The following is a 128,976-nucleotide window of genomic DNA, read 5'->3' on the forward strand; positions in this document are numbered from 1 at the left end:
TTGGCCAGTCTAATGTACTGGAAAATTTCTCCAATGTTTTCTTGTAGCAGTTTCATAGTTTGAGGTCTTAGATTCAAGTTTTTAATGCATTTTGATTTGATTTTTGTATATGGTGAGAGAGTTCTAGTTTTATTCTTCTGCATATGGATATCCAGTTTTGGAACTATTTTTTATGTTCTTATAAAACTATGCAGCTTGAAAATGGGGTTTTTCCACTTTTTTCATTTTTTACATTGTAATTATTTAAGCAATTACTCTATTAAATAATTAAGGAAGAATCATTGTTTTAAATATTATTCCGTCTTCATATCCAGAAACATGTGAGGTGTATATAATTATACAAATGTTCTATTATGATTCCTTTTAAAGTGTTATGATTTTCTTCAAACTTCTTATGATTATTTGTAGATATTTTATATTTAATCATTTAGAATCACAGTTGTAAATGGAATGTATTTATCCATTATATCTTGTTATTTATTTATTTTCTAAATTTTAGTAGTATCTAGAAATGGTCTCAATTTTTCCTTTATCTTGCTGTTTAATCAGCAATCAGCACCTGGAATTCCTTAAAATTGTGTCACTTTGTTGCAGGTATCTTCCTGCCCTGCTTTTCTGGAGCATCTTCTCCTGGTGCAAATATAATGAAACCAACAAACAAAAAAGCACAAAAATGAAAGACATGGACTAAACATATAAGTCCTGCATTCTTTAGGACATACTGATTCTTTGCCCACTAGCTTTAATAAAAAACATGCCTCTGGCCCCAAGTGTTTGTGTAAACCTTGTGAAGTAAAAAACCAAGCTCCCAGCCTAGGATCTGGGAAGGCAGCTTGAATAGCTTCAACTCTCACACTTGGACACCATGGCATTGACCAAAGGGATTTTGGAAAAGGCAAGAGAAGCACAGAAAAGTTTTAGAACCTTTTCTCATTCCTCATTACTTAAAAAATTCCTTTACTTATCACTTCTTTTCCCCTTTTCCAACACTTTTTTCCCCCGTGAAAATTAGATAGACTGAATCTCACATGTGATACAAAAGGACTTCTCATCTGTGGGAGGGGCTCTTATTTTCTATACAGTCTCTCACAAATTCTTCAGTGTCTTGGGAGTCAGGCCTGTAAGCACTGGCAATCCCAGATGGCTAACAGGTGCACTCACTGGGCTGAGGGCTCCCCAGGGATGAGAAGATGGTGTTTGGATCTCTGCATGTTTGTAGAATACCTTCAAGAGTATGCATGTCATACTAGGGCAGGAAGGGCAGAGGTCACCTAATTTTGGTCTTTTCACCACAAATTAACCTCCTGGACAGGCTAGGCAGAGATGGTCTCTGTGATCTGGTGAGGCTCAGGGGATGTATGAGGTCACTGTGGAAGGGATGAGGATACACCAAAGGCAAAGACACTGACTACATGGGAATAGCCCAGATCTAAGCCTTTTTGGGGGATGGTAGCCCTAAATGGTGTTTTGCTTTCCTCAGCACAGACCTATAGCACAGAGCTCCTCTGAGGGGCAGCTAGGCTATTTACTCACTCATTTTCCACATCCTGGATGCTGTCAAGAAGAGGCTGGTTCCTGGTTTCAGGAAGGAGGAGGACAACAAGGCCAGAGAGGATGGCAAAGACTCCATAGATGATCCAGGGCAGGGGTGGATAATATATGCTTAGGATCATCACGAGGGAAGCCAGGGCTCCCCCAATATTAGCAAAGGTTCCAGTGATTCCAGTAGCTCTTCCCCTTGGAGTAAAAACAGCAACAGAGGAAAAGTTGTTAAAAATCATACATATAATTTGTGATTTATCATTTTGCTGTGATTATGGACGAGCACTTAAACACAAGGAGATGATAACATACTCTTGCTTTTGAAATTTTCTCTTATTTTCTAGCAATTTATTTTAGATTCACAGTGAATTAGACACATTTTTATCATTTACAAAATGATATTTTCCTTAACACCAACCTTTCAGGTGGTTCAGAAGGTACATGGGATACTGCATTAAAAGACTTAATGCAGTGTCTGGAACAAGGTCAGCCTGATATAAACTTGGGCTGTAATTTGTTGTTTTTATGACTATTACATTTGATTGTTTTTTAACTAACTTGTCTTAGATTTTTTTCCCTTGTTAAGTGTCAATTGGTTGAGACAGGTCCATTTTGAGAATGACAGAGCACACATAAACTTTTGTACCTGATTATGGAAGGAATTAGTTCATTTTCTTGGGCAGCAGAACAGGTAATGGCAAGAGAAGCAGCTCCCACACCCAGCGTTGCCAAAACCACACGCAGGGTCTGCATTTCTGGAGAAAGGAAGACCACAGGGCCTCAGGAAATCTGAACTGAAGGAATCAGCATCTCCCAAGGTAGAAGTGAAAAGGACTGCTTTGGAGGTGTTTCCAGGAGTAAAATGTACTGTAGGAAAACTGCATAGAGGCAAAGAATGTGCAGTGGCTAATAGCTGAGAAATGTGATTGGCCTACATATTGTGACTTAAATAGTGAATAAAAGGATCTGAGTTGATGCTTCAATTCTCACTATGTATCAGGGGTATGCCATAGCAGAAAAGGGAACATTAGAGCTAAAGAGTTTTTTTTTTTTGTCTCACTTATTCTGTCTGGGAACACCTCTGCCCTCCTTGCAGAAAACAGGAGTGTCATGTGGGCAATACTAGGGAGTGTTAAGACTCATCCATGTCCTCATAGATTTTAAAACCCAGATATATACACAATATTGACATGGGGCTATGTTTGCAAAAGGCAGTCATAAAAGGACAGGGTTCCTATGTTAAAGGACAGATTGGACAGTATTAATGTTTCAAGGATGAAGAATAAGGACATTTATTGGAGAAAAAAATCAGACTTTGGAAACAAATGAAGTGAAGTTTAAGAGGCAGGATTCTATCCAATTAAAACAAAAAGATCATAATTGCCTCATGTCATTGGAGTGGGTTCTGTTGCATTGCACCAGACTGGTATCACTGCTGACATTCAAGAGGAGAACTGGAGCACGCCAACCTGGTATTCTCTTAAGTACATTACTAGACCAGGAGTGAGGTGAAGCCTGATGACAACTTGGGTTCCCTTATTTATTGCTTGTGATCATTTAATTTATGAATTCTAAGATTCTAAGAGAAGGTCTTAATTGACAATTGCCTCCTTCCTACTGGACATTTCTGTACATAAAGATACGGGACTTTTGTTTCTTTGAAGTCAAGATGACTCCCCTAAACCAGGATTGCAGTTATGGTGACCTAATACAAGGCACACAGTGGATATGTAGTGATTAGGGAGTACTTTGTCACAGAAGCTGTAGTGGTAAGAAAGAGCCCAGACAGAGGAAATAGCAGTATTGTGTTCTCATATTGGGATACAAAGGCCCAGCACCTCAATACTTACTAAGAGTTTGATTGGCCAAAGGGCAAGTGATCAATTGCTGTCCTAGAGAAACTATCAGGAATAAATGGCACCAACTTCTTACTACTTCTCAAATGTGCTGAAGACAACCATATATCCGAGCCAATCTTACTCATCTTTGACTCATTTCCCAGCAACTTCCGTGTGGCAAAATCTGTCCTAAAGCCCCAGATTTCTATCAGGGAATCCTGAGAACTCAATTCTCCCTTTCCTTCTGGCTTCAGATAGGTGTGACCAGGGCAATCCCTGAGAAAAGAGGGAAAGACATTTTCTTTCTTCCACCTGTGAACTTTTCTCACCTTGAGGCACAAATATGATGGCCAGAAGGCAGGTTGCCAGTAGGAACATGAGAAGCATCTGGCTTAGTCGACGGCTCATGTGATTCAGTGCCCAAGGTGCAACACAATTGGCCAGGAGGGTGACTGCACCAAAGAGAGTCTGCAACAGGAAAACATTGTTTCCCAGATGCTGGAGGTGCAAAGTAAGGCCCCAAAAGGGGATGGTACTTGCAAATCTGCAGTGAACACAGAAAAAGGCACATATTATAATCTGTGGAACCTAAATCCTACAAATGAGAATAATATTGGCCCAGGTAGCCAAGGACTCTTTAAAGTAAAAAGGCAGAGTGTGTTTTATGGAATATTTTCTTGCAAGTTGATATTTTAAAGTTATCATAAAATAATGGTTAGACGATAGTGGTAACAATTGTATCTTGAGGGACAACAGATGTTGTATGGAGGATGTGCTATGGGGTTTATTTATTTATTTTATAAGCAATGGATTTTATTAGTATTCTAAAACCAATGTAGCCACATGGCATCAAAAATCACTGCAAAAAAATTCACAGTAATGAAAATATACAATTAAAAATAAAAATGTACTGATATCAGTCAAACTCACAGTAAAGATCTAAGAAGCCAAAATTTCCATTTGCCACCCTTACAATCAGGAATGTTTACTAAAATGTACAACTTATTGGGTACAGATTGTATATTCATGGCATTCATTCTGTAGATGGTCTTGTGTAGCAAATCTAGATTAGAATAAGAAAACCTATTTTTATATTATGCATATTTAATGGTGTCTAACTTCATTATGGTTTTATTTTTTGGAATAAGAGGTAGTCGATAGAGACAGCTGGCAAGATGGCCGAATAGGAAGAGCTCTGGTCTGCAGCTCCCAGCGAGAGCAATGCGGAAGGTGAGTGATTTCTGCATTTCCAACTGAGGTACCCGGTTCATCTCACTGGGACTGGTTAGACAGTGGGTGGGTGCAGCCCACGGAGGGTAAGCTGAAGCAGGGTGGGGCATCACCTCACCCAGGAAGTCCAAAGGGCCAGGGAACTTCCTCACCTACCCAAGGAAGCCATAGGGACTGTGCTATCCAGCCCAGAAATTATGCTTTTCCCATAGTTTTTGCAACACGCAGACCAGGAGATTCCCTTGTGTGCCAATGCCACCAGGGCCCTGGGTTTCAAGTGCAAAACTAGGTGGCTGTTTGGGGAGACACTGAGCTAGCTGCAGGAGTTTTTTTTTTTCCCCCAGTGGGACCTGGAACCTCAGTGAGACAGAACCATTCACTCTCCTGGAGAAGGGGCTGATGCCAGAAAGCCAAGTGGTCTCGCTCAGCAGGTCCCACTCCCATGGAGCCCAGCAAGCTGAGAACCACTGGCTTGAAATTCTCACTGCCAGCACATCAGTCTGAGGTCGAACTGGGATGATCAACCTTGGTGGGGGAGGAATGTCCACCATTACTGAGGCTTGTGTAGGCAGTTTTCCCCTCACAGTGTTAAGGAAGCCATTGGGAAGTTCAAACTGTGTGGAACTTACTGCAGTGCTGCAAAGCAACTGTGGCCAGACTGCCTCTCTAGATTCCTCCTCACTGGGCAGGGCATCTCTGAGAGAAAGGCAGCAGCCCCAGTCAAGGGCTTATAGATAAAACTCCCATCACCTGGGACAGAGCACTTTGGGGAAGGGGTGGCTGTGGGTGCAGCTTCAGTGGACTTAAACATTCTTGCTTGCCAGCTCTGAAGAGAGCAGTGGATCTCTCAGCACAGTGCTTGAGCTCTGCTAAGGGATAGACTGCCTCCTTAAGTGGGTCGCTAACACCTGTGCCTCCTGACTGGGAGACACTTCCCAGCAGGGGTCAACAGACACTTCATACAGGAGAGCTCTGGCTGGCATCAGGCAGGTGCCCCTCTGAAATGAAGCTTCCAGAGGAAGGAGCAGGCAGGAATCTTTGCTGTTCTGCAACCTCCGCTGGTGATACCCAAGCAAACAGGATCTGGAGTGGACCTCCAGCAAACTCCAGCAGACCTGCAGAAGAGGGACCTGACTGTTAGAAAGAAAACTTACAAACAGAAAGAAGTAACATCAACATCAACAAAAAGGATGCCCCCACAAAAACCCCATCCAAAGGCCATCAGCATCAAAGATCAAAGGTAGATAAATCCATAAAGATGAGGAAAAACCAGTGCAAAAATGCTGAAAATTCCAAAAAACCGAATGCGTCTTCTCCTCCAAATGATGACATTTCTCTCCAGGAAGGGCATTAAACTGGATGGAGAATGAGTTTGACAAATTGACAGAAGTAGGCTTCAGAAGGTGGGTAATAACAAACTCCCCTGAGCTAAAGAAGCATGTTCTAACCCAATGCATGGAAGTTAAGAACCTTAATAGAAGGTTGCAGGAACTGCTAACTAGTTAACCAGTTTAGAGAAGAACATAAATGACCTGATGGAGCTGAAAAACACAGCACGAGAACTTTGTGAAGCATACACAAGTATCAATAGCTGAATCAATCAGTGGAAAAAAGGATATGAGAGATTGAAGATCAATTAAATGAAATAAAGTGTGAAGGAAAGACTAGAGAAAAAAGAATAAAAGGAACAAACCAAGCCTCCAAGAAATATGGGACTCTGTGAAAAGACCAAATCTATGATGGATTGGTGTACCTGAAAGTGACAGGGAGAATAAAAGCAAGTTGGAAATCACATGTCAGGACATTATACAGGAGAACTTCCCCAACCTAGCAAGACAGGCCAACATACAATTTCAGGATATACAGAGAACACCACTTAGATACTCCTTGAGAAGAGCAACACCAAGACACATGATTGTCAGATTCTTCAAGATTGAAATGAAGGAAAAAAATGTTAAGGGCAGCCACAGAGGAAGGTCAGGTTACCTACAAAGGAAGTCCATCAGACTAACAGTGGATCTCTCTGCAGAAACCCTACAATCCAGAAGAGAGTGAATGCCAATATTCAACATTCTTAAAATAAAAGAATTTTCAACCCAGAATTTCATATACAGCCAAACTAAGCTTCATAAGCAAAGGAGAAATAAAATTCTTTCCAGACAAGCAAATGCTGAGGGATTTTGTCACCAGCAGGCCTGCCTTACAAGAGCTCCTGAAGGAAGCACTAAATATGGGAAGGAAATACTGGTACCAACCACTGCAAAAACATACCAAAATATAAAGACCAATGATGCTATGTAGAAATTGCATCAACTAATGTGCAAACTAAGCAGCTAACATCATGATGACAGGATCAAATTAAACATAACAATGTTAACCTTAAATGTAAATGGGCTAAATGCCCCAATTAAAAGACACAGACTGGCAAATTGCATAGAGTCAAGACCCATTGGTGTGCTGTATTCAGGAGACCTATCTCATGTGCAAAGACACACATAGGTTCAAAATGAAGGGATAAAGAAATGTTTACCAAGCAAAGAGAAAGAAAAAAAAGCAGAGATTGCAATCCTATTCTCTGATAAAACAGAGTTTAAGCCAACAGAAATCAAAGAAGACAAAGAAGGGCATTACATAATGATAAAGGAATCAATGCAACAAGAAGAGCTAACTATCCTAAATATATACACACACAACACAGGAGCACCCAGATTCATAAAGCAAGTTATTAGAGACCTAAAAAGAGGCTTAGATTACTACGCAATAATAGTAGGAGACTTTAACATCCCACTGTCAGTATTAGATCAACTAGACAGAAAATCAACAAGGATATTCAGGACTTGAACTCAGCTCTGGACCAAGTGGATCTCTACTAGACATCTACAGAACTCTCTACCCCAAATCAACAGAATATACATTCTTTTCAGCACCACATCGCACTTATTCTAAAATTGATCACATAATTGGAAGTAAAACACTCCTCAGCAAGTGCAAAAGAACAGAAATCATAACAAACAAGTCTCTCAGACCACAGTGCAATCAAATTAGAACTCAGGATTAAGAAACTCATTCAAAACCACTCAACTACGTGGAAACTGAACAACCTGCTCCTGAATGACTACTGGGTAAATAATGAAGTAAAGACAGAAATAAAGAAGTTATTTGAAACGAATGAGAACAAAGACACAATGTATGAGAATCTCTGGGACACAGCAAAAGCAGTATTAAGAGGGATTTTACAGCACTAAGTGCCCACATCAGAAAGCGAGAAAGATCTAAAATTGATACCCTAACATCACAATTAAAATAACTAGAGAAGTAAGAGTGAACAAATTGAAAAGCTAGGCAAAGACAAGAAATAACTAAGATGAGAGGAGAACAGAAGGAGACAGAGACACAAAAACCACTCATAAAAATCAATGAATCCAGGAACCAGTTTACTGAAAAGATCAACAAAATAAATACACTGCTAGCAAGACTAATAACGAAGAAAAGAGAGAAGAATCAAATAGACACAATAAAAAATGATATAGGGGATATCACCGCTAACCCCACAGAAATACAAACTACCGTCAGAGAATACTATAAACACCTCACACAAATAAACTAAAAATCCAGAAGAAATGGATAAATTCCTGGACATATACACCCTCCCAAGACTAAACCAGGAAGAAGTTGAATCCCTGAATAGACCAATAACAAGTTCTGAAATTGAGGCAGTAAATAATAACCTAGCAACTCAAAAAGCCCAGGACCAGATGGATTCACACCTGAATTCTCCCAGAGGTGCAAAGAGGAGTTGGAACAATTCCTTCTGAAAATTCTTCAAATAATAGAAAAAGAGGGACTCCTCCCTAACATATTTTATGAGGCCAGCATTATCCTGATACCAAAACCTGGCAGAGACACAACCAGAAAAGAAAATTTCAGGCCAATATCCCTGATGAACATCGATGCAAAAATCCTCAGCACAATACTGGCAAACTGAATCCAGCAGCACATCAAAAGCTTATCCACCACGATTAAGTAGGCTTTATCCCTGGGATGCAAGGCTGGTCCAACATAGAAAAATCAATAAATATAATCCATCACGTAAACAGAATCAATGACAATAGCCACACGATTATCTCAATAGATGCAGAAAAGACCTTCAATCAAATTCAACACCCTTCATGGTAAACTACTCAATAAACTAGGTATAGATGGAACATATCTCAAAATAATAAGAGCTATTTATGACAAACCCATAGCCAATATCATACAGAATGGGCAAAGGCTGGAAGCGTTCCCTTTGAAAACTGGCACAAGACAAGAATGCCCTCTCTCACCACTCCTATTCAACATAGTATTGGAAGTTCTGGCCACAGTAACCAGGCAAGAGAAGGAAATGAAGAGTATTCAAATAGGAAGAGAAGAAGTCAAATTGTCTCTGCAGATGACATGATTGTATATTTAGAAAACCCCATCATCTCAGCCCCAAAACTTAAGCTGATAAGCAACTTCAGCAAAGTCTCAGAATACAAAATCAATGTGCAAAAATCACAAGCATTCCTATTCATAACAATAGACAAACAGAGAGCCAAATCATGAATGAACTCCCATTCACAATTGCTACAAAGAAAATAAAATACCTAAGAATACAACTTACAAGGGACGTGAAGGAGCTCTTCAAGGAGAACTACAAACCACTGCGCAAGGAAATAAGAGAGGACACAAACAAATGGAAAAACATTCCATGCTCATGGATAGAAAGAATCAATATCATGAAAATGGCCATATTGCCCAAAGTAATTTATAGATTCAATGCTATTCCTCAAGCTAACATTGACTTTTTTCGCAGAACTAGAAAAAACTACTTTAAATTTCACATGGATTTTAAAAAAGCTTGTATAGCCAAGACAATGCTAAGCAAAAAGAACAAAGCTGGAGGCATCATACTGCCTGACTTCAAATATACTACAAGGCTAAAGTAATCAAAACTGCATGATACTGGCACCAAATCAGATATATAGACCAATGGAGCGAACAGAAATAACACCACACATCTACTACTGTCTCGTCTTTGACAAACCTGACACAAATGAGCAATGGGGAAAGGATATCCTATTTAATAAATGGTGCTGGGAAAACTGGCTAGCCATATGCAGAAAACTGAAACTGGACTCCTTCCTTACATCTTATACAAAAATTAACTCAAGATGGATAAAAGACTTAAATATAATACCTAAAACGATAAAACCCCTAGAAGACAACTTAGGCAATACCATTTGGGACATAGGCACAGGCAAAGACTTCAGGACTAAAACACCGAAAGCAATTGCAACAAAAGCCAAAATTGACAACTGGGATCTAATTAAACTAAAGAGCTTCTGCACAGCAAAAGAAACTATCATCAGAGTGAACAGGCAACCTACAGAATGGGATAAATTTTTGCCATCTATACATCTGACAAAGTTCTAATATCTGGAATCTACAAGGAACTAATCAAATTTACAAGAAAAAAATCCCATCAAAAAGTGGGCAAATGATGTGAACAGACACTTCTCAAAATAAGACATTTATGTGGCCAACAAACATATGAAAAAAAGCTCATCATCACTGGTCATCAGACAGATGCAAATCGAAACCACATCGAGATACCATCTCATGCCAGTTTGAAGAGGAGCTAGGTGTGGGTGTTTTCAGTGCCTTTCACAGGATACCTTTTTTTTTTTTTTTTTTTTTTTAACCTGGTGGATAGCCTAATGTGATCCTTAAAAAGTTAGGAAACAACAGATGCTGAAGAGGATGTGGAGAAATAGAAACAATTTTACACTGTTGGTGGGAGTGTAAATTAGTTCAACCATGTGGAAGACAGTGTGTTGATTCCTCATGGATTTAGAAACAGAAATACCATTTGACCCAGCAATCCAATTACTGGGTATATTATTCAAAGGATTAGAAATCATTCTACTATAAGGACACATGCACATGTATGTTTACTGCAGCACTATTCACAATAGCATAGACTTGGAACCAACCCAAATGCCCATCAATGATAGACTGGATAAAGAAAATGTGGCACATATACAGCATGGAATACTATGCAGCCATAAAAAAAGATGAGTTCCTGTCCCTAGCAGGGACATGGATGAAGCTGGAAACCACCATTCTCAGCAAACTAACACAGGATCAGAAAAGCAAACAACACACGTTTTCACTCATAAGTGGGAACTGAACAATGGGAACACATGGACACAGGGAGGGAGGCATCACACACTGGGGTCTGTTGGGGGTGGGGGGCAAGGGGTGGGAGAGCATTGGGACAAATACCTAATGCATACATGGTTTAAAACATAGATAATGGGTTGATGGGTGCAGAAAACCACCATGGCACATGTATACCAATGTAACAAACCTGTATGTTCTGCACATGTATCCCAGAACTTAAAGTATAATTTTAAAAAAGAAGCAGTCAATAAACTTTAATTATATATTCAACATACATTTGTATCTCATTGTAGTGAATACTTATAATTTTGTGTTATGTCAGCATCCATTTTGAATTCAAGTTTAACTTTCTTATACCAGAGGCAGGGCTCAGTCACCCTTGACACAGTTTCCATTTCTATGCCACTCCCAAATGGCCAGAGAGAAAAACTTGGAGCCATCTCTCCTGCCTAGCAGATTGGGTTTGTGACTTTCCCAGTGCTTCTTGTAAGTGTACAATTCAGGCATTTGCCTGGAAGCTCTAAGTGACCCACAACCTACTTCCTTATGTATACTGCTCACTGCTATGTACATTTCTCTCTCTGTGCATGATTCTTTATTTCTGCATCATGTGATCTGGTGATCCTTACCCAGGATCTGTAAGTAGACATCCTTGAACTTGTTTCCTTTTGTTCAGTGCATTGAATTTATGCTTTCCATTGGAAGAACTAGGGGCTAGCTATTCAAGGTTGGATTTTCTTTTTTTTTTTTTTTATTACATTTTAAGTTCTGGGATACATGTGCAGAACGTGCCTTTTTGTTACATAGGTATACATGTGCCATGGTGGTTTGCTGCACCCATCAACTCATCACCTACATTAGGTATTTCTCCTAATGTTATCCCTCCCCTAACCCACCACCCCCTGACAGGCCCTGGTGTGTGATGTTCGCCTCCCTGTGTCCATGTGTTCTCATTGTTCAACTCCCACTTATCAGTGAGAACACACGGTGTTTGGTTTTCTGATCTTGTGAGTTTGCTGAGAATGAGATGGTTTCCAGCTTCATCCATGTCCCTGCAAAGGACATGAACTCATCCTTTTTTATGGCTGCATAGTATTCCATGGTGTATATGTGCCACATTTTCTTAATCTAGTCTATCAAGGTTGGATTTTCTCTAGGATAGCAATGAGAACACAAGATTTGGCTCCCAGTGGCAGAGCAATGGTCAGGCAGGCATAAATTGCACATAGATCAGATAAGAACCACAATGGCATATGACAGTCTAAGCTATTTTCCTGTGTGACTGCCTAGTTGTCCAAACCTTCCTAGTTATGGTTTGGACAACTAGGCACTAGCTGTCCACCAGGTAAAACACGTATCCTGTGAAAGGCACTGAAATCACCCACATCTAGTTCCTCTTCTTTTTCCCTTAGGGCAGGCTTGCCAGTCACTCAGATACTGAAATCCCAGTTTAGCTGGGAACTCTCAAAACACCTATTTACTTTTTAAAACTGTGGTAAAAATGCATAACACGAGTTCTGCCCTGTTAACAAATTTTTAAGTGTACAGTAAAATATTCTTAACTGTATGCATAATGTTGCACAGCATCTTGTGTAACTGACACTTTATGCCCATTAAATGGGAACTTCCTATTTCCCTCTGCCCTCTGCCCCAGGAAACTATGATTCTACTTTCTGCTTCTATAAATTTGATTATTTTAGATATCTCATATAAGGGGAATTGGCGGTGTTTGTCCTTCTGTCCTGGCATATTTAACTTAGCATAATGTCCTCAAGTTTCAAACATGTTGGATATGACATTTTTCTTTCCATGGCTGACTAATATTCCATCATGTGTACGTACCACATTTTACTTATCCATATGTCAATGGACATTTAAGTTGCTTCTACATCTTGGCAATTATGAATAATGTTGCAATGAACATGGGAGTGCAAATATCTCTTCCCAATCCTGATTTCAATTGTTTCTTTGAAAAATTGAGATCCTAGAAGTAGGATTGGTGAATCATATGGTAGTCCTACTGCTTTCCATAGGGGCTGTACTATTTACATTTTCACTAACAGTGTACAATGGTTCCAATTTTTCCACATTCTTGCCAACAGTTATTATCTCTTATTTATTTATTTATTCAATTTATTTATGATAATGTCCTAACAGATTTGAAGTAATATCTGATTGTAGTTTTGACTTGCATGTTCCTGACTAGTGATTTTGAGCACATTTTCCATTGGCCATTTGTATGGCTTCTTTGGAAAAATGTCTAGTCAAGTCCTTTGCTTATTTTGTGATTGGACTATTTGCATTCATGGTAGTGAGTTGTAGGTTTTCCTAATATATTTTGGATATTAACTCATATCAGATATGTGGTTGGCAAATATTTTCCCTCATTCTGAAGGCTGCCTTTTCATTCTATTATTTCCTTTGCTGTGCAGAAGCCTTTTAGTTTGATGTCCTATTTGTATATTTTTCCTTTCATCGTTTGTGCTTTTGGCATCATATCCATGAAATAATTGCCAAAACTAATGTCATGAAGCTTTTCATCTATGTTTTCTTCTAGGATTTTGATAGTTTCAGGTCTCATGTTAAGTCTTGAATCCATTTTCAGTTGATTTTTGTGTGTGCTATAAGGAAAGGGTTCAATTTTATTTAATAAAGAAAATTGGGTGTATATATATATATATATATATACACACATACACATTTTAATAAAGTGAAACCCTTTCCTTATAGCACATAACCCTTTCCTGGTAGCACAGTAAAATGAAATTGAATCCTTTCCTTATGGCACATATATGTGGATATGTAGTTGCTTAGCACCATTTGCTGAAGAAACTATCTTTTTCTATTGTGTATCTTTGTCACCCCCACAAAGATCAGTTGACTGTATACGCATGGATTGATTTCTGCATTCTCCATTCTGTTCCATTGGTCTAAATGTCCATCTTTATGCAAGTACCATAGTATTTTAAACTACTGTTGGTTTGCAATATGTTTTGAAATCAGGTGGTTGTGGCCTTTAGCATTGTTCTTCTTTCTCAAGGTAGTTTTGTCTATTCTAAAATTTGTATGGTTCCCATAGGATTTTAGGATTTTTTTCTATTTCTGTAAAATAATGCCACTGAGATTTTGATAGGGATTGCATTGAATCTTCAGATTACTTTGAGTAGCATGAACATTTAATAATATAAAGCTTTGTCATTCATGCATATATCTTTTCATTCATCTTTGTTTTGTTTATTTCATCAATATTTTGTAGTTTTCAGTGTACAAGTCTTTTGCCTCCTTGGTTAAGTTTATTCCTAGGTATTTTCTTCCTTTTTATGGTATTATAAATGAGATCGCTTCTTAATCTCATTTTTGGGTAGTTTGTTGTTAGTGTATAAAAACACAACTGATTTTTATGTGCATTTTGTATCCTTCAACTAGACTGCATTTGTTTATTAGCTCTAAAATTTTTGTGTGTGTAATCTTTAGGATTTTTACTTCTAAGATCATATAACCGGTGAGTAGAGCTTAGTTTACTTCTACCTTTCCTATTTAGATGCTTTTAATCTGTTTTTCTTCCCTAACTGCTCTGGTTAGCACTTTAAGTACTATATTAAATAGAAGTGGTGACTCATTCTTGATGTTAAAGGAAGAGCTTTCAGTTTTTCATCGAGTATGATGTTAGCTCTGGACTTCTCATAGTTTCCTTTACCAGTAAGCCTTATACTTTAATATGCTCTCATGTTGCTCATTAGGGTTCTTTGTTTAAACACGAAAGGTTCCCTTTAACATTTCTTATAATGCAGATCTAGTGTTGACAGATTCACTCAGTTTTTGTTTGTCTGGGAAAGTCTTTATTTCTCTTCATTTTTGAAGGCCAGTTTGCTGGATATAATACTTTTTGTTGGCAGTTTTCATCTCTAAATATATCATCATACTTTCTGTTGGCCTGTAAACTTTCTGTGGGAAAACAAACCAAAGTCTTATGGAGGTTCTCTTAGTACAAGACAAGTCACTTCTCTTGCTGCTTTCAAAATTCTTTTCTTTTGATAATTTTATTATAAAATGTCTAGATGTGAATTTTTTAAAATTTTTAATGTTTATGGATACATGATAATTATGCATATTTATGAGGCACTGTGATATTTTGATATAATCATACAGTATATAATGATAAAACCTGGGTAATTGGGATATCCATTATCTCACACATTCATCATTTGAGTGTGTGTGTGTGTGTGTGTGTGTGTGTGTGGAGAACATTTTAAATATACTCTTCTGGCTATTTTGAAATATACAATAACTTTATTGTTAACTAAAGTCACCTATAGTCAACTATAACTATTGTGCTACTGAAAACTAGATCTTATTTTTTCTATATAACTGTATTTTTGTACCCATTAGCTCATCCTTCTTAATACCCTTTCCCCAGTACCCTTCCCAGCTTCTGGTAGCCACCATTTCACTTATTACCACCAGGAGATAAATTTTTTAGCTCTCACATATGAGTGAGAACATGCAATATTTGTCTTTTGGTGCCTGGATAATTTAACTTAAAATAATGTCCTCCAAGTCCATCCATGTTGCTGTAAATGACAGGAAGGTATTATTTTTATGGCTGAATAATATTCCATTATATCTATTTCTCTCTACATATCCGATTATATATATATCCAAATACATATATATAATGTATATATATAATGTGTATATATATATATATATATAATGTATATCCCATTTTCTTTTTTTTTGACAGGGTCTCACTCTGTCTTAAAAGTGACACTCCACCTCCTTGGGCTCAAGCTATCCTCCCATCTCAGCCTCCAGAGTAACTGGGACTACACATATGTGCCACCATGCCTGGCTAATTTTTTGTATTTTTATTTATTTATTTTTTTTGCAGAGTCAGGGTTTTGCCATGTTACTCAGGCTGATCTGAACTTCTGGACTCAAGCAATCCATCCACCTTGGCCTCCCAAAATTCTGGGATTACAAGTGTGAGCCACCACGCCCTGCCAATATACCCCATTTTCTTTATACAGCCATTGATAAACATTTAGGTTGATACCATATCTTGGCTTTTGGGAATACTGCTGCAAAAAACATAGAAGTGCAGATATCTCTTCATTATGCTGATTTTCTACCTTTGCATATATATCCAAAAGTGATACTGTTGGATAATATGGTATTTCCATTTTTAATCTTTTCACAAAATTTTATATTGTTTTGCATAGTGGCTGTACTGATTTATATTCCCACCAACAGTGTGCAAACATCCCCCTGTATGTGCATCTTCCCCAGCATTTTTTTTTTTTGTCTTTTTGATAATATTTTAACTGGGGTGAGATAATATCTTATTGTGGTTTTAATTTACATTTTTCTGGTGATTAACTGTATTGAGCATTTTTTATACTTGTTGGTCATTTGTATATCTTATTTTAAGAAATATCTATTCAGGTATCTTGCCCATTTAAAAATAAGGTTATTTGTTTTTTTGCTACTGAGTTGTTTATGTTCCTTATAGGTTTGATTTATTAATCCCTTGTCAGTTGAATAGTTTGCAATTTTTTTTCTATTCTGTAGGTTGTTTCTCCACTTTGTTGATTGTTTTCCTTTGTTGTGCAGAAGATTTTTAGCTTGATGTAATTCCATTTGTCATTTTTTTGCTTTGTTTCCCTGTGCTTTTGAGTTTTTACTCAAGAAAACTTTGCTAATAGCAATGTCCTAAAGGATTTCCTCAATGCTTTCTTCTAGTATTATCATAGTTTTAGGTCTTACATTTAAGTCTGTAATTTTTTTTTTTGAAATGGGGTTTTGCTCTGTCACCCAGGTTGGAGTGCAGTGGTGCAATCTTGGCTCACTGCAACCTCCACTTCCTGGGTTGAAGCAATTCTGGTGCTTCAGCCTCCTGAGTAGCTGGGATTACAGGGCCATGATGCCCAGCTAATTTTTGTAATTTTAGTAGAGATGGGGTTTCTTCATGTTTGGCTAGGCTGGTCTTGAACTCCTGACCTCAGGTGATCCGCCTGCCTCAGGCTCTCAAAATGCTGGAATTACAGGCATGAGCCACTGTGCCTGGTCTATATCTCTCCATTTCTTTATGATCAGTTTCTTAAGATTTATTTTGTTCCCTTTTGTGTCATATTTCTCTGTTTCTTCATGTTCTTTGTAGCTTTGCATTGGTATCTATACATTTGAAGAAATAGCCACCTCTTCCTGGCTTCCCAGACTGGCTTTTACAATCAGCCCAGATGGAGATTCTGGGGACCTTCAATTCTACTCTGTGAAAGTATCTTCTCTGTATTTGTGCATGTAGATTCCTAATTAGAGGGATTTCCTGGTTTCTGTTTTTCAGGAACTGGCAATCTTTTGCTTTCTGTGGTGTCTGTCTGCCATACCATGAGTCCTCTGATGCAGCAGCTTAACACCCAGCTGTCTTTGTTCTCAGTAGTTCTGAGGCATCTAGAGTGTGTGTGGGGTCCTACTGGCATAATGGTTGGGCTAGAAATAAACTAATTTCTTGGGCATCTCCCTGGAAAATCAGTATATCAGACACATACTGAGCTCCTTTCCCTCCTGAGGGAGAAATCTCAAGTTGTGCATATTCTTTTCATTGCACTGAGCTGTGTGAGTCACAGCTTTCTTTTGTACTCACTTTGTCCTCAGTGACCCCAGGCATCCGAATATGCCAGTTCCATCAGTGCTCTGAGTGAGGGGAGACAGACACCAGTTCCTCACACAGTGTGTCCAAAGGCCAAGGTGTGGCTGAATGCTCTACTCTTTCCTTCCCTGTGAGGGAAAAGTCATAGGCCAGGGTGTCCTCTCTTGGCATGAGCTGTAACAACTTTGGGAAGGAGTTGTCATGTATAAACTGACATTACTCTTCTTGCCCATTTCAGTGCCACCGTTTTTGGTTTCATGCTCATCTGGGGCATTACAATGTCTTGTCTCAGTTTTGAAATTCTCATAGAAGTATTTTTGTCCAGTCATTATTTAATCAGTGTTTCTGTGTGTGGTTGAGGGGTAGGATTTTCTGTTATGTCATCTTGCTGAACTTGTGATCATTTCCCAGTGTTTTAGAATTTTTTCTATACCTTGATCTGAGTGGTAGCTAGATATTAATAACTGGTAATATTCATTGATCTGTATACATTCATATAATTTGCTGTTTATAAATTAGCTCAATTAAAATGGAAACAAATGAAGAAACTTTGAGTCTAAACCTATACTATAATTGAAGTTCTCAGCATAAGTCTCCAGTGATGAGCCTGGTAGAATGATGTTATAAACGGAAATTGTTGTGTAATTAATTTTGTGTCAGCCTTTTCATAACCCTTTTACCACTTTTAAAAATAGCAATTCTCTTTATGGATTTATCATCTTTTATCCCCCCAAATATTTTCCTTCAATATGTTGTATCATTTGAAATAAGAAATGGATTTATGTCTCCTCTATTTTAACATTCCTCACACACTGCATGAAACTTACCTCACAAAGGACAGGAAACAGATTCTTTTACATATATTGGGTATGCGGAGCAATTCACAGAGAGAATGCTTTTTCTGTGCTGCCTCCAGTTCTTGCTTCATGGTGGATTTCAAAACCTTCAACAACAACAGAAGCAACAAACTGTTCAGTTGTCACAAAGTGGTAGGCATTGTAAGAGGACTTGTCAACCAACAGATGACAAGATAGATGACATCCCTTTCTGTCTACCAGAAAATACATGCCTTAAAAATGCAATGGCAAATATAAAAGTGGTATGGAAGTTAGGATAGATAGTTAAAGAAGCCTCAGAGAAATTATTTATCAAGGCTATTTTAGACAAGAGATTTAATTGGCTGCAGAGCATTGAAAAGAATATGTAGATTAGATATTCAGATCAGGATGGGAAAAAAAATGAAGAGTTACTTGGATTAAACTCCAAAGCTCCATTTATACCAGATGGGCCCTAAAGACCTGGTTCTCAGCTGAACTGCCTTTGGTGAAAAACAGTTTGTCTGCCTTAGGAAAGAGATAAATTTCCTGAGAGAGTTTATTTTGGTTCTTGTTTCAGAAATACTGGAGGTTTGGGAGTGGGGTACTTTCTTCCTAACCCTTATGTTTTATTATTATTATTATACTTTAAGTTTTAGGGTATATGTGCACAATGTGCAGGTTTGTTACATATGTATACATGTGCCATGCTGGTGTGCTGCACCCGTTAACTCATCATTTAGCATTAGGTATATCTCCTAATGCTATCCGTCCCCCCACCCCACAACAGTCCCGGTGTGTGATGTTCCCCTTCCTGTGTCCATGTGTTCTCATTGTTCAGTTCCCACCTATGAGTGAGAACATGCGGTGTTTGGTTTTTTGTCCTTGCGATAGTTTGCTGAAAATGATGGATGAAGCTGGAAACTAACCCTTATGTTTCTATGAGGAACAAGTTTCAACAGGGATAATCTTGGTCCCTTTCCACATACCCTAAGTTGCCTGTGGAGGACTATGGTATTGTTGGTGAGTGTGGGAGAATGAGACAGGCATGCTGTAGTGCCCAGAACACCTTTAGAAAGAGATTGCATTCAAGTCTGCTTTCTGGGCCACATCCTATATTTATCAGGTTAGGCTCTGCACCTCTGGGAAAACCTGTGACTGGTGAGTAAGCTTAATTCTGGGATGAAGTGTTAGAAATCCTGTTGAGGCAAGGTACGTGAAGTCATGTCTTCTATTCCAGTTTTCTCAGTAGTACAAATGCTAAAAATTTTGATCTCCATGTTTCTGAACCCTTTAACTATCTCTCAGTTATGTGTGGTTTGGGCATAGGAGATGAATGTTATGTACTGAACTCGCTGACCACTAAAATTAGACTGATCAACGGATTGATATTGATATAAAGTGGATTTGCTTTAGGCTGGAAGGGCTTCCTAGAGTAGGTGTGTTAGGCAGTCTGTCAGATGGAGGTTGAAACAGGAATAAGACCACACACATATGGATAATATTTACAAAATAAAAAAATCAAGTTAACACAATATTAGGTACCCATTCATGCATAGAATCCACATCCTAAACCAATTGCTCTTTTTGAGCAACACTGTCCTTCCTGTGGGTGCTGAGGGGACAGTCAGTTGCCATTCACTTTGAGATAATGCATTGCTATTTTTTTTGATTCTACTGTTTTTTGTAACACTTAATTGTTGTTGTTGTTGTTGTTGTTTTATATCTCCCTGAACTTCTGTAAGAGTAGCTTTTATTTTCTTATTGGGCCAACCTTGTAGGTCACATGCTAGGTGTGTGTGTGTGAAACCACAGATAGCACCTGAGAATTCAGTTGACCCAAAAGAATTACACTATATATATATATACTCTCTCTCTATTCTTTATATATATTTAGATACAGTCTAGAAATGACATTCAGTTCCATGTGAATTTCAACATTTCCTTTTTAAAAAAAAGCTATGCCAATATTTTCACTATTCTATTGGGATGCCTGTGCTATTGTCTCTGCAGTGGGTTCATCTCTGTGGGAAATATTTATTTCTTCCTGCCACCTTCCGTTGAGCGTTAACTCACAGGAGGATTTTCAGGCTTCTTATTTCAAATCTCCTTTTTAAGGACCTCTGCTTCCTTCTGGGACTAAGTTCCATCAGATATGTCATTGACCATGTCTTAAGAGATGTTTTATTCATTCTCTCTGATTAACTAGCTCCTAGTCCTCTCCTGTTTCAGTAAAATAAGGTAAAATGTATTTTTCTTGTCTTCATTAACATTCTTTCTATACTTTTATAATTTCCAACACTTAGATTTAAACATGTCCATTAGTTCTCCTCTCTCATATTAAAGTAAAAGCTCCATTCAGGCTGTGACACTGACTTCCTCTGTCATTCATGACCTAGTACCATTTGTGGCATACTATAATTTTTTGATAAATACTTTACATTTACTTAATAATCCGTGGGGTGGAAAAAAAGATAAAGACTTCCCCCAGGCATTTCCACTCAGTCATGCTTTAAAACTTATAGTAAGTAGAAGAAACTCCATAGAAATATAGATTTGGACTGGTGTTGGTACTGTCATATTTCCAAGAAAGAATGAAATCTGGAACAGGTAGGCACTCACTAAACATATCTTGAATGAAAGAATATATGACAGAGTGAACAAATAAGTGAACCTCCTTATGTTCTATTCTGTTTGCTCCCTAATCCTTCCTTCCTCTGTCCTTATTACCCTGAAAGAAGGCCACAGAATAATAACTGGGAAGTAATGAACTAGTTTAGATTACTTTCTATTATGGAGTTAGAGTGAGTCCAGTGCAAAATTTGCATTGTTAACACTCTGTGCCTCTGCCTCTGTTGAGTAAAATATCTGTGTCCCATCCTTTCAGCAACAGGATATTCTCTTTCAATGTTAATCCAATGTTGACACCCATTGAGAATGATCGTGAGGTGAGATGACCCATAACTATACCTGTGTTTCTCTCCTTTATTCACCTTATGAACACCAACAAGTATAGATGACAATTTATGTCTTGCCAACATCTCATATCCAGCTCCCATCTTGCTTACCTCCATGGTTAGGATGTCTTCAGCATCCTTCATTCCATTCCTGTGTGCAGCTTTTCTAAGTTCCTTTAAGCCCTCTTCTGGTTTGTTGTTGATAATGAGCCACCGAGCAGACTCTGCCAGCCACCTGAGCAAAGAAGAGGACAGAGGGGCAGCCAACCACTACTTACTCATTTTTTCACATAACATTTATCCTGAGATGCCATTCCCCTCCAAGCTAATACCCACCTCTTGTTTGGTTATACCAGGAAATAAAAGCCTACATTCTCTTGTGCCATCACCAGGAAAATGTAAGGGTGACTCTCTGTGCAGTACACATTCACTGTTGGGATAAACACTTGAGTCATATTGGCATCCCTCTTATTCAGCAAATTTGTCATGGAGCTCCTGATGCTGAAGCATGAGGAATCATCACTTGTACAGATGCCTGCCAAGGTCCTAGTAAGGGCATAACAAATGTCTATTCATAATGTGTTCTTTTTCCTAAAGTAAAGACCCTGAAATAATTGATGTATGCTTGAGGCCTCATAGAGACTAGACTCATTTCTGGCTATACCATCTATGACCAAAACTGGATATATTAGCAAGTCATTTACCTAAATCTTCCTCAGTTTGCTCATCTATGTAAATGGAACAATGTTACCATGTATGATTGTTACAGAGATAAGATGAACTAATGGATGAGCCTGACAGGGAGTACACTTTCTCTCTATCTGAACTTTCTCTCTGTATTAAATCTGCAATTATCTCTCTGAGGTAAAGACCAAATAGGCTTCCTCCACTGAACTGATTTTGTTAAGGGAAGGGGTATAGTTAATCATACATTAGGGTTTGTAAAGTAAATAGAAGGAAGAGAGAGCACAGGACAAGATGTAAATTGTTAGTTTTGCCTTTATGTTTTTAGCTGGAGCAACTATGCAGTTCTTAGAAACGTATACAGGTAAATTTGCTGTCCCTTCCTATCATCCAATATTACCTACAACAATTAAAAGCATCTCAAACTTTATCACAAATTTCGTTCTAGGGATGTACATATAAACATAGATCACAATTAAGGATATCTACTCAAATATTTTCCTCTATTGGGGAAAACATTTTTGTAATAATTCTGTTTCTACAATACTTGTTAAGGAAAGGATGGTCAGGAACATGAATAACTCCCAGGCAATGATTTATTGGTATGTCCTGTCTTATGGGTTATTGGTTTAGCAAATGAAAACTCAGTAGTGATGGCTGACATGACAGAAGCAGAATTCAGAATATGGACAGGAGTGAAGTTCATTGAGCTACAGGAGTACATTGTAACCCAATGCAAGGAAGCTAAAAATCATGTAACACATTGCAGGAGCTGACAGACAAAATATCATAGAGTAGAACGTAACTGACCTGATAAAGCTGAAAAACACGCTATAAGAATTTCATAATGCAATCACAAGTATTTTATTTTATTTTTTTTTATTATACTTTAAGTTTTAGGGTACATGTGCACAACGTGCAGGTTTCTTACATATGTATACATGTGCCATGTTGGTGTGCTGCACCCATTAACTCGTCATTTAACATTAGTTATATCTCCTAATGCTATCCCTTCCCCCTCCCCTCACTCCACAACAGGCCCTGGTGTGTGATGTTCCCCTTCCTGTGTCCATGTGTTCTCATTGTTCAATTCCCACCTATGAGTGAGAACATGTGGTGTTTGGTTTTCTGTCCTTGCAATAGTTTGCTGAGAATGATGGTTTCCAGCTTCATCCATGTCTCTACAAAGGACATGAACTCATCCTTTTTTATGGCTGCATAGTATTCCATGGTGTATATGTGCCACATTTTCTTAATCCAGTCTATCATAGTTGGACATTTGGGTTGGTTCCAAGTCTTTGCTATTGTGAATAGTGCCACAATAAACATACGTGTGCATGTGTCTTTATAGCAGCATGATTTATAATCCTTTGGGTATATACACAGTAATGGGATGGCTGGGTCAAATGGTATTTCTAGTTCTAGATCCCTGAGGAATCACCACACTGTCTTCCACAATGGTTGAACTAGTTTACAGTCCCACCAGCAGTGTAAAAGTGTTCCTATTTCTCCACATCCTCTCCAGCACCTGTTGTTTCCTGACCTTTTAATGATCGCCATTCTAACTGGTGTGAGATGGTACCTCATTGTTGTTTTGATTTGCATTTCTCTGATGGCCAGTGATGATGTGCATTTTTTCATGTGTCTGTTGGCTGCATAAATGTCTTCTTTTGAGAAGTGTCTGTTCATATCCTTTGCCCACTTTTTGATGGGGTTGTTTGTTTTTTTCTTGTAAATTTGTTTGAGTTCATTGTAGATTCTGGATATTAGCCCTTTGTCAGAGGAGTAGATTGCAAAAATTTTCTCCCATTGTGTAGGTTGCCTGTTCACTCTGATGGTAGTTTCTTTTGCTGTGCAGAAGCTCTTTAGTTTAATTAGATCCCATTTGTCAATTTTGTCTTTTGTTGCCATTGCTTTTGGTGTTTTAGACATGAAGTCCTTGCCCATGCCTATGTCCTGAATGGTATCGCCTAGGTTTTCTTCTAGGGTTTTTAAGGTTTTCGGTCTAACATTTAAGTCTTTAATCCATCTTGAATTAATTTTTGTATAAGGTGTAAGGAAGGGATCCAGTTTCAGCTTTCTACATACGGCTAGCCAGTTTTCCCAGCACCATTTATTAAATAGGGAATCCTTTTCCTATTTCTTGTTTTTGTCAGGTTTGTCAAAGATCAGATAGTTGTAGATATGTGGCATTATTTCTGAGGGCTCTGTTCTGTTCCATTGGTCTATATCTCTGTTTTGGTACCAGTACCATGCTGTTTTGGTGACTGTAGCCTTGTAGTAGAGTTTGAAGTCAGGTAGCGTGATGCCTCCAGCTTTGTTCTTTTGGCTTAGGATTGACTTGGCAATGTGGGCTCTTTTTTGGTTCCATATGAACTTTAAAGTAGTTCTTCCCAATTCTATGAAGAAAGTCATTGGTAGCTTGATGGGGATGTCATTGAATCTATCAGTTACCTTGGGCAGTATGGCCATTTTCACAATATTGATTCTTCTTACCCATTAGCATGGAACGTTCTTCCATTTGTTTTTATCTTCTTTTATTTCATTGAGCAGTGGTTTGTAGTTCTCCTTGAAGAGGTCCTTCACATCTCTTGTAAGTTGGATTCCTATGTATTTTATTCTCTTTGAAGCAACTGCGAATGGGAGTTCACTGATGATTTGGCTCTCTGTTTGTCTGTTATTGGTGTATAAGAATGCTTGTGATTTTTGTGCACTTATTTTATATCCTGAGAGTTTGCTGAAGTTGCTTATCAGCTTAAGGAGATTTTGGGCTGAGACAATGGGGTTTTCTAGATATACAATCATGTCATCTGCAAAGAGGGACAATTTGACTTCCTCTTTTCCTAATTGAATACCCTTTATTTCCTTCTCCTGCCTGATTGCCCTGGCCAGAACTTCCAACACTATGTTGAATAGGAGTGGTGAGAGAGGGCATCCCTGTCTTGTGCCAGTTTTCAAAGGGAATGCTTCCAGTTTTTGCCCACTCAGTATGATATTGGCTGTGGGTTTGTCATAGATAGCTCTTATTATTTTGAGATACATCCCATCAATACCTAATTTATTAAGATTTTTTAGCATGAAGAGTTGTTGAATTTTGTCAAAGGCCTTTTCTGCATCTATTGAGATAATCATGTGGTTTTTGTCATTGGTTCTGCTTATATGCTGGATTACGTTTATTGATTTGCATACATGGAACCAGCCTTGCATCCCAGGGATGAGGCCCACTTGATCATGGTGGATAAGCTTTTTGATGTGCTGCTGGATTCAGTTTGCCAGTATTTTATTGAGGATTTTTGCATCAATGTTCATCAGGGGTATTGGTCTAAAATTCTCTTTTTTGGTTGTGTCTCTGCCCAACTTTGGTATCAGGATGATGCTGGCCTCATAAAATAAGTTAGGGAGGATTCCCTTTTTTTTCTACCGATTGGGATAGTTTCAGAAGGAATGATACCAGCTCCTCTTTGTACCTCTGGTAGAATTCAGCTGTGAATCCATCTGGTCCTGGACATTTTTGGTTGGTAAGCTATTAATTATTGCCTCAATTTCAGAGCCTGTTATTGGTCTATTCAAGATTCAACTTCTTCCTGGTTTAGTCTTGGGAGGGTGTATGTGTCCAGGAATTTATCCATTTCTTCTAGATTTTCTAGTTTATTTGCATAGAGGTGTTTATAATATTGTCTGATGGTAGTTTGTATTTCTGTGGGATCCGTGGTGATATCCCCTTTGTCATTTTTTATTGCGTCTATTTGATTCTTCTCTTTTTTCTTCTTTATTAGTCCTGCTAGTAGTCTATCAATTTTGTTGATCTTTTCAAAAAACCAGCTCCTGGATTCATTGATTTTTTGAAGAGTTTTTTATGTCTCTATCTCCTTCAGTTCTGCTCTGATCTTAGTTATTTCTTGCCTTCTGCTAGCTTTTGAATGTGTTTGCTCTTGTTTCTCTAGTTCTTTTAATTGTGATGTTAGGGTGTCAATTTTGGATCTTTCCTGCTTTCTCTTGTGGGCATTTAGTGCTATAAATTTCCCTCTACACACTGCTTTGAATGTGTCCCAGAGATTCTGGTATATTGTGTCTTTGTTCTTGTTGGTTTCAAAGAACATCTTTATTTCTGCCTTCATTTTGTTATGTACTCAGTAGTCATTCAAAAGCAGGTTGTTCAGTTTCCATGTAGTTGAGTGGTTTTGAGTGAGTTTCTTAATCCTGAGTTCTAGTTTGATTGCACTGTGGTCTGAGAGAGAGTTTGTTATAATTTCTGTTCTTTTACATTTGCTGAGGAGTGCTTTACTTCCAACTATGTGGTCAATTTTGGAATAGGAGTGGTGTAGTGCTGAAAAGAATGTATATTCTGTTGATTTGGGGTGGAGAGTTCTGTAGATGTCTATTAGGTCCACTTGGTGCAGAGCTGAGTTTAGTTCCTGTATATCCTTGTTAACTTTCTATCTCGTTGATCTGTCTAATGTTGACAGTGGGGTGTTAAAGTCTCCCATTATTATTGTGTGGGAGTCTAAGTCTCTTCCTAGGTCTCTAAGGACTAGTTTTATGAATCTGGGTACTCCTGTATTGGGCACATATATATTTAGGATAGTTAGCTCTTCTTGTTGAATTGATCCCTTTACCATTATGTAATGGCCTTCTTTGTCTCTTTTGATCATTGTTGGTTTAATGTCTGTTTTATCGGAGACTAGGATTGCAACCCCTGCCTTTTTTTGTTTCCATTTGCTTGGTAGATCTTCCTCCATCCCTTTATTTTGAGCCTATGTGTGTCTCTGCACATGAGATGGGTCTTCTGAATACAGCACATTGATGGGTCTTGACTCTTTATCCAATTTGCCAGTCTGTGTCTTTTAATTGGAGCATTTAGCCTATTTACATTTAAGGGTAATATTGTTATGTGTGAACTTGATCCTGTCATTATGATGTTAGCTGGTTATTTTGCTCATTAGTTGATGCAGTTTCTTCCTAGCATCGATGGTCTTTACAATTTGGCATGTTTCTGCAGTGGCTGGTACAGGTTGTTCCTTTCCATGTTTAGTGTTTCCTTCAGGAGCTCTTTTAGGGCAGGCCTGATGGTGACAAAATCTCTCAGCATTTGCTTGTGTGTAAAGGATTTTATTTCTCCTTCACTTATGAAGCTTAGTTTGTCTGGATATGCAATTCTGGGTTGAAAATTCTTTTCTTTAAGAATGTTGAATATTGGCCCCCACTCTCTTCTGGCTTGTAGAGTTTCTGCCGAGAGATCAGCTGTTCGTCTGATGGGCTTCCCTTTGTGGGTAACCCGACCTTTCTCTCTGGCTGCCCTTAACATTTTTTCCTTCTTTTCAACTTTGGTGAATCTGACAATTATGTGTCTTGGAGTTGCTCTTCTTGAGGACTATCTTTGTGGCGTTCTCTGTATTTCCTGAATTTGAATGTTGGCCTGCCTTGCTAGATTGGGGAAGTTCTCCTGGATAATATCCTGCAGAGTGTTTTCCAACTTCATTCCATTCTCCCCATCACTTTCAGGTATACCAATCAGATGTAGATTTGGTCTTTTCAGATAGTCCCATATTTCCTGGAGGCTTTTCTTATTTTTTTTTTTTACTCTTTTTTCTCTAAACTTCTTTTCTGATTTCATTTCATTCATTTGATCTTCCATCACTGATACCCTTTCTTCCAGTTGATTGAATCAGCTACTGAGGCTTGTGCATTCATCACGTAGTTCTCGTGCCGTGGTTTTCAGCTCCATCAAGTCCTCTAAGGACTTCTCTGCATTGGTTATTCTAGTTAGCCATTTGTCTAATTTTTTTTTCAAGGTTTTTAACTTCTTTGCCATGGGTTCGGACTTCCTCCTTTGGCTCGGAGTAGTTTGATCATCTGAAGCCTTCTTCTCTCAGCTCGTCAAAGTCATTGTCTGTCCAGCTTTGTTCCATTGCTGGTGAGGAGCTGCATTCCTTTGGAGGAGGAGAGGCACTCTGATTTTTAGAGTTTCCAATTTTTTTTACTCTGTTTTTTCCCCATCTTTGTGGTTTTATCTACCTTTGGTCTTTGATGATGGTGACATACAGATGGGGTTTTGGTGTGGATGTCCTTTCTGTTTGTTAGTTTTCCTTCTAACAGTCAGGACCTTCAGCTGCAGGTCTGTTGGAGTTTGCTGGAGGTCTACTCCAGACCCTGTTTGCCTGTGTATCAGCAGCAGAGGCTGCAGAACAGCGGATATTGGTGAACCGCAAATGTTGCTGCCTGATCATTCCTCTGGAAGTTTTGTCTCAGAGGAGTACCCAGCCGTGTGAAGTGTCAGTCTGCCCCTACTGGGGGCTGCCTCCCAGTTAGGCTACTCAAAGGCAGGCAGGCCCCCTCAAGCTGCGGTGGGCTCCACCCAGTTGGAGCTTCCCGGCTGCTTTGTTTACCTACTCAAACCTTGGCAAAGGTGGGCGCCCCTCCCACAGCCTCACTGCCACCTTGCAGTTTGATCTTAGACTGCTGTGCTAGCAATGAGTGAGGCTCTGTGGGCATAGGACCTTCTGAGTCAGGTGCGGGATATAATCTCCTGGTATGCCATTTGCTAAGACCATTGGAAAAGCACAGTATTAGGGTGGGAGTGACCCGATTTTCTGGGTGCTGTCTGTCACCCCTTTCTTTGATTAGGAAAGGGAATTCCCTGACCTCTTGTGCTTCCTGGGTGAGGCAATGCCTCGCCCTGCTTCAGCTCATGCTCGGTGCACTGCACCCACTGTCCTGCACCCACTGTCTGACACTCCACATTGAGATGAACCTGGTACCTCAGTGGGAAATGCAGAAATCTCCTGTCTTCTGTGTTGCTCACACTGGGAACTGTAGACTGGAGCTGTTCCTATTTGGCCATCTTGGCTCCACCCCCCAATCACAAGTATTAAAAGCAGAATAAACTAAGAAGAAGAAATAATCTCAGAGCTTGCAGACTGCCTTTGTAAAATAAGACAGTCAGAGAAGAATAGAGAAAAAAGAATGAAAAGGAATAAAAGCAACAGAAGAGACTGAATCTACAACTGATTGATGTACCTGAAAGGGACTGGAAGAATGGAACCAACTTGGAGATCATATTTCAGGATATCTTCCATGAGAAGTTTCCCAACTTAGCTAGAGAGGCAAACATTCAAATTCAGGAAATGCAGGAAATGCACAGAATTCCAGTAAGATACTTCACAAGAAGATCATCTTCAAAACACGTAATAATCAGGTTCTCCAAGGTTGAAATGATAGAAAAAATGTGAAATGCAGCTAGAAAGGCCAGGTCACCTACAAAAGGAAGCCCATTGGACTAATAGTGGGCCTCTCAGATGAAACCCTCTACAAGCCAGAAGAGATTAGGGATGAATATTCAACATTCTTAAGAGAAGAAATTCTAATCCAGAATTTCATATTTGGCCAAACTAAGCTTCAGAAGTGAAGGAGAAATAAGATCCCTTTTCAGACAAGCAAGTGTTGAGGGAGTTCATTACCACCAGACCTGTCTTACAAGAGCTCCTGAAAGAAGCACTAAATATGGAAAAGAAAGTCCATTACCAGCCATTACAAAAACACACTGAAGTACACAGGACAGAGACACTATAAAGCAGACTCATGAACAAGTCTGAAAAATGATCAGTTAGCATCATGATGACAGGATCAAATCTACATGTATCAATACTAACCTTAAATGTGAATAAGCTAAATGCCCCAGTTAAAAGACACAGAGTGGAAATCTGGATAAAAAAACAAGACCCATTGGTGTGCTGTCTTTAAGAGATCTATCTCACATGCAATAGCACACACAGGCTCAAAGTTAAGGGATGTAGAAAAATCAACCAATAAAATAAAAAGGCAGAAAAACCAGGGGTTGCAATCCTACTTTCTGACAAAACAGACTTTAAACCAACAAAGATGAAAAAGAGAAAGAAGGCATTACATAATGGCAAAGGGTTCAATTCAACAAGAAGATCTAACTATCTTAAATATATATGCATCCAATGCAGGAGCACCCAAATTCATAAAACAAGTTCTTAGAGACCTTCAACAAGAAAGATTCCCACACAATAAGAGTGGGAGACCTTAACACTCCACTGACAATATTAGACAGATCATCAAGACATAAAATTAACAAAGATATTCAGGAGCTGACATCAGCACTGGATCAAATGGTCCTGACATATATCTGAAGAACTCTCCACCCAAACCAATAGAATATACATTCTTCTCATTGCCACATGTCACATATTCTAAAATCAATCACTTAATCAGAAGCAAAACACCCCTCGGCAAATGCAAAATAACTGAAATCATAACAAACAGTCTCTCAGACCACAGCACAATCCAATTAGAAATCAAGACAAGAGATTGTTCCAAGATAACTGAATAGGAACAGCTCCAGTCTACACCTCCCAGCATGAGTGATGAAGAAGATGGGTGATTTCTGCATTTCCAACTGAGCTTTTAAGAGAGCAGTGGTCCTCCTACCATTGAGTTTGAGATCTGAGAACAGACAGTCTGCCTCCTAAAGTGGGTCCCTGAACCCTGAGTAGCCTAACTGGGAGACACCTCCCAGGGGCTGACTGACACCTCATACAACTGGGTGCCCCCCTGAGACGAAGCTCCAGAGGAAGGATCAGGAAGCAACATTTGCTGTTCTGCAATGTTTGCTGTTCTGCAGCCTCTGCTGGTGACACCCAGGAAAACAGGGTCTGGAGTGGACCTCCAGCAAACTCCAACAGACCTGCAGCTGAGGGTCCTGACTGTTAGAAGGAAAACTAACAAACAGAAAGGAATAGCACCAACATCAACAAAAAGGACATCCACACCAAAACCCCATCTGTATGTCACCATCATCAAAGATCAAAGGTAGATAAAACCACAAAGATGGGGAGAAACAAGAGCAGAAAAGCTGAAAATTCTAATAACCAGAGTGCCTCTTCTCCTCCAACGGATTGCAGCTCCCTGCCAGCAATGGAACAAAGCTGGACGGAGGTGACTTTGATGAGTTGACAGAAGTAGGCTTCAGAAGATCGGTAATAACAAACTTCTCTGAGCTAAAGGGGGATGTTCAAACCCATTGCAAGGAAGCTAAAAACCTTGAAAAAAGATTCGACAAATGGCTAACTAGAATAAACAGTGTAGAGAAAATCTTAAATTACCTGATGGAGCTGAAAACCATGGCATGAGAACTACGAGATGCATGCACATGCTTCAGTAGCCGATTCGATCAAGTGGAAGAAAGGGTATCAGTGATTGAAGAACAAATGAATGAAATGAAGTGAGAAGAGAAGTTTAGAGAAAAGAGAGTAAAAAGAAATGAACAAAGCCTCCAAGAAATATGTGACTATGTGAAAAGACCAAATCTATGATTGATGTACCTGAAAGTGATGGGGAGAATGGAACCAAGTTGGAAAACACTCTTCAGGATATTATCCAGGAGAACTTCCCCAACCTAGCAAAGCACGTCAACCTTCAATTTCAGGAAATACAGAGAACGCCACAAAGATAGTCCTCAAGAAGAGCAACCCCAAGACACATAATTGTTATATTCACCAAAGTTGAAGGAAAAAATGTTAAGGGCAGCCAGAGAGAAAGGTCGGGTTACCCACAAAGGGAAGCCCATCAGACTAACAGCTGATCTGTCGGCAGAAACTCTACAAGCCAGAAGAGAGTGGGGGCCAATATTCAACATTCTTAAAGAAAAGAATTTTCAACCCAGAATTGCATATCCAGACAAACTAAGCTTCATAAGTGAAGGAGAAATAAAATCCTTTACACACAAGCAAATGCTGAGAGATTTTGTCACCATCAGGCCTGCCCTAAAAGAGCTCCTGAAGGAAACACTAAACATGGAAAGGAACAACCGGTATCAGCCACTGCAGAAACATGCCAAATGTAAAGACCATCGATGCTAGGAAGAAACTGCATCAACTAACGAGCAAAATAACCAGCTAACATCATAATGACAGGATCAAATTCACACATAACAATATTAGCTTTAAATGTAAATGCACTAAATGCCCCAGTTAAAAGACACAGACTGGCAAATTGTATAAAGAGTCAAGACTCATCAGTGTGTTGTATTCAGGAGACCCATCTCATGTGCAGAGACACACATAGGCTCAAAATAAAGGGATGGAGGAAGATCTACCAAGCAAATGGAAAGCAAAAAAAAAAAAAGGCAGGGGTTGCAATCCTAGTCTGTGATAAAACAGACTTTAAACCAACAATGATCAAAAGAGACAAAGAAGGCCATTACATAATGGTAAAGGGATCAATGCAACAAGAAGAACTAACTATCCTAAATATATATATATATGCACCCAATACAAGAGCACCCAGATTCATAAAGCTAATCCTCAGAGACCTACAAAGACACTTAGACTCCCACACAATAATAATGGGAGACTTTAACACCCCACTGTCAACATTAGACAGATCAATGAGACAGAACGTTAACAAGGATATATAGGAACTAAACTCAGCTCTGCACCAAGTGGACCTAATAGACATCTACAGAACTCTCCACCCCAAATCAACAGAATATACATTCTTCTCAGCACCACACTGCACTTATTCCAAAATTGACCACATAGTTGGAAGTAAAGCACTCCTCAGCAAATGTAAAAGAACAGAAATTATAACAAACTGTCTCTCAGACCACAGTGCAATCAAACTAGAACTCAGGATTAAGAAACTCACTCAAAACCGCTCAACTACATGGAAACTGAACAACCTGCTCCTGAATGACTACTGAGTACATAACAAAATGAAGGCAGAAATAAAAATGTTCTTTGAAGCCAACGAGAACAAAGACACAACATACCAGAATCTCTGGGACACATTCAAAGCAGTGTGTAGAGGGAAATTTATAGCACTAAATGCCCACAAGAGAAAGCAGGAAAGATCCAAAATTGACACCCTAACATCACAATTAAAAGAACTAGAGAAACAAGAGCAAACACATTCAAAAGCTAGCAGAAGGCAAGAAATAACTAAGGTCAGAGCAGAACTGAAGGAGATAGAGACACAAAAAACTCTTCAAAAAATCAATGAATCCAGGAGTTGGTTTTTTGAAAAGATCGACAAAATAGATAGACCACTAGCTAGACTAATGAAGAAAAGAGAGAAGAATCAAATAGACGCAATAAAAAATGACAAAGGGGATATCACCACGGATCCCACAGAAATACAAACTACCATCAGAGAATATTATAAACACCTCTATGCAAATAAACTAGAAAATCTAGAAGAAATGGATAAATTCCTGGACACATACACCCTCCCAAGACTAAACCACGAAGAAGTTGAATCCCAGAATATACCGATAAGAGTCTCTGAAATTGAGGTAATAATTAATAGCCCTCCAACCAAAAAAGGTCCAGGACCAGACTGATTCACAGCCGAATTCTACCAGAGGTACAAAGAGGAGCTGGTACCATTTCTTCTGAAACTATTCCAATTAATAGACAAAGAGGGAATCCTCCCTAACTCATTTTATGAGGCCAGCATCATCCTGATACCAAAGCCTGGCAGAGACACAACAACAAAAAAGAGAATTTTAGACCAATATCCCTGATGAACATCGATGCAAAAATCCTCAGTAAAATACTGGCAAACCGAATCCAGCAGCACATCAAAAACCTTATCTGCCACGATCAAGTTGACTTCATCCCTGGGATGCAAGGCTGGTTCAACCTATGCAAATCAATAAACATAATCCAGCATATAAACAGAACTAAAGACAAAAACCACATGATTATCTCAATAGACGCAGAAAAGGCCTTTGACAAAATTCAACAGCGCTTCATGCTGAAAACTCTCAATAAATTAGGTATTGATGGGAGGAATCTCAAAATAATAAGAGCTATTTATGAGAAACCCACATCCAATATCATACTGAATGGGCAAAAACTGGAAGCATTCCCTTTGAAAACTGGCACAAAACAGGGATGCCCTCTCTCACCACTCCTATTCAATATAGTGTTGGAAGTTCTGGCCAGGGCAATCAGGCAGGAGAAAGAAATAAAGTGTATTCAATTAGGAAAAGAGGAAGTCAAATTGTCCCTGTTTGCAGATGACATGATTGTATATTTAGAAAACCCCATCATCTCAGCCCAAAATCTCCTTAAGCTGATAAGCAACTCAGCAAAGTCTCAGGATACAAAATCAATGTGCAAAAATCACAAGCATTCCTATACAGCAATAACAGACACACAGAGAGCCAAATCATGAGTGAACTCCCATTCACAATTACTTCAAAGAGAATAAAATACCTAGGAATCCAACTTACAAGAGATGATGTAAAGGACCTTTTCAAGGAGAACTACAAACCACTACTCAACGAAATAAAAGAGGACACAAACAAATGGAACACCATTCCATGCTTCTGGATAGGAAGAATCAGTATCGTGAAAATGGCCATACTGCTCAAGGTAATTTATAGATTCAATACCATCCCCCTCAAGCTACCAATGACTTTTTTCAAACAATCAGAAAAAATGACTTTAAAGCTCATATGGAACCAAAAAAGAGCCCACATTGCCAAGACAATCCTAAGCCAAAAGAACAAAGCTGGAGGCATCACGCTACCTGACTTCAAACTATACTACAAGGCTACAGTCACCAAAACAGCATGGTACTGGTACCAAAACAGAGATATAGACCAATGGAACAGAATGGAGTCCCCAGATATAATACCACACATCTACAACCATCTGATCTTTGACAAACCTGACAAAAGCAAGAAATGGAGGAAACTGGCTAGCCATATGTAGAAAGCTAAAACTGGATCCCTTCCTTACACCTTATACAAAAATTAATTCAAGATGGATTAAAGACTTAAATCTTAGACCTAAAACAATAAAATCCCTAGAAGAAGACCTAGGCAGTACCATTCAGGACCTAGGCATGGGCAAGGACTTCATGACTAAAACACCAAAAGCAATGGCAACAAAAACCATAATTGACAAATGGGATCTGATTAAACTAAAGAGCTTCTGCACAGCAAAAGATGCTACCATCAGAGTGGTCAGGCAACCTACAGAATGGGAGAAAATTTTTGCAATCTACTCATCTGACAAAGGGCTTATATCCAGAATCTACAAAGAACTTAAATAAATTTACAAGGAAAAATGAAAAAACCCCGTCAAAAAGTGGGCGAAGGATATGAGCAAACACTTCTCAAAAGAAGACATTTATGCAGCCAAAAAACACATGAAAAAATGCTCATCATCACTGGCCATCAGAGAAATGCAAATCAAAACCACAATGAGATACCATTTCACACCAGTTAGAATGGCAATCATTAAAAAGTCAGGAAACAACAGGTGCTGGAGAGGATGTGGAGAAATAGGAACACTTTTACACTGTTGGTGGGACTGTAAACTAGTTCAACCATTGTGGAACACAGTGTGGTGATTCCTGAAGGATCTAGAACTAGAAATACCATTTGACCCAGCCATCCCATTACTGGGTATATATCCAAAGGATTATAAATCATGCTACTATAAAGACACATGCACACGTATGTTTATTGTGGCACTATTCACAATAGCAAAGACTTGGAACCAACCCAAATGTCAATAAATGATAGACTGGATTAAGAAAATATGACACATATAAACCATGGAATACTATGCAGCCATAAGGATGACTTCATATCCTTTGCAGGAACATAGATGAAGGTGGAAACCATCATTCTGAGCAAACTGTCACAAGGACAGAAAACCAAACACCACATGGTCTCACTCATAGGTGGTAATCGAACAATGAGAACACTTGGACACAGAGTGGGGAACATCACACCAGGGACTGTCATGGGGTGGGGGGATGGGGGAGGGATAGCATTAGGAGAAATACCTAATGTAAATGATGAGTTAATGGGTCCAGCACAGCAAAATGGCACATGTATACTTATGTAACAAATCTGCACATTGTGCACATGTACCCTAGTACTTTAAGTATAATAAAAAAAAAGAAAACAAAAGAAATCAAGACAAGAAATTTATTCAAAATCATACAATTACATGAAAATTCAGTAACCTGCTCCTGAATGACTTTTGGATAAGTAAGGAAATTATGGCAGAAATCAAGGAATTCTTTGAAACTTAATGAGAACAAAGACACAACATACCAGCATCTCTGGGACACAGCTAAGGCAGTGTTAAGGTGGAAATTTATAGTACTAAATGCTCACATCAAAAAGTTAGAAAGATCTCAAGTTAACAACCTGACATCACAACTGAAAGAACTAGAGAACAAAGAGCAAATAAATCCCAAAACTAGAAGACAAGAAATAATCAAAATTAAAGCTGCACTGAAGGAGATTGAGACACAGAAAGCCGTTCAAAAGATGAACTAATAAAGGAGATTCATTTTTTGAAAAAAATTAATAATATATATAGACCCCTAGCTAGACTAATAAAGAAGAAAAGAGAGAAGACTCAAATAAACACAATCAGAAACATCAAGGGTGATATTACCACTGACCTCACAGAAATACAAACAACAATCAGAGAATATTATGAACACCTCTATGCACATAAACTAGAAAATCTAGAAGAAATGGATAAATTCCTGGACACATAAACCCTCCTAATACTGAACTAGGAAGAATTTGAATCCCTGAACAGACCAATAACAAGCTCTGAAATTGAGGCAGTAATAAATAACCTACTGAAGGAAATAATGTATACAATGGTCCATTTCCAAGACAAAGTGCCTTGAATTGGCTTAGAACTACAGAAGAGACAGGATATACTAAGACTCTGCTTGAATAGCTGATGCCTACTTCTGAGCCTCCCCCTCCCGCCTTCCTCCTCACTTAGCTGCCCTCACTTGAACCAAAGAAATTTAGTCTAAGATAAAATTTACTAGTCTCCAAAGTAGCTCACTTTGTGTGTTCTTATCAGCCTGCCCAGCTACTTAGGTCATAAGTCAAATACGTAAAAAGCCCCTGAGCTCATTAGGATTGCAAGGCATTGTGGGTTGCAAAAAAATGCAGCAAGACAACCCTAAAAAAACACCTGAAGCCACTACCCAACAATCAATAGGTGACGTCCGAGAAGATTGTAACCTCATAGTACTCAGCCTATAAGGAACCAGGGGAGGGACTTGCGCACTATGGGATAAATTGCTTGTTGATACTGTGCTGGATGTGCCTGCGTGCCAGACACCCAATCTTGCAAGATCACCATTGAAAGTCTCACTTCTGCTGTTCTCTGTGTCTCTGAGTCCATTCTTTGGGTTTGGACAAGTGAGTTTGTTTCTCACACATAACAACCAAAAAAAGCCCAGCACCTGATGGTTTCACAGCTGAATTCCACCAGATGTACAGAGAAGAGCTGGTACTATTCCTACCAAAACTATTCCAAAAAATTGAGGAGTAGAAACTCCTCCCTAACTCATTCTATGAGGGTGGCATCATCCTGATGCCAAAACCTGGCAGAGATACAACAAAAATAGAAAACTTGAGGCCAATATCCTTGATGAACATCAATGCAAAAATCCTTAAAAAATCACTGGTAAACAGAATTCAGCAGCACATTGAAAAGCTTATCCAGCATGATCTAGTAGGCTTTATCCCTGGGATGTAAGGATGGCTCAACATAAACAAATCAATCAATTTGATTCATCACATAAACAGAACTAAAGACAAAAACACATGGTTGTCTCAAGAGATACAGAAAAGGCTTTCAATAAAATTCAACATCCATTAATGTTAAAAAAACTGTCAATAAACTAGGTATTGACAAAACGTACCTCAAAATAGTAAGTGCCATCTATGACAAACCCACAAACAACATAATACTGAATGGGCAAAAGCTGGAAGCTTTCCACTTGAAAACTGGCACAAGACGAGGTTGCCCTCTCTCACCACTCCTATTCAACATAGTATTGGAATTCCTGGCCAGGGCAATCAGGCAACAGAAAGAAATAAAGGGCATCCAGATAGAAAGAGAGGAAGTCAAACTATCCCTGTTCGTAGATGACAGGTCTTATATCAAGAAAACCCATAGTCTCAGACCAAAAGCTTCTTAAGCTGATAGACAACTTCAGCAAAGCCTCAGGGTACAAAATCAATGTGCAAAAATCACTAGCATTCCTGTACACCAACAACAGCCAAGCCAAGAGCCAAATAATGAATGAACTACCATTCATAACTGCCACAAAAAGAATAAAATACCTAGGAATACAGCTAACTAAGGAGGTGAAAGATCTCTACAAGGAGAACTACAAACCACTGCTCAAAGAAATCAGAGATGATACAAACAGAAAAAATTGCATGCTCATGGATAGGAAGAACCAATATTGTTAAAGTGGCCATACTGCCCAAAGCAATTTATAGATTCAATGCTATTCCTATTCAGCTACCACTGAGATTCTTCACAGAGCTAGGAAAAACTATTTTAAAATACATATGAAACGAAAAAGGAGCCTGAATAGCCAAGACAATCCTAAGCAAAAGAAACAAAGCTGGAGGCATCCATCATGCTACCCAACTTCAAACTTTACTACAGGGCTTCAGTTACCAAAACAGCATGGTACGGGAACAAAAACAAACACATAGACCAATGGAACAGAATAGAGAACACAGAAATAAGACCAAACACCTACAACTCTCTGATCTTCAACAAAACTGACAAAAACAAGCAATGGGGGAAATAATTCCCTATTCAATAAATGGTGCTATGATAACTGGCTAGCCATATTCAGAAGACTAAAACTGAACTCCTTACTTACACCATGTACAAAAATTAACTCAATATAAATTGAAAACTTAAATGTAAAATCCCAAACTATAAAAACCCTGGAAGACAACATAGGCAATACCATTCAGGACATAGGCACAGGCAAAGATTTCATGATAAAAACACCCAAAGCAATTGCAACCAACGTAAAAATTGACAAATGGCATCTAACTAAACTAAAGAGCTTTTACACAGTAAAAGAAACTATCAACAGAGTAAACAGACAACCTACAGAATGGGAGAAAGTTTTTGCAAACTATGCATCCAATAAAGGTCTGATATTCAGAATTTATAAGGAAGTTAGACAAAATTTCAATAAAAAAACAACCCCATTAAAAGTGGGCAAAGAGAGGTGGCTGGCAAGATGGCTGAAGAGGAACAGCTCTGGTCTGCAGCCCCCAGCGAGATCAATGCAGAAGGTGGGTGATTTCTGCATTTCCAACTGAGGTACCTGGCTCATCTTATTGGGACTGGTTAGACAGTGGGTGCAGCTCACAGAGGGTGAGCAGAAGCAGGTTGGGACATCACCTTGCCTGGGAAGTGCAAGGGGTTGGGGAACTCACTCCCCTAGCCAAGGGAAGCCATGAGGGACTGTGCTGTGAGGGACGGTGCATCTGGGCCCAGATACTATGCTTTTCACATGGTCTTCACAGCCCGCAGACCAGGAGATTCCCTTGGGTGCCTATACCACCAGGGACCTGGGTTTCAAGCACAAAACTGGGTGGTCATTTGGGCAGACACTGAGCTAGCTGCAGGAGTTTTTTTTTTTTTAATACCCCAGTGGTGCCTGGAATGCCAGTGAGACAGAACCATTCACTCCCCTGTAAAGGGGGCACTGAAGCCAGGGAGTTAAGTGGTCTAGCTCAGTAGATCCCACCCCCATGGAGCCAAGCAAGCTAAGATCCACTGGCTTGAAATTCTCACTGCCAGCACAGCAGGCTGAAGTCGACTTGGGACACTAGAGCTTGGTGAGGGGAAGGGTGTCCAACATTACTGAGGCTTGAGTAGGCGGTTTTCCCCTCACAGTGTAAACAAAGACACAAGGAAATTTGAATTGGGCGGAGCCCACCACGGCTTAGTGCCTAAGCTGCTGTAGCCAGACTGCCTCTCTAGATTCCTTCTCTCTGGGCAGGGCATCTCTAAAAGAAAGGAAGCAGCCCCAGTCAGGGGCTTATAGATAAAATTCACGTATCCCTGGGACAGGGCACCTGGGGGAAGGGGCGGCTGTGGGTGCAGCTTCAGCAGACTTAAATGTTCCTGCTTGCTGGCTCTGAAGAGAGCAGTGGATCTCCCAGCACAGTGCTTGAGCTCTGCTAAGGGACAGACTGACTCCTCAAGTGGGTCCCTGACCCCGGTGCCTTCTGACAGGGAGACACTTCCCAGCAGGGGTTGACAGACATCTCATACAGGAGAGCTCCAGCTGGCATCTGGCAGGTGCCCCTCTGGGATGAAACTTCCAGAGGAAGGAGCAGGCAGCAATCTTTGCTTTTCTGCAGCCTCTGCTGGTGATACCCAGGGAAACAGGGTCTGGAGTGGACCTCCAGCAAACGCCAGCAGACTTGCGGCAGAGGGGCCTGATTATTAGAAGTCAAACTAACAAACAGAAAGGAATAGCATCAACATCAACAAAAAGTACAATCACACAAAAACCCCATCTGAAGGTCACCGACATCAAAGACCAGAAGTAGATAAATCCACAAAGATGAAGAAAAGCCAGTGCAGAAAGGCTGAAAATTCCAAAACCAAGAATGCCTCTTCTCCAAAGGATCACAACTCCTTGGCAGCAAGGGAACAAAACTGGACACAGAATGAGCTTGACAAATTGACAGAAGTAGGCTTCAGAAGGTGGGTAATAACAATCTCCTCTGAGCTAAAGGAGCATGTTCTAACCCAATGCAAGAAAGCCAAGAACCTTGATAAAAGGATAGATGAATGGCTAACTAGAATAACCAGTTTAGAGAAGAACATAAATGACCTGATGGAGCTGCAAAACACAGCATGAGAACTTCATGAAGCATACACAAGTATCAATAGCAAAATTGATCAAGCAGAAGAAAGTATATCAGAGATTGAAGATCAACTTAATGAAATAAAGTGTGAAGACAAGATTAGAGAAAAAAAGAATGAAAAGGAATGAACAAAGTCCCCAAGAAATATAGGACTATGTGAAAAGACCAAACCTACGATTGACTGGTGTACATGAAAGTGACGGGGAGAATGAAACCAAGTTGGAAAATACTCTTCAGGCTATTATCCAGGAGAACTTCCCCAACCTAGCAAGACAGGCCAACATTCAAATTCAGGAAATACAGAGAACACCACAAAGATACTCCTCGAGAAGAGCAACCCCAAGACAGATAAGCATCAGATTGAGCAAGGTTGAAATGAAGGAAAAAATGTTAGCGGTAGCCAGAGAGAAAGGTCAGGTTACCTACAAAGGGAAGCCCATCAGACTAACAGTGGATCACTCTGCAGAAACCCTACAAGCCAGAAGAGAGTGGGAGCCAATAATCAACACTCTTAAAGAAAAGAATTTTCAACCCAGAATTTCATATCCAGCCAAACTAAGCTTCATAAGTGAAGGAGAAATAAAATCCTTTGCAGACAAGCAAATGCTAAGAGATTTTGCCACCACCAGGCCTGCCTTACAAGAGCTCCTGAAGGAAGCACTAAATATAAAAAGGAAAAACTGGTAGCAGCCACTGCAGAAACATATCAAATTGTAAAGACCATTGACAATATGAAGAAACGGCATCAACTAATGGGCAAAATAACCAGCTAGCATCATAATGACACTATGAAATTCACATATAACCATATTAACCTTAAATGTAAATGGGCTAAATGCCCCAAATAAAATACACAGATGGGCAAATTGGATAAAGAGTCAAGACCCATTGGTGTGCTGTATTCAGGAGATCCATCTCACATGCAAGAACACACATAGGCTCATAATAAAGGGATGGAAGAATATTTACCAAGCAAATAGAAAGAAAAAAAAAGCAGGGGTTGTAATCCCAGTCTCTGATAAAACAGACTTTAAACCAACAAAGATCAAAAAGGTCAAAGAAAGGCATTACATAATGGTAAAGGGATCAATGCAACAAGAACAGCTAAGTATCCTAAATATAAATGCACCCAATACAGGAGCACCCACATTCATAAAGCAAGTTCTTAGAGACCTACAAAGAGACTTAGACTCCCAAACTATAATAGTGGGAGACTTTAACACCCCACTGTCAATATTAGACAGATCAACGAGACAGAAAATTAACAAGGATATTCAGGACTTGAACTCAGCTCTGCACCAAGCCAACCTAATAGACATCTACAGAACTCTTCAGCCAAAATAAACAGAATATACATTCTTCTCAGCACCACATCACCCTTACTCTAAAATAGACCACATAATTGGAAGTAAAACATTCCTCTGCAAATGCAAAAGTATGGAAATCATAACAAACAGTCTCTCAGACCACAGTGCAATCAAATTAGAACTCAGGATTAAGAAACTCACTCAAACCCACACAACTACATGGAAACTGAACAACCTGCTCCTGAATGACTATTGAATAAATAACAAAATTAAGGCAGAAAAAAATACATTTTCTGAACCCAATGGGAACAAAGACACAATGTATCAGAGTCTCTGGGACCCATTTAAAACAGTGTTTAGAGGGAAATTTATAGCACTAGATGCCCACAGAGGAAAGTGGGAAACATCTGTAATTACCATTCTAACATCACAATGAAAAGAACTAGAGAATTAAGAGTAAACAAATTCAAAAGCTAGCAGAAAACAAGAAATAACTAAGATCAGAGCAGAACTGAGAGATAGAACCATGAAAACCCTTCAAAAAATCAATGAATCCAGCAGCTGTTTTTTGAAAAAAATAACAAAATAGACCGCTAGCAGGACTAATAAAGAAGAAAAGAGAGAAGAATCAAATTGGCACCATAAAAAATGATAAAGGGGATATCCCTGCTGATCCCATAGAAATACAAACTGCCATCACAGAATATTATAAACACCCCTATGCAAATGAAGTAGAAAATCTAGATGAAATGGATAAATTCCTGGACATATACACTCTCCCAAGACTAAACCAGGAAGAAGTTGAATCCTTGAATAGACCAATAACAAGTTCTGAAATTGAGGCAGTAATTAATAGCCTACCAACCAACCAACCAAAGGCCAATACCAGAAAGAGTTACAGCCGAATTCTACCAGAGGTACAAAGAGAAGCTGGTACCCTTCCTTCTGAAACTATTCCAAACAGTAGAATAAAAGGGACTTTTATTCTTCCCAAACTCATTTTATGAGGCCAGCATCATCCTGATACCAAAACCCGTTGGAAACACAACAAAAAAAATTCAGGCCAATATTCCTGATGAACATCAGTGCAAAAATCCTCAATAAAATACTGGCAAACTGAATCCAGCAGCACATCAAAAAGCTTATCCACCACCATCAAGTCAGCTTCATCCCTGGGATGCAAGGCTGGTTCCACATAAGCAAATCCATCACATAAACAGAACAAATGACAAAAACCACATGATTATCTCAATAGATGCAGAAAAGGCCTTCAATAATATTGAACACCACTTCATGCTAAAAACTCTCAATAAACTAGTTATTGATGGAACGTATCTCAAAATAATAGGAGCTATTTATTATGAACCTATAGCCAATATCATACTAAATGGGCAAAAGCTGGAAGCATTCCCTTTGAAAACCAGCACAAGATGAGGGTGGTGTCTCTCACTACTCCTATTCAACATAGTATTGGAAGTTCTGGCCAGGCCAATCAGGCAAGAGAAAGAAATAAAGGGTATTCAAACAGGAAGAGAGGAAGTCAAAATCTCTCTGTTTCCAGACAGTATGATTGTTTATTTAGAAAACCCCATCATCTCAGTCCAAAATCTTCTTAAGCTGATAAGCAACTTCAGCAAAGTCTCAGGATACAAAATCAATGTGCAAAAATCACAAGCATTCCTATACGCAAATAATAGAAAAACAGAGAGCCAAATCATGAGTGAATTCTCATTCACAGTTGCTACAAAGAGAATAAAATACCTAGGAATAGAACTCACAAGGGATGTGAAGGATGTCTTCAAGGAGAATTGCAAACCACTGCTCAAGGTAATAAGAGAAAATACAAACAATGGAAAAATATTCTGTGCTCATGGATAGAAAGAATCAATATCATAAAAATGGCCATACTGCCCAAAGAAATTTAAAGATTCAATGCTATCCCCAACAAGCTACAAATGACTTTTTCACAGAATTAGAAAAAACTACTTGAAATTTCATATGGAACTACAAAAGAGCCTACATAGCCAAGGCAATGTTAAGCAAAAAGAACAAAGCTGGAGGCATCATGTTACCTGACTTCAAACTATATTACAAGGCTATATAGTAACCAAAACAGCATGGTAGTGGTACCAAAACAGATACATAGACCAATTGAACAGAACAGAGCCCTCAGAAATAATGTCACACATCCACAACCATCTGATCTTTGATAAACCTGACAAAAACAAGCAATGGGGAAGGGATTCCCTGTTTAATAAATGGTGCTGGGAAAACTGGCTAGCCATATGCAGAAAACTGAGGGGTCCACCTTATACAAAAATTAACTCAGGATGAATTAAATACTTAAATGTAAGACCTAAAGGCATTAAAAACCCTAGAAGAAAACCTAGGCATTACCATTCAGGACATAGGCATGGACAAAGATTTATGACTAAAACACAAAAAGCAATGGCAACAAAAGCCAAAATTGATAAATGGGATCTAATTAAGCTAAAGAGCTTCTGCACAGCATTGGTAACTATCATCAGAGTGAACAGGCAACCTTCAGAAGGGGAGAAAATTTTTGCAATCTATTCATCTGGCAAAGGGCTAATATCCAGAATCTACAAGGAACTTAAATAAATTTACAAGAAAAAAATACTCCATCAAAAAGTGAGTGAAGGATATGACCAGACACTTCACAAAATAAGACAGGTATGCAGCCAACAAACATATGAAAAAAAGCTCATCATCACTGGTCATTAGAGAAATGCAAATCAAAACCACAATGTGATACCATCTTGGAACAGGAATTAAGAGAAATGAAAGAATGTGTAAGCAGAAACTCAGTTGTATGTAAGAAATCCCAATTCCCCCTGAGAAAAAGAAAGAGCTGGAGTCCTTTAAAAATTAACTGCCTATTTTTCTGTGGCTAGTGAGCCTTATCTCTCCTTCTTTCCTAGGCGTTGTGAAGACCCTGTTTCTCTAGATGTGTAGCTGCAAGCTCACTAGACAGATAAACTCAAGTCGTAAAACATGTTTGTTTTTGAAATGTAAGAAATGATGTAATGCATGTCTTAATTAATTGAATAACTGTCTTTGTTTCTCACTTCTGTAATATGCTTACCCCTGCACAGATCTCCCCCCACCCCACGAAATGCTTAAAAGGTAATTTAAGTCTTTGTTCAGGGCTCAGTCCTTTGGATGCTAATCTGACTGGGCCAGTGCACCTAAATAATAACTATCCTCCTGAACCCCATTGGTCTCTCTGATTCCTTAACAATCCTGCAACATTTCTGGGGACTCATCCAGGATTGGAGATGACAGATTTACTGTCTCCTTTGCCTATGGGACTACAGCCCTGTGGCCATGGGAGACCTGGCATCCAAGGCATACCACGAGGGAGCTTCACCTGGATGGAGACTGGCTCTTCCCCCATCCTGGCAGCCTGCCTGGCAGTGCAATGGAGCCAGGGGTGGGGCTGCAGTATGATACCAGCACTTCAGGAACCATGGTAAGGAGCAAGGGCCCAAGGCAGGGAAGCCCATCCCACAAGGACAAAGGGGAGCTTCATCACCTCCCAGGGAACAACCACTAATCCAACCCAGAATGGCTGGGGGTGGTAGGAGTCGCTTGCCAATTTGGATGAACCTCATGTCCCCACTAACAAAGTGAAAGTGGTTCATTGGATCTGGAGACAGGAACTGGGAGTGTGTGGGTGCATGTAAACCTACCCGGGACATGAGAGAAGCTCATTTCATCTGATGAGAAGTCCTGGGGTAGGAGTGGTGTGTGTATGTGTGAGAATGTGGGAGCCTAACTAGGCTCACCTGGGACATGAGAGAGGCTTGTTTCATCTGATGAGGAGTCCTGGGGCAGGGGAGATGTGTGAAAGTGTGTGAAAGAGACAGTGTTGGGAGAGGCCAATGTGGGGAGTGACAGGAGTCATAGATCCCTTAGCATGGGCTGTGTGCTTCGAGGTGAGTGTGGGGGAAATTAGAACTAGGACGCTGCATATGGCTGATAGGACCAGCTTCATGGACAGCTTCATGGCTGTAGCAGGCTGTGACAGGGGAAGGCATGTTCCTGGCTAAGCAGCATCCAAAACTCCCATAACAGGACCTGGTCTGGTGGACCCAAGAGTGAAAGTGTGCCACAAGGGAGGAAATGGGATGGAAAGTGTCAAAACCAACTCCTTTGGAGTGCATGATAAAGTATTTAAAAAAAAGGATTTAGAGGTGATTATGGCATGAAACTGGATGCTCAAAAATTAAGGACATATTGTGAGATAGATTGGCCTGCTTTCAAAGTGGGGTGGCCCTCTGAAGGTACAAAAGACAGGAAATTAATTGGCCGTGTGTTTAAGGTGGTCACTGGAGTTGGAGGACAACCAGGATACCCAGACCAGTTTCCCTACATAGACTCTTGGCTCAGTGTGGCACAAACTTGCCCCAATTGTTTACAGCCCTGCCTAGAGGGATACTGCAAGGCATTAGTGGCTCGGGCACCCAACCGAAGAAAGCAGAGGAACCTAAAGCCCCTAGCATCTCCCAGGAAAAGGAATCCCTGAAGCCTCAGCCAAAACCAGTTCTTCAGGCCCCACCAGAGGAAACAGAATGTCAGCCCCCATATGTGCCAGTCTACCCGTCTTTGGCCAGAATAAGGCAGGAGGCAGAGTCAGGAGCATCTGGAGAGTCAGGCTTGGAGGAAAGTGAGGCTCAGTCTCCCCTCAAAGAGTAACAGAAGCCCCCGTTAGAGAAAAACAGGGAAGATGGACAGGGCGAGGCAGCTGGGCACCTCTGCTCAGGCCAACCACAGGCTTTGCAGATGCCACTTTGAGAGACCAGGATACAAGTTTATGATGACCAGGGGCAGACACAAGGTGGCTCTAGGGTTTACATTTATCAGCCTTTCTCCACTACTGATCTCTTAAATTGGAAACAGCACACCCCTTCCTATACAGAAAAGCCTCAGGCTCTCATTGATTTGGTGAATTCTATTATTATGACACACAACCCAACCTGGCCAGATTGTCAACAACTTTTGCTAACTTTATTTAATACAGAGGAGCATAGGAGAGTTAATCAGGCAGCTCTCAGCTGGTTAGAAGGGGAAGCCCCAGAGGCCACCCCTAACCCATGCCAGTTCACTGTGGAGCAATACCCACATGAGGCAAGGGACGTGGAATGGCTGCAGCTATAAAGAAAGGCACTCCCAAATGGGAAAAAAGCAGGAGGAAGGAAGGCAATGAATATGAGTAAAATATCAGAAGTGTGCCAAAAGCCTGATGAAAGCCAAAGTGCATTCTATGAAAGGCTTTGCGAGGCATATAGGCTGTACTCTCCAATTATTCCAGAGGCTCCTGAAAACCAAAATATGATAAAAATGACCTTTGTCAGGCAAGCTCAGGGAGACGTAAGATGAAACCTTCAGAAGCCAGAAGGCTTTGCAGGGAAACACATTAGTGAACTCCTGGAAATAGCAAACAAAGTATACATAAACCGGGAAGAAAGGAAGAAAGAAAAACCAGAAATAGAAACAAAGAGACAGCTTGATTTATAGCTGCTGCACTAGCAGACATTAACCCTGGATTTGCTAGAGGGCATGGCTGAGGCAGAGGCTGAGGAAGGGGGAAGACAAGACCAGGAGAGGAAAGCCAGTCTTGGTTGGACAGGAACCAATGTGCAAGGTGCAGGCAAATGGGCCACTGGAAAGATGAGTGCCCCGAAAAGGAAAAAGATGGAGATGATGGTCAATTGTCTAACACCCGAGTGTGGCATTCTGTTGCTATTCATGTCTCAAAGGCAGATCCTGATCTGATTGGCTTAGGGGGCTAAGAATTTTGAGGACTGAGACAGACTGGGCTCCATATTTTTAGGCCATGGGGAGCCTATGGTGTCTATGGAAGTAGGGGGCTGATTAATGGATTTTTTGGTTGATACTGGTGCTGATTACTCTGTGGTAACTCACCCAATTAGACCCCCCACAAAGAACGGTGCTACTATCGTAGGGGCTACTGGGGCCAAGGAAAAGAAACCTTTATGCAAATCCAGGGGATGTGTTATTGGGGCACAAAAAGTACAGCATGAGTTTCTATATATGCCAAATTGTCCAGTGCTCTTGTTAGGGAGAGACTTACTCCAGAAACTGCAGGCACAAATTTCCTTTATACCTAAAGGGAATATGACCCTGGAGATAGAGGTGCTAAAGGCAATGGGTATTGACCCTGACTGTCCCAAGGGCTGAGGAGTGGCAGCTCTATGAACTGTGTGCCAGAAGGCCTCTGGAGCCAGACCTACACAATATGTGGGGGATGCTTTTCAAGGTACCACGTGTATAGGCTGAGGAAAACCCCCCTGGACTTGCTGCAAACAGACCCCTGGGTGGTAGTAGAGCTTAACCCTCATGCTGCCCCGGTATGAGTCCGTCAATACCCACTACCTAGAGAGGAAATTGAAGGAATAACAAAACATCTAAATCAGCTCTATGAACATGGAATTATAGTGAAATGCAAGTCCTCCTGGAATACTCCTCTGCTGCCTATGAGCAAGCCAAATGGTGAATACAGGCCAGTGCAGGATCTCCAGGCGGTAAACAAGGCCACTGTGACTATCCAGGCCATAGTACCCAACCCATACACAATGTTGGGACAGATTCCTGCTGAGGCCATGTGGTTCACATGTCTGGACTTAAAGGATGCCTTCTTTTGTTTGAAGCTTGCTCCCCAAAGTCAGCCTATATTTGCCTTCCAGTGGGGGCAATCGCAATATGCCTGGACAAGGCTGCCGCAAGGATTTAAGAATTCTCCTACCATTTTTGGTGCTGGGAAAACTGGCTAGCCATATGTAGAAAGCTGAAACTGGATCCCTTCCTTACACCTTATACAAAAATTAATTCAAGATGGATTAAAGACTTAAATCTTAGACCTAAAACCTTAAAAACCCTAGAAGAAAACCTAGGCAATACCATTCAGGACATAGGCATGGGCAAGGACTTCATGTCTAAAATACCAAAAGCAATGGCAACAAAAGCCAAAGTTGACAAATGGGATCTAATTAAACTAAAGAGCTTCTGCACAGCAAAAGAAACCACCATCAGAGCGAACAGGCAACCTACAGAATGGGAGAAAACTTTTGCAATCTACTCATCTGACAAAGGGCTAATATCCAGAATTTACAATGAACTCAAACAAATTTACAAGAAAAAAACAACCCCATCAAAAAGTGGGTGAAGGATATGAATAGACACTTCTCAAAAGAAGACATTTATGCAGCCAAAAGACACATGAAAAAATGCTCATCATCACTGGCCATCAGAGAAATGCAAATCAAAACCACAATGAGATATCATCTCACACCAGTTAGAATGGCGATCATTAAAAAGTCAGGAAACAACAGGTGCTGGAGAGGATGTGGAGAAATAGGAACACTTTTACACTGCTGGTGGGACTGTAAACTAGTTCAACCATTGTGGAAGACAGTGTGGCGATTCCTTAGGGATCTAGAACTAGAAATACCATTTGACCCAGCCATCCCATTACTGGATATATACTCAAAGGATTATAAAACATGCTGCTATAAAGACACACGCACACGTATGTTTATTGCAGCACTACTCACAATAGCAAAGACTTGGAACCAACCCAAATGTCGATCAATGATAGACTGGATTAAGAAAATGTGGCACATATACACCATGGAATACTATGCAGCCATAAAAAATGATGAGTTCATGTCCTTTTTAGGGACATGGATGAAACTGGAAACCATCATTCTCAGCAAACTATCGCAAGGACAAAAAACCAAACACCACATGTTCTCACTCATAGGTGGGAATTGAACAATGAGAACACATGGACACAGGAAGGGGAACATCACACACTGGGGTCTGTTGTGGGGTGGGGGAGGGGGGAGGGATAGCCTAATGTTAAATGAGTTAATGGGTGCAGCGCACCAACATGGCACATGTATACATATGTAAGAAACCTTCACGTTGTGCACATGTACCCTAAAACTTAAAGTATAATTAAAAAAAAAAAAAATTCTACCATTTTTGAGGAGGCCTGGGCCACAGATCTTGAGGCTTTTGCGCCACCTAGTGACAATTGTGTGCTATTACAATACATTGATGATTTGTTATTCACTGTCCCCATGAAGGAGGAATGCCTCCAAGGAACAGAGAGGCTTCTTCACCTGCTGTGTGAAGCTGGTTATAAAGTGTCCAAGGACAAGGGAAAAGTCTGTTTTTGAGAGGTTGGATATCTACGATTCATGGTATCCCAAGGCCAGCCCAGGCTTGGAAGTGCACGCAAGGAGGCTGTATGTGCATTGCCCACCCCAGTTACAAGTGGCAGGTCAGGGAATTTCTAGGTGCGGCAGGATTCTGCCGAATCTGGATTCCAAACTTCTCCCTTATAGCAAGGCTCCTCCCTTATATGAGGCTACCAAAGGAAAGGAAAGGAAAGAGAGCCCCTCCTATGGGAAAAGGAACAGGAAAAGGCCTTCAAGGATATAAAGGAAGCTCTCATCCAGGCCCCAGCACTTGGGTTGCCAGATGTAAAAAAAGCCCTTCTTTTTGTATGTGGATGAATGAAAGGGAATGGCAGTGGGAGTCTTAACTCAGTTGTTGGGCTGTTGGCATCAGCTGGTAGCTTACTGGACCTTCGTGGCCTTAGGTTGGCCCAATGCCTCAGGGCATTGGCAGCTACCACAATCCTTATAGAAGATACCAACAAGCTAGCCCTAGGTCAGAAGTTAATAGTTCGGGTGCCACACGCTGTAGTCACCTTAATGGAGCCAAGAGGACATCGTTGGCTGTCCAATTCTAGAATGCTAAATTATCAAGGACTTCTGTGTGAAAATCCCCAGATAACACTAGAGACTGTAAATACCTTGAACCCAGCTACCCTGCTGTCTGTGGAGAAACCCGATTGGAAGGGCGGTGGGTTGCCTCACTGCTGGCAGGACCTTCCCCACTGTTGCATAAATATGGTGGACGAAGTGTTCTCGAGCCAGGAAGATCTCAGAGATACCCACTTGGAGAGCCCAGATGTTGAATACTTCACTGATGGTAGCAGTTTCATAACAGATGGGGTGCGATATGCAAGGTATGTAGTGGTGATCCAACACTCGGTAGTCGAGGCTCAAGCCTTACCTTCTGGGACTTCCACTCAGAAGGCTGAATTAAAAGCCTCAGAAGGAGGAGTACGTGGAAAATTTAATTTAACCAACTGTTGCCAAGAAATTGATGATAATGGCTTAACTGTCATGGAAATCACAGCTAGAATGAACAAGTTGGTCCATGTTCCAGTTCAGATTTGGTCCGGGTGGTCCCTGGATTCCTTGTTTGGAGGATGGTTCTTAGCTTTTGGAGGATTCAAAACCCTCTGGCGGGTTCTTGCTTATTCTTGGTATCTGCCTCATCCTCCCTTGCCCTTTACCCCAGTTTGTTAGGAGTATACAGTCAACTATAGAGGCAATAGTAACCTGACACACTACTGTGCAGTTGATAGCATTAACAAAATATCAGCCGCTGCCAGTAGAAGAAGCGCAGCTCCGTGAAGAGGTGGCAAACAGTGGTGCTTTCTATTAACACTTTTGTTATAAAAAGCACCAAAGGAAGGAATGGAACAGGAATTAAAAGAAATTAAAGAATGTGTAAGCAGAAACTCAGTTGCATGTAAGAAAACCCAGTTCCCCCTGAGAAACAGAAAGAGCTGGAGTCTTTTAAAAATTAACTGCCTGTTTTTCTGTTGCTAGTGAGCCTTATCTCTCCTCCTTTCCCAAGCATTGTGAAGACCCTGTTTCTCTAGCTGTGCAGCTGCAAGGGCACTAGACAGATAAACTCAAGTTGTAAAACATGTTTTTCCTTGAAAAGTAAGAAATGATGTAATGCATGTCTCAATTAATTGAATAACTGTCTTTGTTTCTCGCTTCTGTAATATGCTTCCCCCTGCACAGATCTCCCCCGACCCCACGAAATGTTTAAAAGGTAACTTAACTCTTTGTTCAGGGCTCAGTCCTTTGGATGTTAATCTGACTGGGCCAGTGCACCTAAATAATAAATATCCTCCTGAACCCCATCAGTCTCTCTGATTCCTTAACAATCCCACAACAATCTCACATCAGTTAGAATGGTGATCATTAAAAAGTCAGGAAACAACAGATGCTGGAGAGGATGTGGACAAATAGGAACATTTTACACTGTTGGAAAAAGTGTAAATTAGTTCAACCATTGTGGAAGACAGTGTGGTGATTCTTCAAAGATCTAGAACCAGAAATACCATTTGACCCGGCAATCCTATTATTGGGTATATACCCAAAGGATTATAAATCATTCTACTATAAAGACACATGCACACATATGTTTATTGCAGAATTATTCACAATAGCAAAGACTTAAAACCAACCCAAATGCCCATCAGTGATAGACTGGATAAAGAAAATGTGGCACATATACACCATAGAATATTATGCAGCCATAAAAAAGGATGAGTTCATGTCCTTTGCAGGGACGTGGATTAAGCTGGAAACCATCATTCTCAGCAAACTAATACAGGAACAGAAAACCAAACACCACATATTCTCACTCACAAGTGGGAGTTGAACAATGAGGACACATGGACACAGGGAGGGGAATATCACATGCTGGGGCCTGTTGTGGGATGGGAGACTAGGGGAGGGATAGCATTAGGAGAAATACCTAATGTCGATGATGGGTTGATGGGTGTAGCAAACCACAATGGCACATGTATATCTGTGTAACAAACCTGCATGTTTTGCACATGTATTCCAGAACTTAGAGTATAATAAAATAAAAGTGGGCAGAGGACATGGACAGACACTTTTCTTTTTCTAATTTATTTTAGATTTGGGGCACGTGTGAAGGTTTGTTACATAGGTAAACATGTATTATGGAAGTTTGTTGTACATATTTTTTCATCAACCAGGTATTAATCCCAGTACCCATAGTTATCTTTTCTGCTTCTCTCTCTCTTTCCAACCTCCCCTCTCAAGTGGACCCCAGTGTTTATTGTTTTCTTCTTTGTGTTCATAAGTTCTAATGATTTAGCTCCCATTTATAAGTGAGACCATGTATTTGGTTTCGTGTTCTTGTGTTAGTTTGCTAAGGATGATACCCTCCAGCTCCATCCATGTTCCTGCAAAAGACATACTCTCACTCTTTTTTATGGCTGCATAATAATCCATGGTGTGTAAGTACCACATTTTTATTAATCTGTCATTGATGGGCATTCAGGTTGATTCCATGTTTTTGTTATTGTCGATAGAGCTGTAATGAACATTTGCAACAGACACTTTTCAAAAGAAGACACACATATGACCGACTATTATGAAAAAATGCTCAATATCACTGGTCATTAGAGAAATGCAAATCAAACCACAATGAGATGCCATCTCACACTAATCAGAATGGCTATTAATAACAAGTCAAAAAGTAACAGATGCTGGCTAGGTTGTGGAGAAAAAGGAATGCTTTTACACTGTTGTTGGGAGTGTAAATTCATTCGACCATTGTGAAATACAGTGTGGTGATTCCTCAAAGACCTAAAGAAAGAAATACCTTTCAACCCAGTAGTCCCATTATTGGGTATATACCCAAAGGACTAGAAACTCTTCTATTATAAAGACATATGCACACGTATGTTCATGGCAGCACTATTCACAGTAACAAATACATGGAATCAACCTAAATGCCCATCAGTGACAGACTGGACCAAGAAAATTGGTACATATATACACCATGCATACATAAAATTGGTACATGTATATACTATGCAGCCATAAAAAAGAACAAGATTGTGTCCTTTGCAGGGACATGGATGGAGCTGAAGGCCATTATACTTAGCAAACTAAATGCTGGAACAGAAAACCAAATACCACATGTTCCCATTTATAAGTGGGAGCTAAAGGTGGGAGGAGGGAGAGGATCAGGAAAAATTACAAATGGGTATTAGGCTTAATACCTAGGTGATAAAATAATCTGTACAACGAATCCTCATTATGCAAGTTTGCCTATGTAACAAGCCTGCACATGTACCCCTGAACTTAAAATAAAAGTTAAAAAAGATTTTCTTATAAAAAAAGTGGTATGGATAAATTTAAATTTCTAATGAGCAGCAGTGATTTTTTTAGTATAAGCATGTCCCATGAGATATTTTGGATATCATTACACTAAAAATTATTTGTTCTTTATCTGAAATTTGAATTAAATGGAACCTCCTATGTTTTATTCAGTTAAATAAAATACTGAATATTTGGGTGAAATAAAATTTCCTATGAACAGTGAATAATTTTGAGTTTTATTGCATCTCTTGCAATATTTGGATATTTTTCAGAAGTATTTGTTGATTATCTTATATTCAAATTTAATTAACTGTCCTTAATTTCATCAGGAAACCCTTTGTGTTTTGCTTCTTGAATTGCACATTTAGCACAGATTAGGAGAATGTACTCAAGGCTAGACAGAGGATCAAATGGAATTCATGTCCTAATTCCATGTACATCTGCATTCAAGGATGTCATATGGCAAAAGAAGAATGCAAGCTCAATACCTTGAGAACAGAAAGAAGACAAAGCATGGTGCAGACATCACCAACTGGAGGATGCACTGGTCTCGAATGACAAAAGCCAGGCCTCCCAGGGTTATATGTCCAATACTAGCAGCACAAAGTGTCAATGTCAATGCCATGGCACAGAATTGGTGAGTTATCCACTCTACAACTGAAAGAAAACACAAACAAGATTTAGCTTCAAATACAGGTGGAGCTTCAATGTCAAAGCCAAGGCTTGGAAAATGTGGATCGAAAATATTGACTTACTTAACAAAACAGTATTTACAATGATGCTAAATGTAGCAGCCCCAGCCAAGAAGCGCAGGGAGCAGTATACGAGGATGGTGGGAGCAAAGGCCGCACAGGTGCCTACAATGGCGAGCTGGAGGTAAGACCATCTGAGCACGAACTTTCTCCCAAACCTGAGAAACAGGGGCACATTAGATAATGGGAACAATAACAACCTTTGGGAAATGTTAGCAAAGGGAAAGCACACTTTGAAACTTAAAGGATGTTTAACAAGTGAAACTTTACACTTAAAACGTTAAAGAATCAACAGTTAATCAATGGCAGGTCTTCTCAGAAGGAATGTTCTCTGTTTGTAAATAGATACTGAGTGTATAAAAGTTTCTTCTCCAATCTGTTGCCAGTAGATCATTGATACAAATTCAAAACATGTAAGACAGGCTGGGGTGTTGAAATGTTAACACACCAGAAATGTCCCTTGTGAAGACAAATTGTTCTACCAAAAAGATACACGCACTCACATGTTCATTGAAGCACTATTCACAGTAGCAAAGGCATGGAATAACCTCAATGCCCACCAATGGTAGACTGGAGTACTATGTAGCCACAAAAAAGAATGAAATCATGTCTTCTGCAGCAACATGGATGCAGATGGAGGCCATTTTCCTAAGTGAATTAATGTAGGAACAGAAAACCAAACATTACAATGTCCTCAACTTATAAGTGGGAGCTAAACGTTAAGTACACAGGGACATAAAGAAGGGAACAATAGATGCTGGGGACTACAAGAGTTGGCAGGGAGGGAGGGGAAAAGGGTTTGAGAAACTACCAATTGGGTACTATGCTAACTACCTGGGTGATGGGTTCATTCATACCCCTAGCCTCAGCATCATGCAATATATTCATGTAACAAACCTGCACATGCACACCTTGAATCTAAAATAAAAGTTGAAATTAAAAAAAGAGAAATATCTCCTGTATTAACATACAGTGCACCATGAACACAAGTTCTCTCCTATGTACTTTAGCATACTAGAGAGTCTGTATAGTGGCTGGGAGGCAAGAGATCTAATTCTATACATGAAATTCTAGGACTGTGCAGGCCATAGGTAAACGGATGTGAAAGGAACATCCATGAAACAATACATCAGAGTGGGTTAAGATTTTCAGGGGAGGGTTAAAAAAATAAAAAGGAAATTCTGTGTTTTATTATTTTCTGGGAAAGAGGACCTCTCTGTAGACAACTTGGACAATGTGGCATGTGGTGAGGCAGAATTTCAGCTCTTGCCAATTGTCATTTGTTACTGTATTGAAGGTCCTAGCTACTGCCAGAAAGAAAATAAAAAGCAAAAGATAGAAAAATAATTGTTCTACCAAAAACACACATGCACTCACATGTTCTTGCAGATGGCATGATTTTGTAGTGGAAAATTTTAGGGAATCCACAAAATGCTACTAGAACTAATTATCAAGTTGGAAGGATGTAAGCTTAATATAGAAAAAGACAATTACCTTCATATATAGTAGCTATGAATAATTAGAAATTAAAATTATGATGAACAACTTTATGGCCTCAAAAACTAAGTTAATTAGAATAAATTTAATGGAAAAATGCATGACTTTTTTCTATAAACCATAAAATATTGCAAAGGGAATTTAAGAAAATCTAAATTAATGGAGAGTGTTATTACATTCACAGCCTATAAAATTCAATATTTTAAAACGGCAATTTTACCAAACTGCTATATAGATTTAATGCAATCCCAATGAAATCCTAAAGAGAATCACCTTTCTGACTCCCAACACCATCGTTGCTTTTCTTTTACATTTACATAAATGAAGTGGTATCGTGTGCAATCATTTTTGGTTGTTCTTGTGGCAAACAAAATGATTTTGGTATTCATCCATGTTATGGTACAGAGTAAGTTCTTCATTCCTTTTTCTGTATAAAAATCCACTATGTGAATATCCTGCATCTTATTTATTCATTCTATTATTAGTGAAATTCTACAGTATTTCTAGTTTGGGGATATCATGAACAGTTGAGTGTGTTATATCCAAAGTATCAATTTGATCATGGCTGTCTCTGCATATGATCAATTAATATTTCCCCCCAGGTTTGTGATAAAGCTCCAAATCCTTAGATTACCTTGCCCCGTCAACTTCAGCTGGTTCTCCACTGTCATCTCCTGCCTGGTACCACTACCTTATCTTGCACCACCCTATGATCCATTAAAATTGGTTTATCTGCATTTTCTCATGGCACTGTCCCAGAGGGCTGGGTTACTGGACTGTTGGAAATCAACCCTCTGACTCTCAACTCTTTTAAGTGTTACTTTTACTGTCATACATTCAGGGTTTCAGGAGAGATACCAGAAGACGTGATGCTGGTGGATGGCAATGGGCACCTCAAGTCCCTCGTCACAATCAGTGGAGACATGGTCGGGCGATGATAATGGTTTCCTGCCATTTCAGAAGACATATGGTAAGTTAGAGGGTACCCCAAACTTCTCATGTCACAGACTGTGACAATATTGTCCTTAGATTACTTACCTTTTGTTGTAAGGCAGAGGTTGTAATACCTCTAAAAAGCTGTTTTTGCAAAGACAAAAAAATCAAGAATCCAGGCATGATTTCTCAGGACACCATCAATGACACCTTGAAATGTACCCTGCAGATTTTAGAAAAATGTCTGCCCCATCACACTTGGAACTATGATCTAATGATCATGCTCCAGGCACAAGCCATCAGCACACAATGTCCAGGAGGGACTGCACATGGTACCCCTTGCTGAGGCTGAATTCCATGTCGTGAAACATGTTCCTTTCTGTTCCCATAGATAACTCTGTTTCATCTTTCTAAACCAAATGTTGTGGCACTTTCTTTCCAAACTCTGTCTTTGGAAAAATTTTAAATTTTTAGTTTTTGTGGGTACATAGTAGGTGTGTATACTTATGGAGTATATGAGAGATTTTGAAACAGGCATACAATGTGTTATAATCACATTAGGGTAAATGGGGCATCCATCACCTCAAGCATTTATCCTTTGTGTTACAAACAATCCAATTATACTCTTTTAGTTATTTTAAAGTGTACAATTAAATTATTACTGACTGCAGTCACCGTGTTGTGTGATCAAATACTAGGTCTTATTCATTCTTTCCATTTTTTTGTGTACCCATTAACCATGCCCACTTTCCCCCTGACACACCCACTACTGCCCTTCCCAGTCTCTGGTAATTATCATTTTACTCTCTATGTCCATGAGTTTAATTGTTTTAGTTTTTAGATCTACAGATAAGTGAGAACATGTGAAGTTTGTCTTTCTTTGCCTGGCTTATTTCACTCAACATAATGATCTACAGTTTCATTCATGTTGTTGCAAATGACAAGATCTCATTCTTTTTTTATGGCTGAATAATACTCTACTTTGTATATGTACCATATTTTCTTTATCCATTCATCTGTTGTGGACACTTAGGTTGCTTCCAAATCTTGGCTATTGTGAATAGTGCTGCAATAAACATGGAGAGCAGATATCCTTTCCTTTTGATATACTGATTTCCTTTTTGGGTGTGTACCTAGCAGTGGGATTGCTGAATCATATAGTAGCTCTACATTTAACTTTTTGAGGAACCTCCAAATTGTTTTCCATGGGAGTTGTACTAAGTTATATTCCCACCAACAGTTCATGAGGGTTCCCTTTTCTCCACATCCTCACCAGCATTTATTATTGCCTGCCTTTTGGATACAAGCGATTTTAACTGGGGTGAGATGATATCTCACTGTAGTTTTGATTTGCATTTTTTCTGATGACCAATGATGTTGAACACATTTTCATATACCTGTTTGTTTTTTGTGTGTCTTCTTTTGAGAAATGTCTCTTCAGATATTTCACCCATTTAAAAATTAAATTGTTAGATTTTTTTTTCCTACAGAGTTGTGCACACTCCTTATATATTCTGGTTATTAATCCCTTATCAGATGGGTAACTTGCAAAATTCCTCCCATTCTGTGGGTTGTCTCTTCCCTTTGTTGATTGTTTCCTTTGTTGTACAGAAGTTTTTTGAACTTGATATGATCCAATTTCTCCATTTTTGCATCGTTTGCCTGTGCTTGTTGTGTATTACTGAAGAAATCTTTGCCCAGTCCAATGTCCTGGAGAGTTTACCCAATGTTTTCTTGCATTAGTTTCATAGTTTGAGGTCTTAGATTTAAATTTTTAATTCATTTTGATTTAATTTTTATATATGGCCAAAGATAGGGGTCTAATTTTGTTCTTTTGCATGTGGATATCCAGTTTCCCAGCACTGTGTATTAAAGAGACTGTCCTTTTCCCCAATGTATGTTTTTGGCACCTTTGTTGATGATGAGTTCACTGTAGATGTATGGATTTTTTTCTGGATTCTCCATTCTGTTCCATTGGTCTATGCATGTGTTTTTATGCCAGTACATCTTGTTTTGGTTACTATAGCTCTGTAGTATAATTGGAAGTCAGGTAATGTGATTCTTCCAGTTTTGTTCTTTTTGCTCATGATAGCTTTGGCTATTCTGGGTCTTTTGTGGTTTCATATATAGTTTAGAATTGTGTTTTCTACATCTGAGAATAATGTAATTGGTATTTTGATAGAGATTGCATTGAATCTGTGATTGTGTTGGGTAGTATGGACATTTCAACAATATTGATTATTCCAATCCATGGACATGAATATCTTTCCATTTTTGGTGTCCCATTCAATTTATTTCGCCAACATTTTAGAGTTTTCATTGTAGGGATCTTTCACTTCTTAGGTTATATTCTAGGTATTTAATTTTATTTGTCACTATTGTAAATGGGGTTACTTTCTTGATTTGTTTTCCAGGTTTTTCACTGTTGGCATATAGAAATGCTACTGATCTTTGTATGTTGATATTTTATCCTGCAACTTTACAGAATTTGGGTATCAATTTGAATAGTTTTTTGGTGGAGGCTTTATGTTTTTCCAAATAGAAGATCATATAGTCTGCAAACAAGGATAATTTGGCTTCTTCCTTTCCAGTTGGGTGCTATTTATATTTTTCTCTTGTCTGATTGCTCTAGTTAGGACTTCCTGTACTATTTTAAATGGCAAGGGTGAATGTGGGCATCCTTGTTGTGTTTCAGATCTTAGAGAAAAGGCTTTCAATTTTTTCCCCATTTCATGTGATACTAGCTATTAGTCTGTCATATATGGCTTTTATTATGTTGAAGTATGTTCCTTCTATACCCAGTTTTTTTTGAGAGATTTTTTAATCATGAAGCAATGTTTAATTTTATCAAATGTTTATTCAGTATTGAGATGATCATCTGGTTTCTGTCCTTCATTCTATTGATATAATGTATCACATCAATTGATTTTTGTATTTTGAACCATCTTTGTATCCCTGGTTCAAAATCCCACTTGGTCATGATGAAAAATCTTTTTAATTTGTTGCTGAATTCAATTTGCTAGTACTTTGTGGAGAATTTTTTAATCAATGTTCTTCAGGCATATTGGCCTGTAGTTTTCTTTTTTTTGAGGTATCTTTGTCTGGTTTTGGTATCTGTGTAATACTAACCTTGTATTATGAGTTTAATATATTTCCTCTGTTTCTATTTTTTGGAATAGTTTGATTGGGATTCGTATGACTTCTTTAAATGTTTGGTAGAATTCAGCAGTGAAGTCATCAGGTCCCAGGCTTTTCCTTACCTGGAGACTTTTTATTACAGCTTCAATCTCATTACTTGTTATTGGTCTGTTCTGGTTTTGGATTTCTTTAGGGTTCAATCTTGGTAGGTTGTATGTATCTAGGAATTTACCCATTTCTTGTATATTTTCCAATTTATTGGCACATAATTGCTAATAGTAGCCTCTAATGACCCTTTGAATTTCTGTGGTATCAGTTGTAATGTCTCTTTTTTCCATCTCTGATTTTATTTACATAGGGTTTCTCTCTTTTTTCTTAGTCTAGCTAAAGGTTTGCCAATTTTGTTTATCTTTCCAGAAAACCAAGTTTTGTTTTGTTGCTGTTTTGCATTCTTTTTTTCATTTTAAATTCCTTTATTATTGCTCTGATCTTTATTTTCTTCTGTTAATTTTTGATTTAATATGCTCTTGCTTTTCTAGTTCTTTAAGATGCATCATTATGTTGTTCGTTTGAAATTTATTTTTTCCTTTTTGATGTAGGCACTTATAGCTCTAAACTTCCCTCTTGGTACCGCTTTTGCTGTATTCCATTGATTTTGGTATATTGCGTTTCCATTATCATTTGTTTCAATATATTTCTCAATTTCCTTCTTAATCTATTCATACCCACTAGTCATTCAGGAGCATACTCTTTAATTTTTATGTATTTGTATAGTTTCCAGAATCTGTCTTGTTGATTTCTGTTATTCCAGTGTGGTCAGAGAAGATACCTGAAATTATTTCAGGTTAAGTCCAGTGTTTCTTTGTTGATTTTCTGTCTGGAAGATCTGTTCAATATTGAAAGTAGGGTGTTGAAATCTCCAGCTATTATTATATTGGGGCCTATCTCTCTCTTTGATATGTAATATTTTCTTTATGTATCTGAGTGCACCAATGTTGTGCGTATATATTTAAAATTTTTACATCCTCTTGCTGAATTGACCCCTTTATCATCTCTTTTTACGTTTTTTTGTCTTGTAATCTATTTTGTCTCATATAAGCATAGCTAATCTTGCTCTTTTTTGGTTTTCATTGGCATGGAATATCTTTTTCCATCCCTTTATTTTCAGTCTATGTGTGTATAGATAAGATGCATTTCTTGTAGGCAACAGATCATTGTTTTTGTTTTTACTATTCAGTCTCTCTCTGTCTTTTGATTGCAGAGATTAGTTCATTTACATTCAATAATATTATTGATAAGTAAGGACTTACTCCTGCCATTGTGTTATTTATTTTCTGGTTGTTTTGTGGTCTTCTCTTTCTTCTTTTTTTCCTTCCTGTCTTCCTTTTAGTGAAGGTGATTTTCTCTGGTGATATGTTTTGGTTTCTTGCTTTTTATTTTTTGTGTATCCATTGTATGTTTTTAGATTTGAGGTTACCATGAGGCCTACAATTAATATCTTATAACTCATTATTTTAAACTGATAGTTAATAGAGATTGCATAAACATGAAAAACAAACAGGCAAAAAGAAAACTAATACAACTGCATACTTTACCTCGATCTCTCTGCTTTTTAACCTTTGTTTCTGTTTATATTTTATTGTACTATCTATATCTTGAAAAGTTGTTTTAGGCTGGGGGCGGTGGCTCACGCCTGTAATCCCAGCAGTTTGGGAGGCAGAGGTGGGTGGATCTTGAGGTCAGGAGATGGAGACCATCCTGGCTAACACGGTGAAACCCTGTCTCTACTAAAAATACAAAAAATTAGCCAGGCGTGGTGGCAGGCGCCTGTAGTCCCAGCTACTCGGGAGGCTGAGGCAGGAGAATGGCGTGAACCCAGAAGGCAGAGCTTGCAGTGAGCTGAGATTGTGCCACTGCACTCCAGCCTGGGTGACAGAGCAAGACTCCGTCTCAAAATAAATAAATAAAAATAAAAATAAAAATAAAATAAAATAAAAAAGTTGTTTTAGTTAGTTTATATGCCACAATTACAGTGTCATAACATCCTGTGATTTTCTGTGTATTTACTACTAGCAGGGAGTTTTATACATTCAGATAATTTCTTATGGCTCATTACTGTTCTTTACTTTCAGGTTGAATAATTTCCTTTAGCATTTCTTGTAGGACAGGTCTGGTGTTGATGAAACCTCTCAGCCTTTGTTTGTCTGGGAAACTCTTTATTTCTCATTCATATTTGAAGGATATTTTTGCCAAATATAGTATTATAGGGTAAAAGTTTTTTTTCTTCTTCAGCACTTTAAGTATATCATGCCACTCTGTCCTGGCCTGTAAGATTTGCATGGAAAAGTCTGCTGCCAGACATATTGGGTCTCCATTGGATGTTATTTGTTTCTTTTCTCTTGCGTGTTTAGGATTCTTTATTTATCCTTGACCTAGGGAGTTGGATTATTAATACCTTGAGGTAGTCTTCTTTGGGTTAAATCTGCTTGATATCCTATGATTTTCTTGTACTTGAATATTGATATCTTTCTCTGTATTTGTGAAGTTCTCTCTTAATAGCTCTTTGAATAAACTGTCTACCCTTGTCTCTCTGTCTTCTTGAAGGCCAATAACCCTTGGATTTATCCTTTTGAGATGATTTTCTAGATGTTGTGGGAGTGCTTCCTTCTTTTTAATTCTTTTCACTTTTGTCTCCTCTGACTCTGTGTTTTTAAATAGCCTGTTTTCAAGCTCACTAATTATTTCTTCTGCTGGATCAATTCTGTTGTTAAGAGATTCTGATGCATTCTTCTATATGTCAATTGCATTTCTTCAACTCCAGAATTTCTGCTTCTTGATTCTTTTTAATTATGTCAATGTGTTTGGTAAATTAATCTAATAGGATTCTGAATTCCTTCTCTGTGTTATCTTGAATTTCTTCATTTTTTCTCAATACCATTATTTCGAATTTTCTATCTGAAAGGTCACATATCTGTCTCTCTAATATTGGTCCCTGGTACCTTATTTAGTTTGTTTAGTGAAGTCATGATTTCCTAGATGGTCTTGATGTTTGTGGATGCTTTTTGGTGCCTGGGCATTTAAACGTTAGATATTCATTGTGGTTTTCACAGTCTGGGCTTTGCTCATACTCGTCCTTCCTGGGTAGACTTTTCAGATATTCAAAGGGGCTTGAGTGTTGTGATCGAAGTTTTTGATCACTGCAACCACATCTGCATTAGGGGGCCTCCAAACATAGTAATGCTGTAGTTCTTGCAGACTGCCTTGGTGGTCTTGGATAAGATCTGGAAAAATTATTTGGACCAGCAGGCAGAGACTCTTGTTTTTTTTCTTTATTTTCTCCCAAACAAATGGAGTCTTTCTCTCTGTTCTGAGCTGCTTGTAGCTAGTGATGGGATGACAAAAACTCCCTGAGGCCACTACCACTAGGACTGTCCTGGGTCAGACCTGAAGACAGCATAGCCCTGGGTCTTGGCCAAGGCCCAAGGTAAGCATTTCCTTGTTACCACCTATATTTGCTAAAGGTCCTAGGGTTCTACAATCAGGAGGTGGTGAAACCAGCCAACCTTGTGTCCTTCCTTTCAGGGTGGCAAGTTCCCCTGGGCCCCAGGCAAATCCAGAGATGCTGTACAGGAGCCAGGGCTTGGAGTTGGAAACCTTATAAATCTACCCATCATTCTATTCTACTGCAGCTAAGCTGCCACCAAAACCACAAGACAAAATCCTTTCCACTCTTCTCTCCCCTTTCCACCAGAAGAGGAATCTGTCTGTGTGTCCAATACCACCACAGGCCCATGTGGAGTACTTCCAGGGTGATTATTAACTTATGGTCCAAGGGCTCTTTGGTCAGCTTGTGGTGAATGCTTCTAGACCTGGGACTCACCCTTTAGGGCAGTGGGCTCCCATCTGGCCCAGAGTAGGTCTAGAAATGCTGCCCAAGAGCTAAGACCTAGAATTGGGAACCCCAAAGGCCTACTTGGTGGTCTTCCCCACCGCGGCTGAGCTGGTACCTAAGGTGCAAGACAAAGTCCCCTTTATTCTTCCCTCTCCTTTTCTCAAGCAGAAGGAGTCTCTCCTTGTAGCCACCACAGATGTGAATATGCTGGGCCACACCTGAAGTCAGCATATCTCGGAGTCTCTCCCAAGGTCAATGACATGTATTACCTGGTTACCACTGCTGATTATTTAGGAGCCAAGGGATATTTAGTTAGCAGGTACTATTTCCTGCCAGGACTGGGCCCTTCTCTTTAAGGCAGCAGATTCCCTTCTGGCCCAGGGTGTGTCTAGAAATGTCATCCAGGAGTTAGGTCCTCAAATGAAGGGATCATGACTCTGCCCAGTGCCCTCTCCTACTGTGGCTGAGCTGGTATCCAAGTTGTGAAAAAAAGTCATCTTTACTTTTCCCTCTCCTCTCCTCAAATGGAATGAAGGAGTCTCTTTTGGAGGTGCAAGGTGCATTGTCTATGGTTGGGGAGGGAGTGATGTAAGCACTCCATTAGCCACCCAAGCTGTTTTCTCATTAGATCCTGTGCTCCCCATGTCCACTGGCTCTTAGCCCAGCCCAGCAGTAGAACTTGCCTAGAAGTTGCAGTCCTTGTGGCCTAGACAGTCTTTCAAGTTTGTTTAGGACGAGAGCACTTTAGCCTGTGATGGCAAGGCTTACCAAAACTCATATTCTGGACACTGGGATGGGTGATTCACCTCTGTGGCTATGGCTGGTCTAAATGCTTCCTTCATGAGTGCTGGCTGAGTTCTGCCCTGTGTTGGCAGCACTGAGTCCCAATGCAAAGTCCCGTAATTGCTGTGCTCTTCCTCCCCCAAGTGCACAGATTCTCTGTGCCACATGGCCAGTGCTGGGGGATGGAGATGGAGTGTTGTCAGCAATTCAAGACTGTCTTTCCTACCCCCTTCAATGAAGTTAAAATCAGGTACTATGATCATTCACTTGATTTTTGGTTCTTATGAAGGTACATTTTTGTGTAGATAGTTTTCAAGTTTGGTATTCCTGTGGGGAGGACAATCAGTGGAAGCTTCTGTTCTGTCATCTTGCTCTGCCTCCCCTGGGATTTATCGAAACCCTATTTTGAAACACCCCCAGGTCAGATGGAGATGAAATTTCTGTGTCTTGTGCACAGCACACACATTTTAAAAAATAGCACTCACCACACTCACCATAATTTTCCTTTTGTGTCTACAAATCCCTGGGGACCAAGGGAGCAACAGGATAGTGTGATTTCCAAAAATATTTCTAGATGAAAAATGTTTCATGAATTGATGAAAATACCCTTGAAGAGAGCTATGCTCCATAGACACTCACCTGTCTGACAAATGGCCATATAGGTTGCCTCCCACCATCATTCCAGCCATGAATAGAAATTTAGCTACTGAATTCAGTGGTTGAGATTCGCATACCAGATCCCACTGGAAGAAAAGGAAACCCTCATATCAATGCTTATAGCCCCTCAGTGTAACCTTATCAAAATGTCTTAAAATAGCCTGCAAGTTTCATTCTATCTTCCTCCATAGCTTCCCTTTTCTGCATTACCCGATATTCACTGTTCAGGTCTCAACTTAAGCACAACTTTCTCTTGGAAGCTATTCCTAAACTTTTAGGTATTATTAGTGCCCAGTTTTATTCCATACTAAATGGTTCTCAACCTTGGCCACACAGTGAAATCATTTGAGAACCTTTAAATATTTTTGGTTGCCTAAATTTCACCCCTAGACTTTCTCATATGATTGTTGTAAGATATAGTCTGGACATGGAGGTTTTCAGTAATTTCCCAGAGGTTTATAATTTTCAACCACAGGCTGAGCATTCTTGACTTAGCAGAATATTTTTTAACACATTATTCATAAATGCTTGCTTAAATTTTGGTTTTACTAAGGATAAAAGCACTATGATAGCAGGGTCACATCTACTTTTGAATTCATTAGACTCATTAAATGTGCAGGTATCTGGCATTCAGTAGAGAAGCAATTAATGTTTGCTGAAAGAATGAAGAATAAGCACCTACATGTGACTAAAGGCTGGAAGCACAATCATTTCTTGTGTTATTCTAAACACCCAGGTCATGTACACAAGAGAGGAAAATGAGGCCTCTTACCTTAGTCACAATGGTGGAAGGGAAGGAGCTTTGGTCATAGACCCAGCCATCCACACAGGGCTCTGTATCTGGCTCACTCGTGTTGGGGAAGGTCCCATTCAGATGAATGAGCTCCCACTGGGGATGGACAAAGCAATGACACTTCTCTGGCCTCAGATTTGAGTCGAATGGGATGGAGATTCTCAGGAGGGCATCCTGGCTGAGGGTCCGAGGGTCATTGTCAGGGATAGTGTCATTGTCCAGTATATGAACCCAGCAGCGATGATCAGGTATGAATGCTGCGAAGTTCTCCAGCCGAGTTTGATGGTATACTATAACATTGAACATTATAAGGAAAACCATCTGAAGGATCTGGAATCTCCCCAGGCCTCCAACTTGATCTAGGAGGTCCTGAAAGGCCATTGAGGCTGGACAAGTGATCCCCAAGAGGAGACAAAATGACTGTATCCAGATAAGTTCAAAGAGAAAATATTTCCTTTCCTTAAATCACACTAAGTGTGTGTGTTGATCCTGACCCCACTCTCTTCTTAATGGGCCCTCTCTCCCCTCTGCAGCAAGGTCACGGAAGCAATTTCCTCAAGTAGTTTTGGGGTCAGGTAGCTATCTGTTTTCTTTAGGGTCACATAAGAAATAATTGGCTCAGATACTTCCAACCATTTTCAATGAAATGTGTTTAAACATTAGATATCTACTTATTGATGTCTTTAGTAGCTCCCCAATAGCAGCATTGAACTTTGGTCTCCACATTTTTTTGCAAACAAACTAAAATAAATCTGCTACTTGGTATGCAGTCTTTTCAGAACGTGTAATCTGTGGGACTCAAAGGCAAAGTGCTTTTTCTTTTCTTTGTGAAAAGAACAGAAAGCAAATGTCTTTCTTGTTAAGTACCAATTTTTGATTAAGGGTTAATAAACACAATCTGAGTTGAATTAAAATGAGTAATATGGTGCAAACCTTCCATTTTGTTGACTGATGTTCTGCTTCATGCCAAATCATACCACAAACTCACACTGGAAGTAAATTACTTCAAATGTGGGGAGAGTGGGTAGTGATAAGAACCAGAGGAGTAAGCCAGTGCTAAGCTCATATGGAAGTTTACTTTTACTGGCTTATTGATTCTTTCAGATATTATTTGTGGGGACATTTTATGTGTCAGTATCTTGAATAATGTGTACAACCAGGTTCAAAAATCTTACAGTTCAGTGAGTAAGATGGAGTACATAAACAATTGTAATCTGATATTGTAAATATTATGTGAGACGCACAATGTGCTATGGAAGAATTGCAGACAAAATATAGGAGAAAATTGCACCTTGATTAGGACTAAAATTCTTTAAAATGTATACCTCATTGAGGTATAATTCATTTACCATACAGTTCACCCTTTTTAAAAAATTTTTATTTATTTATTTATTTATATTATACTTTAAGTTCTAGGGTACATGTGCACAACGTGCAGATTTGTTACATATGTATACATGTGCCATGTTGGTGTGCTGCACCCATTAACAAGTTATTTACATTAGGTATATCTCCTAATGCTATCCCTCCCCCATCCCCCAACCCCAAGACAGGCCCCGGTGCATGATGTTCCCCTTCCTGTGTCCAAATGTTCTCATTGTTCAATTCCCACCTATGAGTGAGAACATGCGGTGTTTGGTTTTTTTGTCCTTGAGATAGTTGGTTGAGAAGGATGGTTTCCAGCTTCATCCATGTCTCTACAAAGGACATGAATTCATCATTTTTATGGCTGTATAGTATTCCATGGTGTATATGTGCCACATTTTCTTAATCCAATCTATCATTGGTGGACATTTGGGTTGGTTCCAAGTCTTTGCTATTGTGAATAGTGCCACAATAAACATACGTGTGCATGTGTCTTTATAGCGGCATGATTTATAATCCTTTGGGTATATACTCAGTAATGGGATGCCTGGGTCAAATGGTATTTCTAGTTCTGGATCCTTGAGGAATCACCACACTGTGTTCCACAATGGTTGAACTAGTTTACAGTCCCACCAACAGTGTAAAAATGTTCCTATTTCTCCACATCCTCTCCAGCACCTGTTGTTTCCTGACTTTTTAATGATTGCCATTCTAACTGGTGTGAGATGGTTTCTCATTGTGGGTTTGATTTGCATTTCTCTGATGGCCAGTGGTGATGAGCATTTTTTCATGTGTCTTTTGGCTGCATAAATGTCTTCTTTTGAGAAGTGTCTGTTCATATACTTTGCCCACTTTTTGATGGGGTTCTTTTTTTCTTGTAAATTTGTTGGAGTTCATTGTAGATTCTGGATATTAGCCCTTTGTCAGATGAGTAGATTGCAAAATTTTGTTGCCATTCTGTAGGTTGCCTGTTCACTCTGATGGTAGTTTCTTTTGCTGTGCACAAGCTCTCTAGTTTAATTATACCCCATTTGTCAATTTTGGCTTTTGTTGTTTTAGACATGAAGTCCTTGCCCATGCCTATGTCCTGAATGGTATTGCCTAGTTTTTCTTCTAGGGTTTTTATGGTTTTAGGTCAAAGATTTAAGTCTTTAATCCATCTTGAATTAATTTTTGTGTAAGGTATAAGGAAGGGATCCAGTTTCAGCTTTCTACATATGGCTAGCCAGTTTTCCCAGCACCATTTATTAAATAGGGAATCCTTTCCCCATTTCTTCTTTTTGTCAGGTTTGTCAAAGATCAGATAGTTGTAGATATGTGGCATTATTTCTGAGGGCTCTGTTCTGTTCCATTGGTCTATATCTCTGTTTTGGTACCAGTACCATGCTGTTTTGGTGACTGTAGCCTTGTAGTATAGTTTGAAGTCAGGTAGCATGATGCTTCCAGCTTTGTTCTTTTGGCTTAGGATTGACTTGGCAATGCGGGCTCTTTTTTGGTTCCATATGAACTTTAAAGTAGTTTTTTCCAATTGTGTGAAGAAAGTCATTGGTAGCTTGATGGGGATGGCATTGAATCTATAAAAGACCTTGGGCAGTATGGCCATTTTCACGATATTGATTCTTCCTACCCATGAGCATGGAATGTTCTTCCATTTGTTTGTATCCTCTTTGATTTCATTGAACAGTGGTTTGTAGTTCTCCTTGAAGAGGTCCTTCACATCCCTTGTAAGTTGGATTCCTAGGTATTTTATTCTCTTTGAAGCAATTGTGAATGGGAATTCACACATGATTCGGCTCTCTGTTTGTCTGCTATGGGTGTATAAGAATGCTTGTGATTTTTGCACATTGATTTTGTATCCTGAGACTTTGCTGAATTGGTTATCAGCTTAAGGAGATTTTGGGCTGAGACGATGGGGTTTTCTAGATATACAATCATGTCATCTGCAAAGAGGGACAACTTGACTTCCTCTTTTCCTAATTGAATTCCCTTTATTCCCTTCTCCTGCCTGATTGCCCTGGCCAGAACTTCCAACACTATGTTGAATAGGAGTGGTGAGAGAGGGCATCCCTGTCTTGTGCCAGTTTTCAAAGGGTATGCTTCCAGTTTTTGCCCATTCAGTGTGATATTCACAGTGGGTTTGTCATAAATAGCTCTTATTATTTTGAGATTCATCCCATCAATACCTAATTTATTGAGAGTTTTTAGCATGAAGGGTTGTTGAATTTTGTCAAAGGCCTTTTCTGCATCTATTGAGATAATCATGTGGTTTTTGTCTTTGGTTCTGTTTATATGCTGGATTACTTTTATTGATTTGCATATGTTGAGCCAGCCTTGCATCCCAGGGATGAAGCCCACTTGATCATGGTGGATAAGCTTTTTGATGTGCTGCTGGATTCAGTTTGCCAGTATTTTATTGAGGATTTTTGCATCAATGTTCATCAAGGATATTGGTCTAAAATTCTCTTTTTCTGTTGTGTCTCTGCCTGGCTTTGGTATCAGGATGATGCTGGCCTCATAAAATGAGTTAGGGAGGATTCCCTCTTTTTCTATTGATTGGAATACTTTCAGAAGGAATGGTACCAGCTCCTCCTTTTACCTCTGGTAGAATTCGGCTGTGAACCCATCTGGTCCTGGACTTATTTTGGTTGGTTAACTATTAATTATTGCCTCAATTTCAGAGCCTGTTATTGATCTATTCAGAGATTCAACTTCTTCCTGGTTTAGTCTTGGGCAGGTGTATGTGTCGAGGAATTTATCCATGTCTTCTAGATTTTCTAGTTTATTTGCATAGAGGTGTTTATAGTATTGTCTGATGGTAGTTTCTATTTCTGTGGAATTGGTGGTGATATCCCCTTTGTCATTTTTTATTGCATCTACTTGATTTTTCTCTCTTTTGTTCTTTATTAGTCCTGCTAGCTGTCTATCAATTTTGTTGATCTTTTCAAAAACCAGCTCCTGGATTCATTGATTTTTTGAAGGGTTTTTTGTGTCTCTGTTTCCTTCAGTTCTACTCTGATCTTAGTTATTTCTTGCCTTCTGTTGGTTTTGAATGTGTTTGCTCTTGCTTCTCTAGTTCTTTTAATTGTGATGTTAGGGTGTCAATTTTAGATCTTTCCTGCTTTCTGTTGTAGGCATTTAGTGCTATAAATTTCCCTCTACACACTGCTTTGAATGTGTCCCAGAGATTCTGGTATGTTGTGTCTTTGCTCTCATTGGTTTCAAAGAACATCTTTATTTCTGCCTTCATTTCGTTATGTACCCAGTAGTCATTCAGGAGCAGGTTGTTCAGTTTCCATGTAGTTGAGCAGTTTTGAGTGAGTTTCTTAATCCTGAGTTCTAGTTTGATTGCACTGTGGTCTGAGAGACAGTTTGTTATAATTTCTGTTCTTTTACATTTGCTGAGGAGTGCTTTACTTCCAACTATGTGGTCAATTTTTGGAATAGGAGTGGTGTGGTGCTGAAAAGAATGTATATTCTGTTGATTTGGGGTGGAGAGTTCTGTAGATGTCTATTAGGTCCGCTTGGTGCAGAGCTGAGTTTAGTTCCTGGATATCCTTGTTAACTTTCTGTCTCATTGATCTGTCTAATGTTGACAGTGGGGTGTTAAAGTCTCCCATTATTATTCTGTGGGAGTCTAAGTGTCTTTGTAGGTCTCTAAGGACTAGCTTTATGAATCTGGGTGCTCCTGTTTTGGGCACATACATATTTAGGATAGTTAGCTCTTCTTGTTGAATTGATCCCTTTACCATTATGTAATGGCCTTCTTTGTCCCTTTTGATCTTTGTTGGTTGAAAGTCTGTTTTATCAGAGACTAGAATTGCAACCCCTGCCTTTTTTTGTTTTCCATTTGCTTGGTAGATCTTCCTCCATCCCTTTATTTTGAGCCTATGTGTGTCTCTGCATGTGAGATGGGTTTCCTGAATACAGCACACTGATGGGTCTTGACTCTTTATCCAATTTGCCAGTCTGTGCCTTTTAATTGGAGCATTTAGCCCATTTACATTTAAGGTTAGTATTGTTATGTGTGAATTTGATCCTGTCATTATGATGTTAGCTGGTTATTTTGCTTGTTAGTTGATGCAGTTTCTTCCTAGCTTTGATGGTCTTTACAATTTGGCATGTTGTTGCAGTGGCTGGTACCGGTTGTTCCTTTCCATGTTTAGTGCTTCCTTCAGGAGCTCTTTTAGGGCATGCCTGGTGGTGACAAAATCTCTCAGCATTTGCTTGTGTGTAAATTATTTCATTTCTCCTTCACTTATGAAGCTTAGTTTGGCTGGATATGAAATTCTGGGTTGAAAATTCTTTTCTTGAAGAATGTCGAATATTGGCCCCCCCTCTCTTCTGGCTTGTAGAGTTTCTGCTGAGTGATCAGCTGTTAGTCTAATGGGCTTCCCTGTGAGTAACCCGACCTTTCTCTCTGGCTGCCCTTAACATTTTTTCCTTCATTTCTTCATTTCAACTTTGGTGAATCTGACAATTATGTGTCTTGGAGTTGCTCTTCTCGAGGAGTATCTTTGTGGCATTCTCTGTATTTCTTGAGTTTGAATGTTGGCCTGCCTTGCTAGATTGGGGAAGTTCTCCTGGATAATATCCTGCAGAGTGTGTTCCAACTTGGTTCCATTCTCCCCGTCACTTTCAGGTACACCAGTTAGACGTAGATTTGTTCTTTTCACATAGTCCCATATTTCTTGGAGGCTTTGTTCATTTGTTTTTATTCTTTTTTTCTCTAAACTTCTCTTCACGCTACATTTCATTCATTTGATCTTCCATCACTCATACCCTTTCTTCCAGTTGATCGCATTGTTTACTGAGACTTGTGCATTTGTCACATACTTCTTGTGCCATTGTTTTCAGCTTCATCAGGTCCTTTAAGGACTTCTCTGCATTGGTTATTCTAGTTATCCATTCATCTAACTTTTTTTCAAAGTTTTTAACTTCTTTGCCATTGGTTTAAACTTCCTCCTTTAGCTCGGAGTAGTTTGATCTTCTGAAGACTTCCTCTCTCAAGTCATCAAAGTCATTCTCCGTCCAGCTTTGTTCTGTTGCTGGTGAGGAGCTGTGTTCCTTTAGAGGAGGAGAGGTGCTCTGATTTTTAGAGTTTCTGGTTTTTCTGCTCTGTTTTTTCCCCATCTTTGTGGTTTTATCTACTTTTGGTCTTTGATGATGGTGACGTACAGATGGGTTTTTGGTGTGGATGTCCTTTCTGTTTGTTAGTTTTCCTTCTAACAGTCAAGACCCTCAGCTGCAGGTCTGTTGGAGTTTACTGGAGGTCTATCCCAGAGCCTGTTTGCCTGAGTATCAGCAGCGGTGGCTGCAGAACAGCAGATATTGGTGAACTGCAAATGCTGCTGCCTGATCGTTCCTCTGGGAGTTTTGTCTCAGAGGATTACCCAGCTGTGTGAGGTGTCAGTCCACCCCTACTGGGGGGTGCCTCCCAGTTAGGCTACTTGGTGTTCAGGGACCCACTTGAGGAGGCAGTCTGCCCGTTCTCAGATCTCAAGCTGCGTGCTGGGAGAACCACTACTCTCTTCAAAGCTGTCAGACAGGGACATTTAAGTCTGCAGAGGTTACTGCTGTCTTTTGTTTGTCTGTGCCCTGCCCCCAGAGGTGGAGCCTACAGAAGCAGGCAGGCCTCCTTGAGATGTGGTGGGCTCCACCCAGTTCGAGCTTCCCAGCAGCTTTGTTTACCTACTCAAGCCTGAGCAATGGCAGGCACCCATCCCCCAGCCTTGCTGCCACCTTGCAGTTTGATCTCAGACTGCTGTGCTAGCAATGAGTGAGGCTCCATGGGCATAGGACCCTCCAAGCCATGTGTGGGATATAATCTCCTGGTGTGCCGTTTGTGAAGCCCATTGGAAAAGCGCATTATTAGGGTGGGAGTGACCCAATTTTCCAGGTGCCGTCTGTCACCCCTTTCTTTGACTAGAAAAGGGAATTCGCTGACCCCTTGTGCTTCCTGGGTGAGGTGATGCCTCACCCTGCTCATGCACGGTGTGCTGCACCCACTGTCCTGCACCCACTGTCCTGCACCCACTGTCTGGCACTCCCCAGTGAGATGAACCCAGTACCTCAGTTGGAAATGCAGAAATCACCCATCTTCTGCATCGCTGACCCTGGGAGCTGTAGACTGGAGCTGTTTCTATTTGGCCATCTTGGCTCCACCCCCTTCTTCTTTTTATTAACTATATGCATCTCTATTTCTTCACACTTAGCTTACCTAATGCTTTCATCTTCTAACTATCTACCGGTTCCCCTGTCTGGGCTGTGGCTCCCTTGTATCCAGCATAGAACACTGTTCTCCATATCTTCATTTTCAAACAGGCTGAATTCCATGTCATGAAATATCTGTCTTTCAGTTCTCGTAGGTAACTTCTATGGTTTCAATGTCTGTTCCAAAACTCATGTTGAAATTTAATTGCTATTGTGATTGTATTAAGAGGTGGTGCAGGAGCAGAAAACCAAATACTGCATGTTCTTACTTGTAAGTCGGAGCTAAACATTGAGCACACATGGACATAAACATGGGAACAATAGACACTGTGGACTACTAGAGGGAGGAAGGAGGGAGGAAAGGTATAGGTTGAAAAAACCCCACTGTTGGGTACTGTGCTCACTACCTGGGTACAATATACCCATAAAAAACCTGCACATGTACCCTCTGTATATAAAATATAAGTTGAAATAAAAAAAGAGACGAGACCTTTAAGAGGTGAATAGGTTCATGTGGATATCGCAGAGGTGGGTTATTGCAGGAGGGGATCCTGATGATAGGATGAAATCCAGCCCCCATTCTCTGTCTTGTGACCTTGCTTGCCCTTCCACCTTCTGCTGTGAGATGATACAGCACAAAGTTACTCATCAGATGCTGATGCCAAACTCTTGGACCTCCCAGCCTCCATAACCACGAACCAAATAAACTTCTATTGTGAATAAATTACCTATTCTGTGACCTTCTGTTATAGCAGCAGAACATGGACTAAGACAGTAACTGTTCTCATATTTCTAAATCACATGTTGTGGCACCAGATTTCCAAACCCTGACCTGTCAGGCTTAATGGAGATGTCATTTCTGTGTCTTGTACACAACACTCAGTGCTGACAGGATAGCCCTCACCACACAGATTGTAGCTCTCCATTTGTGTTTCTAGATCCCTGAAGACCAAGGTAGCCCCAGGACAGTGTGATTTGCAATAAATATTTCTCAATGAATAAATATTTAATCAGTGGATGGAAATACTCACTAGTATAGTGATCTTTGAAACAGAGATGCTCATCTGTCTGATCAATGGCCATATTGGATGCCTTTCACCACCACTCCATGAATAAGAATGTAGCCACTAAATTCAGTGACTGAGATCCACATACCAGGTCCCACTAGAAGAAATAAAAACCAGCATAGTAGAGTTTTATAGCAACTTAAAACCCCTCAGAGGAACCTGATCAAAACTCCTGAACATGACCTGAATGTTTCATTACAGCAGGCCTCTATCTTCCTCTGTAGCCTCCCTTTTCTTTACTATTTGACCTTTATCATTCAGGTCTCAGCTTAAACATAACTTTCTCTAGGAAGCTGCCTCTAAAACTGTAGGTTATATTAACAACCACTTTTGCTCCATACTAAGTGTGGTTCTCAAATTTTGCCATAGAGTGCAATCATTTGTGAACCTTAAAAAATTTAATGATTCGTGATTATCACTGCAGACCTTCTCCTATGACCACTCTGGGTGTACAGTCTGGGCATGGGGGTTTTGATCAACCTCCCAGGTATTTTTAATTGCAACCACAGGCTGAGCCTTACTGATTTGGCATACAATTTATAACAAAATACGTGAAATACTTGCCTAAACTTTGGTCTTCCCAAGAATGAAAGCACTATGATAGCAGCGTACATGTCTACTTTTGAAATCACTAGACTTATAAAATGCATAGGGGTCTGGTATTTAACAGAGAAGCAATTAATATTTGCTGAAAGAATGAAGAATAAGCACCTACATGTGACAAAATGCTGGTAGCTTGTTAATTACTTGTATTATTTGTAAACACTGTAGTTGTGTATGTAGGAGGAAATTGGGGCCTCTTACCCAGTCACGATGGTGGAGAGGAAGGAGCTTCTGTTGTACACCCTGCTGTCCACACACGGTTCCATGTCTGGTTCATTCATATTGAGGAATGTCCCATTCAGGTGAAGGAGCTGCCACTGGGGATGGATGAAGTGACAACGTTTCTGTGGCCTCAGGTTTGAGTCCAGTGAGATAGAGATTCTCAGGAGGGCATCTTGGCTGAGGATCACAGTCTCTTCATCCAAGACGATGACATTGTCTATGATGTGCACCTAGCAGTGGTGACCAGGATGAATGCAGTGAAATTCTCCATACAACACGAGGGCAAACTATAAAGGTGGAGATGATAAGGAAAACCATCTGAAGGATCTGAAAGCTCCCCAAGCCACCAACTTGATCCAAGAAGTCCTGAAATACCATTGAGGCTGAAGAGATTATCCCTAAAAGGAGGCAAAATGACTCATTCAGATAAGTTCAAAGAGAAAAAATGTTTCCTTTCCTGAAGTCCCATTGAGTGTATGTTGATCCACTTTCTTTTAATAGGCCCTGCATCACATTTGCAGCAGGACCATGGAAGGTTACACATCTTATTATCATTTGGGGATTAGATAGTTAGCAATTTTTATTAAAGTCAAAGAAAAATATTTTGCTTGGATACTCCAACAGTTGTCAATGAAATCTGTTTAAAGTTCTACTTTGTGAAAATTTATATTATCAGCAGCACCTCACAAAAGCATCAACCTTTGATCTCCACATTTTCTGTAAATACAGTAAAATAAACATGCTATATTGTTAGCAGTCTTTTCCAGAATGTGTAATTTGTGACAATCAAAAGGGATGCACTTTCAGAAATCTTCCTGTGAAAAGTACTGAAAATAAGTGCTTTTCTTGTTCAGTATTGAATTTGGGCTTAAAGAGTTAGTGTGAGCTAATTAGAGCAATTTAAACATGGTACAGTCCTTCCCCTTTAACAGCTCTCTGCTTCAGGTGAAATCACAGCAGAAACTCATTTCAAACATAAGTTTTTCAGAAAGGGCAGAGTCAGGGTAGTGAAGGAGGGCAGAGTAAGCCATGGCAAGCTCATTTTTCTAGGCTTGTTGATTTATTCACACTGCATTTGTGAGAAACTTTTCGGGGCTCGTTCCAGGGATACAATAAGTGCAAGATAAGGTCTTCAAGGTTCTTATAGTGAGTAAGGGATAGGTACTTAAATATTCACACTCTGATATAAAATGTTCACAGTCATGCATCTCAAAACAACAGGAATATGCTCTGAGAAATGCATTATTATGTGATTTTGTTGTGTGAACATCATGGAGTGTACTTACACAAACCTATATGGTGTAGTCTAATGCACACCTAGGCTATATGGTATAGCCTATTGCTCATATCCTGCAAACCTGTACAGTATGTTACTTCACTGAATACTGTAGGCAATTATAATACATTGGTGCTTGTGTACCTAAACGTATCTAAACATAGAAAAGTTAGAGTAAAAATAAAATATAAAAGATAAAAAAATTACACCTTTATAGGGTTTTGCCAAGCATGGATCTTGCAGGACTAGAAGTTGCTCTGGGTGAGTCAGTGTGTGAGTGGTGAGTGAATGTGAAGGCAATTTTGGGGATCTGGAAGTTAGTCATTTTCATTAGAGTCAAAGAAAAATGTTTTTGTTGTGTTAATTCCAACAGATTATAATGAAATCTGTTTCAAGTTTAAATCATAAGATATACCTTATAAACACTGTATACTTGGGCTGCACTAAATATATAAACAAATATTTTCCTTTCTTCAATAATAAATTAACCTAGGCTTACTGTAATTTTGTAACTTTATAAACTTTTTAGTTTTTAAAAAACTTTTGACTCTTTTGTAATAACACTTAAAATATAAACATGTTGCACAGCTGTACAAGATTTTTTTATATCCTTGTTCATTCTATAAGCTTTTCTATTAAGTTTATTTTTTGCTTTTTAAATTTTTTTGTTAAAAATAAAGACCAAACTCTCACATTGGCCTAAGCCTACACAAGGTCATAATCATTAATATCACCATTTTCCATCTTCACATCTTGTCTCACTAGAAGGTCTTCTGGAGCAGTAACATGCATGGGGTTGTCATCTCCTGTGAGAGCAGGGCCTGTCTGTGTAAATGGTACTCCCATCCAACCTGTTATGCAACTAGTAAATTAGCACTTTATCCTTTGACTATTTACTTTTACTCATTCCAAACAAGCCAGCACAAATCTAGTCAATTCTACTAACTTACACAATGAGACCATAAAAAAAAATTTGTAGCATTGACTGACTTGATATGGCTTTAGCTCAAAATGCAGAAACAACATTCATGCTATCTTGTCATGTTTAACTGCAGGCACATGAAAATATTAGTATTTGTCTTGGTTGGGAAAGAAATTCTGAGGCAGAAATGTGTGTGCAAGGGGTTTACTAAGGCATGCTCTTATGTAAGTGCATGATGAAATATGATTGATTGGAGCTAATTGTTGAACCATAATATAGTTGCAAAACAGGCCTGAAGCCATTCCATGGGGAGATGTGAACCTGGAATGGCCCTTCAGAAAAGTCTGGAATTGAGCCACAGAAGGAACCCTGTTTGCTTGCATTGGAGAGGCTAATGACAGAGCCTGGTGGACTTCAACTCTGTCATTATGGATATTTGATTGGTTAGTGCTTCTCTCCTTCTTCCACGGTGTTCCATGTAATACAAAGACCTTCACACCTCATGCCCACTCCACAGGTGCATCCCCATGCCTCTTTTCCAGACCTCTTTCCTTCCTATTATCCAATCTTTCTGTTTATAGGTCCAGTCCATCAAACAAAGTCATCTGGAGCTCCTAGTCTCTGTATTCTTACCTCAGGATTATCTTATTTATACACAAAGTAGATAATCAGTTGTATTACTTGAAGCTCAATGCATTGAGAGGGTTAACAGTCATCAGTGACTATCAAGGCCCCCAGAGGGAAGCATTACTTCACTAAGTTTTACTTTTCCCATATACCAAGTCATTCTATATCTGAACCTAGAAAGGCTATTTTCTTCTGTCACCTGATCACAACAGACACCCAAGCAGCTGAGGGTATGCACTGAGGTGAGGCACAACATTGGTGGGCAACAGGGTCTCTGAACCACCAGACTGTGCAGCTTAAATGGCCTTTGTTAAGTACTGACAATGAACTGAGATTGTAGCCCAGACAAAAAGCTCTCTAAAGATGGTTAAGGATATTACATTCAAACTCTGTCAAACAAAAATGAGGTTTCTAAGAATCTTAATGTCATTACCTCTCAGCAGAATATCATAGTCCATCTATATGAATGGAGATATTTTGGGTGTGGCTTTTGTCTAATGGAGCAGATTCCAGTAAGAGTCACAAGAGACCAAGAAAAAGTTTAGTAGAATTACATGAGCAGAAACACTGCTAGTTGGGACAGAAACTAACAGAGAATGTACAAAATGAAATGGTGCTATTTACCTCCCCCTCCACCCCTGGATTCTACTTTCAGAGAGCAGGTGGAAAAAACCACACACCGAAAACCACATACTAACTTTAATATAAAAGGAAGGATGTCTCTTAGGCAGAACCCAGAGACCAGATGTCAGAACCAACAACTGTATAGAATAACTCATTGGCAGGAGTAGGGTAGCGTCTTTATCAAGGGGCACTCAATATTTGCCCAGCTGGATTTCAGAACTGCTATACAGCAATAACACTTGCGTGACTCCTGTTTTCCCATCTAAGAATAGTGTCATATTTAATAGACTTGTTTAATATCATTGCTTCCTTGGCATGCCTTTTTAGGTCTGACATAAGTTATTTGAAACTCAGCTATACCCCATCACTTCAGCCTAGTTAAAACTTCCTCTTCCTGTGTGATTGTGATATAGCCAGCTGGAGGGTGGGTCTGCCTGTCCCAGTCCACTGACTCAAATGTTAATCTCCTTTGGCAACACCCTCACAGACACACCCAGGTACAATACTTTGTGCATCCTTCAATCTGATCAAGTTGACACTCAATATTAACCCTCATAGACTGTGATCCCTATGTTGCTGCCTTCCCTCGTTTCCATTGCTCTTTGGCCCCAACCCAAATAAGGTTCCTTGGGACACACTAAAGAAGGAGGTGGAGTTCGAAGGGGAGGAGAGATGTGAGCGAGGCAGCCAGGGAAGCTCTGCTCGCCCACTGCCCAATCCTCACCTCTCTTCTCCTCCACCTTCTGTCTCTGCCCTCACCTCTCTTCTGAAAACCCCCTATTAAGCCAAAGGAAGGAGATAAGGGGAATGCTTTTGCCTTCCCCCTCCAAAACAAAAACAAAACACACTTTTCCAGTCCAGAGAAAGCAGGGGAGTGAGGGGTCACAGAGCTGGCCATGGAGCTGCTGGGCTGTGAGGTAGACCCGGTCCTCAGAGCCACGAGGGACTGCAACCTACTTCAAGTTGACCGTGTCCTGCAGAACCTGCTCGCTATCGAGAAGCACTACCTTCAGTAATGCTCCTACTTCAAGTGTGTGCAGAAGGCCATCCAGCCGTATATGCACAGGATGGTGGCCACTTCTGATGGTGGCCATTTGATTGGTGGCCACTTCTGATGGTGGCCAACATGATTGAACCATTTGGGATGGAAAAGCACCTTTACTCTCAGCCACCTGTTACTAATGCTGGAGGTCTGTGAGGAACAGAAGTGTGAAGAAAAGGTTTTCCCTCTGGCCATGATTTACCTGGACTGTTTCTTCGCCAGGATCCCAACTTCAAAGTCCCATCTGCAACTCCTGGGTGCTGTCTGCATGTTCCTGGCCTCCAGGCTCAAAGAGTCCAGCCCACTGACTGCCAAAAAGCTGTGCATTTATACCGACAACTCCATCAAGCCTCAGGAGCTGCTGGAGTGGGAACTGGTGGTGTTGGGAAAGTTGAAGTGGAACCTGGCAGCTGTCACGCCTCATGACTTCATTTAGTACATCTTGCACAAGCTGCCCCAGCAGCGGGAGAAGCTGTCTCCAATCTGCAAGCACGCCCAGACCTTCAATGCTCTGTATGCAATGTACCCGCCATCAATGGTTGCAACTGGAAGTGTAAGAGCAGCTATCTGTGGACTTCAGCAACATGAGGAAGTGAGCTCACTCCCTTGCAATGCCCTGACTGAGCTGCTGGCGAAGATCACCAACACAGATGTGGATTGTCTCAAAAGCCAACCAGGAGCATATTGAGGTGGTCTTCCTCAACAGCCTGCAGCAGTGCCATCAGGACCAGCAGGACAGATCCAAGTCAGAGGATGAACTGGGCCAAGCCAGCACCCCTATAGACCTGTGAGATATCGACCTGTGAGGATGGCAGTCCAGCTGAGAGGCGCATTCATAATCTGCTGTCTCCTTCTTTCTGGTTATGTTTTGTTCTTTGTATCTTAGGGCGAAACTTAAAAAAAAAAAACCTCTGCCCCCACATAGTTCGTGTTTAAAGATCTTTTAGAAGTGACAGAAAATAGTCCTATAAAAACAGAATAAGAAAAAGCATTTGGTGCTTATTTGAAGTACAGCATAAGGGAATCCCTCGTATATTCGAACAGTTATTGTTTGATTATGTAAAAGTAATGGTAAAATGCTTGCAGGAAAACCTGCAGGGTAGTTAGAGAATATGTATGTCTGCAATATGGAAACAAATTAGAGGAGACTTTTTTTTTTTCATGTTGTGAGCTAGCACATACACCCCCTTGTAGTATAATTTCAAGGAACTGTGTGTGCCATTTATGGCATGATTAGATTATAAAGCAATGAACTCAAGAAGGAATTGGAAATAAGGAAGGACTTGATGGATGGGGAAGGAGTACAAAACAATCTCTCAACATGATTGAACCATTTGGGACGGAGAAGCACCTTTACTCTCAGCCACCTGTTACTAAGTCAGGAGTGTGGTTGGATCTCTATGTTAGGTACTCTTGCTGTCTACATTAGCTGCTACCTAAATAAGATGTTTTATTTTGCCAGTTGGACACAGGTGATTGGCTTCTGGATTTCTTGTCCTGTGACATCTTGCTTCTTCCAAATGCAGTTCATTGCGGACACCACAAAATTGCTATCTAATGGGGGAAATGTAGCTATGGGCTGTAACCAAAACTCACATGAAATGGAGGCAGATGGAGACCTGGGGTGGCATCCAGAATGGAATCTTTTCTCTTATTGTATTAAAAAGGGTAATGTGACCTTGGCATTCCTTCTTAGGAAAAACTAATTTTTGGTGCTGATTGGCATGTCTGCTCCACAGGTTAGCATTGTTCTAAACCATTCCATTCGAAAAGCACTTTGAAAAATTTTTCCCTAGCAATAGATGGCATGGTTTATGCAAGTCATGCTGAATACTCCTCCCCTCTTCTCTCTTGCCCCCTCCCTCCCTGCCTCCATCTGGGTTACTCTTCACCTCTGGTATCTGACATTCTTGGGTACACAGTTCTGGTGTTCCTACCAGGACACAAGAGACACCTCTTTCTGCTGACATCCCCATCACAACATTCCTCAGAAAAGCCTAAAAACAAAGATCTGTTACCATTCTGATGACACAGAGGATCTTCATTTTATTTCTTTAAATACCTAATTTTACATCTTTATACTTCTTTGGACATGGAAAGAAAAGTTATTGCGGGTGCAAAGATAGATGGCTGAACATCAGGGGGTGGCATTTTGTTTCCTTTTCCTTTTTTGTTTTTGGTAATTTTATTGCAAAGTTGTATTCAGTGTACATGAATTTTTTTTCCTCTTCTGTTCTTTTTTCTTTTTTATTGTTATTTATTTATTTATTTATTTTATTATACTTTAAGTTTTAGGGTACATGTGCACAACATGCAGGTTTGTTACATATGTATACATGTGCCATGTTGGTGTGCTGCACTCATTAACTCATCATTTAACATTAGGTAGATCTCCTAATGCTATCCCTCCCCCCTCCCCCCACCCCACAACTGGCCCCAGTGTGTGATGTTCCCCTTCCTGTGTCCATGTGTTCTCATTGTTCAATTCCCACCTATGCGAGAGAACATGCGGTGTTTGGTTTTTTGTCCTTGCGATAGAGGCATTCAGTTAGTAAAGAGGTTGGAGCAACAACTCTTTTTTTTTTTTTCACAATTGTAATTGAACAGGTAATGAAGCCATTTGTTAAAATCTTTGCCGTTTTAAGTAAAAAAGAAAAATCAGAATGGGGCTACTTTGAAGAATTATTTTATACACAGATTATTTCTTGTTTCAGAGTGCGAAGGTTGAAGATGGAAAAAAATTTAAGAGTCTCTTATTTTTCATTTTGTTTTATTCATGTGTTTCACAGAGTGTACTGCTATTTTGTAAACATTTTTATAGTATATTATTTTATTGCTTAAACTCCAAGTCCTGAAATAGATGGTTGAGATAAGAGTTCTTCATACTGGAAAAACCCTTCTGTAGTTTGTCTTCTTCTGGTTACATATTCATGGTTGTTGTTGTTTTTTCTTTTCTGTTTTTCCTCTGATCACATTCATCAGAGGCAGAGTGTTCTTTACCTCGGGTTTACTGGACAAAATCAACAACTATAAAAGACAATGATTCACACTTTTGTTTTCACAATAACTCACAACCATACAGTTTCTGCTTGGGAGTCTATTAGTGTGAGGAACAGAGAAGCAGGGTGAACAGGGCTAAACTCCTTCTCAGGTGGAAGGCAGGGTGGTCTCAATCCCGGGGACCTTTATGGTCATGAAGGCCACTGGGCTCCCATTTTGACTCTGGTATGCTCATTATGATGGAAAAAGTACATTGAACCAAGGGATCCTTCCTCCCCTACAAGGAAGATGTTCAGTACAGACATTTATGCAGCGGACTAGGACATCATAATTTGCACTTGGGTACCAGGTATCAGGAAACAGACTAAAAGGAATTCCAGCAGGCTATATGTGGATCCTCATCTTGTAGCTTTTTCAAAAGCAGGGCATCGTCTGCATTGGGCTCTTTCATCTTGAAACATTTTCCTCCATCTTCCCCCTTCTCTGGAATGGACACTGAGTTGAGGGTCATCTCTACAGTTTTCCTAGGTCTGAATCTGTGAGTAGATGAATCTGCAGCATGCAGTATTTGCGGTGCTTCCTTCTCCCTCCTCTGTCTCCAACTGCACAGGCAAGCACTATGTAAGCCCAGATTCTCTGCTAAGTGGTTTTCAGGTTTTCAATCACACTGAATTGGCAGGACAAGAAAAATTGTTCAGAGAAGTATGGGATGATAGTTGAAGGGAGATGAAGAGGCTGCTTCTCTATAGAGATGAGATTCCAGATAAGTCAGTCTCTTGGGAAGTGTGTTTAGAAGGGTTCAAGACTTTGTGAGTAAGCATGACCTTAAAATTCTAGGGGATTTCTGGTAGGACAGTGAGTGGTGAATTCTGAAGTTTTGGAGAGGAAAGTGGAGGAGCCAGCAAGCTAGCTAGCCAGTTTTCTAAAAGCCAACTTTGCACAGCACACTCTTCTGGGCCCTAAGGAGTCCCACAGAATGGGGAAAGTGGGAGCCCTGGAGTTCTTGGGAGTCTTGGAGCCTAAAGAGAAAATGAGGTGCAAATTCATTTCACAGTGACTGACCCTTGAGCTTAAACAGAATCAGCAAATGAAAGAATCTGACAAATAAGGAAAGGCACAAGCCTGCCCGACTACTGGACAATAAACTCATGACCTAAAAAAAAAAAAAAAAGAAGGAGGTGGCTGTCAGTAAATGGGGCTGAAGAGAACCACTAATGAAGGCCAAGGCTCACAAGGGAGGCCACTCACAGCCACCAGAAGCTTGTCACGTAAACATTGAGAGAGCGAGGGAACACATTCTTTTTAGGCTGGGTGCAGTGGCTCCTGCCTGTAATCCCAAGCACTTTAGGAGGCCGAGGTGGGTGGATCACCTGAGGTCGGGAGTTTGAGACCAGCCTGACCAACATGGTGAAACCCTGTCTCTACTAAAAATACAAAAACTAGCCAGGTGTGGTGGCACATGCCTGTAATCCCAAGTACTTGTGAGGCTGAGGCATGAGAATTGCTTGAACCTGGGAGGCGGAGTTTGCAGTGAGCCAAGATCATGCCATTGCACTCCAGCCTGGGCAACAGAGTAAAATAAATTCTGTCTCAAAAAAAAAAACAAAAACTTTTTAGCGCCTAGTCATTCTAAATATTTACTTAAAAGAAAAAGCAAGGTCCCTATGTGGGAGGGAGGTAATGATTATCTTGTAGTCTGGGGTGATTCAAGAGAGAGACTACTGCTTAGATGGACCAGCACCCTGTCTCTCTCTCTCTCTCTCTTTTTTTAAATCAGAAATTAAAACTAAGAGCCACGACTTCAGAAGACTAAAAGTCTAAAAACAAAAACAGCAAACAAAACTACAGCACAAAAGGGAAAAGCTGTAGGTGGCTACGAATCTGAAAAATAAGTAAAAGAACTTTAAACTTAAGTCCTGAGTAAACACCAGGTCTACCAAACATGATATTAGCCCTATATTACTTACTGATTTAGAAACAAGCCCCTAGATACAGGGGGGAAATAAAAGCTAATTAAATAAATTACATATACATACATAATATAATAAATAGATAAATGAAGTATATGTGCATATTTTATATAATAAGTTAAAACAAACTTCCATAATTTGACTCAATTAGAAATCCAAAATTTATATACTAAATTTCTATACTAAAGGACTTATATAACAAAATGATTTAAAAAAGACACTGATTGGCTTTTGTGCCTCTATAACATAGACTTTAACTTAACTTTAACATTTGTTAAAATGCATCAATTGGCAGAACTTCACAAGCTTAATCAACCCTGGGACTCAAATTACAATGATACACCAGGATTCCACTAAATTTAAACAGTCTGCTCCTATAATCTTGAGAAGATACTTAAATATATATAAAGAAAAATGAGTTTGCCTCACTTTAGCAGTGGGGAAAGGATTCCATATTCAAAAAATGTTGCTGGCAGAATTGGCTAGCCATATGCAGAAGACTGAAACTGGACCCTTTCCTTACACCATATACAAAAATTAACTCAAGATGGATTAAAGACTTAGGTGTAAAACTCAAAACTGTAAAAACCCTGGAAGAAAACCTAGGAAATACCACTCAAGACGTAGGCATGGGCAAAGATTTCATGATCATGCCAAAAGCAATTTAAACAAGACAAAAATTGACAAATGGAATCAAATTATACTAAAGAGCTGCTGCACAGCAACACAAACTATCAACAGAGTAAACAGGCTGGGAGAAAAATTATGCAAAGTATGCATCTGACAAAGGTCTAATATCCAGCCTCTACAAGGAACTTAACAAGTTTACAAGAAACAAATAAATAACCCCATAGAAAAGTGGGCAAAGGACATGAACAGACACTTTTGAAAAGAAGCCATAGGTGCAGCCAACAATCATATGAAAAAGAGCCCCACATTACTGGTTGTTAGAGAAATGCAAACCAAAACCACAATGAGATACCATCTCACGCCAGTCAGAACAGCTATTATTAAAAAGTAAAAACAAACAAACATGCTGGTGAGGTTGTGGAGAAAAACGAATGCTCATACTCTATCGGTGGGAGTGTAAATTAGTTCAGCCAGTGTGAAAGACAGTGTGGCAATTCCTCAAAGATCTAAAGAAAGAAATACCATTCAACCCAGCAATCCCATTACTGGGTATATACCCAAAGGAATATAAATCATTCAATTAAAAAGACACATGCACGTGTATGTTCATTGCAGCACTATTCACAATAGCAAAGACATGGAATCAACCTAAATGTTCACTAATGGTGGGCTGGATAAAGAAAATGTGGTACATATACACCATGGAATACTAAGCAGCCATAAAAAAGAATGAGATTATGTCCTTTTGAGGGACATGGATGGAGCTGGAGACCATTATCCTTAGCATACTAACACAGGAAAAGAAAACCAAATGCTGCATGTTCTCACTTATAAATGGGAGCTAAATGATGGAACACATGGATGTGTAGAGGGGAATTACACACACTGGGGCCTTTTGGAGGATGGAGGGCCAAAGGTGGAAGAGAATCAAGAAAAAAAACTAATGAGTACTAGGCTTAATACCTAGGTGACGAAATAATCTGTCCAATATAGTCCCATGATACAAGTTTATCTATGTAACAAACCAGCACTTGTACCCCCGAACTTAAAAGTTAGAAAAAACCTGTATCCTTGTTTAAATTTCTCATAGTCATAGAATCCACTGCCTTAAAATATTCCATATTCAACATAAATACTCTAACATAATAAATAATACATTAAAGTTAGCCTTTGACATAAATTGGCTTGATAAAAGGGGACCCCTTCAATCCCCAGTTAAAATAGTTAATCTGACCCAATGTAAATTAATACAGGGCCTCAAGGATTCAAATTTATTATATAAAAGCTAATTAATAAAAGACTGATTTTCTCCTCTGCTTCTCCATTTGGCAGCCCAATTTTGCCTGTTCTTAAATCTGAAAACATAAAATAAAAGATCTCTCACTATGGATTAACGCAGGCTTAATGTCATGATCCTATCCATCAAGGCTTTCATATTTAATGTCCAATTTCATTAAACTGACTGCTTCTATTTAAGCAATAACCAGTAAATATTTGCTCTTATTGATTGCCTTTCATGTACTGTTCAGTTCCTATTTCAACATCCTCTCAGGTCAAAGTTTGCCTTGACCTCTAAAGGGACACCTTTTCCAGGATACCCATGGGGTATCTCCATAACTTTGTCATTCCATGCAATCTTTGCAGACAAGATTTTGAGGATATTCACCTTTCTCCAGGAACACAGGTGTGACATTACTTAGAGTACATCCTCCTCCAAGGAGACTCATGTGACACACTCCTTAAAGACATAGAAGTCTAGTATCTCTTAGCACTTTTTGGGTTCTGATGGTAACACATCCTCATTTACAAAATTTACTTACAAATTAAAATAGCAGGCACTTCTGTGAGTGAAGTCAGAAACATCTTCACTGTAAAGGCTTTGACAACTTCTTCATACATCTTCTGGAGTTTCTAAACCACTTATGATGGTCATCAGTTGTCTCACAGCTTCCGATGAAACAAAAAACAAAATAAAATAAACAAAGAACTGCCCCTCTTGACCTGCGTCACTCACTATTAAAACAACAAATGATTGACTATCTGCTAGGACCTCCTGGAAGCAGAGGCTCTCACAGATCCTGAACCTGTGCTTCTCCATACCCAGCTCCAGTTATGGTTTGGGAAACAGCACCCCACAAACTTGGCAAGGCTACCGAGGGCTCCCTAAGACAGTACGAAGCCAAACCTGGGTCTCTGGTACATTCCACCTGTGGGAGACGGTGGCCTTCTGTCCTCAGTGTTTTGCCAGGTGCTAGTGTACTGGAGGAGGTCATCCATTCCGCTATATTAGTCTATTTTTCATATGCTATGAAGAAATACCCCAGACTGGTTAATTTATAAAGAAAAAGAGGCTCAATGGACTCACAGTTTCATATGGCTGGGAGGCCTCACAATCACAGCAGAAGGTGAAGGAGGAGCAAAGGCATGTCTTACATCACGGCAGGCAAGAGAGCGTGTGCAGGGGAACTGCCCTTTATAAAACCATCAGATATCATGGGACTTATTCACTATCATGAAAACAGCATGAAGAAACATGACCCCATGATTCAATTACACCTTGCTGGGTCCCTGCTGTGACACATGGGATTATGGGAGCTACAATTCGAGATGAGATTCGGGTGACACAGCTAAACCATATCACCCCTAGACCCTTTGACTGCCTGGAAATGTTCATGGGATTAACTGAGTAAACAGTAATGGGAGTTTGTAGACTGTGTAAATGGCACTGTAAGCATCTTGCATCGTGGAACTTTGTGCAATGTGACTGTTTTCCACTCCTCAGCCAGGATGTCCTTAATAAAGAATGACACCCCAAAACAACAAATTTGGCCAAATTTTAGGCAGTTGTTTCAGCACCAGATGCCCTGGTGAACAAATGATCCTATTTTCACATTATCAACTAATGAGCCATTACCTAAAAATTATATTCTTCAGAATTAAAAAACCCTCTAGGAATCTCTTGCCTCATAGTTACTCAAACAGCGATCAAGCTGATAATCAAATCAAGAACTCAACCCTTTTTACAATATCTGCAAAACTAAAAGCAAAACTTAGGTATATACCTAACCAAGGAGGTAAAAGACCTGTACAAGGAAAATTACAAAACACTGATGAAAGAAATCATAGATGACACAAACAAATGGAAACACATGCCATGCTCATGGGTGAGTAGAATCATATTGTGAAAATGACTGTACTGCCAAAAGCAATCTACAAATTCAATATGGTTCCCATCAAAATGCCACCAACATTCTTCACAGAACTAGAAAAAAAAATCCTAAAATTAACATGGAACCAAAAAAGAGCCCACATAGCCAAAGGCAGACTAAGGAAAAAGAACTAATCTGGAGGCATCCCATTACCTGACTTCAAACTATACTATGAGGCCATAGTCACCAAAACAGCACGGTACTGGCACATAGACAAATGGAACAGAATAGAGAACCCAGAAATAGGCTGGGTGTAGTGGCTTATGTCTGTAATCCCAGCACTTTGGGAGGCTGAGGTGGATGGATTACTTGTGGTCAGGAGTTTGAGACCAGCCTGGCCAATATGGTGAAACCCTGTCTTTATTAAAAATACAAAAGGGCATGGTGGCACAAACCTATAGTTCCAGATACTTGGGAGGCTGAGGCAGGAGAATTGCTTGATCCTGGGAGGTGTAGGTTGCAGTGAGCTGAGATAATGCCACTGCACTACAGCCTGGGCAACAGAGCAAGACTCTGTCTCAAAAAATAAACTAAAAAAGGAGAACCTAGAAATAAAACCAAACACTTACAGTCAACTGATTTTTGACAAAGCAAATAAAAGCATAAAGTTGGGAAAGGACACCCTGTTCAACAAAGGGTGCTGGAAAAATTGGCAAGCCCATCAGGCTAACAGTGGATCTGTCTGCAGAAACCCTATAAGCCAGAAGAGAGTGAATGCCAATATGCAACATTCTTTTTAAAAAAAGAATTTTCAACCCAGAATTACATATCCAGCCAAACTAAGCTTCATAAGTAAAGGAGAAATAAAATCCTGTACAGACAAGCAAATGCTGAGGAATTTTGTCACCACTAGGCCTGCCTTACAAGAGCTCCTGAAGGAAGCACTAAATATGGAAAAGAAAAACTGGTACCAGCACTGCAAAAACACAGCAAAATATAAAGACCAATGACACTATTAAGAAACTGCATCAACTAATGTGCAAACTAAACAGCTAGCATCATAATGACAGGATCAAATTCACACATAACAATATTAACCTTAAATGTAAAAAGGCTAAATGTTCCAATTAAAAGACACAGACTGGCAAATTGGATAAAGAGTCAAGACCCATCAGTGTTCTGTATTCAGGAGACCCATCTCACATGCAAAGACACACATAGGCTCAAAATAAAGGGATGGAGGAATATTTACCAAGCAAATGGAAAGCCAAACAAACAAACAAACAAACAAAAAAAACCCAAACAAAATGGAGTTGCAATCCCAGGCTCTGATAAAACAGACTTTAAACCAGCAAAGATCAAAAAAGACAAAGAAGGGCATTACATAATGGTAAAGGGATCAATGCAACAAGAAGAGCTAACTATCCTAAATATATATTCACTCAATACAGGAGCACCCAGACTCATAAAGCAAGTTCTTAGAGACCTACAAAGAGATTTAGACTCCCAAACAACATTAATGGAAGAATTTAACACCCTGCTGTCAGTATTAGATCAACTAGACAGAAAATTAACAAGGACATTCATGACTTGAACTCAGCTCTAGACCAAGCAGACCTAATAAGACATCTACAGAACTCTCCACCCCAAAGTAACAGAATATACATTCCTCTCAGCACCACATCACACTTATTCTAAAATTGACCACATAATTGGAAGTAAAACACTCCTCAGCAAATGCAAAAGAACAGAAATCATAACAAACAGTCTCTCAGACCACAGTGCAATCAAATTAGAACTCAGGATTAAGAAACTCACTCAAAACCTCACAACTACAAGGAAACTGAATAAACTGCTCCTGAATGACTACTGGGTAAATAACAAAATTAAGGCAGAAACAAATAAGTTCTCTGAAACCAATGAGAACAAAGGCACAATGTACCAGAACCTCTGGGACACAACTAAAGCACTCTTTAGAGGGAAATTTATAGCACTAAATGCATACAAGAGAAAGCAGGAAAGATCTAAAATTGACACCCTAAAATCACAATGAAAAGAACTAGAGAAGTAAGAGGAAACAAATTCAAAAGCTAACAGAAGACAAAAAACAAACAAACAAAAAAACCCACTAATATCACAGCAGAAATGAAGGAGAGAGAGACATGAAAAACCCTTTAAAAAATCAATGAATCCAGGAGTTGGTTTTCTGAAAAGATCAACAAAATAGATAGACCATTAGCCAGACTAATACAGAAGAAAAAAGAGAAAAATCAAATAGACACAATAAAAAATGGTAAAGGGAATATCACCAGTGATCTCACAGAAAGACAACCACCATCAGAGAATACTATAAACACCTCTACACAAATAAACTAGAAAATCTAGAAGAAATGGATAAATTCCTGGACACATACACTCTCCCAAGACTAAACTAGGAAGAAGTTGAATCCCTGAATAGACCAATAACAAGTTCTGAAATTGAGGCAGTAATTAATAGCCTACCAACCAAAAAAAGTCCAGGACCAGATGGATTCACAGCCAAATTCTACCAGAGGTACAAGGAAGTGCTGGTACCATTCCTTCTGAAACTATTCCAAACGATAGAAAAAGTGGGACTCTTCCCTAACTAATTTTGTGAGGCCAGCATCATCCCTATATGAAAACCTGGCAGAGACACAACAAATAAAGAAGACTTCAGACCAATATCCCTGATGAATATCGATGCTAAAATCCTCAGTACAATACTGGAAAACTGAATTCAGCAGCACATCAAAAAGTTTATTCACCATGATCAAGTCAGCTTCATCCCTGGGATGCAAGGCTAGTTCAACATAAGCAAATCATAACGTAATCCATTGCATAAACAAAAACAATGACAAAAACCACATGATTATCTCAATAGATGCGGAAAAGGCCTTTGATAAAATTCAACACTGCTTCATGCTAAAAACTTTCAATAAACTAGATATTGATGGAACATATCTCAAAATAATAAGAGCTATTTTTGACAAACCCCTCACCAATATCATATTGAATGGGCAAAAACTGGAAGCATTCCTTTGAAAACTGGCACAAAACAAGGATGCCCTCTCTCACCACTCCTATTCAACATAGTGTTGGAAGTTCTGGTCAGGTCAATATGACAAGAAAAGAAATAAAGGATATTTAAATAGGAAGAGAGGAAGTCAAATTGTCTCTGCTTGCAGATGACATAATTGTATATTTAGAAAACCCCATCATCTCAGCCCAAAATCTCCTTAAGCTGATAAGCAACTTCAGCAAAGTCTCAGGATACAAAACCAATGTGCAAAAATCACAAGGATTTTTTTTTATTATTATACTTTAAGTTTTAGGGTACATGTGCACAACGTGCAGGTTAGTTACATATGTATACATGTGCCATGTTGGTGTGCTGCACCCATTAACTCATCATTTAACATTAGGTATTTCTCCTAATGCTATCCCTCCCCCCTCCCCCCACCCCACAACAGACCCCAGTGTGATGTTCCCCTTCCTGTGTCCATGTGTTCTCATTGTTCAATTCCCACCTATGAGTGAGAACATGCGGTGTTTGGTTTTTTGTCCTTGTGATAGTTTGCTGAGAATGATGGTTTCCAGCTTCATCTATGTCCCTACAAAGGACACGAACCCATCATTTTTTATGGCTGCATAGTATTCCATGGTGTATATGTGCCACATTTTCTTAATCTGGTTTATGATTCATGGACATTTGTGTTGGTTCCAAGTCTTTGCTATTGTGAATAGTGCCACAGTAAACATACGTGTGCATGTGTCTTTATGGCAGCATGATTTATAATCCTTTGGGTACATACCCAGTAATGGGATGGCTGGGTCAAATGGTATTTCTAGTTCTAGATCCTTGAGGAATTGCCACACTGACTTCCACAATGGTTGAACTAGTTTACCATCCCACCAACAGTGTAAAAGTGTTCCTATTTCTCCACATCCTCTCCAGCACCTGTTGTTTCCTGACTTTTTAATGATCATCTTTCTAACAGGCACAAGATGGTATCTCATTGTGGTTTTGATTTGCATTTCTCTAATGACCAGTGATGATGAGCTTTTTTCATGTTTATTGGCCGCATAATGTCTTCTTTTGAGAAGTGTCTGTTCATATTCTTTGCCCACTTTCTGATTTTTTTTTTTTGAGATGAAGTTTCACTCTAGTTGCCCAGGCTGGAGTGCAATGGTGTGATCTTGGCTCACTGTAACCTCTGCCTCCTGGGTTCAAGTGATTCTCCTGCCTCAGCCTCCTGAGTAGCTGGGATTACAGGCATGTGCCACCATGCCTGGCTAATTTTGTATTTTTAGTAGAGATGGGGTTTCTTCATATTGATCAGGCTGGTCTTGAACTCCTGACCTCAGGTGATCCACCCGCCTTGGCCTCCCAAAGTGCTGGCATTACAGGCATGAGCCACCATGCCTGGTCTGTTTGTTTTTTTTCTTCAAAACCTATTTAAGTTCTTTGTAGGTTCTGGATATTAGCTCTTTGTCAGATGGATAGATTGCAAAAATTTTCTCCCATTTTGTAGGTTACCTGTTCACTCTGATGATAGTTTCTTTTGCTATGCAGAAGCTCTTTAGTTTAATTAGATTCCATTAGTCAATTTTGGCTTTTGTTGTCATTACTTTTGGTGTTTTAGTCAAGAAGACTTTGCCCATTGCTATGTCCTGAATGGTATTGCCTAGGTTTTCTTCTAGGATTTTTATGGTTTTATGTCTTATGTTTAAGTCTTTAATCTATCGTGAGTTAATTTTTGTATTAGGTGTAAGGAAGGGGTCTAGTTTTGGGTTTGCTACATATGGCTAGCCAGTTTTCCCAGCATGATTTATTAAATAGGAAATCCTTTCCCCATTGCTTTTTTGTCAGGTTTGTCGAAGATCAGATGGTTGTACATGTGTGTTGTTATTTCTGAGACCTCTATTCTGTCTCATTAGTCTGTATATCTGTTTTGGTACAAGTGCCATGCTGTTTTTGTTACTGTAACCTTGTAGTGTAGTTTGAAGTCAGGTAGCATGATGTTTCCAGCTTTGTTCTTTTTGCTTAGGATTGTCTTGGCTATGCGGGCTCTTTTTTGGTTCCATATGAAATTCAAAGTAGTTTTTTCTAATTCTGTGAAAAAAATTAATGATAGCTTGATTGGGATAGCATTGAATCTATAAATTACTTTGGGTAGTATGGCCATTTTTATGATATTGATTCCTCCTATCCATGAGCATGGAATGTTTTTCTGTTTGTTTCTGTCCTCTCTTATTTCCTTGAGCAGTCGTTTGCAGTTCTCCTTGAAGAGATCCTTCACATCCCTTATAAGTTGTATTACTAGGTATTTAATTCTTTTTTAGCAATTGTGAATGGGAGTTCATTCATTATTTGGCTCTCTGTTTGTCTATTATTAGTGCATAGGAATGCTTGTGATTTTTGCACATTGATTTTATATCCTGAGACTGCTGAAGTTGCTTATCAGCTTAAGGAGATTTTGGGCTGAGATGATGATGTTTTCTAAATATACAATTATGATATCTGCAAACAGAGAAAATTTGATTCCCTCCCTCCCTCCCTTCTCCCTTCCTTCCTTTCTTTCTTTCTCTTTCTTTATTTCTTTTCTCTTTCTTTCTTTCTTTCTTTCTCTCTTTCTCTCTTTCTTTCTTTCTTCCTTTCTTTGTCTCCCCTTCTCTTCCATTCCTTTCCCTTCCCTTCCCTTCCCTTCCTTTCCCTTCCCTTCCTTCTCTTGTCTGATTGCCCTGGCCAGAATTTCCAATACTATTTTGAATAGGAGTGATGAGAGAGGGCATCCTTGTCTTGTGCCAGTTTTCAAAGGAATGCTTCCAGTTTTTGCCCATTCAGTATGATATTGCTGTGGGTTTGTCAGAAATAGCTCTTATTATTTTGAGATATGTTCCATCAATACCTAGTTTATTGAGAGTTTCTTTTTTTTTAGCATGGAATGGTGTTGAATTTTATTGCAGGCCTTTTCTGCATCTATTGAGATAATCATGCGGTTTTTGTCTTTGGTCCTGTTTATGTGATGGATTACGTTTATTGATTTGCACGTGTTGAACCAGCCTTGCATCCCAGAGATGAAGCCAACTTGATCATGGTGGATAAGCTTTTTGATGTGCTGCTGGATTCAGTTGGCCAGTATTTTATTGAGGATTTTCATCTAGATGTTCATCAGGGATGTTGGCCTGAAATTTCGTTGTTGTTTTTGTTGTGTCTCTGCCAGGTCTTGGTATCAGGATGATGCTGTCCTCATAAAATGAATTAGGGAGGATTCCCTCTTTTTCTATTGTTTGGAATAATTTCAGAAGGAATGATAGCAGCTCCTCTTTGTAACTCTAGTAGAATTCAGCTGTGACTCCATCTGGTCCTGGACATTTTTTTATTGGTAGGCTATTAATTACTGCCTCAATTTCAGAACTTGTTATTGGTCTATTCAGGGATTGGACTTCTTCCTGGTTTAGACTTGGTAGGGTATATTTGTTCAGGAATTTATCCATTTCTTCTAGATTTTCTAGTTTATTTGTGTAGAGGTGTTTATAATATTCTCTGATGGTAGTTTGTATTTCTGTGGGATCACTGGTGATATTCCTTTTATCACTTTTTTATTGTGTCTATTTTATTCTTCTCTCCTTTCTTCTTGATTAGTCTTGCTAGCAGTCTATCTATTTCAGTGATCTTTTCTAAAAACCTGCTCCAGGATTTATTGATTTTTTTGAAGGGTTTTTCATGTCTCTATCTCCTTCAGTTCTGCTCTGATCTTAGTTATTTCTTGTCTTCTGCTAGCTTTTGAATTTGTTGGCTCTTGCTTCTCTAGTTTTATCAACCGTGATGTTAGGGTGTCAATTTTAGATTTTTCCTGCTTTCTCTTGTGGGCATTTAGTGCTATAAATTTCCCTCTAAAGAGTGCTTTAGTTGTGTCCCAGAGATTCTGGTACATTGTGCCTTTGTTCTCATTGGTTTCAAAGAACTTATTTGTTTCTGCCTTAATTTCATTATTTACCCAGTAGTCATTCAGGAGCAGTTTTTTTTTTCAGTTTCCATGTAGTTGTGTGGTTTTGAGTGAGTTTCTTAATCTTGAGTTCTAATTTGATTGTACTGTGGTCTGAGAGACTGTTTGTTATGATTTCTGTTTTTTTGTATTTTCTGAGGAGTATTTTACTTTCAATTATGTAGTCAGTTTTAGAATAAGTGCGATGTGGTGCCGAGAAGAATGTATATTCTGTTGATTTTGGCTGAAGAGTTCTGTAGATGTCTATTAGGTCTGCTTGGTCCAGAGCTGAGTTCAATTTCTGAATATTCTTGTTAATTTCCTGCCTCATTGATCCATCTAATATTGACAGTGGGGTGTTCAAATCTCCCACTATTATTTTTGGGAGTCTGAGTCTCTTTGTAGATCTCTAAGAACTTGCTTTATGAATCTGGGTGCTCCTGTACTGGATGCATATATATATTTAGGATAGTTAGCTGTTCTTGTTGCGTTGATCCCTTTGCCATTTTCTAATGCCCTTCTTTGTCTCTTTTGATCTGTGTTAGTTTAAAGTCTATTTTATCAGAGACTAGGATTGCAACCCCTGCTTTTTTTTTCTTTCTTTCCATTTGCTTGGTAAATATTCCTCCATCCCTTTATTTTGAGCCTATGTGTGTCTCAGTATGTGAGATGGGTCTCCTGAATACAGGACACTGATGGGTCTTGACTCTTTATCTAATTTGCCAGTCTGTGTCTTTTAATTGGGGCATTTAGCCCATTTACATTTAAGATTAATATTATTATGTATGAATTTGATTCTGTCATTATGGTGTTAGCTGGTTATTTTGTCCATTAGTTGATGCAGTTTCTTCATAGATCGATGGTCTTTACAATTTAGCATGTTTTTGCAGTGGCTGGTACCCGTTGTTCCTTTCCATGTTTAGTGCTTCCTTCAGGAGCTCGTGTAAGATAGGCCTGGCGTAGACAAAATCTCTCAGCATTTGCTTGTCTGTAAAGGATTTTATTTCTCCTTCACTTATGAAGCTTAGTTTGGCTGGATATGCAATTCTGGGTTGAAAATTCTTTGCTTAAGAATGTTGGATATTGGTCCCCACTGTCTTCTGGCTTGCAGGGTTTTTGCAGAGAGATCCGCTGTTAGTCTGATGGGCTTCCCTTCGTGGGTAACCCGACCTTTCTCTCTGGCTGCCATTAACATTTTTTCCTTCATTTCAACCTTGGTGAATCTGACAATTGTGTGTCTTGGGGTTGCTCTTTTCAAGGAGTATCTTTGTGGTGTTCTCTGTATTTCCTGAAGTTGAATGTTGGCCTGCCTTGCTAGGTTGGGACAGTTCTCCTGGATAATATCCTGAAGAGTGTTTTCCAACTTGGTTCCATTCTCCTTGTCTCTTTCAGGTATAGCAATCAAATGCATGTTTGGTCTTTTCACATAGTCCCATATTTCTTGGAGGCTTTGTTGGTTCCTTTTCATTATTTTTTCTCTAATCTTGTCTTCACACTTTATTTCATTAAGTTGATCTTCAATCTCTGATATCCCTTCTTCTGTTTGATTGATTTGGCTATTGATACTTGTGTATGCTTCACGAAGTTCTCGTGCTGTGTTTTTCACTCCATCAGCTCACTTATGTTCTTCTCTAAACTGGTTATTCTAGTTAGCAGTTCCAGTAATCTTTTTCAAGGTTCTTAGCTTCCTTTCATTGGGTTAGAACATGCTCCTTTAGCTTGGAGGAGTTTATTATTACCCACATTCTGAAGTCTACTTCTGTCAATTTGTCAAACTCATTCTCCATCCAGTTTTGTTTCCTTGCTGGTGAGGAGTTGTGATCCTTTGGGGAAGAAGAGGCATTCTGGTTTTTGGAATTTTCAGCCTTTTCGTGCTGGTTTCTCCCCATCTTCATAGGTATATCTACCTTTGATCTCTGGCATTGGTTTCTGAATGGACATCCTTTTTGTTGATGTTGATACTATTTTTTTCTGTTTGTTAGTTCTCCTTCTAACAGTCAGGCCCCTCTGCTGCAGGTCTGCTGGAGTTTGCTGGAGGTCCACTCCAGACACTGTTTGACTGGGTATCACCAGTGGAGGCTGCAGAACAGCAAAAATTGCTGCCTGTTCCTTCCTCTGGAAGCTTCATCCCAGAGGGGCACATACCAGATGCCAGGCGGAGCTCTCCTGTATGAGGTGTCTGTAGCCCCTGCTGGGAGGTGTCTCCCAGTCAGGAGACATGGATGTCAGGGACCCACTTGAGGAGGCAGTCTGACCCTTAGCAGAGCTAGTGCACTGTGCTAGGAGATCTGCTGCTCTCTTCAGAGCCTGCAGGCAGTGGCGTTTAAGTCTGCTGAAGCTGCGCCAACAGCCACTCCTTCCCCCAGGTGCTCTGTCCCAGGGAGATGGGAATTTTATCTATAAGCCCCTGACTGGGGCTGCTGCCTTTTTTTCAGAGATGCCCTGCCTGGAGAGGAGGAATCTAGAGAGGCAGTCTGGCTATAGTGGCTTTGCTGAGCTGTGGAGGGCTCTGCCCAGTTGAAACTTCACTGTGGCTTTTTTACACTGTAAGGGGAAAACCAACTACTCAAGCCTCAGTAATGGCAGATGCCCCTCCCCACACTAAGCTCAAGCTTAGTTCCCAGGTCGACGTCAGACTGCTGTGCTGGCAGGGAGAATTTCAAGCCAGTGGATCTTAGCTTGCTGGGCTCTATGGGGGTGGGATCCACTGAGCTAGACCACTTGGCTCCCTGGCTTCAGCCCCCTTTCCAGGGGAGTGAATGGTTCTGTCTCGCTGGCATTCCAGGCACCACTGGGATATGAAAAGAAATTCCTGCAGCTAGCTTGGTGTCTGCCCAAACGGCCACCCAGTTTTGTGCTTGAAACTCAGGGCTCTGGTGGTGTAGGCACCGTGGGGAATCTCCTGGTCTGTGGGTTGGGAAGACCATGGGAAAAGCATAGCATCTGGGCTGGGACTGTTCCTCATGGCACAGTCCCTCAAGGCCTCCCTTGGCTAGAGGAGGGAGTTCCTTGACCCCTTGCACTTCCGGGGTGAGGCAATGCCCCACCCTGCTTAAGCTCACCCTCCATGGGCTACACCCACTGTCTAACCAGTCCCAATGAGACGAGCTGGGTACCTCAGTTGGAAATGCAGAAATCACCTGCCTTCTATGTTGATCTCACCGGGAGCTGCAGACCGGAGCTGTTCCTATTTGGCCATCTTGCCAGGTCTGCCCGGTACAACATTTCTTAAGGTCCCAGAAAGGTCAAAGGTTCCGTGTATTACTGAGAAACAAAGGGCCTTTAAAAAGATTAAGGACATGCCCCTCAATCAAACAACAGAGGCTCTAGGATACTTAGGTGCATTGTTTCTTCACCATCTCAGCAGAAGCCCAAGGTGAAAAGTTTATCTCAAAGATATTTGTTGGGGTAGATTTTCTCTAATAAGATAAACCACAAAGAGATTCACAGAACATCCACAACTTTTTAAAGAAATCTTTATCAGAAAAATGCTGCCAATTTGACTGCAAGAGGCAAAGACAGTACAAAAATAAAAAGGCTGTGTAGTCCTCAAAATGCTCTGGGTGGGAAGGTAGCTGAGAATACTATTCACTTAGAGGCATGTTCTGTCTTTCAAAAAAAATGTTGGATCCAAGTGGCATGAGGTTGTGGCTGAGAGCCAAATTGCTTTCATTTTTCATGCCTCCAGACCTATTCAAGGAACTTCTAATATTTGCCTAAGTGCACTTCATAATTGCTCTGAACTCCTTGTGTCTCACGTCTCCTCCATTTTGAACGGGAATGTCTACAGTAGTAATTGGATGCTTGTATTATTATTGTGTGTTGGGTGTTTTGGAGACAAGTGTCTTGTCTCTTCAGTTTCACAGATTAACAAATACAAAGATAAAAGCCAGAGAACTCCATGTAAGTAGTCTCACTTACACCTGAACCTCATTTAAATGGTAAGATTCTGGACTTTGAGCGTATGCTATAATGAAATAATACTTTTCTGGACATTTCACACATGATAATGTAGCACATCAGAGGGATGGAATCATTTGGGACCACAGGGTCTGGCCACAATCTGCCACAGCTGCTGTTCCGTGCTGTGGAGAATTCCTGCTGGTCCAAACTGCCCGGTCTTCCTGGCACCAGCAGGGGAGAACAGCAGACTAGAGCCACAGTGATGGTTGTCTTCTTAGGCAGTCTCTGTCCTGCTGCCACTGGCTGCAACCTGAGCAGCCACCGAGAGCTTGCACAGCTCTGTGCTTGGGTCCCAAGGCCCTGGTGGTGTGGGCTCACAAGGGATCTCTTGATCCATGGGTTGCACAGATCCGTGGAAAGAGCGTGGTTTCTCAGGCAGGGTAACACAATCACTCACTCCCTCCCTTGGCTGGGAGTGGGGGCTCCCCTTACTCCATGCAGCTCCTGGATGGGCCTTCGTTCCATCTTGCTTTTTCTTACTCTCAGTGGATCATGCCAACCACCTAGTCAGTCCCAATGAGAGAACCTGGATACCTCAGTTGAAGGCACAGGATCCACTCACCATTTTTGCTCTTCTTGGTGGGCGCCACCAACTGCAGCTGCTTCTAATAGGCCATCTTGGCCCCCTCTGCCCATCTTTTTACTGTTAATGGATATTAACTTGGACCTATGACCTGAGAAACCTTATTTATTCACTTTTTAAATTCGAATGTTTAATTAATTAATTAATTCTGCTATTCGAATTAATGGCACAGAGGCCTAAGTCTGAACACAAGGGGAAAATGAACTCTCTAACCCAGAAATATATACAGGTAATATGTAAGTGAGATAGACTCAAAGGTCACAAGTTTTAACTGAGACTATTAGATGGCATTGAGCATCTAAACTCCCCTCAGTGTCCTTGTGGGTGACATGCTTCAGTGACAGCCATGGTTGACTGCCTCCTCCAGAAGGAGCTCTGCCAGGACACAGAAAGCCCTAAATATCTCATCCTTAAGCCAAGTCATCCTGGGTTCTTTCTTTGCAAAAATTACCTATTAAAGCTATTCCACAGGATCAGCATCCAGGTTAGAGGTGCAATGTCTTCCAATCCTGTGAGTGCCACAGTGCTTGCACAACCCTCAGGTTTTATAATGACTATCCACTGCACATAAGCACTTACACTGCAGGTAGGAAAATATGGCCAGTCTAAAAGTGTCTGTAATAATTTATCTCACAGGATCTAGGTGGCTCAGAATATTTTCAAGGCCAATAACACTGTTTCACAAATTTGTGCTTTCAAACAGGAAGGCACCTTCTGCCTCAAACCCCCTTCCTCTCCCTGTATTGAGCTAACTTCTAAATGTAAACCTAAAATCCTGTAAACTACTCTAAAAATCCCTTCCTGAAACTTCTTTGAAGATGTCTTTTTCTGTCCTCGTTGATGCAGTACAATGAACAGATCATATCCAACTATAATTTCTAATTCAAACACCAAGTATTCTTAATCAGCTGTAGCTTCCTGAAGTCAGAAAGAGAGATCAGCACATAGCACAATGCAAAGTATACAGTTAGCGCTTACTAAATATTTATAAAATAAAGAAATGAATATATCACCTGAAAAATAGCCCCAAAGAAAGTGAAATGACACTCACCTGTCTGAAAGATGGCCATATATTAGACCTCCCAGCAGTGACCCAGCCCTAAGTAGGGATTGAATCATTAATTTTTTTTTTTTTTTTTTTTGAGACTGGGTCTCACTCTGTCACCCAGACTGGAGTGCAGTGGTGCGATCTCAGCTCACTGCAACTTCCACCTCCCAGGCTCAAGCAATTCTCCTGCCTCAGCCTCCCAAGTAGCTGGGATGACAGGAGTGTGCCACTACCACCCGATTAATTTTAGTCACTGAGATTCACATACCAGGTACCACTAGAAGAGAAGGAAATCAGCATAGCAGAGCTTGAGAAGAGTTTCAGCTCTTTAATGGAAACTGACTCCAAACACCGACATATGTACACAATCCTCAGCTATGCGGGTCCTGCCTCCCTCTCTAGATTCATCTATAGACACTAGTATATGCTCTAGTAGCCCAAATTCTAAAACTAAACTTATTTCAGGCTTTCAAATGCAGCTGTCTCTCGCTCTCAATTCCCAGCCTTCCAACAGTCTGTATTCGTGTGTCTACATGTCTTTATTCATTTTTCCCTCAGACCACCTTTTATTGTGTTGTCATACATATTCTTTGGGTATTATAATTAAAAACATATAAGGACACAATTTTTTTAAAAAAACTTCAGTTACCTAAATTTTAAAAATATATTAGAAACCCATAATTTTACAGGAAGGCTTTTTTTCATCATGTAGGCCACATGAGGGCCTTGCCATTGACTTCACTTAGCAGTTTATAATTCAACTACTACAATAACTATCTTTTTTTTGGCCACACATTGAATCACTTGAAGTGCTTCAAAAATACTGATCCCTGGATTCTGTACTCAGAGGTTACTTGCTGTGGGTATCAGTTTTGCAATGAGTATTGGGAACACTAACCTAGCATAATGTTTGCCAAACAGTATTTCAATTACTTTAAACACTGTAGGTTTTTCTCACTAAGTTAGACGATATAATAGCAGGTTCATGTTTAGTTTGTTCGGTCCATTCACTCAATACTAATGTACTTGACTGTATTGTAGAGTTGGTGAGCACTTGCTGCTACCTGCTGAAGGAATGAAGAAAGAGCTGATAACAGTAACCATCTGAGGACTAAGGGTATAAAGCAAGTCTGTTCTTTGTGTTAACTCCAAACATCTTGATCATATAAACAGAAGATCTAAACATGTCCCTTTACATCAGTCACAATGGTGGAGAGGAAGGAGCTTTGGTGGTATACCCAGCCACCAACACAGGGCTCCGTGTTTGGCTCACTCATATTTGAGAAGGTCACATTCAAGTGAAGGAGATGCCACTGGGGATGGATGAAGCAACGACACTTCTCTGGCCTCAGGTTTGAGTCCAGTGGGATGGAAATTCTCAGGAGGGCAACCTGGCTGAGAGTCCCAGTGTCATTGTCAGAGACGGTGTCATTGTCCAGGATGTGGACCCAGTAGTGATGACCAGGGATGAATGCAATGAAATTCTCCAACAGAAGATAAGGATAATGTATACTGATGGAGATTGTAAGGAAAATCAGATGAAAGATTTGGAATCTCCCCAGGCCACCCACTTGATCCAGGAGCATATTAAAACCCATCAAGACAGAACAGGTGATCCCCAAGAGGAAGCACAACGACTTTGTAGAGATAAGTTCAGAAGAAGAAAGTGTTCCCTTTCACAAAGTCACAGTAGTGCCATGTGGATCCTTACACCATTTTCTTCTCAGTGGGCCCTGTCACACCACTGCAGAAGAGCAATGGAAGGACTTTCCTCAAGTCCTTTGAGTTTAGGCAGCTAGATAGTTTCAGCGAAGTCACAGATATAATTATTTGGCAAAGATACATCTATCTTTTGACAACTGAATATTCTTAAAGGACTACTCTGTGAAAGATCCTGATCTCTGAGCTTTCTGAGAAGTCAACAGTGGACTTTCAGGTGGATATAATTTCCACACAACCTAAAATACACCTAAAATTATACCTGATCAATGGTATGCCATTCTTTTCAGAAAAGGGATATTGGATACTTAAAAGTGTACTGCTTTATTATGCTTTGTGCAAAGAGAATGGCTTTTTCTTGCTGAGGACTGAATTTTGACTAAAAGTTAGTGAACACTAATGAACACAAGAGTCTTGCTCTTGTCTAATTAAAGCAGGTGGAATGTTAAGTATAAACATTGACTTTTGGTAACTGAAGTTCTGCTTAAGTTCAAATCATACCAGTGACAGTGATGTTAAGATTTTTGAAATAGGGAAATAAAGATAAGAGGTAGACAGGAAGGGAATAGTGTCTTTATGTGACAGTTTATTTCACCAAATTTGTTGATTTTTTCAAATAGCATTTTGAACTTTCTGCTGCTGTTGCTGTAAAGCAATGGTATTTATTTATATACTTAATCTGTTTATATGTTTATAAGTAAAATGTTTATATGTTTATAAGTAATATATGACATCAATGTTATAAAGTTTCATATTCCAGTTAATAAGTGATATGTACATAACTATAAAGAAAATAGACAGTGTCCTATGGAAGAATTAAAGAGAAACTGTTCAATGATTCCTGGGTAGGTGCCATGGGACAAAGGAGTCATCACTGTAGAAATTAACTTTTACCTATTCTTAGGGGAAGATTCTTGAGACAATGAAACAGTGAATGAAAAAAAGCCAATTTCTAAATGAGGGAATAATAAGTGTACAATTATAACAAAATGGTGTGGTATAACTGTGCACCTATAGGATATTGAAAAGCTGGAAGCTGCAAAACATGAAGGGTATTAATGAGAGAAGGTAGGTTGATTGAATGAAGAGCCAAATCAAACAAGCAAAGCCTGTAGAATTTATTCTGCAGACTAACTAGAGGTTCTTATCCTTGAATTTCAAAATGATCATCCATGAAACATCTTAAAATGCAGATTTCTGCCCAGCCTGCAAGGATTCTCTTTCAGGAAACGATTTTGACGGATTCATTCTAAAGATTAAATCTAAGGAATCGTGAGATGCTGTTGTAAATTGTTAGAAATGTCTTAGTTTTCCAAGCAATGGGGAAAGGATTCCCTATTTAATAAATGGTGCTGGGAAAACTGGCTAGCCATATGTAGAAAGCTGAAACTGGATCCCTTCCTTACACCTTATACAAAAATCAATTCAAGATGGATTAAAGATTTAAACGTTAGACCTAAAACCATAAAAACCCTAGAAGAAAACCTAGGCATTACCATTCAGGACATAGGCGTGGGCAAGGACTTCATGTCCAAAACACCAAAAGCAATGGCAACAAAAGCCAAAATTGACAAATGGGATCTAATTAAACTAAAGAGCTTCTGCACAGCAAAAGAAACTACCATCAGAGTGAATAGGCAACCTACAACATGGGAGAAAATTTTCGCAACCTACTCATCTGACAAAGGGCTAATATCCAGAATCTACAGTGAACTCAAACAAATTTACAAGAAAAAAACAAACAACCCCATCAAAAAGTGGGCGAAGGACATGAACAGGCACTTCTCAAAAGAAGACATTTACGCAGCCAAAAAACACATGAAAAAATGCTCATCATCACTGGCCATCAGAGAAATGCAAATCAAAACCACTATGAGATATCATCTCACACCAGTTAGAATGGCAATCATTAAAAAGTCAGGAAACAACAGGTGCTGGAGAGGATGTGGAGAAATAGGAACACTTTTACACTGTTGGTGGGACTGTAAACTAGTTCAACCATTGTGGAAGTCAGTGTGGCGATTCCTCAGGGATCTAGAACTAGAAATACCATTTGACCCAGCCATCCCATTACTGGGTATATACCCAAATGACTATAAATCATGCTGCTATAAAGACACATGCACGCGTATGTTTATTGCGGCATTATTCACAATAGCAAAGACTTGGAACCAACCCAAATGTCCAACAATGATAGACTGGATTAAGAAAATGTGGCACATATACACCATGGAATACTATGCAGCCATAAAAAATGATGAGTTCATATCCTTTGTAGGGACATGGATGAAATTGGAAACCATCATTCTCAGTAAACTATCGCAAGAACAAAAAACCAAACACCGCATATTCTCACTCATAGGTGGGAATTGAACAATGAGATCACATGGACACAGGAAGGGGAATATCATACTCTGGGGACTGTGGTGGGGAGGGGGGAGGGGGGAGGGATAGCATTGGGAGATATACCTAATGCTAGATGACGAGTTGGTGGGTGCAGCGCACCAGCATGGCACATGTATACATATGTAACTAACCTGCACAATGTGCACATGTACCCTAAAACTTAAAGTATAAAAAAAAAAAAAAAACAAATATGTTAATTTTAGAAACTAAAAAAAAAAAAAGAAAGAAAAAAGAAAAAAAAAAAAAAAAAAAGAAATGTCTTAGTTTTCTTGGGCTGCATAACAGAATACCACAGACTGGGTGACTTAAACAACAAAAATTTATTTTCTCACAGTTCTGGTGGCTGGAAGTCTAAGAGCAAGGTATCAACAGATTTGATTTCTTCTGAGCCTCTCTCTTTGGTTTGTGGATAGCTGCCTTCTTTCTGTGTCCTCATATGTTCTTTCCTTTATGCATGTGCATACCTGGTGTCTCTTTTTCTTCTTCTTCTCCTTCTCCTTCTTGTTTCTTCTTCTTCTTCTGCGTTTTTTTTTGTTTTTGTTTTTGTTTTTGAGATGGAGTCTCACTCTTGTCGCCAAGGCTGGAGTACAATGGCGCAATCTTGGCTCACTGCAACTTCCGCCTCCTGGGTTCGAGGGATTCTCTTGCCTCAGCCTCCTGAGTCACTGGAACTACAGGCATGCGCCACCACGCCTGGCTAATTTTTTTAATTTTTAGTAGAGATGGGGTTTCACCATGTTGGGCAGGCTGGTCTTAAATTCCTGACCTCAGGTGATCCGCCTGCCTTAGCTTCCCAAAGTGCTGGGATTACAGGTGTGAGCCACCGCACCTGGCTCTCTTCCTCTTCTTATAAGAAGAGCAGTTGTATTGATTAGGGCCCCACCATATGGGCCTCCTTTTAACTTATCACCAAATATGGTTATATTCTAAGATATTAGGGGTCGGGATTCCAACATAGGAATTTTGAAGGGGCACAAATCAGGTTTCTATTTTACTAAAATTACTGACCACTATCTAAAAATAGTGAGAAGTCAATGTTCCAGCAAAGCAAACCATTCAGAGCCACATGAGTAAAATGATAAAAAAAAAAATGATGATTACTGTTGTGAATTCACTGAGTATTCAATTCTGTTGTAAGCACTTTTAACATATTCTTTCCTTCAGTTCTCACTAAATTATCTAAATTTTACCCCTGGGAAAACAGAGGCCTAGGAACACTAAATAATTTGTCAAAGGATATACGGAGTATAAGTGGTAGAGCCAAAATATGGACCCAGGGTAGTCTAACTCCAAAGAAAAGCCTCTTACTCACTTTAATAAATGACTTATTTTCATCTCATTAATTAAATGATTGTTTTTATGCTCAGAAACAATGATGGCATATCTAGAGTCAAGATGGCTGGAAGAGAAAAAGCTGAAACCATTGTGCCCCATCCCTCAAATCTCCCATGAAACACAGAAAATCCAAAGGAGAGAAAATTAGTAAGTACCATGATGACCAAGTATAGATACAAAAAGGAAAGAGAATTAATGCTCTATAGATCAAAATAGTGATGTATCCCTAGAGTAATAAGGATGTAAAGAAGCATGCAGAGAAAAAAGCATTAGTAAGGATAATAATGATCACTAGTAATATACTGACATTTCCTATGTGCCACACACTGGCGTGGGTGATTTCTGTGCATGTGTTATTAATTCCTCACAACAACCCGGTGAGATGGGTATTACCCTCCTTGGTTTACAGGGAAATGTAACATGGAGAAATCTTGTAATATGCCCCATTAAGTTGACTGGGATAGTAAGATGTGAACACTGTATAAAGCCTAACAAAATCTGGCAGGGAGTTCAGTGTTGGGTACACAGTGGAGGATCAGACTGGTGGCAATTAGGAAACTATGAGTAATGATACAAACACTCACCTGTAAAATTCTCATTCCACCCTCATGGCACCCAGGCTTCTTCTGTTTCACAGAATCTAGAATTAATTGGACAAAAGAAACCCAGGTACTGTAATGAGAGTTTTCACACTTTCACTCTTTCGATGGAAGAAAGAGGAAAGCTGCTCACTTTCTTGTTGAAGTCAAATTCCCATTGGGCACCACCACTGCTATCCCTGTTTTTTGTGCCTATGGGCTCTGATTTTCATCTATTATTTTCTTTCCTTCCAACATTACTAGTTGTTTTGCTGACTTGATTTAAGTTCTGTAAGATGTTTGAATTGATTTGTTACTGTGCTCAGTTCTTTCCTTTGATCTCATTGATACCTTTCAATATTGCAAGGGGGCAAAACTAGTATTCACATCTCTATTTGCTTAGTGGAAGCAAACTGTATACTGAATCACTGGAGAAATTTTGGTAGGGCAACACTGCTGTAAAAACTGAGGCCTCTTCAACAAGTCTGCATAGAAAGATGCCCTAGGAAGATGCTGCCTTCAAATCTGAATATACCTCCCAGTAAATAAGTTGAATCAGAACCTTCTTTACCTTCTAGGGAGGCAGGATAACCCAGGACACAGGCAAAAGAATTCTGTATTGTAAGATAAGCTTCATCCAAGGATCACCAAACTCTTGACATACAGACAGACAGAGATGTCTCCCAACTTGTGGAAATAAAAGTGACTTCATCTTGGATGCTAATCTGCCATGTTGACTGCTGATTAACCCCAATCCTGGGTATGTCTCTTGATTTCTACTTTATTTACCATCTCTCGTGTAAGAACATGTACTCATCATGTATCCTGCCCTTAGATCAAAGCAATTTTTTTTTTAGATGGAATCTTGCTGTGTTTCCCAGGCTGGAGTGCAGTGGCATGATCTCAGCTTACTGCAACCTATGCCTCCCAGGTTCAAGTGATTCTCCTGCCTCAGCCTCCTGAGTAACTGGGACTACAAGCGTGTCCCACCATGCCAGGCTAATTTTTTGTATTTTTAGTAGAGATGGGGTTCACTGTGTTAGCCAGGATGATCTCGATCTCCTGACCTCATGATCCACCCGCCTTGACCTCCCAAAGTGCTAGGATTACAGGCATGAGCCACTGCACCCGGCCAGATCAAAGCAATTTTAATGTCATCACACAAATGATAGGCCATGACAGACATAGCATTCTTGTCTGTTCTGGAGCATCACCTTTAATTGTCTGTATAGAGCACATACAGTCTTTCCCTATTGTCTATAAGCTCTGGGGATAACAGTGTGGTGATCTGTCTGTCTTGCTGCCACTGAAGACCATATGTCTGTCCATAAGTTTCCCGATAAATCATCTTCTGCCAACAAACTGGATTTGTCTCCCTTGTTCTTCGGTTTTATGGCTCCTTCCCCATTTGGGGGGTCATTTTGCATATATGTTCCTTTCACAAAATAATTGGAAATCCATGCAGGAGGAGACTAGGAACCAAAGTTTGGGCAAGAGTAAGGACACATCAGTAGAAGAAATTCCAGAGTGGTCCTCTTCATCTATATGGAATGATGTTTTCTGTTTACTAGATGCCTGTAGACCACTGTGTGAGTAGGGTAACACCTCAAAAGTGCCAACGGGTCTAGAATGCTTGCTAGTAGAAAGCTGTCTGACCACTGGGGTAATGAAGGTTGCTAGGTGGTGTCAACAGTAGGTTGGCCACTGTTACAGATTTGCAAGTGGCCACAGAAGTGTAGTTAGCAGCTGAGATGAAGGTACAAAAGCTAGAGGAAGTATTACAATTAGAAACAAATGAGAAATTTCACATCCATGTTAGCATCTAATCTGATGGATAAGCTCGAAACTCAAAGTCACAATTGGAAATCCTAGTCTGCTGCTGTGTTTTCCAGGGAGGAAGGAAGCTGCACTGGCCAAATGTGTGAGTGGTCCTTGCTAAATTGGACTGGAATTTTTGTTTTTGTTTTTGTTTTAATTTTATTATTATTATACTTTAAGTTTTAGGGTACCTGTGCACAATGTGCAGGTTTGTTACATATGTATACATGTGCCATGTTGGTGTGCTGCACCCATTAACTCATCATTTAACATTAGGTATATCTCCTAATGCTATCCCACCCCCCTCCCCACACCCCACAACAGTCCCCAGTGTGTGATGTTTCCCTTCCTGTGTCCATGTGATCTCATTGTTCAATTCCCACCTATGAGTGAGAATATGCGGTGTTTGGTTTTTCATCCTTGCAATAGTTTGCTGAAAATGATGGTTTCCAGTTTCATCCATGTCCCTACAAAGGACATGAACATCATTTTTTATGGCCGCATAGTATTCCATGGTGTATATGTGCCACATTTTCTTAATCCAGTCTATCATTGTTGGACATTTAGGTTGGTTCCAAGTCTTTGCTATTGTGAATAGTGCCGCAATAAACATACGTGTGCATGTGTCTTTATAGCAGCATGATTTATAATCCTTTGGGTATATACCCAGTAATGGGATGGCTGGGTCAAATGGTATTTCTAGTTCTAGATCCCTGAGGAATCACCACACTGACTTCCACAATGGTTGAACTAGTTTACAGTCCCACCAACAGTGTAAAAGTGTTCCTATTTCTCCACATCCTCTCCAGCACCTGTTGTTTCCTGACTTTTTAATGATTGACATTCTAACTGGTGTGAGATGGTATCTCATTGTGATTTTGATTTGCATTTCTCTGATGGCCAGTGATGATGAGCATTTTCTCATGTGTTTTTTGGCTGCATAAATGTTTTCTTTTGAGAAGTGTCTGTTGGTATCCTTCGCCCACTTTTTGATGGGGTTGTTTGTTTTTTTCTTGTAAATTTGTTTGAGTTCATTTTAGATTCTGGATATTAGCCCTTTGTCAGATGAGTAGGTTGCAAAAATTTTCTGCCATTCTGTAGGTTGCCTGTTCACTCTGATGGTAGTTTCTTTTGCTGTGCAGAAGCTCTTTAGTTTAATTAGATCCCATTTGTCAATTTTGGCTTTTGTTGTCATTGCTTTTGGTGTTTTAGACATGAAGTCCTTGCCCATGCCTATGTCCTGAATGGTATTGCCTAGGTTTTCTTCTAGGATTTTTATGGTTTTAGGTCTATGGACTGGAATGTTAAGACCTGAAATTTGTGGGGACCAATTGGTGAGTCAGATGAAGACACAAAAGTTCTTTCAGGGAGGGAGAGGATAATCAACCTCCCTTTTTGAGAGCAAGACCGCTCATACAGCAGAAAGCAAATGCCTAACACATGCAGCTGGGCAATATCAGACAGCCTTTTCAGAAAACTTAACTGTCTGAGAGTACATCTTGGCAGAATTATTGTACATAGGAAAAATGTTTGCATAGTTGCTGAGAGAAGGCATAGCCACATGGATGGTGCAGTAGGGGATACTGGTGTGGATGGCATTTCCCTAGCAGGGAGTGAAGCTGAAAAAATTAGTAATATAACCTCTCATCCTCCTTTGAGGAAGCATTTGCATAATGCTAGAATTCTTGAGGGCAATCATAGTCTTACGGACTGGATTATCTTGGCTATGGTGGAGGCTTGGCCAAATGACTTCCTGGGTCAGATTTCAGCATGAAAATATCTGGAGAAAGCACAAGGCGATTTATGGGAGTTTGGCAAGCATCAGGTCATATATGCCTAACAACTTTAGGACCAGATAAAGTTGTGTTTGCCATGGGCATAAAAATCAGTCATTGCAAGGTGCCCTTTATGATTGGCATGGTTCTTTCATATCCTTCTTGAGCTCCCTTGTGAGACAAGATGTATATAATATGGAGGAAGCTATAGCTGATCCTGGAGAAACTGAAAAGTGAAGACATAAGGTCCAACTGGTTACTAAAGGAAAAGGAAAAAATGGAGAAGCCAAACCTGCCAGCCTGAAAAAAGGAGGTCTAAAAGGCCCAGATAGGATTACTGGGAAACAAGTGTGGTGTGATCTGATCTCACCTGTGCTAGACAAAGAAAAACATAGACCAGCAACCCAATGCCATATTAGTGGGCCTTTGGAAAGACCTCCTCCTGATCACTAGTTTAGACTCCTTCTTAGTGCCCCACCAAAAGAAAAGAAACTTTACATAAAATTACTTCAATTACCATGTTCCAGAGATGGAAGCCTCCCCAGCCTAGAGACTAGGGGTGGGGCTAAGGTTGCTTCCATTTGTGAGCAACAGGGGGCAACTAGAGGTGCCATGTGAAGCTCAAAATCTAGTGGACTTCAAAAAAAACAAAGAACCTTAACGTTAGTAGACACAGATGTAGACTGTATCTTAATTCATGGAAATCCAGAGATATACCCTGGTAATTGGGCAGCTATAGATTATTACAGGGGTGAACAATCTGAGTAAAACAAACTCCTCTCCTCCTTGGTGTTGAGTGGAGTCCCCCCTGGTTAGTATACTGTTTTAATCTCACCTATTCCAGAAAATATCTTTGGTATGGACATCCTTTTAGGATGAACTTTGATACAAAACTAGGCCCATTCTGCCAGTTGCATGGAAAGCCAATCACTGATTAGTGAGTTTTGCAATACAGAAAAGATTTATTCACAGGGCCACCCAGTCAGGAGATGAGATAATAGCTGTCAAATCTGCCTTTCTGTAGATAGGGCTTGGAATATTTATGGTATAAAAAAGCAGAATGGTCTAAGGTGTGGGAAAAGGTGATTGGCAATGGAGGTAAATGAGGTAATTGGTGATCTGCGCAAACATATTCAGAGTTCATAGATCTTCATAGGACACATATTCAGAAAATGGCAGTATTAGCAGGATCTGAGGGAGAAGTTTTTGGCCCTATGACATTAAATGGTCACTTGGGCATTTGAACAGACTGAGTTGAAGGGTTGGTGGTCTCAACCAGTTCAAGCTGGACAAAGGCTGCCCCTAAGTTCCTGAAAAAGCAAACAATTGTTACCATGGTGACATATACATCAGAGGCGTTATCTATAAGGAAGCTAGTGAAGACCAAGTTATAGCATTTGGCAGTATGGCTTTCAGCTGTATGGGTTAAAAAAATCAATAAGAAGCAAGTGACTAAAAAGATTAGACTTTGGTTTCAACTTTACAAATATCTTTGGGAGAATTCCACACAAGTTTGGGCAGTAAAAGCTATTCAGGCAACCTACAAAATGGGAGAAAATTTTCGCAACCTACTCATCTGACAAAGGGCTAATATCCAGAATCTACAATGAACTCAAACAAATTTACAAGAAAACAACAAACAACCCCATCAAAAAGTGGGCAAAGGACATGAACAGACACTTCTCAAAAGAAGACATTTATGCAGCCAAAAAACACATGAAAAAATGCTCATCATCACTGGCCATCAGAGAAATGCAAATCAAAATCACAATGAGATACCATCTCACACCAGTTAGAATGGCAATCATTAAAAAGTCAGGAAACAACAGGTGCTGGAGAGGATGTGGAGGAATAGGAACACTTTTACACTGTTGGTGGGACTGTAAACTAGTTCAATCATTGTGGAAGTCAGTGTGGCGATTCCTCAGGGATCTAGAACTGGAAATACCATTTGACCCAGCCATCCCATTACTGGGTATATAACCAAAGGACTATAAATCATGCTGCTATAAAGACACATGCACACGTATATTTATTGTGGCATTATTCACAATAGCAAAGACTTGGAACCAACCCAAATGTCCAACAATGATAGACTGGATTAAGAAAATGTGGCACATATACAACATGGAATACTATGCAGCCATAAAAAATGATGAGTTCATGTCCTTTGTAGGGACATGGATGAAATTGGAAATCATCATTCTCAGTAAACTATCGCAAGAACAAAAAACCAAACACCGCATATTCTCACTCATAGGTGGGAATTGAACAATGAGATCACATGGACACAGGAAGGGGAATATCACACTCTGGGGACTGTTGTGGGGTGGGGGGTGGGGGGAGGGGGGAGGGATAGCATTGGGAGATATACCTAATGCTAGATGACGAGTTAGTGCGTGCAGCGCACCAGCATGGCACATGTATACATATGTAACTAACCTGCACAATGTGCACATGTACCCTAAAACTTAAAGTATAATAATAATAAAAATAATAATCATAAAAATAAAAAAATAAAATTACAAAAAAGCTATTTTGAGAAGGGAATCAAAATGGGAACCTATATACATCCCTCCCCTAGGGTGCATTATCAGTATGATACACTACCATCTTCCTGGTGGGATGGAAGAGATTACAGCCATGGTACAGAAGCTTGTTGAAGTGAATATTATATGGCCAGCTGAGTTCTTTCAGTCTTATGTGACAGGTAAGGAAACTTGATGGCACCTGGCACATGAGAGTAGGCTTCCAGAAATTAAATAAGGTGATTCCTGAGATACATGCTGGTATTCCTAATATAGCTCAAGTGATAGAAGAACTAATACAAACTCAAGGCACTTGCCATGCTATTAGACTTGGCCAATGCTTTCTTCATTATTGCTTTATACCCTGACACATGGGATCAATTCCCTTTTACTTGGAATGGTCAATAATGGAGATTCCATGTGTTGTCCCAGGGTTTTCTACATAGCCCCACTATTTGTCATGGAATTACTTCTAGATATTTAACTTTATGCCCACTGCCACCTACCGTTAAATGGTTTCATTACATTGATGATTTGTGCTAACCTCTGAAGACTTGTCAGTGCTATAGCAACATCTTGACTCATTTAACAACCTTCTCCAATCCAGAGGATGAGCCATTAATTCCCAAAAGATACAAGGCCCAGGATTTCTTGTAAAGTTCCTCAGGGTCACTTGGTTGGTAAGACATGCCTTATCCCAGGTGTAGCCATTAATGAAATACAACAATTTCCCACACTTAAAAAATCAGTTACAAAGTTTCTTAGGTCTTTTGGGATATTTGTAGGCTTTTTGTCCATATTTAGCTCTTTGTGTCCCCTATACAGACTAGTGAAAAATGGAACTAGTCGGTACTGCATAAGGAGCAAGATGAGGCATTAGAGAAGGCTAAAATACTAGGGGCTCAGGCACAAGCCTTAGGCTACCCCCTTTGGGGTAGAAGTTCCTTATAGATCCTGGAGATCAGACCTTGGTCAGATGTATAGTTTGTGAATATTTTTCTCCCATTCTGCAGGTTGACTGTTTACTCTTTTGATAGTTTCTTTGGGGATACCAAAGTCTTTGGATGTAACTATAAGCCCTAAGGGAACCAGTTGGGACCTCTGGAAAGTCCAGCATGGGAAAGCAGTTCCCTTAGGATTTTGGTCACAACTAGGGAAGGGTGCTGAAATCTGCTATTCTCTGATTGAATAATAGGTCCTGGGGATATCTATGGACTTGCAGCAAGTTGGACCCATAATTTCTGGAAAGATCAAGTGGTGTTTGTTTTTAGTTCTGTTTATGTGGTGAATACATGTATTGATTTCTGTATCTTAAACCAACTTTGCATTCCAGGGATAAAGCCTACTTGATCATGGTAGATTAGCTTTTTGATGTACTGCTGGATTTGGTTGGTGCAGGTTTATTTCTGGGTTCTCTATCCTATTCCATTGGTCTGTGTCTATTTTTGTACCTGTAACCTTACAGTGTAGTTTGAAGTTGGGTAGTGTAATGCCTTCAACTTTGTTCTTTTTTGTTTAGAATTGCTTTTGCTATTCAGGCTCTATTTTGGTTCTATATGAATTTTAGAATAGTTTTTTTCCTAATTCTGGGAAAAGTGACCTTGGTAGTTTGATGGGAGTAGGGTTGAGTCTGTAGATTGCTTTGGGACTTGTGGCCATTTTAATGATATTGACTCTTTTGATCCATGAGCATGGGATTTTTTCATTTGTTTGTACCATCTATGATTTGTTTCAGGAGTGTTTTGTAATTCTCATTGTAGAGATCTTTCACCTCCTTGGTTAGATGTATTCCAAGCTAGTTTTTTTCCCAACTACTTTAAATGGAATTGCATTCTTGATGTTACTCTCAACTTAAATGTTATTGGTGTATAGAAATGCTAGTAAATTGTGTACATTGAATTTGTATTCTGAAACTTTACTGAAGTCATTTATCAGCTCTAATAGCCTTTTGGTGGCAGCTTTAGGGTCTTCTAAGTATAGAATCATATCATCAGTGAAGAGAGATGAATTTTCTTCTTTTTCTATTTGGATGCCTTTTATTTATTTCTCTTGCCTGATTGCTCTGGTTAGGACTTGCGTACTTCGTTGAATAGGAGTGGTGAGAGTGAGTATAGTTGTCTTATTCCAGTTCTCAATGGGAAAGCTTCTAGTTTTCGACTATTCTGTATGATGTTTACTGTGGGCTTGTCACAGATGGCTCTTATTATTTTGAGGTATATTCCTTTGATGCCTAGTCTGTTGAGGGCTCTTATCATGAAAGAATAAGGAATTTTATCAAAAGCTATTTGTGTGTTTATTTAGATGATAATTGAGATTTTTTAAAAAAATTATTTATGTGATGGATTACATTTATTGATTTGTGCATGTGGAGCCAATCTTGCATCCTAGGAATAAAGCCTACTTGATCATGGTGGATTAGCTTTTTCATGTGCTGCTAGATTCAGTTTTCAAGTGTTTTGTTATGATCTTTGTATCCATTATCATCAGGGATATTGGCCTGATGTTTCCTATTTTTGTTGTCTTTAACTGATTTTTGTATCAGACTGATGCTGGCTTCATAGAATTTGTTTTGGAGGAGTCCCTTCTGGAAATCAAAAAGTTTCTGACACAGGTTTCAATCAATTTAGGAAGTTGAAACTCTTTCTTCCACTTGTTTTATTATATTGATAAAGATTTCAATTATATTTTGAAGTTTTTAAGTGAGCTTTTCAGTTTTATTAGCTCTGATTGCTTTCTCTTTAAGATGTCTACATTTTTATTTTCTGGATTGCACTACAGATTTCTTTGTGTTCATTTTCAACCTTATCTTGGATCTCATTGAGTCTCCCTGCAATCCATGCTTTGAATTCTCCATCTGTCATCTCTCTGCCCCCATTTTAGCTAGAGACCATTGCTGTAGAGCTACAGCAATATTTGGTGGAGTCAAAACATCCAAATTATTCATGCTGGCAGAATTCTGTTTTTTTCTTATCTGGACAGGGTAGAGTCTTTTGGCTCTGGTTCTCTATTCCTGTGCATTTCTATCAGTAGGTTTTGTATCGGTCTGTGAAGTTTGACCCACAGGCCAGTAGATGGTGTTTGCAGGTAAGAGCCAGCTGCTGCACAAGCAGATGGGTATGAGTCTGTTTTTTGTTTACTGTGAGGTGCTCTCTGTTATTTCAAGGGAAGAACTGAACAGTGGTGTGCCTGGTGTCCTGAGCTTCCTGTTCCATGGGGTTGAGGGGACACAGTTGGGCAGAGCTGGGGTTCCTGGCTTGTGCACAAATATCCCAATGTCAAGTAAAGACACCCGTCCTGATGAGGGTGGTTGGGAAGAGCTCCTGGTAAAGAGCCTTGAAGTCTCTGGGGGGAAGTTTGACTGGACTGCACCTGCTCTGTCTTAGATAGGCAGGAATATGATCTGTTTCCCTATCACACCCCTGTTTCAGGGCTCATGACTCCTAGTCAGAAAAATACTGTCGTCTATCTCTTGGCTGCAATGTGGTTGAGAGTCATGGGAAATGCCTGTTTTGTGACTCTCTGTGGGAGTGATTTTGGTGCACATTCTCATCACTTTATCTGAAATAGATAGCATTTAGGCCCACCTGTTCTCTGATGTGGCAGCACTGCTGCTTCTTGTAAAATTGGGGCTTCACCTTTGGGCGCTTGTGAGTGAGTGAATGTTGGTTATGGTGGTGTCAGCTGGGTTGGCCTGACCCGAGGCCTTGAGGGAAGGTGTTAAGTGCAAGCAGAGTTGGAATGGGTTAGGTAGTTCTTCAGTTCCCAGGCCCCTAGATAACCTTCTGGACAGCATGTATGAGTCCTGAAGGCACTGGACCATGGTCAGGCTAGCCCAGAGTTTAGGTGTTGGCTGTGTTGGGTGGTGGGTGGGTTCCTGGGTCACCAGCCAAACTCTCAGGGAGGGGAAGGCAGAATTCTTAGGTGGTGGGAGTCTGAAGAAATATCACAGGCCTGTTGGGGTTGGGTTTTTAGAAGGGCTGAGATGTTCAGGTTAGGGCAGAGTGGCTTTGCTGTGGGCCATTCACTGGAGATGGCTGGAACCTCCACCTGGGGCGAAGGAGACTGGTGGCTGTGAGGTATATGGCATGCTTGCACTTCCCTCCCACCCAAATGGTGCTGAACTTCACTGTCGGAGGCACATAAAAGTGCCAAGCATTGTCTGTTTCCTCTGGGAGTTTTGCAGAGCTGCAGAGCTGCAACCCACTGCAATGTTCAGGCAGGGGTGGGGTTACTGCACTGGAAGCCTAAGCCAAGCCTTGCATGGCTCAGAGCAGTGGGGCATGAGTCACATGGTCTGCCATCCAGGCGGTTCATGGAAGAATGCTGGTAAGAGTTGGAATTGGTTGGATAATTCTCCAGTTCTACCTCCAGTTGCCCACCCATAGAATTCAAGCAAGGGCTGGGCTGCTGTGCTGGCAGCCCAAGTCAGCTAGTTTTGTTTGGCTCAGAGCAGTGTGGGCAGGGGTTACACATTTTGCCATATGGGCTGTTTCTGGGGTAATGCTGAGCTGTGCCCATCCACAGAATTCAGACAAGGTTGGAGTGGCTGTAGTGGAAGACTGAGCCAAGCCTTGCCTAGCAAGGAGTGGTGTAGCCTGACTGCTTCTCCACACTGTGAGTTTGGCCTCTACTGGGGATACGGCAGCTGATTCTGGGCTGCTCAGGGATCTAGGGCCTGTAGATCTCCATGTGGAGTTGAGTGGTGTCTTTGCAAAAACTCCAGGAGGCTCTCAGTGTTAGGCTAGAAGCCTGATGCGTGGGGTCTGAGGGATTCAAGCATGTTCAGGGTTATGAAGACTTGTGTGGGAAGTGTGGATCCCCTTGTGACTCTCATTCACTCACCCTTTCCCCATGTTAGGGAGCTTCTCCTAGCTTCATACAAGTCCTAGGTGGGCAGCTGCCCAGTTTTGCTCCTTTTTTTTCCTCTGTGGGTCCCCTCACTTCCTCAGTGAAATCCAGTATGGTGTCTTAGATGATTCTCTTGAAGATCTGCTATTTACTTGCCACTTTGTCTCCTCTCTGTGAGAGCAGCACACGATATCTGCTTCTAGTCAGCCATTGTGAAGTATGCCTAGTTCTTTGAATGTTAAAATTTGTCAGTAAAACCATCTAGTCCTAAATTTTGCTTTATTGGGAGAATTTTTATTACTGATTCCAAATTTTTACTCTTTATTGATATGTTCAGGTTTTTATTTCTTCCTGATTTAATCTTGGTAGATTGTTGGCATCTAGGTATTTATTCATTTCCTCTAGGTTTTCCAGTTTCTTAGTGTACAGTTGCTCATAATAGTCTCAAACAATCTTTTGTATTTCTGTGATCTCTATTGTAATGTCTCCTTTTTCATTTCTAATTTTATTTATTTGGATTTTGTGTCTTTTCTTTTCTTGATTGTGTAGCTAGCAGTTTGTCCATTTTGTTTGTCTTTTCAAAACACCAATCTTTCATTTCATTATGCTTTGTGCTTTTTAAAAAGTCTCTATATTGTTTGGTTCTTTTCCAATCTTTATTATTTCTTTCTTGCCATTAATTTTGGGGCTTGATTTATTCCTCCTTTTCAGGTTCCTTGAGGTACACTGTGATATTGTTTATTTGAAACCTTATTTGAAATAAACATTTATTGCTATAAACTTCACTTTAGCAAAACTTTTGCTGTATCTCTTAATCTTTAATGTGTTGTGTTTTAATTTTCATTTATTTCAAGACATTTTGAATTTCACTTTTTAATTTCTTTCTTGACCCAGTGATTATTCCAGAGTAGTCATTTAATTTCCGTGTGTTTGTATAGTTTCCAAAGTTCCTCTTGTTTTTGATTTCTGGTTTTATTCCACTGTGGTCTGAGAAGATATTGGATATGATTTTAACTTTTTAAAATTTATTGAGACTTGTTTTGTGGGCTAACGTATGGTCTACCCTGAAGAGTATTCCATGTACTGATGAGAAGAATGTGTGTTCAGTAACTGTTGAATGAAATGTTCTGTAAATGTCTATTTGGTTCATTTGGTCTAAAGAACAGTTTAAATCCATTTTTTGATTAATTGTCTATCTAGATATTCTGCCTAATGCTGTGGGTGGGGTGCTGAAGTTCCCAAGTATTACTATATTGAACTCTACCTGTCTTTTTAGATCTAGTAATATTCAATTTATATACCTGGGTTCCCCAGGGTGGGGCATATTCTATTTAGAATTGTTATATCCTCTTGCTGAATTGATCCCTTTATCATTATATAATGACTTTCTTTGTCTCTTTGTACTGTTTTTGAGTTAAAGTCTGTTTTATGCAATAGAGGTAAAGTCACCCTGCTCACTTTTGGTTTCCATTTACATGGAATACCATTTTCTATCCCCTTACTTTCATTATACTTGTTGTCTTTACAGAGAAGATAATTTTCCTACAGGCAGAATATGTTTGGTAATTTTTAAAAATCCATTTAGCCTGTCTATATCTTGTCAGTGTAAAGTTTAATCTGTTTACAATCAAGGTTGTTGTTGATATATGAGGGCTTATTACTACCATTTATTACTTGATTTCTGGTAATTCTGTATGCTCTTTGTTCCTTACTTTCTCTCTTATTGTTTATCAGTGTGGTTTGTTGGCTTTTGACAGTGGTAACTGTCTGTTTGCTCTACCAGTGAGTTTTATACTTTCATGTGTATTCAGGGTAGTATTAATAGATAACATTCTTTCACTTCCAGGTTTAGAAATCCCTTAAGCATGACTTGTAGGATTTGTCTAGCATTTATCAATTACCTCAGCTTTTGATTGTCTGGGAAACACTATTTCTCTTTTATTTATGAAGTATAACTTTGCTAAGCATTGTATCCTTGGATGAAAGATTTTTCTTTCTTTCAACACTTGGAATATATCATCTTATTCTCTCGTGGTCTGTGAAGTTTCTGCTAAGAAATCCATTGGTAGCCTAATGGGGGTTCCCTTATAAGGAATGAAATGCTTCTCTTTTGCTGAATTTAGAACTCCCTCTTTGTCTTTGACTTTTGACAGTTTGACAAGAATGTGTCATGGAGAAGATATTGAGTTGTATTTATTTGGGAATGTGTGCACTTCCTATATCTGGATGTCTAAATATCTTGGTAGACATGGGAAGTATTCACCTACTATTCTGTCAAATAGGCTTTGTATCTTTTTCATTTGCTCTTCATCTTTTGGGACATGAAAATTTCAAATGTTTGATCACTTTGTGGTGTCTCATATGTCACAAAGCCTTTATTCATACCTTATTTTTCTCTGTTATTTTTGTCTGAGTGTGTGATTTCAAAAGACCTGTTTCACATTATGAAATTTTTTCTTCTACCTGATCTCATCTACATTTGAAGCCTTTGGGCATATATTTTAATTTCATTTAATGAATTCTTCAGTTCCTGGATTTCGGTTTGGTTCTTTTTCTTATCATATCTATCTCTCTGGCAATTTTCTGATTCATATACCGAATCGTATTTGTGATTTCTTTATGTTCTTTGTGTGTTCTCTCGTATCTTATTGAACTTCTTTAATGTTAATATTTTTAATCTTTTTCCTGGCATTTTATAAATTTCTTTTTTATTCGAATCTGTTGCTGGAGAATTATTGTGATTTTTAGAAAGTATCCCATTTCCTTGCTTTTTCATATTTATTGTGTCCTTATATTAATAATATTGATATATATGGATGTGGCATAACCATCATTTCCTTTTTTTAATCTGCTTTCATAGGGGAGAACTCTTTTCTTTTCTTTTTCATTATTATACTTTAAGTTTTAGGGTACATATGCACAACGTGCAGGTTTGTTACATATGTATACATGTGCCATGTTGGTGTGCTGCACCCATTAACTCGTCATTTAACATTAGGTATATCTCCTAATGCTATCCCTCTCCCCTCCCACAACCCCACCACAGGCCCTGGTGTGTGATGTTCCCCTTCCTGTGTCCACATGTTCTCATTGTTCAATTCCCACCTATGAGTGAGAACATGCGGTGTTTGGTTTTTTGTCCTTGCAATAGTTTGCTGAGAATGATGGTTTCCAGCTTCATCCATGTCCCTACAAAGGACATGAACTCATCTTTTCTGATAGTTTATCTATGGTTTTGGTTTGTATGGTATTTTGGTTTTGATTTTGGGTGCTGTAATAGTATAGTCTTCATATGATTTCCTACACTGTAAAGAGTGTCAGTGGGCACTGTCTCAGTGGCCTCAGAAGTGGCTCTAAGTGGAGGCTGTGGTGAAATTTTGTTGAAGATGGGGACACCAGTTGGGCCAGTGCTCAGGTCACAGTTGTGGCAGCTGCAGGCCAAGCATACCTGTCCTTGGACTCCAGGGCATTGCATGCTGGCAGTGGTGTTAGCAGTTATAGGCTAGTTGATTCTTTGGCCTCCAGGCAACTTGCTCAGGTGCCAGTAGTAGCAATAATGGGTCATGCTAGTGGGCAGGTTCTTAGGTCTTTGGGCAGCATGCATGAAATGGGTGATGGCAGTAGCAGTGGTGGGAGTATTCTCTGGCTCACAAGTGGTCTGCATTGGTGTTAGCAGTGGCAGTGATGGACTGCACTGGCCAGTCCCCAGGCCCACAGGTGATGCATGGAGATGGGTGCTAGCTGTGGTTGTAGTGACAGGCTGTGTGGGCTGCTTCTTAGGCTCTAGGAGGAGTGCTAAGTACCAATAGTAGTGGACACTGCAAGGAGATTCCCCAGATCCTTGGATGGAGTGCTCAGGCACTGGGAGTGGTGGGTGGAGCCAGACCTAGTGGTCCTGTCCTTGGGTCCTCTGCTGTTGTATATGGGTGGTGGCTTTGTTGGGCAGGCATGGAGTTATCTTCAGACCCTTGCAGAGTGTTATGATGGGGGTGACAGTGGTGGCAGTGAGTGGGGAGTGAGTGCCCTCAAGGCACATACAAATATGGTGCCACCCTACTACTGTGGACAGCAAAGTTGCTGCCAGTTTCTTGTTCTTTGGCCCTGAGAAGGCAAATTCAGGGTGACCTGCTGCTACCGGGAGCAACCAGTGGTTCATGCTTCAGCCTGGTGGCAGCTGCCAGCAGCAGTGGTGGCTGTTCCCCAAATGGTGCCATAGGCTGGGCTCCCCCAATGGTGCCATGCTGTAGCCACCTAGGTCTTGAGGGGGAGGTTATGTGAGATGCAGCATGACCTCCCTCTCTGGAGCAATGCCATTGCACAGTCTTCAGGCAGTTCCTTATGTTAGTCTGAAAACCCACAGGGCTCTAGGTGCTATCCCATGGCTAGGATTACAGGAGTCTGTGGAGGAAATGTGGACCACTGGGGATCTCTAACTTACCCTTTTCCTACACTGCAGAGGCTCTCTTAGCTGACAGACAATGCTAATCAAGCAGACTGCCCTGCTTCCTTCTTCATTCTTCCCTAGATGTTTCCTGTCACTCCTTGGCTTAATTCTTGTGTTTCCTCGAGGTCTATTCGAGGTGTTATTATCTACTTGTTATTTTGGTTCTTCTTTGTGGAGATGGCGAGTTCCAGATGCCTTTAATCAGCCATCTAGAAGCCAATTCTATATTTTTTTCACTAGGACTTAATTATACTTGTTCTAGAACATCATGTAAATGGAAATTATAAACTGTGTATTTTTGCATAGTTTCTTTTTTCAATATAGTATATGTGAGATTAATGTGTGCTTTTGTTTTTATCAGCATTTTATTTCTTTTTATTGCTGAGTAACATTACATTTGGATATGGATGTTAACAACTTATTTATCCATATTACTGGATGGATGTTGTTACTGGACATATGGCTTTTTTTTCAGTTTATGTTTTGTAAATGCAGCTGCTATTTACATATTCTTTTATGACATCTTATGGACACAAATATTTGGTAATATTTGGTGATTTTTATTTACAAAGTAGGCTTATTTTTAACTTTATAAGCCTTTTAACAGAACTTTATAAGACCTGAGCAGCAGGTTTATTTCCAAAAGTATGGAGAATTACATTAAATGTAATTTAATGGACTAAATACTGCAATTAAAGGGACTAAATATACCAATTAAAAGTCAAAGTTTTAAGGCAGCATTGAGTAGGTGTCCCATCTAAATGCTGTCTACAAGTGGTAGATTTAAATATAAGGACACAGGTAGGTTAAATGTAATAGGATGTAGTAAAAAATTGATTTTATAGGTTTCATGTAATTCTTATGAAAATTCCAGGAAGTTACTTTTTAGACATTAACATCTTAATTCTAAAATGTATGTGGGAAGAAACAGGCCATAGAATAGCTAAGTCAATTAGACTCCCACACAATAATAGTGGGAGAATTTAACACCCCACTGTCAATATTAGACAGATCAATGAGACAAAATTAACAAGGATAGCAAGGACTTCAACTCAGCTCTAGACCAAGTAGACCTAATTGACATCTACAGAACTCTCCACCCCAAATCAACAGAAGATACACTCTTCTCAGCACCACATTGCATTTATTCTAAAATTGACCACACAATTGGAAGTAAAACACTCCTCAGCAAATGTAAAAGAATGGAAATCTTAACAAACAGTCTCTCAGACCACATTGCAATCAAATTAGAACTCAGGATTAAGAAACTCACTCAAAACTGCAGAACTACATGGAAACTGAACAACCTGCTCCTGAATGACTACTGGGTAAATAATGAAAAGAAGGCAGAAATAAAGATGTTCTTTGAAACCAATGAGAACAAAGACAAAATGTACCAGAATCGCTGGGACACATTTTAAATCAGTATATAGAGGGAAATTTATTGCACTAAATGCCCACAAGAGAAAGCGAGAAAGATCTAAAGTCAACACCTTAACATCACAATTAAAAGAACTAGAGAAGCAAGAGCAAACAAACTCAAAAGCTAGCAGAAGACAAGAGATAACTAAAATCAGGGAGAATTGAAGGAGATAGAGACATGAAAAACCCTTCAAAAAAATCAATGAATCCAGGAGCTGGTTTTTTGAAAAGATCAGCAAAATAGATAGATCACTAACCAGACTAATAAAGAAAAGAGAGAAGAATCAAATAGACGCAATAAAAAATGATAAAGGTGATATCACCACCGATCCCACAGAAATACAAACTATCATCAGAGAATGCTATAAACACCTCTATGCAAATAAATTAGAAAATCCAGAAGAAATGGATAAATTCCTGGATACATACACCATCCCAAGACTAAACCAGGAAGAAGTCGAATCCCTGAATAGATCAATAACAGTTCTGAAATTGAGGCAGTAATTAACAGTCTACCAACCAAAAAAAGTCCAGGACCAGATGGATTCACAGCCAAATTCTGCCAGAGGTACAAAAAGGAGCTGGTACCATTCCTACTGAAACTGTTCCAAAAAATAGAAAAAGAGGGAGTCCCCCCTAACTGATTTTATGAGGCTAGCATCATCCTGATACCAATCCAGGAAGAGACACAACAACAACAAAAAAAGAAAATTTCAGGCCAATATCTCTGATGAATATTGATGTGAAAATCCTCAATAAAATAATGGCAAACAGAATCCAGCAGCACATCAAAAAGCTTATCCACCACTACGAAGTCGGCTTCATCCCTGGGATGCAAGGCTGGTTCAATATACACAAATCAATAAATCTAATCCATCACATAAACAGAACCAATGACAAAAACCACGTGATTATCTCAAGAGGTGCAGAAAAGGCCTTCGACAAAATTCAACACCCCTTCATGCTAAAAACTCTAAATAAACTTGGCATTGGTTGAACGTATCTCAAAATAATAAGAGCTACTTATGACAAACCTACAGCCAATATCATACTCAATGGGCAAAAGCTGAAAACATTTCCTTTGAAAACTGGCATAAGACAAGGATGCCCTCTCTCACCACTCCTATTCAACATAGTATTGGAAGTTCTGGCCAGGGAAATCAGGCCAAAGAAAGAAAGAAAGGGTATTAAATGAGGAAAAGAGGAAGTCAAATTGTCTCTGTTTGCAGATGACATGATTGTATATTTAGGAAACCCAGTCTCAACCCAAAATCTCCTTAAGCTGATAAGCAACTTCGCCAAGTCTCAGGATACAAAATCAATGTGCAAAAATCACAAGCATTCCTATACACCAATAACAGACAGAGAGCCAAATCATGAGTGAACTCCCATTCACAATTGCTACAAACAGAATAAAATACCTAGGAATCCAACTTACAAGGGATGTGAAGGACCTCTTCAAGGAGAACAGAAAGCCACTGCTCAAGGAAATAAGAGAGTATACAAACAAATGGAAAAGCATTCCAAGCTCATGGATACGAAGAAACAATATTGTGAAAATGGCCAAAGTAATTTATAGATTCAATACTATCTCCATCAAGCTACCATTGGCTTTCTTCACAGAACTGAAAAAAAATACTTTAAATTTCATATGGAGCCAAAAAACAGCCCGCATAGCCAAGACAATCCTAAGCCAAAAGAACAAAGCTGGAGGCATCACACTACCTGACTTTAAACTATACTACAAGCCTACAGTAACCAAAACAGCATGGTACTGGTACCAAAACAGATATATAGACCAATGAAATAGAACAGAGGCCTCAGAAATAATGCCACACATCTACAACTATCTGACCTTTGGCAAATCTGACAAAAACAAGCAATGGGGAAAGGATTCCCTATTTAATAAATGGTGTTGGGAAAACTGGCTAGCCATATGCAGAAAACTGAAACTGGACCCCTTCCTTACACCTTATACAAAAATTAACTCAAGATGAATTAAAGACTTTAACATAAAACCTAAAACCATAAAAACCCTAGAAGAAAACCTAAGCAATACCATTCTGGACATAGGCATGGGCAAAGACTTCATAACTAAAACACCAAAAGCCATGGCAACAAAAGCCAAAATTGACAAATGGGATATAATTAAACTAAAGAGCTTCTGCATAGCAAAGGAAACTATCATCAGAGTGAACAGGCAACCTACGGAATGGGAGAAAATTTTTGCAATCTATCCATCTGACAAAGGGCTAATATCCAGAATCTACAAAGAACTTTAAAAATTTACAAGAAAAAAAAACCCCATCAAAAAGTGGGCAAAAGATATGAACAGACACTTCCCAAAAGAAGACATTTATGTAGCCAACAAATGTATGAAAAAAAGCTCATCATCACTGGTCATTAGAGAAATGCAAATCACAAAGACAATGAGATACCATCTCATGCCTGTTAGAATGGAGATCATTAAAAAGTCAGGAAACATCAGATGCTGAAGAGGATGTGGAGAAATAGGAACGCTTTTAGGTGTTGGTGGGAGTGTAAATTAGTTCAACCATTGTGGAAGACAGTGTGGTGACTCCTCAAGGATCTAGAACTAGAAATACCATTTAACCCAGCAATCCTGTTACTGGGTATATACCCAAAGGATTATAAATCATTCTACTATAAAGACACATGCACACATATGTTTATTGCAGCACTGTTCACAATAGCAAAGACTTGGAACTAACCCAAATGCCCATCAATGACAGACTGGATAAAGAAAATGTGGCACATATACACCATGGAATACTATGCAGCCATAAAAAAGATGAGTTCATGTCCTTTGCAGGGACATGGATGAAGCTGGAAACCATCCTTCTCAGCAAACTGACACAAGAACAGAAAACCAAACCCTTCATGTTCTCACTCATAAGTGGGAGTTGAACAGTGAGAACACATGGATGCAGGGAGGGGAATATCACACACTGGAGCCTGTCTGGGGGTGGGAGGCTAGGGGAGGGATAGCATTAGGAGAAATACCTAATGTAGATGATGGGTTGATGGGTGTAGCAAATCACCATGGCTCATGTATAGCTATGTAACAAACCTGCACGTTCTGCACATGTATCCCAGACTTAAAGTATAATAATAAAAACTAAAAAAAGAATAAGGTCAAGTATGGTCAAGTAGGTAGAGATAGGGAATGGAATGGTGTTTACAAGGGCTGGGGTGTGAGGGGTGGGAAGAAGTGGGGAGATGTAAGTCAAAGGATACAAAGTAGCCTATATGTAGGATGAACAAGTTGAAGAATCTCATGTACAACAGAAGAACTGTAATTAATAACAGTATATTGTGTTTTTGATAAATGAATAGATTATATGTGCTTTTGCCAAAGGGGGGAATGGGTAACTTTTCCCATTTGTGAGATGATAGATAGGTTAATTGGTTCCACTATAGTTAGCATTTTATATATCTCTATATATCTTTATCTATAAATATACATATATATATCTTATAACATCATGTTGCTTATCTTAAATATGCACAATAACATTGATTTCAAAAAGCCAAACAATTGTATATACATTCTATGGAATAATATTCAGCAATAAAAAGGAACAAAGTATTAATATATACAGCAACTTAGATGAATATCTGTAGTTTCTGATTTTTCAAAAGCCAACCTGAGAAGGATATATACCATATTATTCTCCTAGAAGGAGGGATATCTGTGGAGATGTAACTGTTCACTATCTTGATTGTGATGATGGGCACACTAAATTACACACATAAAATTGTATAGTACTATATGCATACACAGATACAGATAAACCAACAGGGGAAATATTAATAAAATCAGTAGATTGTATCAGTATCAAGATCCTGGTATTATACTACATTGTATCATACTAGCATCTTGATGTTGATACAGTATTATACTACAGTTTTGTAAAATATTACCATTAGAGGAAACAGGATGATGAGTATATGATTACTCCTTGTGTTATTTCTTGCAACTGCATGTAAATCTATAATAATCTCAAAAAACATTTCACTTAAAAATCTAAAACATGGGAAAGTTATCTCATGCAAACTATAAGAAACGTGGCATAGCCATGTTAATGTTAAAAAATATATAATTCAAAATGAGCATCACTAGAGATAGAGGCATAGTTTATAACAATAAAATAAATAATTTATCTGGATTCCCAAAACTAACATGGAAAAGATCTTCCAATGTGCTATGTATAAATGAATAAATAAGCCCAAGGAAATAAACTCCTATATGAGCTGAACACTGCCTTTCTCTTCTATTTATATTTCATATAATTTAAATTTATGTGA

At 39.6% G+C, this 128,976-nt stretch overlaps 2 protein-coding genes, 1 long non-coding RNA gene and 1 pseudogene across 3 annotated transcripts; 2 read left to right on the forward strand and 2 right to left on the reverse strand.

The window, feature by feature from the left end:
* Positions 1-1,060: 1,060 nt before the first annotated feature.
* SLC22A25 (solute carrier family 22 member 25) lies at positions 1,061-66,844 on the reverse strand. Its single transcript, XM_055094431.1, has 9 exons — positions 66,443-66,844; positions 65,653-65,756; positions 54,774-54,928; positions 54,507-54,675; positions 21,350-21,473; positions 18,294-18,409; positions 3,710-3,924; positions 2,189-2,297; positions 1,061-1,737 (listed from the first exon to the last, which is right to left on the reverse strand). Exons 1-9 carry the CDS (start codon positions 66,842-66,844, stop codon positions 1,530-1,532), a joined length of 1,602 nt encoding a protein of 533 aa, XP_054950406.1. The 3' UTR covers positions 1,061-1,529.
* LOC129393375 (uncharacterized) lies at positions 54,782-108,566 on the forward strand. Its single transcript, XR_008620195.1, has 4 exons — positions 54,782-54,894; positions 57,109-57,237; positions 107,267-107,381; positions 108,391-108,566. It is a non-coding gene; the product is annotated as an uncharacterized LOC129393375 (long non-coding RNA).
* Positions 80,276-85,415, forward strand: LOC100974848 (G1/S-specific cyclin-D2-like; annotated as a pseudogene).
* LOC100975168 (steroid transmembrane transporter SLC22A24) lies at positions 101,241-103,372 on the reverse strand. Its single transcript, XM_034932820.1, is given in 3 exon segments — positions 101,241-101,852; positions 102,023-102,051; positions 102,971-103,372. Coding segments are annotated over 3 exon segments (510 nt in total). The 3' UTR covers positions 101,241-101,773.
* Positions 108,567-128,976: the final 20,410 nt, after the last annotated feature.

The sequence above is a fragment of the Pan paniscus genome, chromosome 9, assembly GCF_029289425.2.
Source record: "Pan paniscus chromosome 9, NHGRI_mPanPan1-v2.0_pri, whole genome shotgun sequence".
Lineage (NCBI taxonomy): Eukaryota > Metazoa > Chordata > Mammalia > Primates > Hominidae > Pan > Pan paniscus.

Excerpts from the sequence above, each read along its gene's own strand:
- SLC22A25 (XM_055094431.1), bottom strand. The coding sequence starts at position 66,844 with ATGGCCTTTCAGGACCTCCTAGATCAAGTTGGAGGCCTGGGGAGATTC. Across the intron at positions 65,757-66,442 it reads CTTCCACCATTGTGACTAAG|TGGGATCTGGTATGCGAATC; the intron begins GTAAGAGGCCTC and ends CTTTTCTTCCAG. Across the intron at positions 3,925-18,293 it reads TGTTTCCTGTCCTTTGTGAG|ATTTGCAAGTACCATCCCCT; the intron begins GTAAGTTTCATG and ends TGTTCACTGCAG.